Raw genomic sequence first — 137,500 nt, forward strand, 5'->3', positions numbered from 1 at the left:
ACAAGAGTGACACTGGTCTGTAGTTGCTGATTTCTGCTCTGCTCTTCTTTTTGTGAACAGGGACTACATTTGCCTCTTTCCATGGAGAGGGCCATTTGCACTGTACTAGGCAGTGCTGAAAGATGCGAGTTAGAGGTGCTGCTAGCTCGTTTGCACATCTTCTCAACAATCTTGGGCTCAACTTGTCTGGGCCCACAGCCTTTTCCTGGTCAAGTGATTTAAGAATTAAATGCACCTCCTCCTGCCTTATTGTCACCACTGACAGTTTTGACACAGTTCTTGCAGCTAGCCAAGGAGGGTCCCTTGCTGGATCAGGAACTTGCATTTTGGTAGCAAAGTGTTCAGCAAAGAGGTCAGCCTTCTCTTGACTACTAGTAGAGGTGGTCCCATCCTGTCGATTTAGAGGTGGAATAAGTTCATCAGGCAGATAACCTTGTCTGTCCTTGACCAGGGACCACCAGGTTTTGGAGCCTACCCTACCTGATGCTAACTTTCTTTTAGTGTCCACCTCCCATTTAGCAATGGCCCACTTTTGAACATCACCCATATGCCTACAGGCTTGCATGTGCAAGTTCCTGTTATAGGTGGTAGGATGTCTCTTATACCTTCGCCATGCTTTGTACTTAGCAGTAGCAGCCTCTCTACAACGAAAGCCAAACCAGGGCTGATCTGTAGGCTTTGTCACATATTGCCGGTGAGGAATGTGTTCTTGTTGCAGATTAAGGATGTGTCCAGTGAAGGCTTTCACTTGGTTGTCAACATCCCCCTGGAGAAGAGCATTCCAGTCGGTGGTGGCGAGCTCAGAGCAAAGGGCTGGCCAATTACCTCTTTCCCATAGCCAGGTTGTGCGTGTGGACTCCTCACCTCGTTCTGTTGGGATCTTAAGTGTGGTAAAAACAGCCTTGTGGTCAGACGATCCAACGTAGCCGAGGGGTTGACAAGTGACTATGCCTTCTGCCAGATCACTCACTACTGGGTCAAGGGAGGAGCCAGAGATATGAGTAGGGAAATCAACAAAGTTTCTCATGTCAAACACTGCAAGAAGGTCATCAAAGTCCCTCTGTATAAGGTGCTGGTTGAGGTCACCAACAATTATAATATGTTGACAGTTGTGTTGTAGCAGAAGGGAGTCAATATTTTCCATTAGGAAGTTGATAGGGTCTGCATGTTGCCACTGAGGTCTGTACATTGCACATGCTAGTACAGAGGTACTAGTGTTTATACAGAGCTTGAAGAACATCATTTCAAGATGTGTAGGGGTGGCAACATCTATGTGCTGGGCATGAACACTTTTAGAGAAGCACACAGCAACACCACCTCCTTGCCCTTGCCTGTCTCTTCTCATCCATGAGGTGTAGCCAGCAATTCTTGCAAAATTTTCTGGAGTCCTGTCATCCAAAAATGTTTCAACAACAGCTATCATGTCTGGACGCCGAAAGTGTTCACAAAGCTATGTGTGAGCTCCTCCAACATTAGTAATGAAACCTCTAATGTTGGCCGACAGGATGCTGATAGACTGGCTCCTCATGATGAAGTGGTCAGCTTGAGGTGGTGGGTGTGTAGGGAATGTAAGGTGCCTGCCCTTGAGAGGAGGTAGGGTACTGAGGCAGCTGCAGGGATGTAGGTCTGTGGTCTTGTAGTAAGGCCCAATCCCTACCTGCTGGGCTGGGATAGGAGTAGCTAAGTGGGTGACGTGTGAGAGTGTTTTACCAATTCAGAGATCCTGCTGGTTTGTTCTGAGAACAGGTCTCTAAACAGGTGGCCCTGTCTGTCAAGTTCCTTTTTCTTCCGACACTGGTCCTCCTTATGTCCTTTCTTGTAGCAGTAGTTACACCTGGTATCTCGCAGGCAGTTGTTGGCAGAGTGCCCTTCCGGTGACAGCGAGAGCACAGCCTAGGTGCCTGGGAGGGTGGACTAGGACTTGTTGCACCTCCTGTGTTTCGCAGATTTGTCCTCAGATTCTGCCGCTGGAACTGTGTTAGTGGAGGGTGAGACGGCTGTAGATGTCTTCCTCCACCACGCCCCTCCTCCACTCCCTCTACCCCGCCCTCTACCAGTTCTGACAGATGTGTCCCTGCTGTTCGTACTTCGCGAGTAGGTGATCAGGTGCAGTGATAGTTCCCTGATCACTAACTGCACCGTTTCTCTGGTGGAGAAACTCCTGGCTCAGAACTTGCTGTCAAACACTACTACCAGATTCTAGAATAGTATCGGCAGGTGTGCTGACAGGTGTAGGATCAGAGATGGTATGTGCACTGTGAAGTAGACTGGCAGTGGCTGAAGCAGAGATGTCAGGTGTAGGAGAATTAATAGATCCAAGGCTTCCCACGTTGCTGGGAAGAGGATTTGTTCCTCTGTGGTGGTCAGAGGAATTGTGTTAGAATTCCCAAAGGTAGTGTTTTGAACTCTGCCAGTCTGTGGGACCTTAGCGATGACCGAATTCCACCAGTCGCTTACCCCTGAGTTAAGCTCAGTGTGGGACTTCCAGTCTTTGTCAATAGTGTCGCCATCAGCTGAGCAGCTTATGTCACTTGGATGCAGGCTTGCACTGACCTTCTACAATAGCTTGTAGGTTATCTAATGATTTGAGGAGCTCATGAAGTGCTTCCCTGTGATGGATTATCTTAGCTGCAACTTTACAACACAGCCCAAGAGGGCAGTCTTGATCTTTGGACAGGAGTCCCTGAGGGAGGACTTCTGAACCTTCCTCCTGTAGCTCCAGGCTTGTATCCACATATACCACAGGATTATGGATATCCTTAAATTTTCTGAAATTTTCAACCTGGCTGCAACAAAATTCTCCTTCTGGAGTGCAATCTGTGTGGCAGTAGTTGGAACAAGTAGGCTCACATCCAAGAAGATCTTTGTCCCTTGTGGTATACCCACAAACACTGCAGTATCTACTGGGACAATAGCCAGATAGCGTAGATAATCTTGCTATTTTGCGGTGTGAAGTCATCCCAGAGGAGGTTTGTAGGTTTGAAGTTCACAGAAGTTCTCTCTCTCTCTTTCTCTCTCTCTCTTTCTCTCTCTCTTTCTCTCTCTCTTTCTCTCTCTCTTTCTCTCTCTCTTTCTCTCTCTCTTTCTCTCTCTCTTTCTCTCTCTCTCTCTCTACAGTGGTCCCTCGTTTATCGTCCTTAATCCTTAACTGGAAGTGGGACTGTTATTCAAGTAGATGGTTTTCGAATCAATTTTCCCCATAAGAAATAATGTAAATACAACTAATCCGTTCCTGACACCCAGAAGTATTAAAACAAAAAAATTTTTTACATGAAATATAGATGTAGTACATAAACAATACAATGGGACTTGATGAATGAAACATTAACAGCATAACACTTACCTTTATTGGCAATTCTTCTTAGTGTATGGAAGACTGGAGGAGGAGAGAGATTGAATTACTGTTTGGAAGGGGAATCCCCTTCCATCAACACCTCAGGTACCAAGTCCTTTTCTGGGGTTACTTCTCTTCTCTGTTTCTTAATGCCACTAGGACCAGCTTGAGAGTCACTGGAGTCCTGCCTCGCAAATAAAGTGTCCATAGAGCTCTGTTTCTGGCGTCTCTTTATAACTTCCCTAAAATGGGCCAAGACTCTGTCACTGTACAAGTTGCCAATATGGCTTGCAACATCCTTCTCAGGGTGATGTTTCTCCATAAATCTTTCCATCCTACCCCACATTTCAAAAATCTCCTTAATTTCTGAAGAAGGCACCTTCTTCCATCTCTCTTCCTCCTCCTCTGCAGCAAGATTCTGAGCTGTGATCTGTTGCTGTTCCTGCTGAAGCTCTTGCAGCTCCTCAGTGGTTAGCTCTTCATTGTGGTCCTCCACCAACTCTTCCACATCCTCCAAACTCACATCCAACCCCATGAAACTCCCCAATGCCACAATAGAGTTCACAAGTTACATAGGCTCATCAGGGGCTGCCTCAAACCCTTCAAAATCCCTCTTGTGGACACAATCTGGCCATAAGTTTCTCCAAGCAGAGTTCAAAGCCCTGGTAGTCACTCCCTCCCAAGCCATACCTATAAGGGTTATGCAATGGAGGATGCTGAAGTGTTCTCTCCAAAATTCCCTTAGCGTGAGGTGAGTGTCTGAGGTCACATTAAAGCACCTTTCAAACATTGCTTTAGTGTAGAGTTTTTTAAAGTTTGAAATGACCTGCTGGTCCATTGGCTGGAGGAGAGGAGTGGTATTCGGGGGCAAGAACTTTACTGTGATGAACTCAAACTCCTTCAGAATTAGGTCATCCAAGTTTGGAGGATGAGCAGGTGCATTGTCCATTAATAGGAGGCACTTGAGATCCAATTTCTTTTTGAGGAGGTAATTCTTCACACTAGGGCCAAACACTTAATTGAACCACTCGACGAAAATTTCCCTCGTGACCCATGCCTTATTAAATCTCCAAAACACACACAGTTTACTCTTCATAACATTGTTTTTCCTGAACACACTGGGATTTTCAGAATGGTACACTAATAACAGCTTCTCTTCGAAATTCCCACTAGCATTAGCACAGAACATGAGCATCAACCTGTCTTTCATAGGCTTGTGTCCTGGCAGTGCCTTTTCCTCCTGAGTAATGTAGGTCCTCTTTGGCATTTTCTTCCAAAAGAGGCCTGTTTTGTCACAATTGCACACTTTTTCAGGTTTTAGTTCTTCAGCCTCTATGTACTCCTTGAATTCCTGCACATATTTTTCAGCCGCTTTTTGGTCCGAACTGGCAGCCTCACCATGCCTTATCACACTGTGTATGCCAGTATGCATCTTAAATCTCTCAAACCAGCCTTTGCTGGCCTTAAATTCACTCAAATCGCCAATAGTTGCAGGCAATTTCTTTACCAGATCGTCATGGAACTGCCTAGCCTTTTCACAAATAATCGACGTCATAAGACCATCTCCTGCTAATTGTTTCTCGTTTATCCACACCAATAATAACTTCTCAATATCTTCGAGTACTGGTGATCTCATTTTTGTCAGCATATTTATCCCTTTGCAACAACAGCTTCCTTGATTTCCTTTTTCTTGGCCACGATGGAAGATATGGTTGTACGGGATTTGTTATACATCCTGGCCAGTTCGCCCACACGTACGCCACTTTCATATTGTTCAATGATGTTTTTCTTAAATTCAATTGTATTTCTCACCTTCTTTACTAAAGGCTTGGCACTAAGAGCTTTTTTTGGAGCCATGGTAGCTTATTTAGCACTTGTGAGCACTAAAATGAATGGAGTATTATGAAATATTTCGTATGAACAAGTGAGGGGACCGTCGCTCACTGGTAAACAATGGCACACTGGCTGAGAAGGGAGGCCAAGGTGGCTCAGAGCGTGAGTACGCGTCCAGGATGAAAGACAATTAGCGAGTCAACGGACCATTTGAGAGCCAATGTTTGGACGAAATAACGCGATTTATCAATTACTGTATACATTTGCAATAAATGGCAATATTTTTTCAGTAAGTACAGTACTGTCTTGGAAAATTATTGATTTCCTTATGGTATTATATTTTGCAGATGTCAGAGCCAACATTATCTACCCTGCAGAAGAGAAGCACATTCTTCGCTTTGAGAGACAGTCATGCTCATTTGTGGATGAGACTCCACAGTTGTACAAGGAGATTACTAAACCTTTCATAGACTCATCATCTTTCAGTAAAGAGGTAAAAAAATATGATTTGTATTTAAAGAATTGTTAGAATTGTGTTGGTAGTGTAGGACACATCATGTATAGTGATGGTGAAGAGTTTTTGTAAAGGATAAAGTGACAGGAGGAGGCACTGGAGATGTTATGAGTGAGGGCAATGTTTTTTTTTTTTTTTCCCCCAACAAGTTGGCTGTCTCCCACCGAGGCAGGGTGACCCAAAAAAGAAAGAAAATCCCCAAAAAGAAAATACTTTCATCATCATTCAACACTTTCACCACACTCACACATTATCACTGCTTTTGCAGAGGTGCTCAGAATACAACAGTTTAGAAGCATATACGTATAAAGATACACAACATATCCCTCCAAACTGCCAATATCCCAAACCCCTCCTTTAAAGTGCAGGAATTGTACTTCCCATTTCCAGGACTCAAGTCCGACTATATGAACATAACCGGTTTCCCTGAATCCCTTCACTAAATATTACCCTGCTCACACTCCAACAGATTGTCAGGTCCCAAGTATCATTCGCCTCCATTCACTCCTATCTAACACGCTCATGCACGCTTGCTGGAAGTCCAAGCCCCTAGCCCACAAAACCTCCTTTACTCCCTCTTTCCAACCCTTTCAGGGACGACCCCTACACCTCCTTCCTTCCCCTATAGATTTATATGCTTTCCATGTCATTCTACTTTGATCCATTCTCTCTAAATGACTAAACCACCTCAATAACCCCTCTTCTGCCCTCTGACTAATGCTTTTATTAACTCCACACCTTCTCCTAATTTTCACACTCCGAATTTTCTGCATAATATTTACACCACACATTGCCCTTAGACAGGACATCTCCACTGCCTCCAACCGTCTCCTCGCTGCTGCATTTACCACCCAAGCTTCACATCCATATAAGAGTGTTGGTACTACTATACTTTCATACATTCCCTCCTTTGCCTCCATAGACAACGTTTTTTGACTCCACATGTACCTCAACGCACCACTCACCTTTTTTTCCTCATCAATTCTATGATTAACCTCATCCTTCATAAATCCATCCGCCGACACGTCAACTCCCAAGTATCTGAAAACATTCACTTCTTCCATACTCCTCCTCCCCAATTTGATATCCAATTTTTCTTTATCTAAATCATTTGATACCCTCATCACCTTACTCTTTTCTGTGTTCACTTTCAACTTTCTACCTTTACACACATTCTCAAACTCATCCACTAACCTTTGCAATTTTTCTTTAGAATCTCCCATAAGCACAGTATCATCAGCAAAAAGTAACTGTGTCAATTCCCATTTTGAATTTGATTCCCCATAATTTAATCCCACCCCTCTCCTGAACACCCTAGCATTTACTTCTTTTACAACCCCATCTATAAATATATTAAACAACCATGGTGACATTACACATCCCTGTCTAAGACCTACTTTTACCGGGAAGTAGTCTCCCTCTCTTCTACACACCCTAACCTGAGCCTCACTATCCTCATAAAAGCTCTTTACAGCATTTAGTAATTTACCACCTATTCCATATACTTGCAACATCTGCCACATTGCTCCTCTATCCACTCTATCATATGCCTTTTCTAAATCCATAAATGCAATAAAAACTTCCCTACCTTTATCTAAATACTGTTCACATATATGCTTCAATGTAAACACTTGATCTACACATCCCCTACCCACTCTGAAGCCTCCCTGCTCATCCGCAATCCTACATTCTGTCTTACCTCTAATTCTTTCAATTATAACCCTACTGTATACTTTTCCTGGTATACTCAGTAAACTTATTCCTCTATAATTTTTACAATCTCTTTTGTCCCCTTTCCCTTTATATAAAGGGACTATACATGCTCTCCGCCAATCCCAATGGCAATGTGTGGTGTGAATATTATGCAGAGAATTTGCGTACTGGTGATTAGAGGTGTGGGGATACCAAAAGTATTATTTAGAGGGCTGAGTAGGAGTTGTTTGGTGATGTTTGGACATGTAGAGTAAAATCCGATGACTAGGACGGCATGAATACCTGTACAGGAGGGCCCTGCTTATAAAGCAGGTTAGATTCTCGGCTACTGGAGTTTACCTGGAGAGAGTTCCGGGGTTCAACGCCTCAGCAGCCCGGTCTGTGACCAGGCCTCATGGAGGATCAGGGCCTGATCAACTAGGCTGTTACTGCTGGCCGCACTCAATCCAACATATGAACCATAGCCCGTCAGGTACTGACTTTAGGTGCTTGTCCAGTGCCTGCTTGAAGACAGCCAGGGGTCTATCGGTAATCCCCCTTATGTATGCTGGAAGGCAGTTGAACAGTCTTGGGCCCCTAACACTTATTGTGTTGTCTCTTTAATGTGTAAGTGGCACCCCTGCTTTTCATTGGGGGACACGTTGCATTGTCTGCCAAGTCTTTTGCTTTCGTAGGGAGTGATTTTCGTGTGCAAGTTTGGTACTAATCCCTCTAGGATTTTCCAAGTGTATATAATCATGTATCTCTCCCACCTGCATTCTAGGGAGTACAGGTTTAGGAACTTCAAGCACTCCCAGAAACTGAGGTGTTGTATCTCAGTTATGCGAGCCATGAAGGTTCTCTGTACATTTTCTAGGTTAGCAATTTCACCTGCCTTGAAAGATGCTGTTAGTGTACAGCAATATTCCAGTCTAGCTAGAACAAGCGACCTGAAGTTTCATCATAGGCTTGGCATCCCTGGTTTTGAAGGTTGTCATTTTTCTAGCAGATGCGATTGATACGATGTTATGGTCGTTGAAGGTGAGATCTTCCGACATGATCACTCCCAGGTCTTTGACATTAGTTTTTTGCTCTAATGTGTGGTTGGAATTTGAAATTTTAATTTCCTCACGTTTACCATATCGGAGTAGTTGAAATTTCTCATCATTGAACTTCATATTGTTTTCTGCAGCCTATTTAAAGACTTGGTTGATATCAGCCTGGTGCTTTGCAGTGTCTTCAGTGGAGGACACTGTCATGCAGATTCGGGTGTCATCTGCAAAGGAAGACACGTCGCTGTGGCTTATATCCCCATCTATATCTGGTATGAGGATGAGGAACAAGATGGGAGCGAGTACTGTGCCTTGCGGAACAGAGCTTTTAACCATTGCTGCCTCAAACTTTACTCTGTTGACCATTACTTTAAGTGTTCTATTTTTCAGGAAAGTATAGATCCATCTACCAACTTTTCCTGTTATTCCTTTATCACGCATTTTGTGCACCCTTACACCATGGTCACACTTGTCGAAGGCTTTTGCAAAGTCTATGTATATTACATCTGCATTTTGTTTATCTTCTAGAGCATCCTGGACCTTGTCATAGTGGTCCAGTAGTTGGGACAGACAGGAGCAACGTGCTCTAAACCCATGTTGCCCTGGGTTGTGTAACTGATGGGTATCTAGATGGGTGGCAATCTTGCTTCTTAGGACCCTTTCAAAGATTTTTATGATATGGGATGTTAGCACTATCAGTCTCTAGTTCTTTGCTATTGCTTTACTGCCCCCATTGTGGAGTGGAGCTATGTCTGTTGTTTTTAGAACTGTGGAACGACCCCCGTGCCCATGCTCCCTCTCCATAGGGGCTTCTTGCAGTTCTTGATGAACACAGAGCTCCATGAGTCTGGGCCTGGGGCAGAGTGCATGGGCATGTCATTTATCACCTGTTTGAAGTCATTTGGCATCAGGATAATGTCAGAGAGGGTTGTGCTTACCAAATTCTGTGGCTCTCTCATAAAAAATTAATTTAGATCTTTGACTCTCAGTCTGGTTAGCAGCTTGCTACTGCTGTAAGGTGAAATTGCTGTAAAAGCCTGATAACATATTTACACTATCATATTAAGTGAGTAATAGAGCTAAGCCTATATAATGCATATACAGTACACATTACTTACCTTGAAATATTTTTGTCCTTAGTGCATAGTGAGTGGTGAATATGGTAATTGTAGGAAGTCTAAATAAATGAAGAATGGGTATGATTGAAAACTGCTGCATTGGCAAAATGCCATAAAATGAAGCACTGTGAAGTGTGGCTCGCCTGTACATACATAGATACAGGTTTACATATGCACAGCCTTATAAAAATATCTGCCTAATGAGAAATATGAATATAATGACTCACCCCATGCAAACTTCAATAAGTAATTAAAATGATGTGTGTACCCCACTAAAAATATTAAGTAATTGCAGCAAAATTACATTCTAAATGTATATTTTTTTCCAGTGGATATACAATATCCTTGAACATAAAAAGGAAGCAGACCGCATCATTTTTGAGGATCCAGATGCTGAAACAGGCTTCATACTTGTACCAGATTTGAAGTGGACTGGGGAACAATTGGAAGACCTTTACCTCCAGGGTATTGTGTGTCGTCGAGACATAACAAGCTTACGTGACTTGCGAGGATGTCACATTCCCCTGCTCAAAAATATGCATGATAAAGGCAGGGTAAGTTGCTTCGTTTGCTGACATTTCCTTATAAATACTAATAACTTATTCATTAACCGCTTGCTGCCTACCATATTTTCCGTCGTATAAGGTGTATGAGCATATAAAACAATGTTTCCAAGCAGTTGTAACATAATATTAGTAATCAACTGCTAAGTGTAACCCTGACCTTGAGCATATAAAGCACAGGCTGATTTCCCAAAACTTTTTGTGGATAGAAAGTGCACCTTATATGCCATAAAGTACAGTAGATGCTGTGTGACATTTAGTGGCACTGTTTATACACGCTATATAGAAGCAGTGTATCATTATTTTTCACTTGGCTTTTCAGAGTTATGGTGTTTTTAATGCTTTGCAATTTTATAGGAAAAATAGTAGCTAAATTAAAAAATCTCTAATACAGGAATATGATGGCCAACCCTTGTAACAAATTGAAGGTTAATGATGTATTCCAGTATCAGAAAAATTTATAGAGCAAAGAAATAAATAGAGGCAGTGATAAACTTATTTCTAACTGAATAGATCAGGATGTTTTTATGGAGGGAGCAGAGGTGGAGAAGACTAGGAAGGGATAGAAAGGAACTAGGAAATTGAAGAGAGTTCATTCTCATAATTTTGTAGTATACAATGCTTTTTTTAATTCTTCAAGTATGCATATCATGTAATTTGCCTGTACTAATGGCATAAGTCACAAGCCACTGGTGTTAACATTTTATTCCCCTCGATCGAGATTCTTTGATGATGTTGAAGGGCTCTGGATCCAAAGAACTGGATTGTCCTCCTCTTTTCTCTAGAATTTGATTACCTCACATTCCCCAGATGCTGTTTGACCTCTTATAAATTTAGTGCTTCCTCTGAATGAAATAGTTAATGTAATAATAATAATAATAAGTGATGGAGTGAATGATGGTGAAAGTTTTTCTTTTTCGGGCCACCCTGCCTTGGTGGGAATCGGCCAGTGTGATAATAAAAAAAAAAATAATAATAATTCAGCATTTTGCTTAGAGGGTTCGTGCAGTTGCCTATGAAGACCTTCCTAGAGTACAGTATATTATGTTTGCTGTTACTGACATACATCCTAGGTGAAATGTGTCATGAAACCTTTGAAGTTAAAACAGACATGCAGAATTGACCTCCATCGTTGGCACCACTCTAACACACACTTTATCTGACCTTAGCAACAACCCCACCCTTGATGCAGACTCTCTCTTTTGATTTTGTCAGTGACTGTATTATTACACCAACTTTGATTATATTTTCCCTTTAGCACTTCCCACTACCCTTACCGACTCTCCCTCTTGCTCTCAGTTCTTTGCATATTCCATCTTGAGCGCATCCTGCCCTGCAGTGCAGTATTAACCTTGTGGGTTTAGTGTTTAGTTTTGACTGTAATAATAATAATTGAAGTTATGAGCATATTTTGTGTTTTACATGAGTCTCTGAACCTGTGAACTTAAGACATGCATTTTCAAAGGGTTGATTGCAGTGAAACAAATGTTTCTGTACAGATTAACTATGAATTTAAAAGCCTCTCTTTATAAACTAAATTTGAGTAAATAAACACCATTCTACAGGGTACAAATATGATTGTTTTTTTTCAGGCAGCAATCAAGGAGAAGTATGGTGTTCCAGCTCACAAGCTGCGTGTGTATCTGCATTACCAGCCTTCATTCTATCACCTTCATGTTCACTATACAGCCATCTCATTTGAAGCTCCAGGTAAGCTAGAATCCATTTTCCTGACAGCAGGGCTGTTAAGGTGACCCCCCTACTACCTTCTTTACCATGCAGGGTTGTCATGAAGACAGTTTGATCACCTAATTTATGTGTAGTTTTTTTAGTTCGACTTTTTTTTTTCAACACACCAGCTATCTCCCACCAAGGCAGGGTGACCTAAAGAGAAAAATGAAAGTTGTTTTTCTTTTTACATTTAGTAATGTATACAGGAGAAGGGGTTACTAGCCCCTTGCTCCCATTTAATTGACTTGTTATAATTTATTTTAGGCTTTATAATATTTCTTTATCCATGAATTTCACAATAAGCTCACTTACTGGAAACAAAAACCAGACAAAAATTTTGTCTGTCCTAGATAATGATTAAGTTGTAGGTGAAGTGGAACGCAATAAAAACCAGTACTGTTGTGCAGGTCAAGGCACTGGAAGGTGTGGAGACAGCAAAGGTCAAGTCAAGTTAGATTGGAGTTCTGAACAATTCACTATAAAAGCAAATATAGTAAAACCCCCATATCCATGGTTTCAGTTATCCACGGTTTACTGTGGCCTAAAAATTTCTCTTAATTTTGCATAATAATGGCCCAAAGTACAAAAGTAGAGAAGCTGGCAGTTATTCAAAGCCTTAGAGAAGCTGTGAAGTGCTTCCCATCAGTGAAAAAAAATGATAATTCTTCACTTATTGTGCATAATTTATCAATTAAACTGTAATAGGTATGTATAGGACTTATATATAGGGTCTGCTACTATCCATGGTTTTGGTATCCACAACAGGTTCTCGAAATGTATCCCCTGTGGATATGGGAGTTCTATTTTACTAATAACAACAGCTAGGGCTAAGAGATGTATTATGAATTTTGTGTAGTATGGTAAATTCATTTAAGATTCTATCTGAAGACTTGAAAAAAGATTTATTTATTTTTACTCTTATGATTTTGAATTATAAAATATCTAATATATTCAAGCATTTCATATGAATTGTTACTACATTCCATTCATTATAAGTGTTAATTGTAAATGATAGCAAATTATTATTATCACGGGGAAGCACTAAGCCTGTAGGATTATACAGTGCTTGTTGGGGGGGAGGATGGAAGGTATTCAAACTCAATTCAGGGAACTAGAGCACAGATTCAATTCCCTAGATCAAGAGCCCCTCACCAGCATCAAGGAACCTGCCTTGAGGGTTAATGATAGCAAAATTATAAATTTGATTTTTCCTTAGGAACATGGGCAGGCAAGGCTCACCTCTTGTCCACTGTCATTAGCAACCTGGAGATCTGTGGGCAATATTATGAGAAAGCTGTGTTACCTTTCACTGTGAAAGACAACCACCCATTAAGAAGCAAATTTGAAGAGAAAGGTAAGATTGCTGAATCTCAAAGTACTGTATTTTGTAGAAGATCGTGTATTTTATAGCCTGGCTGTACCATCCTAGAAAGCTCCATTATATTTGATGATTTACAATAGTTTTCTTGAGAACATTATATTCTTGAGTAGGTGCTAAATCTCTATGGGTTATGCAACACCTGGGTGCATTACACAAATAACCTGCATGTAGGAGCAAGAAACTTATGAATCTTTGGATTATTATAATCATGGGGGAATGCTAAACCCATAGGGATTATACAGCACCTGTAGGGGGGGGGTGATGGAAGGTATTCAGGCTTAATTCAGGGAATTGGAGTGCATTCAATTCCCTAGATCAAGAGCCCCTCACCAGTGTCAAGGAACCTCCCTTGAGGGGATGAAATTTAGGAGGTAATCTGGTTTGATCCATGATTAGAAATGGAAAACTATGAGATAAAACTGAATGCATCATTCAATGCCCTAAATGATCTGTTTAACCTTTCCATCAGTCATTGAATGAATCTGATTATTATACATTTATGTGAAGTGCTAAACCCATTTGGTTCATTTAGCAAGAATGGAGGCTTGATTGTCTTTCCACCAGTTGTGAGAAAGATGTGCTACTCACATAGCCAGTCTGATAAATTTGTGTAGCTATGCTGAACAATACTTGTACCTCTGAACAGATATGATAAGAGGGTCCTGTCAAAACAAGTTACTAGTTTATGGGGAAAAGCACTAAAACCCATATTTTATGTAGCACCAGGGAAAATGGAGGTAATCAGATTTTATCCAAGGAGGGAAAGGGTAGCATCAAGAGTCCACTTGAAGGAACAGTAGTATAAGCACAAGTTCACTATCTGTATACATCACTCTGTTAGTCTTTCCTGAGCCCATTGCAAAGGTACTAGACACCTCATATCTGACCTTAACTGGTGCTGGATGGACTCATTATTTCAGATGAATCTTGAACACCAGAGATGTTGGTGGCATTATTATCAGGCACACTTCTTCCCCTTTCCCTTTCAACCTAACTTTGCGAATATCAGCAGCAGCTGTACTCTTGCTGTGCCTTTTTCAAGGACATGCTTCGTTGATTTGTCATACCTCGATCAACTCATCTTGGAACTTTTCATTTCAAGAACAGTAGCACTAAAAAAATAAAACTGACTGACTGAAATAAAACTCTGGCTCATGGGTGCCTTCAGTTTTACCATATACAGTGGACCCCCGCATAACGATGGCATCACAGCAATTTTTCCGCATACCGATTACTTTTATCGCAAAATTTTTGCCGCGCATACCGATTAAAAACCCGCTTACCGATTTTCGTCCGAGACGCGTCCAATGTGCCCTCAGCCAGCCTCACATGTGCCGGCCGTCCCATTGTTTACCAGCCAGCCTCCGCGGTAACATCCAAGCATACACTCGGAATATTTCGTATTATTACAGTGTTTTCGGTGCTGTTTCTGGAAAATAAGTGACCATGGGCCCCAAGAAAGCTTCTAGTGCCAACCCTGTGGTAAAAAGGGTGAGAATTAGTATGGAAATTAAGAAAGATTTTGAAGGGTTTGGGGCTAACCCTGAGAAGCCTATGCCAGTTGTGGAATCCATTGTGCCTACTTCAAAGATTAAGGAAATGTGTGCACAGTGGGTTGAACTGCAAACCTTTATAGATGAAAATCACCCTGACACAGCTGTTGCAAGCCGTGCTGGTGACTATTTCAATGACAATGTTGTGGCCCATTTTAGACAAATCGTAAAGGAACGGGAGGTACAGAGCTCTATGGACAGATTTGTTGTGCGACAGAGGTCCAGTGACTCTCAAGCTGGTCCTAGTGGCATTAAAAGAAGAAGGGAAGTAACCCCGGAAAAGGACTTGCTACCTCAAGTCGTAATGGAAGGGGATTCCCCTTCTAAACAGTAAGAAGATAATGCTCTCCCCTCCTCCCATCCCATCAATCATCACCAGATCTTCAATAAAAGTAAGTGTCATGTAATTGTGCATGCCTTTTTCAGTTTGTGTGTATTAAAATTAACATTTCATGTGGTAAAAAAAATTTTTTTTCATACTTTTGGGCGTCTTGCACGGATTAATTTTATTTCCATTATTTCTTATGGGGAAAATTCATTCGCATAACGATTATTTCGCATAACGATGAGCCCTCTTGCACGGATTAAAATCGTTAACCGGGGGTCCACTGTACTATCACACACACACGTTTATTTTTTTAAATTAACTAATATAGCCTCTCCTCACTTAACAACGGAGTTCCATTCCTAAGACCACGTCGTTAAACGAATTCATCGCTAAGTGAAGAGCATACTATAATGGTAGTGGGTTTGTGTCAACCATCTTTGATATTGTTTTAATGTCACCTTTGTTTATACAATAGTGTACTGTATATTGAAATAAACAGAATAGAGGAAATCAGCTCTAATATACATTATTTAGGTATAAATACTGGTCAGAGAGCCCATCGTAAGTCCGAGGCATCGGTAAATGAATACGTCACTAAGGTGGGGGAGGCTGTATATAGCTAACATTAGAGTCAAGCTTGAGATGAGCGCAAGTGGGATAACAACACTTAAAAATACTTTTTAGGTATTTTTAGCATTTCTTCAATATGTAAAGTCTTTAAGTATTAAAAAGGGAATAAAGGGGTGTAAGAGCTCAGATTGTGACATACCTTCTCCATAAAACAAATTATATTTTCTAATTGTTTGATACAGCCTCTCCTTACTTAACGATGTACTCATTTACTGACGACTTGGACTTATGGCAAGCTCTCTGACCAGTATGCATACCCAAATAATGTATATTAGAACTGATTTCCTCTATTTGTTTATTACAATATACAGTGTACTACTGTATAGACATTTAAAAATATACTAAAAATGTTATAAATGGTGCAAAGGTGACATTAAAAGAATATCAAAGATGATTGACACAAACCCACTACCATTATAGTATGCTAATCGTTTAGTGACGAATTCGTTTACTGACGTGGTCTTAGGAATGGAACACAGTCGTGAAGTGAGGAAAGGCTATACTGCAAATGCTTATTTTGAGGTATAAGTGAAAATAATCTATATAAATAGGAATTGCCTTTGATCAGCACATTGTTTTTACACAAATAACTCATACATAAGAGACTGAAACTTATAATGACATTTTCGTCTGACTTATACCATTAACTAGACACAGCAATGGTCCAAGTCGGACTGAACGTCATCATAAGTTTCAGTTTCCTATGTGTGGGTAATTTGTGCATCGTTACAGTTATGGTATTATGCCTGTTTTTATTTATTACTAGTATCTAAAAAAAAAAAAAAAGCGTTCAACTTGTTAAAGCCATACAAAGCTTTTGCTGGACATAAAATGATACAATACAACTACATGTATACTTATAAAAAATTTCGTCCAAGTACTGAAGTGGTATTTTTCTGCCTGTACGTATGGATTGCATACGTATGATAGCTTCTAAGTGTAGAATTTTTTATTTATTTTTTAACTTGCATTTGTCATTGCGTGTATATCCCATTATTTTTGTACACATTTGTATAGAAGCTGAAATTTTAAAGGCTGCAAAAATATTAATGACATGTTTCTTTTTTTTTCAGGTTATTTCTCTTCATAAATCATTACATGAGCACATTCATTTAAGCTATATTTTTATATTATTTTAGTAAGAGAAAAGCATAAGGTCTTAGAAGATTTTGGTAATTTTTCCAGTAAATAATGCTGTCTATTGAAGTTCATGTGAAATTTATAATTTTTTAAATAAAATTATAATATTTGTCTGTTTTCTACTTTATACTGACATCAATATTATTTTTTATTTTACACTAACAACTAAGGGTTAAATTTGCTAAAAAAAAAAAGTACAAAACATTACCAGGAACACACAATTATACCCTATATGTAGCAGTGCTGTGCTGTATGTCCTGTGGGTTTAGTGCTTAGTTTTAATTATAATAATATAGCCTTCTTCATGGGGAAGTGGAACAGAATTCTTCCTCCATAAATCATGCGTGTCATATGAGGCGACTAAAATGTCGGGAGCAAGGGGCTAGTAGTCCCTTCTCCTGTGTACATTACTAAATTTAAAAAGAGAAACTTTCATTTTTCTTTCTTGGGCTACCCAGGTAAACTCCAGGTACCCTGCCTTGGTGGGATATGGCTTGTTGATGAAATAAAATATTCATAACCTGTATAGGTCCTGGAAGGTATATACAGTGGACCCCCGCTTTACGATCAGCTCCCAATGCGACCAATTATGCAAGTGTATTTATGTAAGTGCGTTTGTATGTGTATGTTTGGGGGTCTGAAATGGACTAATCTAATTCACAATACATGTATTCCTTATGGGAACAAATTCGTTCAGTGATGGCACCAGAACATACTTCTGGAATGAAATAATATCGTAAGGCGGGGGTCCACTGTACATTGCTATATTTTAATAACATCATTATGCAGCAACAGGAATGGAAGGTAATCAGGTTTGATCCAAGGGGAGGGTAACTCCACCTCCTTGGATCAAGCACGTGCAGCACATTTTAATTTTATCCACAGCTGCGACCTTTTTGCTTTAATCATGTTTTTTTTAATTATCAGGTTCCTGTAGGCACCTTGGGGAAACTTTTATAGAGTTTTTTTTTTATATTAATTTAATAGGATTTTTAAGTGATGCTGGTATGCTAGCATTTTTTTGTGTTAGTCATTCATGCAGGAAGTTTTTAATATTCCTAGGTAGTAGGTTGGTAGACAACAACCACCCAGGGAGGCACTGCCGTCCTGCCAGGTGAGTGTAAAACGAAAGCCTGTAATTGTTTTACATGATGGTTGGATTGCTGGTGTCTTTTTTGTCTTATAAACATGCAAGATTTCAAGTATGTCTTGCTACTTCTACTTACATTAAGGCCACACTACATATGCCTGTACAAGCATATACTACATATATACACACACACCCTTCTGGGTTTTCTTCTATTTTTCTTACCAGTTCTTGTACTTATTTATTTCCACTTATCTTCATGGGGAAGTGGAATAGAATTCTTCCTCCGTAAGCCATGTGTGTCGTAAGAGGCAACTAAAATGCTGGGAGCAAGGGGTTAGTAACCCCTTCTGTATATATTACTAAATGTAAAAGGAGAAACTTTCATTTTTTCTTTTGGACCGCCCTGCCTCAGTAAGATATGGCTGATGCATTGAAAGAAGTATTTTTTAATATTCATTAATTTTATTTTTTTTCTTGCATGTGCTTTATGTTTTTATTGCCAAGAATGCTGAACGATGTACACGGTCAAAGTGCTCTTCAAATCCTAACCCATAAGGGAGGTTCCTTGATGGTAGCGAGACTCTTGATCCAAGGAATTGGACCTGGCCTCCCTTTCCTTGGAGTGAACCAGAATGCCTCCCATTGGCCCAGGCCAAAGACTGCAATCCATCGGCAGATACTCCTCACTTTACAAAGGTTCGACTTACGATGTTTCAATTTTTTACAGTTGTTCGATAGTAATGAGCACTTTTTTTTTTTTTTTTTTTTTTTACCGTTTGAATAAAAATTTCCCAAGCCCATTATGTCGACTAAAATGCCAGGAACATGGGGTTAGTAACCCCTTCTCCTGTATGTGCTACTAAAGTTAAAAAGAGAAACTTTTGTTTTTCTTTTTGGGCTACGACCGGTTTGTTGTTGAAAGAATATTTAACTTATGATATTTTCAACTTATGATGGGTTCATTGAAACGGAACCCATAAAAGGTTGAGGAGTACCTGTACTAGATTATTATAATCATGACTAAGCGCTAAACCCACAAGGGTCATACAGCGCTGCACCTGTACTGGAAAAAATGAGTCTGCCCTCAATGGGCTCCATTGTGTTGCTGTTTATCTTCGTTAAATTTGCCAAATCTGTTTTAGCAAGCATTTAGTGGTATAGGCACTAATTGTTCTCTTGAAGAGCCAAGAGCAATGCTAGGAATAACAGATAAGTAATACAAACCTAAAGTTTATTTCCTTGCAGTAATGACCACCAGTTCAAGGATCATGTTACATAAAACCACTGGAATACCTTCTTATTAATACTCATGCTGAAACTGCCTTAAATTTTTAGGATGCGAACACACCCTTCACACCACTTTCCTTCTTCCATGTAGCACTGTGTGACCCACATGGGTTTGGCACATTTTTTGACTAATACTATAGAAATAATAAATATTTTCACATAAAACTGTGACCTATAGATACTCTTTACAAGCCTGTAAACTATGATTTACACACTCAGGGCAATGTTTAAGTTCCTCACTACAGCCTCTCCTCACTTAACAATGAGTCGGACTTACAACGGGTGCAAAGGCGACATTAAAACAATATGGTTGGCACAATCCCACTACCATTATAGTATGTGCCTTGCTTAGAAACAAATTCATTTACCAATGTGGTCTTAAGAACTAACTCTGTCATTAAGTGAGCAGAGGTTGTATTTAGTTTCATTCTAGGTTCCTTCCAAGTGTTTGTTTTATATTTGCTAGATCAGGTCTTTCTTAATCAAACTATGCAATTTCCCCCTGTAATACTTGTTTTATTTATGACAAAAAATTTTCAGCTTCCAACAAATGATGTCAGTGTAAACAGTTACTATTGTAATGCTTGAAGCTGTAACCCTTAACCAGTTTACTGTAACTTTGCTTTTTTTTTGGCCACTTTCCTTATGTTATTTATATGGTGATTCAGGAATCTTAGTATCACTTTTTCCCCCGTTTCAGTATCATGTTATAAATGGTATATAATGACGACACGTTGACGAGTAGGATATGGGCAACACATGGATATTTTTATTGTTAAAAGTGTTTTGCTTGTGCAGCAGGATTCTACAGTTGAATACAGGCATCTATAACAATAAAGACAGTGGAACTGGAGAGGTAGTTTTTAGATGATCAGTCCCATATCCTTGATAGAAATGGTCAGTCCCTTAGCCTATAGTAGAGGAATGAGGTCAGAGGCTTGTATACTGGAGCTAGAAGTAAGGTGCAGCAGCTGGAGACAACCAAAGGTGAACAGGCTCTACTAGTGGAAGTAGGTTATGCTAAATAGATGTTAGCAACTGTTTAGCATGATAGTTGCTAGCAATATCATATTATATGACACAATACCATGGCATCTTGGTACAAGGGATGTCTCCTCCTGTTCTATTGTTAAAAAGTTGTTAACATGACCTACTTCCACTAGTGGGCTAAGGTACTGACTATCATCTATCAAGGCTAAGGGATTGTGTTGTAACTGCCTGTATTAGACCTTAAAAAAAAAAGCCCGCTGCAGTCAAAACATTTTGAAAACAATCCACTGAACACAGAACTAAAAATTTTAAATTCATTTTAGGTACTTTGGGCTAAGAATTTCTATTTTTGTACCACTTTCTTCCCAATTTCAACTTATCAAAGGCTTCATCAGTTAGGGAATGAATTGTTTCAACTGGAACCCATTTATTTCTTGGGTCATTTTCAGAAAATGGATCATCAGTTCTTACATCAATATACTCAAATTCTGAAGGCACTATTAACCTATATGCATGAAGAAACATGCGATAAGGCAAAATGTCGCGGCGATTGGAATAAGTAAAGTCTCCCACAATGGTATGACCAGACTCTGATAAATGTACCCGAAGTTGGTGGCGTCGACCTGTTATAGGCTTCAAGAGTAGCTTAGTGGCTGGATAACCTGAAATAAAATAACATGCAATATTAATATTCTGGAAAGGTGAAGCTTCAGTATTAGACCAGCTGTGGGGGGTCACTCATGAAAATACAGCACTGCAGTGGAAAAGAGAAACAAACCCTTGCACAGCACTGATTATTTTTTCTTTTTCTTAAAAGAGGCTATATGCACCAATTTATATCTTTGATGTCTTGCTCTTTCAGTCACCTTTAATGAGGTTCAAAGCTTTCATGAAGATACAATAGGCAAATGCACAATAACCCCCCCATTTTTTTCTATGAATGTATAGTAATAATACACTGCTGTATACTAGGCAAATAAGAGAAAGGGTCAGTTGCTCTTCCCTGGATTGAGCCTGTGGTACTGGAAAATACCTTCCCCTCAACTGAGGTTCCATGAGGGACTCTTGATCCAAGACACAACCTGCCCTCTCCTTCCTCGGACTGAACCTGAATGCTTCTCACAACTCCATGGTGTTATATGACCCCTACAGATTTAGCTCTTCCCTGTGAATGTAATAATACAATGGGAAAACAACTAGTTATACTGATGTCAAGCTCTGAGTTTCCCTACCTTCTTGACCCTTCATTGGAACAGTCACTCGCACTCCCTGGGAAACTTTTACTAGATGCTCAGGTTGAGGGAATAAGCAATGATGCAGTATACAGGTGTTTAGTGAAGACTGAGATAGCAAAAGATATAGAATGTAGAGCAGATAAAAATGGAGAAAGAATGGGAGGAGGAAGATAAAGAGATAGAAAAAAAGTGTAACACAGGAAAATATTTATGGAATATGATGCCACTACAAACCAAAACAGGGAAGAAATAAAATGCAGTATTAACCCTTTGACTGTCGCAACCCCCAATCCTGAGGTGTCTCCTGGTGTCGCAAAATTTAAAAAAAAAAAATTATTTTTTCTTATGAAATGATAGAGAATCTTTTCCCGATTGTAATGACACCAAAAAAACGAAATTTGATGGAAAACTGACGAAATTATGCTCTTGCGAAGTTAGCGACCTCAGTGGTTTACAAATCGGCGATTTCGCCCACTTTGAGCCCTATTTTCGGCTAATTCCATTGTTCCAGTCGCCCAAATTCATAGCTATTTCTTTAGAACTCCATATTTTCTATCGATTGAGTACAAGAAACTGCCCATTTACCGATTTCAACTACCTAATAATGTGGTCAGAAATTTGCAATTTGGCCAATTTCACGAAAACTAAAAAATATGACAATTTCAAAATAAGGTCCAGAATGAACAATGCAGACATTCCTGGCTCTAAAATAACATTTTCTTTGCTCATCAGTCATGTCTCCAGGCCCCTCTCATATTACTCTTGCTTTCTATTTTGAATTTTTATTCAAACAAAAAATAGAAGACTTACTATTATGCAGACTACTGCAATACTGTAATAATTGTATAAATAACATCAACCCATTCATGACTGCATATCAGAATGGCTAGTTGGACATTTATTGGACAACGGCATCATTTGTTTACTTTTGAACATTGGCAAAAATCAAACATTTCCCCTACTTTGAGCTCCATTTCTAGGTTCTTTTTATAGTAAAATCAATCAAAATCACATCTATTTCTATAATATGTTTTCCATTCTATCAAATGAGACCAAGAAAACGAGAATACAACCATAAATACTATACGAAAATAGACCACAAAGTCGGCATTTTGATTAAAAAAAAACGGTCGGAGTTTTTTTTTTCTCATTATGCACTGCATGCTCCAGGATTTTTTTTATATGGTGCACACTGACCACACATACCCATTCTCTCACATGTGGGCCTACCAGCTTTCTCCTGCTTGATTTGAAGCCGCTAGAATTTATGAGTATATATACGTCAAACACGGTACCTCGTAAGACGTATATATACGGCCGCGACAGTCAAAGGGTTAAAACTACAGAACAGTAAGGGTATGTAGAGGAGTCTGAGGAAAGCGAGAAGAATGGAAAAATGGGAGTAGAAGTAAATGCAGCAAGAAACTCACCGTCATATAAACCTTTCTGAAGAACCAAAAGCCGTGTGTGTGCAGTCTTACAGTGACCAGCGTAACGCCTCAGAGGTGTGGCCATTTTTATCCCATACCATTCTTCACGTGTATCATTGCCTGCAGCAAGGAAACCCCAAGTCATTCACATAAATGTCCACAAGTTATATAATTACTTACCAGTACATCTTATAAAAATGTTTCCTACTGTTAACCAGATGGTTATTTGGTAGAGGTCTCTTTCCTATCAGTAATCTAAACCATTTTCTGACTGTAATTTCCAATTTGTGGGGTTTTGCACTTTTTTTTTTTAATATGATGTTACAATAGTGCACAAATAACCTGCACATGGTAGAACAAAACTTATGACAATGTTTTGTCCAACTTGGGTCTTTAACTAGTGATAGTTAATGTCCATGTCAGATCAAAACATCATCGTAAGTTTCTTTCTCCTATGTGCAGGCTATTTGTGTATTGTTCCAGTTACTGTATTGTGCCTTTACATTTAATATAATGTTATTTATGTATTCATACAGTACAATGATTGCAAAAGAAGGCCATGATGATCAGATGAGAATTGTCAGAAGGGGCCAGTATGTGTTGATTAAATGCGGTTAGCTGGTTACTATATTATTTAATTTTTCATTGATAATATATACTGCATGTGAGGGGTTGCATACCAGTAGAAAAGAATAATTTGGAAATCAAATTAATCCGTGCAAGACACCCAAAAGTATTGAAAAAAAAAATTTAACACATGAAATATTAATTTTAATACACACAAACTGAAGAAGACATGCACAGTTACATGACACTTACCTTTATTGAAGATCTGGTGATGATTGATGGGATGGGAGGAGGGAAGAGTGTTGATGGTGTTAGTGTTTAGAAGGGGAATCCCCTTCCATTAGGACTTGAGGTGGCAAGTCCTTTTTTGGGGTTACTTCCCTTCTTCTTTTAATGCCACTAGGACCATGTTGAGAGTCACTGGACCTCTGTCGCACAACATATCTGTCCATAGAGGCCTGTACCTCCCGTTCCTTTATGACATTCCTAAAGTGTTTCACAACACTGTCAGTGTCACAATTAAACACTTGTTCAGGTTTCAATTCTTCATTGTCTATGTACTCCTTGAATTCCTGCACATATTTTTCAGCTGCTTTTTGGTCCAAACTGGCAGCCTCACCATGCCTTATCACACTATGTATGCCACTACGATTCTTAAATCTCTCAAACCAACCTTTGCTGGCCTTAAATTCACTCACATCACCACTAGTTGCTGGCATTTTTCTAATTAAATCCTCCTGCTATCTGTTTTTCGTTGATCCACACCAATAACAGTCTCTCAACATCTTCTATCACTTGCGATCTCAGTTTCGAAAACATAGTTGCATCTTTGGCAAGAACAGCTTCCTTGATTGCTGTTTTCTTGGCCACAATAGTAGCGATGGTTGATTGGGGTTTTGTGTACAGTCTGGCCAGCTTGGAGACACGCACTCCACTTTCATACTTAGCAATGATCTCTTTCTTCATATCTATAGTAATTCTCACCCTTTTTGCTGTAGGGTTGGCACTAGAAGCTTTCTTGGGGCCAATGGTGACTTATTTTGCAGGTGCAATCACTAAAAAGGCTGTGATAATATGAAATGTTCCGATTGTATGCTTGGAAGTGACCGCGGTGGCTGGCTGGCTTGTAAACACTGGCCAGAAGTGGACGCGTCTCAGACGGAACGAATAGTGTTGGTCGAGTTTTTTAGCACTAGTCGAGGCAAAATTTTTGTGTTAAAATGTATCGCTGGTCGGATTTATCGTTAATCGATGCCATCGTTGGTCGAGGGTCCACTGTATAATAATAATGATAATCATCTCCCCACACATGCATTTTTCTCCATTGTTTGAATATGGTCTTTTCTGACACACACTACCTCTATATATTACAAATATTTTGGAAAGTATTTAATGCCAATGTTATCTCACATAATTACCAGCACTATGTATAAGTAACAGGTTAACTCACCTATTGGAAGATATATGTCCAACATCTCTTTTGAAACATGACCCCTTACAAGAGCCAAATAGTACTTGTCAACTCGCTTATGAACAAAACATTTTGCAACTGCTGCTGCAGCACTCCTGTGAAGAGCTACACACAGCAACCCACTAGTGGAGAAGTCGAGACGATGAGCAAATCGAAATTCATGTCCAAGCTTCTGACTGGCCAAGTGAGGAAAAAGTTGTCGAAGTTGCGTTTGGACTGTTACCTGAAAATTGTGCATAAATTTCCTATTAATATAACATAAGAACAGAAGAGTACAGCAGCAGGACTACTGGCCCATGCTTGGCAGGACTTACTCATGCCTAACTACTCGTGTACCCGACTACTCCTGTACCCAACTACTGTACTTGCCCAATCTAATTCAATGATGCTACTAGGTAATTTGTCCACTCATCCATAACTCTGTTGCAAAACTGGTGCTTTCCTATTCTTATATTCTTTGTAAATCTAAATTTATATTTTTATATACTTTCTAAATCTAAATTTATATTCCTATATACTTTCTAAAGCTAAATTTATCCAACTTGAATCTACAAAACCTATCTTGGTTAGATATTTTCTTCTTTATATATTCCAAATTTCCACTTGTAACTGCTATCATAATGCCCTATTTCTATGCTTTTCTCAAGAGTGTAAATTCAGTGCTTTTAGCCTAGCTTTGTCATCCTTCTCTATGTTCTCATGTGCATTTATGTTCAATCTGTAATATGGACACTAGAATTAAGCTACATAATCTAAACAATTATTTTTTTTAAACACACCAGCCATCTCCCACAAAGGTAGGGTAGCCCAAAAAAGAAGAAACATTTTCACCATCACTCACTCTATCACTGTCTTGCCATAAGCATGCTCACATTACAGCTTGGGGGGGATATCTGCTGTTTGGAGGGACACCTGAAATGTCGTATCTATGCACCTCTGGCAAGACAGTGATAGTGTGAATGATAGTGAAAGTGTTTCCCCACCTCGGTGGGAGACGGCCAGTGTTAAAAATGTTATTGATAACAACCATATGCTGTCAAAATGATGGTGGAAATGTAATCAATAAAATTTTTCAGTTTGAATTCTAATATTGTACAAGCCCAAAAACCAACCTGAAGTCTTACCTCATCTACTGAGGAATCACTGTTGATGAGAACATCATATCTTTTGTTAACTACAATGTAATGACAACTCTGATGAACAATCTGAAATAGTCAGAAGTCTTACTGTTATCATTAAAGACTTATCTAAATAAGTATTATTATTACAATCATTATTACAATCAAAATACAGCAGTTTAGAAGTATATACATATAAAGATACACAACATATCCCTCCAAACTGCCAATATCCCAAACTCCTCCTTTAAAGTGCAGGCATTGTACTTCCCATTTCCAGGACTCAAGTCCGACTATATGAAAATAACCGGTTTCCCTGAATCCCTTCACTAAATATTACCCTGCTCACACTCCAACAGATCGTCAGGTCCCAAGTATCATTCGTCTCCATTCACTCCTATCTAACACGCTCACGCACGCTTGCTGGAAGTCCAAGCCCCTCGCCCACAAAACCTCCTTTACCCCCTCTCTCCAACCCTTTTGAGGACGACCCCTACCCCGCCTTCCTTCCCCTATACATGTATATTTATATGCTTTCCATGTCATTCTACTTTGATCCATTCTCTCTAAATGACTAAACCACCTCAACAACCCCTCTTCTGCCCTCTGACTAATAGTTTTATTAACTCCACACCTTTTCCTAATTTACACACTCCGAATTTTCTGCATAATATTTACACCACACATTGCCCTTAGACAGGACATCTCCACTGCCTCCAACCGTCTCCTCGCTGCTGCATTTACAATCCAAGCTTCACATCCACCAACACTCTTATATGGATGTGAAGCTTGGATTGTAAATGCAGCAGCAAGGAGACGGTTGGAGGCGGTGGAGATGTCCTGTCTAAGGGCAATGTGTGGTGTAAATATTATGCAGAAAATTCGGAGTGTGGAAATTAGGAAAAGGTGTGTAGTTAATAAAAGTATTACTCAGAGGGCAGAAGAGGGGTTGTTGAGGTGGTTTGGTCATTTAGAGAGAATGGATCAAAGTAGAATGACATGGAAAGCATATAAATCTAAAGGGGAAGGAAGGCGGGGTAGGGGTCGTCCTCGAAAGGGTTGGAGAGAGGGGGTAAAGGAGGTTTTGTGGGCGAGGGGCTTGGACTTCCAGCAAGCGTGCGTGAGCGTGTTAGATAGGAGTGAATGGAGACGAATGGTACTTGGGACCTGACGATCTGTTGGAGTGTGAGCAGGGTAATATTTAGTGAAGGGATTCAGGGAAACTGGTTATTTTCATATAGTCAGACTTGAGTCCTGGAAATGGGAAGTACAATGCCTGCACTTCAAAGGAGGGGTTTGGGATATTGGCAGTTTGGAGGGATATGTTGTGTATCTTTATACGTATATGTTTCTAATCTGTTGTATTCTGAGCACCTTTGCAAAAACAGTGATAATGTGTGAGTGTGGTGAAAGTGTTGAATGATGATGATGAAAGTATTTTCTTTTTGGGGATTTTCTTTCTTTTTTTGGGTCACCCTGCCTCGGTGGGAGACGGCTGACTTGTTGAAAAAAAAAAAAAAATCATGGGGAGGCAAGCACTAAACCAGAAGGGGTCATAGTGTCTGGGTAAATGGGAGGTAATCAGGATCGATCCACGAAAAGGGATAATAGGTCTAAGTCTGGACTGATGATGAGGGTCCTAGGCGTGTTTTGCTTTTAAAAATTACAATAACAAAAGCCAACAACTTTCAATACAAAATGCAGTGTACATATATTAACCACCTAATTTTTTATATGTAAACCATCTTATACACAAATTTATACATATATAAAAAAAACTTCACATTTGTTTTGAATCCAAGCCACCAAAATTTTTAATTAAAAAAATACAGAAAAACAGAAATTACTGTAATTATTGTCAAATTGTGGAAGACAACAAGAAAAGACTCCCAAGTAGTGTTCTAAAACCATCGAAATTTTAAACAATATAGTACTCTATTGGCAGTTTGGAGGGATATGTTGTGTATCTTTATACGTATATGCTTCTAAGCTGTTGTATTCTGAGCACCTCTGCAAAAACAGTGATAATGTGTGTGTGTGGTGAATCTGTTGAATGATGATGAAAGTATTTTCTTTTTGGGGATTGTCTTTCTTTTTTTTGGGTCACCCTGCCTCGGTGGGAGACGGCCGACTTGTTGAAAAAAAAAAAAAAAAAGTACTCTATATGATAAAACTGAGGTAGGACACCATGAGCACTGCTTTTATTGGAAATTTAATAAACAAAATTATTGTATTAATAGTAAAAAAGAAATACTGAAGTGTATATCTTGCTGCTACAGAATAAGCACGTCTACTCTAGTGTGAATTCGCTTAAGAGAATAAATACATACTGTATTACAATACACTATATACAATGCAATGTTGTACATTCAGGTACTAGCTTTTATATATTAGTTCTCTACTCAAGCAATGTATACTGCAGCAGAAACTATTACAATTTACAAATGTTTATTGGAAATTATATAGTTTACCATTTAAACCTGGGCATTTAATAAGGGTTAAGATTTTAAAACTATCATCACTAGCATTACTGCCGACTGTACAAAGAAATTACCCAGCATTAGTACTTTCAGTAATATAAATGCTGTATACCTACCTCTATGTCTGTTATTTTAGGAGGTACATTATGACCCAGCTTTTGTCTAAATAGGTGACATAAACTTTTGGAAACTCTCCACACAAACTGATGCCAAGCCTTACAGACCATCTTCTCAAATATTAGCACTGCAGTTTCATCTAGTCCAGACATTTGCCTAGAAGAAAAGGAGGAATGATTTAATATAGTACTGAATTCAATTGTTTGGCATGAGTTCTACCATGGCATTAGTTAGCTCTTTATTTATATAATGCTATATACTCTATAGAGGTACAATTATTACGGTAAAACACAAGCGAGTCCTAAAATTCACAGCATTCACTTCCCATGGGTTCAAACCCCACTCATTCTGTAATTTATTTGCAATCGTGCTATGATTTAGAGAGATTTAAGACTGAAAACTGCATCACTGCAAATAGTCAGTATAGATATTCTGTACAGAGGCAAAATTTTATAACCCATGTTACATCTAAGATTCCTTAAAAAAAAAAAAAAAAAAAAAATCCTACAGGGTAATTAATGGAAATAAATCATGGTGTTTGACTACTCGGCTATCCTACGTCAAGTCTACATAATGTACTACATATAGTGTGTACCCACAACATTCATGTATCCAAGGCACTGGACTGTGTAGCCTCAAGTTCCTTACCTGGAGAGCACACCTGGAGTATACCTTAAGGAGAAATACCAAATCGGTTAAAGTTTTTTCTCCCAGCTCCACTTCCAGCATGCTTCATTCATACTATAGGAACAAAATACAAGATACCCTTAGAACTGAAGCTAAAAACTGCAGGTACAGTAGTACTGTAAACTACATTGTTTTCCCCTACTTGTAATGTGCCCATCCATTTTGCCAAAATTCTAAACACATCCAACATAAGGATTGCTGTTTCAGCCTTTACTATCGTAATAAAAGTGACCAGATCCTCAAACACATCCAGAATTCGAAAAAGCTGATGCATATTCCATCTAAGGAAATTTTATTGGATTAACACCCCTGTCATCAAAAACATGACTTTATCTGGATTATCAACCTGAAGGGTTAATAATCCAGAATGACCCAAAAAGCAGCATCCCTCAGATGTGAAAGTGCTACAGTGAGGCATCCATCTCCTGGACAGGCTTTCAGTTTAATAATAATGATAATAAATTTATTTCTATGCTACTCCACATGGTTTCAAATGATAAACTAAATACAGTATATACAGTGGACCCCCGAGTTTTGGCAGCCTCGACTTTCGAGAAATTCGACCTTCGGCGAGTTTTTTTTTGAAAAATTTGGCCTCAAGTTTCGTGAAAAAACTCGTGTTTCGGCGACCGTCCGGTACCCTTCCGCTCGTCACCGTGCACACAAAACCAGTCTCCCACGGCATTCACGCTCAGTGTGCCATTGTTTACCAACACGTGACCATCACCCCGCGGGTTCATACAATACATTTCATAATACGTAATGCATTGTTTTTCATGCTTGCAACGCTAAATAAGTCATCATGGACCCAAGGAAAGCCAATGCAAGCCCTTTGGTAAATAAAGTGAGTGATGGGGATGTGGAAGAGTTGGTGGAGGACCACAGGGAAGAGCTAACCACTGATGAACTGCAAGAGCTTCAACTGGAACAGCATCAGACCACAGCCGAGGAACTTGCTTCAGAGGAGGAGGAAGAGGGAGTGGATGAGGTGCCTTGTTCAGTGATTAAGGACATGTGTGGAATGTGGAATGAGTTGCAAAGTTTTGTTGAAAAGTATCACCCTGACCAAGCTGAAACAAGCCGTATCTGCAACATGTACAATGACAGTGTTGTGTCCCACTTCAGGGAAATCTTAAAGAAACGCCAGAAAAAGACCTCTCTGGATAGATATTTTGTGTGCCAGGGGTCCAGTGATTCTCAAGTTGTTCCCAGTGGCATTAAAAGAAGAAGGGAAGTAACCCCAGATAAGGACTTGCTACCTAAAGTCCTAATGGAAGGAGATTCTCCTTCCAAACATTAGTGTACACCTTCCTCCTATCACTTCCTCCCATCTTCCATCCACCCAGAAGTCTTCAGTAAAGGTAAGTGTAATGTTGTTGTTATTATTTATTTTAAATGCATGTAGTACTTGATTTCTGATTGTTTTCATTATGTAAATCTTTATTTAATTTGAAAAAAAAATATTTTATTTTAATATTTTTGGGTGTCTGGAACGGATTAATTTTATTTCCATTATTTCTTATGGGGAAAATGGTTTTGAGTTTTGTGAATTTCGACCTTCGGCGGGCTCTCTGGAACGGATTAATCACGAAACTCGGGGGTCCATTGTAATTATAAACTGATGATATGATAACTTAACCTAAGATATGCATCAGCAGTAAATATTCAAACTGATTTAAATCCAACATGAATTGCATTAATACTACTTATGTTTCTCAGAAAGAAGCTCATTTGAAAGAAATTAAATTTCAGTTTATTTTTGCAATATAGTTTGTAATGCCCAATGATAAGTGGGTTCTACCATGGAAATAGTTTTGCCTTCGTGCAACAGGAGAAACCTAACAAAATGTAACATAAAGTAACAAAATCTAATGTAACCTAACCTAACCCAACTTCGTTATTGACATGAAAATGGTGTGTCTATGTTGTATGTGATTTCCCAGGTAAGTCGAATGATTTAGGTGTCCCATAGCTTGACTGCTAGCACACTCAGCTCACACACTGAGGTCCAGGGGCCGTTCCCTGGTATGGCTGGAATACATTAGGACGTGTTTCCATAAGGCACCTGCTGTCCGCGTTTACCAAGCAGTAAATAAGCACCTGGGTGCTAATCAACTGGCGTGGGTCGCATCCTGGGACAAAACTGACCTAATTTGCCTGAAATGCTCAGCATAACAAAGTGCTTTCTATATAAAGTAGTATATCACTGATGTCAGCTATGGTCTATATACCTTGTACATGTACTGGTAGAAATAAAGATAATAATTATTTTTATTATTATTCAGTACTGAATGTTGATTGGCCCTGATGTGCCATTCAAGTAAAAATAACAGTACAGTGGACCCCCGGTTTACAATATTATTTCATTCCAGAAGTATGTTCAGGTGCCAGTACTGAACGAATTTGTTCCCATAAGGAATATTGTGAAGTAGATTAGTCCATTTCAGACCCCCAAACATACAGGTACAAACGCACTTACATAAATACACTTGCATAATTGGTCGCATTGGGAGCTGATCGTAAAGTAGGGGTCCACTGTATTTTATTTTTGTTAATATCTCCAGTGTTAACAATTCGCACAAGAATTATTATATAATCATGGGGAGCACTAAACCTGTAAGATTATACCGCTTCTTTTTGATTATAATAATAATGTAAGATTATACAGTGCATGTGGGGGGAGGGGATGGAAGGTATTTAGGTTTAATTCAGGAACTGAAGCACAGATCCAATTCCCTAGATCAAGAGCCCCTCACCAGCATCAAGGAGCCTCCCTTGAAGAGGGGATTCACACAAGAAATAACTAGCTATCTATTCTGTGTAGACAGCTTGTATTATAATAATAATACCGGAGTTCTGCTGAGAAGCAGCCCTCAATTATAGCTGATTATTATTATTGTTTTATTCATGGGGGAGTGCTAAACCTATGGGGGTTATTCAGCAACTGGGAAAATGGGAGGCAATCAGGTTCAATAAAAGGGAGAATAGATCTGATTCCTTGGATCAAGAGCCCCTCACTGAGGGAGGATGGGGGGTCAGGAGGGAAAGGATTGTTCTCATTCCTTGGATCAAAATCAAGGTGCATCCCTTGAGGTCAGGAAGGGTACCTCTAATTCCTTGGAACAAAAGCCCCTCATTTTCGACAAGACACCTCCCTTAATGGGGTCAGGCAGAGAAGAGTAGCTCTAAATCCTTGGATCAAGAGTCCCTGAATGACCCTAGAGGTCAGGAAGGTAACTACTTCTCGGGATCATCATTAATTTCTGGGTTAATCCAGATTATAGAATATTATTTCTATTGAATTATAGCAACCCATCGACCTCTTGATACCGATGATGGGCTCTTGATCCAAGGCACCGAGCTTGTAGGTAAATAAGCAAGTAAATATATTCAAATAAGGGCACACATGAGTACAATTATCATAGTTTAATATGTAAATTACCTATAACCCAAAAAAGTCAAAGTGACTCATTTCGACTTGGACCTACCTAGCATGGGCCAGTAGACCTACTGCAGTGCTCCTCCGTTCTCGTTTCTAATTTCCTCCTTGTATCCCATTCCCCAAGCACTATTAATTAAATAATTACGGTACACATAAACACAATTATAACACCTCCTAACATACGTATAAATTACCCAGAAAAAAACCAAAGTAACATTCCCATTGGGGTCCTTGCCCCCCGTACGGATTTACCACTTTCCCCATTTAAAAACACACACACCTACCTAGGTATTAAACGGCTCAATTAGTCACTAATAACTGGAATATATAGTAAAAAAGTGATAAATAAGACGGTGGGTCAGACATGCTGCTCCTCCCAAGGTAAACACAACACTGGCCGGGGTTTTTATATATTAATATTATATACTTCGGAGCCTAGGAAAGTTATATATTATTTTGTATTATTTTTGGAGTACCTTGAAGTGTGAGTGTATGTTGGTATATTTTGGTACAGGGATACCTGAGTGCTGTTACTAGGTAATTATTGTATGTAGGTACATGACTGAAACCAGTGAGTGAAATGATTAAGTGGAATGAGTAAGTGGAATGAGTAAGTGAAATGAGTAAGTGAAATGAGTAAGTGGAATGAGTAAGTGGAATGAGTAAGTGAAATGAGTAAGTGGAATGAGTAAGTGAAATAAGTGGAATGAGTAAGTGAAATGAGTAAGTGGAATGAGTAAGTGGAATGAGTAAGTGGAATGAGTAAGTGGAATGAGTAAGTGAAATGAGTGAGTGAAATGAGTAAGTGAAACGAGTGTAATGAGTGAAGTTAAGGGAGTACAACAAATCATAGATAACTTGGACAATTATGTAACACTCATATACCAACCAAAACGAAGCTTTTAGAAAATTTAATAACTTATCATAAGTTTATTCAGTTACAGGTATACATAAATATAGTTCCATGTTTTCATACATAACAGCATATGTGTAGATTACCAAGGATAACCCAGGCCAAAGTGACTTATTTCCTCTGTGAGATCCTTGGACCCCAATGGAACCAACTGGACCAACTTTCACAGTGGACTGAACCCCACTTGAACTGCTGGAACCTGCCTGTGGTTCCCATAAGTTTTAGGTACTGGTACACCAAAGCGCATTATGATTACTATAATCATGGGAGACTGCTAAACCCTTAGGATTATACAGCGAATACACAAATAACCCGCACATAAAAGAGAGAAGCTTACGACGACGTTTCGGTCCGACTTGGACCATTGACAAAGTCACACTTGACTTTGTAAATGGACCAAGTCGGACCGAAACGTCGTCGTAAGCTTCTCTTTTATGTGCGGGTTATTTGTGTATCGTTCCAGTCACGGTATTGTGCCTTTTTTTGTTATATACAGCGAATGGGGGGGGGGGGGGATGGAAGGTATTCAGGCTTAATTCAGGGAACTGGAGCATTGATCCAATTCCCTAGATCAAGAGCCCCTCACCAGCGTCAAGGAACCTACCTTGAGGGGTCACATAAGTGCAATTATCATACATAACATGTATTTAATTATCTAAGATAACCCCAAGAAAAGTTCAGAGATGCGTATTTCCATTGGGGTGGCTTATTTCCATTGAAGTTAAGCTCTGGCTCTTGTTTCTACACTCGTACTTACTTAAATTCTTCGCCTGTCACCACTTCAATATTTTTTTTATTTCTTTGTGTAGTTTACACGTAATAAAACATTGGTGGGAACAAAAGAAAGGCATTAATTATGCAATGTATTTCGGCAAACTCATCCCCGCTCCCCTTACCCAAGTGTTACATACATACATACTACATACATATATACATACATACTACATACATATATACATACATACTACATACATATATACATACATACTACATACATATATACATACATACTACATACATATATACATACATACTACATACATATATACATACATACTACATACATATATACATACATACTACATACATATATACATACATACTACATACATATATACATACATACTACATACATATATACATACATACTACATACATATATACATACATACTACATACATATATACATACATACTACATACATATATATATACATACATACTACATACATATACATACTACATACATATATACATACATACATATATACATACATACTACATACATGTATACATACATACTACATACATATATACATACATACTACATAAGTAAGTTTATTCAGGTATACACAAATACAGTTACATAGAATTATCTCTCTATAGCAGCATATGTGTAGAGAACCTAGGATAACCCAAAAAAGTCAGACAGAGTGACTTATTTCCATTGGGGTCCTTTTACCTTATTATTATAATATAAAGGTTATAATATTTTCTTATTATTCTATAATGAAGATAACATCTTATTATCATACTAAAAAGACTATCTAATACACGAGGGTCATTAAGACTATCTACAATACGAGGGTCATTACTAGGAATAAGGTAAAATTTACACGTATGTTAGATAAAAAATAGAAAATCATTCCCCTCCCTTTCTGTAGCTACATTCATCAGACACCTTTTGGCACTCTTCTTGAACTGGTTCATGCTATGACTGGCTTTGACATGTGCGGGTAGTCTGTTCCATTCCTTTATTGCTGTACAATAAAAGGTGTTTGAAGCCTGGCCAATGACTGTGGGTACTACAAAGTTGTGCTCTCTCCCCCTAGTACTATGATTGCTTTGGTTCCCAACCTTGACAAAATTGACAGCAAGATATTCTGGACACTGTTTGTGAGCAATTTTATAAACATGATTTAGCTTCAGTTGTTTTACTCTGTCTTCAACATTCATCATATCCAACTGCTGTAATTCATCCTGGCCTACATGTTCTCTTGGTCCCAGCCCCAGGATGAATCTTACGATTTTGTTCTGGGTGATTTGCAGTCTATCTATCAGTCATATATACATACATACTACATACATTATTTTATACTTTTCATAACATTTTGTTGCCAAATTTTCAAGTTTGTATGTTCAACTCCAACCTTTATATTATCCTTTGTACCTGTGTACCTGTCTACCATCTTACTATCATATTATAACCAAGTCATTGCCATTGTTATTTTTTACTTATTATTCTTTTGGTACTTTAATTTGTGAATTTTATTTTGTCAATTTAAATCTAGTTATACTCTTGATCTTGTTAACAACCTATATCAGACCCTAGTGCAATTGCAAGTACCATTTTAATTTGTATTTTTATAAGTTTATATTATAAGTCCTACTCTAAGATTATTTTCATATCTTAGTGACTATATTGTGTGTGCAGTTAGTGTATATTTCAATTATATCATTGTTCAAGGCCCTTAACTATCTTTTGCTAACTAGTACCAACTACCTCATATTATTTTTGTTTACTTTTTATAGTACAATATATTGCTCAACTTATTATATATAACAAATCAGATCTTACTCCCACATCAATATTATATCATAGTGACTATCTGTCATTTTAACTTTGGTTACCATTACTTAATTTAGTCCCTTATATTTTTTCTCTTATTTTAGCTTTATTTAACTACCTTAGTTCATATATTCACAATTGTTAAAATAATCAAGGTGCTATTCTCAGGTGCTAAGGTGTAATAAGCTCATTATTTTGCCATTATATTCGTTTATTTGATTACCACTTTTTTGTTCACCACAAATTATTTTAGTCCCTTTTATATTGCCTCATTTATTTTAGCTTTAAAGAGCTACCTTAGCTCATATTTTTTACATTTGTTAAAATAATTCAGGTGCTATTTTATAGCTTTAGAATATTTACTTTGTCTTATACTTAATTCTAACTATAGTTTCACTATAAATCTTATGATAACAAGCATTGATCCTGATACCAACCTCTTATCTAATGACTTAAATGAATCAAACAGTAACTGTAATTACTACACAGCAGAACAATCAAAGGCACTTCTCAGAGCCAACAACAACATAACTGTCTTTAACTACAATATCAGATCTTTAAGCAAACATTACGATGACCTCATAGCATTACTAAATTCCCTGCATGCCAGTATGTCCATCATTACTCTCACTGAAACCTGGCTAAAGCCTGATACTACAGATGTCTATGCCATTCCTGGTTACACAGCCATACACAACTGTAGGCCAGATCAACAAGGGGGTGGCACAGCTATATACTACTCAGACCAACTAGAATGTATCACTAATACTTGCACAAGGGATGAACATGGGGAATATATAATAGCTAAATTCAAATCCAAATACCTACAAAAACCTCTCACAGTGATAAACATCTACAGAGTACCACAGTCAAACATTAGCGTTTTAGTGAAAACCTAGGAAGTATGATAACTGATGCACGCATGAACAAAGATCACTTACTACTCTCAGGTGACTTCAATATAAATCTCCTACAAGACCAAGACCACATGTTACTGAATTCACAAACACTATGAGTAACTGCATGTTGCTACCAACAGTAACAAAACCTACAAGAGTTACAGAGACTAGTGTTTCCCTACTAGACCACATCTGGACCAACACCATATCCCCCTTAAGATCAGGCATAATCACAGATAATACCAAAGACCATTACCCTACCTTCCTCATAACAAACTTTGGCAAATTACCCCTAAACACTACTAAAGTCACTTTCAGACTTCACAATGAGGCAGCTATCAATAACTTCACAGCAGCAGTGACAAACATTGACTGGCACACTGAGCTAGAAATCTATACAGATATTGACGAATGTATTAATAATTTTCTAAAAAAGACCCAATACCTCTATAACAAGCACTGCCCTAAAAAACTAAACAGATGACTGCAAAGAGACTGAACAGTCCCTGGCTAACACCCAGTATCCTCAAATCTATAAATACGAAGCACCTATACGAAAAACAGTACAGAATGGGCCACATAACCAGAGACCAAACGAAACGTTACTCGTCAATCCTAACCAGCCTAATAAGAAGGGCTAAAAAATTGTATTATGAGAACAGATTATCCAACTTACGAGGTGATATAGAAAATACCTGGAAAACCCTATCAGAAATACTAGGAGCAAAAAAGATAACACGAAATAGCGAAATTGAATTAACAAAACCAGATGAACCCCAGTTCCCACCTACTGAAACAGCAAACAGACTCAATGATTTCTTCTTCCACTATAGGAAAAAACCTTGCCAATAAAATCCCAAGCTCAGATACCCCACCCGATGACTACCTCACTGGCAACTACCCGAACACACTGTTCCTAGCTCCGACTAACCCAACTGAAGTCTCCCTTATTATCAACAAACTAAAACACAAGACAGGAGATTTAAATACCTTACCACCCATTATATACAAAAAAGTGTCACAGGTGCTATCACCAATCATTGCAACACTCTTTAACAAATCCATTGAATCCTCTACCTTTCCTACAGTTCTCAAAATAGCAAGGGTCACCCCGATCCATAAAGGAGGAGACCACACAGACTTGAATAACTATAGGCCAGTATCCAACTTACACCCTCTCTCTAAAATCTTTGAAAAATTAATCCATAAGCGTATCTATTCCTACCTCATCTCCCACAACATACTCAACCCCTGTCAATTTGGGTTTAGGCCTAATAAAAATACTAATGATGCTATTATCCACATGCTAGAACATATTTATACAGCAATAGAGAAAAAAGAAGTCCCACTGGGGATCTTCATTGACTTACGTAAAGCTTTTGATACAGTTGACCACGACTTGCTCCACATAAAATTGTCGCACTAGTCTATGACCAGGCCTCGTAGACTGCATTTAAATGCTCTAGATGTTATTGTTTTCTCATTTTTTAAAACAAAGCAGATTTGAAAAAGCTCTGCATCCTTCACAAGCCAAATACTGTTTAACATTATCAGCTAAATCCTGAGAACAATGGTGACATTAATGAATATATGACACAGTTAGCCAGACTTGAGTCCCGGAGGTGGGAAGTACATTGCCTGCACTCTGAAGGAGAGGTGGTGGATTATTATTATTATTATTACAATCATAACTAAGCACTAAACCCACAAGGGTCATACAGTGCTGCAAGGAGGGGTGGAGATATGTTCCAGTTCTTGAACCATAATGTTGGCACACTTCTGTCCGCCGGGCCACCATCTGTTAAAGACCCAGGCCAGGACAGCACCGACAAACCAAGAAGAACATTTCTGGCAAGATAGTGATGGAGTGAATGATGATGAAAGTGTTTCTTCTTTTTCGGGTCACCCTGCCTTGGTGGGAAACAGCCGATGTGTTGAATTGTGTTCATGAGTTCACAGTATAGTTACCAGTTCTGTTCAAAGCCTTGGTTCAATCAAACAACTGTATAATAATGAGTGTCATACAGTAACTTTATTTATACAGTCTACTGAATTGTATTATTGAGCAGCGATCATAGTACTGTTAGGTAAGAGGACACAAATACAACTAATGTGACATTTTATTGTGGGAACGTTTCACTCTCCAGGAGCTTTGTCAAGCCATTATGAAGCCATTGTCAAGCAGTTACAAAGCTCCTGGAGAACAAAATGTTGCCACAATACAATGTCACATTAATTGCACCTATGTCCTTTTATCTAACATAGTCGGTAATTCTACCAACATTATTAAGATCAGTAGTACTGTTAAACAGCTAAGAAAGCTACCATCAAAAACTACAAATATCAATCATTCTATACAGGAAACTTTTAAGCAGCAATGCCTCCAATAAATTATCACAGAAATCAATCCATATCTACAAGAGCTGTGCTGTATGACCCTTGTGGGTTTAGCACTTAGTTATTATTATATTAATAAATAATAATATCTACAAGGGTGACTACATATTTCTAAATCGTGGCTTGTTCTGCAATTCTGGATGCTTTCTATACATCTTCATCCTCATTGACAATGGTAGTTTTCTGAAAGAAAAACAAAATAGTTATATGTTTTATTAAAAATAATTCTTTTAAAATAGTTAAACTGTATTGATATTAGACTTTATACGAACAATCGAGAGAAGAGAGAAAAATGTAAGATGCTAATATGAAAGTTAATATTTAAAATAGGAAGAAATATACAGGCAGGCCCTACTATACAGCATTTTGCTAATACTGTGATTTTCAATTGCCCATTCTTCATTTATTCAGACTTCCTACAATAAATGTATCCACCACTCACTATAAGCCAAGGATGAAAATATTTTAAGGTAAGTAATGTGTTAAGGAGGGGTGTTAATGTTGCAGTTTAAAAACTGTAGTGTAAAGCACCCTTCTGGCAAGACAGTGATGGAGTGAATGATGGTGAAAGTTTATCTTTTTCGGGCCACCCTGCCTTGGTGGGAATCAGCCAGTGTGATAATAATAAATAAAAAAAAAGTAATGTGTGTACTGTATATGCATATTTTAGGCCTAACTCTATTGCTCACTTAATATATGATAGTGTAAATATGTTATCAGGCTTTTACATGCATTCAAAAGTGACAAAAGGCTATGAGTACCTTTACATCACTTTACCTAACCTGCTGTATAAGCAGGGACCTCCTGTTAATATTTATATTCACTATTAACAAAGACAACTAGTATCAATAAGTCATATTATGTGGTCTTTTCAGTCGAAATTAGCGAATGTGAGGCAATCATTATCATGAAGGGTTATCACCTAACCTTTATTAATCTTGTTATGACTATGAAGAGTTATCACCTGTCCTTTATTAATCTTGCTATGACCATGTTGAGTTATCACCTGTCCTCCACTGATCTGACCATGAGTTTGACATCCATTATGCTGATACCCACCAACAATTCTATGGGTTTAGCACTTCCCCATGCTCATAATAATAGCAATGAGTTGTGTTTGATTGGTGGTAGTACATAGCAATCTTAAGTACGTATTATATTTTTAAGAGACCACATTACAACAGTGGTTTGTCTGAGATTACCTATATGTAGCTATAGGAGCAGAGCTAAGGCAGTGATGTGCTATCTTTGGTATAGTATTTTATTACTATAATTTTTTAGTTTTCCATATCCAGAGGACATATTACCTCCATTTGTAGCCCACTGTGAAGAAAAATTTTCCAATATCATTTCAGTACCCCTTAATTCTTAGGTGATAGCAACAGCCTCCTTTAAACCCTGTTGATGATGCTAGTAAATCTTTTATATCAGTTCTTTGGTATCCTTTGATGTACATGTGTGTGTGTATGTTACCGTGCTTCAGGAAGTACCAAACTTTTTGGTGTTTCACTACTGTGATTAGAGACTATTCACCGAGAGCTCTGGAGTTGTAAGTGTACAACAACTGTAATGGAACACTGGTTAATATATTATAATGCAAGGACATGGCAGGAATTATTCCCTAATTTCTTTGTATGTTATATATATTGTTTGCTCACAAGTTAACATTTTTTTTAATACACCAGCTATCTCCCACATAGGCAGAGTGACCCGAAAAAGAAAAAACCTTCAGTTTCTCTTTTTACATTTAGTAATATATACAGGAGAAGTTACTAGCTTCCTACTCCAAGTTAGCTTACTGACCAGTTAAATTACTCTGTAGCAAGTCAACAGACAGGATCATGAAAGGTATGTACTGTGTTATGAATTATTGTGTCATATGAAGTGCTAAGCTCTGAGTGTTACGAAGAAATATAGTACTGTACTATAGTACTACACACAAAATCACAAAAGTAATCTTTAAAACTCACTGAATCATTTCCTGTAATCTGAGATGAGATGCCTGAGCTCTTCTTGAAGAAGACCCATAAATTAATGTCTCAACATGAAGGCACTGGTCGAGGGTAGAAGCTGCAGCACTTGGGTCACCATTAAGAGAATGGACGCGGTAAAGTTGACGCAATACTCCACATACCTTTAAATATAGGTTTAGTATTACCTGGAATTGTATGTACACTAAATATTGGCATAAAAACATAAGAAGAAAAGCAGAAAAAAAGGGGGGAGGGGGCATTTTTAGATATTACCTAAAAATGAAAAATGGAACATTCTCACAATACGTATATTCTATGAGAAATTTTTTTATGAACACAGAACACAAAGACACCACTTTAAACTCAAAAGAGAACTAATTAAGTAATCTTACCTTGAATGTTGCCAACTAGCCATGAATTTCTAATGATTATAATCATAACCATAATTTTTAAAGGAGTGGCGGTCAGTGGAAGGCCTTGGTCAGATGACCAAAAGCTCCAGCTGTAGGTCATCATGTGACTGTAACCCACTTCAAGAAACACTTGTTCAGTTTCCTGACAAACTTTACCTAACCTAACCTAACCTATCTGGCCATGATGAAGATATGAAAAACAAATATTTTTCTAAAAGTAATAGGCCCAGACCCACCCTGTAGACCTACCACCTAAGGATCACATAAATGTAATGTCAGCTGTGCATGCAATGCCTTCAAATACCTATAAGAACAACTGTCAAGAATCTCAATATGGATTCTTTCATGACACTATACAGAAAATATAAGATAAATATGCAATATGTGAGTGTGGAACCCTCATCCCCTTAATCACATTTAATAATTGCAATACAGCCTCTCCTCACTTAGCGATGTACACATTTACCGATGCCTCGGACTTATGACGGTCTCTCTGAGCAGTATTCATACCTAAATAGTGTATATTAGAGCTGATTTTCTCTATTCTGTTTATTTCAATATACGTACAATACAGTACTGTATAAACATTTGTAAATATACCAGATGGTTGACAAAACTCACTACGACTATAGTATGCTCCTCACTTAGTGATGAATTCATTTAACGACGTGGTCTTAGGAACGGAACTCCGTTTTTAAGTGAGGAGAGGCTGTATAATTAAAAATACATACAAAAACACATGAATACAAAACCTGCACATAGAAGAAAGAAACTTATGATGACATCTCAGTCCATCTTGGACTGAAACATCATGAGTTTTTTCTCCCATGTGCAGGTTATTTATGTATTGTTCCAGTCACAGTATTGTGCCTTTTTCTTCTTTAAAAACTCATGAAGATTACCTGGGAGCTGTAGTCACCATAGGCATCCCGGCAGTGCTTCAGTCTTATCTTGAGCTGCTGGATAGCTTCTTCATAGGCTTCCTCTTGTACTAGAACCTATAAAAGATACACTGACTGTTTCAAATTGTATTAACCCTTTGACTGTCGCAGGCCCCTTTCTGAAACTGTCATTCTATGTCGCAAAATATTTGAAAAAAAAAATAAATTATTTTTTCTTATGAAAATGTTAAGATTATTTTTCTGAGTGTTTTAGTTCAAAATTTTTTTTTTTGCCATCAGTACTTACTGAGATATAGAGCTGTGAAGTTTGCAGAAAATGAGCCGCGTATGGCAACAGCGGTGACTGCCGCTCACCAGGTAAACTTTAGTTTACTTGTATTTGAAGGTTTTTTTTTTTTTCACTATTTTATTTTTTCACATAACTTATGTGGCCTGTGAGACCAAAGTAAGGTGCAATGTACATATATACACTCGTTGTATACAACACAATAAGCACACAAACATAATTATCAATATATTGTTTACAAAACTTGTTTATAAAAACAAACAATACAAAAAATTGTTCATTACTATTGTTCTATAATATATACACCAATGTACAGTTACGGAAAATATTCCTAGAAGTTCTGCAGCTTGTGGAACTCTTTGAAACATGTTTTCATACACTATGGTGTTTTACACTCCTCACACATAAAACCAGTGTGTGTGCATTTTTGTGGACTTTTTTTTTATGTGCAAAGACAAAACACCTCGTCTGAGCAGTTTTCTTCAAAGTATTAGCAGGCAGTTGTGTTATGTAGTTGTTTACCTGGAGTTTATCTGGAGAGAGTTCCTTGGTAAATGGTCGTGTGTCATTATTCCTTCCTTCCTACTTTTCTGCATTCCTTTCCTTCATTCCTTTCCTGCATTCCTTTCCTTCATTCCTTTCCTGCATTCCTTTCCTTCATTCCTTTCCTTCATTCCTTTCCTTCATTCCTTTCCTTCATTCCTTTCCTTCATTCCTTTCCTGCATTCCTTTCATGCATTCCTTTCCTTCATTCCTTTCCTTTGTTCCTTTCCTTCGTTCCTTTCCTTCATTCCTTTCCTTCATTCCTTTCCTGCATTCCTTTCCTTCATTCCTTTCCTGTATTCCTTTCCTTCATTCCTTTCCTTCATTCCTTTCCTGCATTCCTTTCCTCTCTTCCTACATTCCTTCATCTGTCCTTCCTTCATTCCTGCCTTCCCTTCTTGCTTCTGGTTTCTATAATATATATACACATATATAGTCAATAGATACTTTCATATACCTGCTATTATCTCCATTCAGCAAGCTTGTCTTGTGTGCCAGTGTGTGGCTTATAATTGTTTTGAATCAGGAGTCGGCAGCTGTCAAAATGACATATTGTCTCATTACTCACTCCCCCTACCGCCTGTCAAAACAATGGGGTCGGATGCTGGTTCCCCTCCATTCTATCTAATTATCTTTCTCCCTCATTCTATCTCTTTCAATCTGTCTCTCTTTCTATCTGTCTGCCTATCTCTGTCTCACAGGTACACATAAATACAAGTATACATAGTGTAAATTACCTAGGATAACCCAAGAAATCCAGACAAAGTGCTATACTCTGCTTGAAGATGTGAGTAAACGTGATGAGGCAGTCTTGTGGCTCTCTCTGAGACAGAGAGCTAGATGGATAGACAGGGAGCTTGACAGACAGACAAATAGTCAGACAGAAATGTTTGTGTACCAGCAAAAACAGAGGGAGGGGAATGGTCATCTAATCTTTTCTTATCAGCTGCACCCTCCCTCCACCCTCCTTTACGCTCATCAAACGTCAGCTCTTATCAGATATTATCTCACCTTATCTTGTCACTGTCAAGGGTGAACTGTTTTCCATGCTTCAAGGGAACATATTATTATTCTTCCTCCTTCTCTTCCTCCTCGTCTTCCTCCTCCTCCTCTTCCTCCTCCTCTTCTTCCTCCTCCTCTTCCTCCTCTTCTTCCTCCTCCTCTTCTTCCTCCTCCTCCTCTTCCTCCTCCTCCTCTTCTTCCTCCTCTTCTTCTTCCTCCTCTTCTTCTTCCTCCTCTTTTTCTTCCTCCTCCTCTTCCTCCTCCTCTTCTTCCTCCTCCTCTTCCTCCTCCTCCTCTTCTTCCTCCTCCTCCTCCTCCTCCATTCTTCTGGTATCCTGGGCATTGCTTTTGGTCTCAAACTCCTCAAAACCATGAAATTGATCTTCACTGACACTTCCATCTGTGTTAGAGCATCACTTTGGAAGAGAAGAGTCCCAGATTTGCTGGGGAATCACATATTTCTTACTGCTAGGCATGCTGAAAAAGGACAATGGAAATGGCATTCCCACAATGCACCTCTGGCTCCCCGATTTTTTTTTATATGGTGCACACTGACCATGGAGACCCATTCTCTCACATGTGGGCCTACCAGCTTTCTCCTGCTTGATTTGAAGCCTCTAGAATTTATGCGTATAGATACGTCAGAAACAGTGGCGTGTAAGACGTATTTATACGGCATAAACAGTCAAAGGGTTAAAGATCAAAATTTTTTTTTTACATGTGCTATAGGAAAATTTTTTCCATCATTCACTGAATAGCTATCTTATGTGAAGTGCACTGACATCGCAATTTGTAAATTCTCTCCAAACAACAGCCACACTTCTCTCCCTCAGCAGTGAAGAAGAGATCATATAAAGATATGTGATGCACATCTATCCTTCAGCAGCAAAGAAGAGAGATATATAAAGAGATCTAATGCACATCTATCCTTCAGCAGTGAAGAAGAGATATATAAAGAGATATGAAGCATATCTATCCCTTGGCAGAACAGAAGAGATCATATAAAGAGATCTGAAGAATAAAAGTCACAATATTGGAACTTGGACAATTCACAAATATCCCTCACATTGGAAACTTTAAAATATATTTCAAACAGACCTGAACCATTATATGGCTCTTTTATGCTTCTGGATAAAAGCTCTTGAATGAAAAACTTTTTTCTTAGGAAATATACCTCAACAAAGAAAATATATGACTTACCTGAACGGTAAGGCTATGTATTGCTAAAGTCTTGGGACTGTGCTCGCCATGTAGGCGAGAATATAGAAGGCCAAGCTTGTGGAGCTCCCGTAAAGCTTCTTTAGTGTCTATTCTCTGTAAACGTAACTGGTGTTCTACCAACAGTCCTCGGGCTTCACACTCTGCTACACTTCCTGGTCTATTGCTACTTAAAACACATTATCCATTATATATTAATAAATATGGCTATAATTAAAATTAATTTTTAAAGGGGTGGAGGGGTAAACCAGTGGAAAGCCCTAGTCAGATGACCAAAAGCACCAGTGGCGGGTTATCATATAACTAAGACCCACATCAGGAAACATCCTGTTTCCTGACGAATTTTACCTAACTTAACCTAATTATTAATTATGCATACAATCCTCATATTTAAACAGATGAAAATACAAGATCTACAATGGTCAGTCCCATGTTTTCTTGATAAAGGGATTTAATACAAACAGATGTTTTCTATATCATTTTATAATACTGAAAAATTCAACAGAGAAGGATTTCCTTTAATTAAATTTCCTCTAGATTGGTACCAAAGGTATAGAAACAATTACAGTAGTCCATTTAAGATTATACCATATGTTTGCAAAATATATTTGTGAATGGCATCCAGCTGAATGGAATATTTACTAGTTATTATTATTATTATTACATATTGTATTATTATTTTTTTTATTAACACATCAGCTGTCTCCCACCAAGGCAGGGTGGCCCAAAAGAGAATAACTTTCATCGTCATTCACTCCATTACTGTCTTGCCAGAGGCATGCTTACACTACAGTTATAAAACTGTAACATTAATACCCCTCCTTCAGAGTGCAGACACTGTACTTCTTATCTCCATGACTCAAGTCCAGCCTGCTGGTTTCCCTGAATCCCTTCATAAATGTCACCTTGCTCGCACTCCAACAGCGCACCAAAAACCATTTGTCTCCATTCACTCCTATCTAACACGCTCATGCATGCTTGCTGGAAGTCCAAGCCCCATGCACACAAAACCTCCTTTACTCCCACCCTCCAACCTTTCGCAGGCCGACCCCTACCCCGCCTACCCTCCACTACAGATTTATACACTTTCTAAGTCATTGTATTTTCTTCCATCCTCAACAACCCCTCGTCAGCCCTCTGGATAATAGTTTTGGTAATCCCGCACCTCCTCCTAATTTCCAAACTATGAATTCTCTGCTTGGATCAAGAGTCCCCATTGACATTAATAAACTTCCCTTAAAATATATCTAGCTTTCCAGAATAGTAACAAGCGCAAAGCATAATGTCTCATCTTACCTTACTTGTGTTATGTGAACAGCTCGAGTGAGACACTCAAGGCCGGTCTCACTGTCTTGATCAGTCTGACTGTGGTTAAGGAGTAGCTGGCCAAGCTGCTGTAAAGGACCCACTAGTCCAGGGTCATCAACTCCTGTTCCACCAGATTCTATTGTTTTTATGCTTAATTCCAGCTTTTCCTTTATAACAGAAAAAGACATTTATATAAGTTTAATGAAATGAAGTCAAACAAGCAGTACATGATATTTATATTTTTTTACTGACAGAAACCCACAAACCAACAGATATTTATGAAAATTCACACCTCTTCCATTACACTTAAAATAATGTTATTAACATACCCGGGCCTTGATGTATTTTCTCCTTTTAGTGTAAAGGGTTGCCTGAGCACAAAGCACTTTCACTTGCAGATCAAGTGCCCGGTCCATTGTAAGAGAAGGAGTCAACTTTTTCTTCCGCCGAGACACCTGTTGCAGTTGGTGAGAATGTAAAAAGTGTTAGGTAGGAGAGACTTGGTAAAACATTGTAGTTATAAGTCTGTACATGATTTAACAACCACTACTCTAGTACAAAAAAGAACTATTTTTTTATTAACACATCAGCCATTTCTCACTGAGGCAGGGTGACCCAAAAAAGGGGAAACACTTTCATCATCATTCACTACTACATCACTGTCTTGCCATAAGCGTGCCAATACTACAGTTCAAAAATTGCAACATATCTCCACCCTTCCTTCAGAGTGTAGGCATTGGATGCTCAACTATTTTCATGCAAGTAGACACATGCCTGACATACAGACAGGAAACAAATCACAATCCAAGCAGGTTTCCACTAAGTAGAGGTGCCTTGGCTAATAAACAACTCTTAATCAAAACAATTTAAATTACCTTCCCCTTTCTTGGACTAAATCTAATTGCCTTACATTTTTCAGTCTCTGCATAACCATTATGGGTACAGTTCTTCTCTATGAATAATAAAGTAATAATGAAGGTACAGTATAACAGCTAGTACACAATTAGAATTACAGTACATGTAAGACCCCTTTCTCGTAATACCATTCTTAAATACTGTATATACATTTTTTTTAACACGCTGGCTGTCTCCCACAGAGGCAGGGTGACCCAAAAAAGAAAAACTTTCTCCAACAGTCACACTTTCGCTGTCTTGCCAGAGGCAATACCATTGTTAAATATATACATACCATTCTTGAACATATACCTACCATTCTTGAGTATATACGAGTGTGATAAAGGGCAAGACTGAGAGCTTCCTGTGCCCCGGCAAACTGTTCTAATTTAATGCGTGCCTCGCCACTGACAAGGTAACCCCACAATAAAGTATGGTGAACCTGTAAAGAAATATATTGCTTATAATCACATGTAATATAGCATTAACTTCTAAGCAAGTATTGTGTAAGCCAAACATGACATTAATAAAGGGGAAGCTTTCTCAAACATGGTCCTCTGTGGGTCAGAAGGACCACTCACCAGGGTAACTCACGTAATCATAAATACAAGCAACTCAAAAACAAAAGGGACTCCTGAAAATTGGACCTGTGTATATATAAAAGCAGGCCCTTCTTTACAACACTGCTTTATGGCACTTCGCTAATACAGTGGTTTTCAATTATACCCATTCTCCATTCATTCAGACTTCCTACAATAAATATATTTGCCAGTCACTATAAACTAAGGATGAAAATATTTTGAAGTAAAGTGTGTGTACTGTATATACATTTTTTAGGTTTAGCTCTACTGCTCACCTTATATATGATAGTGTAAACATGTTATCAGGTTTTTATATGTATGTACACTGAAAATGAAAAAGGCTTTGTTTCACTTTACAGCAATTTTTGCTTTACAGCAGTAGCCCAAAACCTAACCTGCTGTATAAGTATGACCCTTCTGTATCAGTGTTGTGGAATGAAAATATTTAATTACAGTGTAATGAATGATATTGTACTATACACTATATGGCAGATTCTAGGTTAGGTTGGGAATGTGCACTGCATTTTTAACACAGACGTGAACTTTACCATTTACTCAAAAAATATTCGGAGAATGTACAACAGGTAGGTATCACTACATTAATGATATAATACTGACAGGTTGATGACTGAGAGACATGTGCAACACCTGCATATCTTTATTAAGAGACATTTCACTTGCACAACAAGATTTATCAATCAAATCATATCTAATAAGATTTATAAAGGCATCCTGTGCAGACACATCTCTCAGTAAAGATACCCAGTTGTTGCACATGTCTTATTCATCAAGGCAGCTGACTGGGGCTAGTTACCTGTAGTATTCATCAAGAGGCAGCTGACTGGGGGTAGTTACTTGTGGTATTCATCAAGAGGCAGCTGACTGGGGGTAGTTACTTGTGGTATTCATCAAGAGGCAGCTGACTGGGGCTAGTTACCTGTAGTATTCATCAAGAGGCAGCTGACTGGGGGTAGTTACTTGTGGTATTCATCAAGAGGCAGCTGACTGGGGGTAGTTACTTGTGGTATTCATCAAGAAGCAGCTGACTGGGGGTAGTTACTTGTGGTATTCATCAAGAGGCAGCTGACTGGGGCTAGTTACTTGTGGTATTCATCAAGAGGCAGCTGACTGGGGGTAGTTACTTGTGGTATTCATCAAGAGGCAGCTGACTGGGGCTAGTTACTTGTGGTATTCATCAAGAGGCAGCTGACTGGGGGTAGTTACTTGTGGTATTCATCAAGAGGCAGCTGACTGGGGGTAGTTACTTGTGGTATTCATCAAGAGGCAGCTGACTGGGGCTAGTTACTTGTGGTATTCATCAAGAGGCAGCTGACTGGGGCTAGTTACTTGTGGTATTCATCAAGAGGCAGCTGACTGGGGGTAGTTACCTGTAGTATTCATCAAGAGGCAGCTGACTGGGGCTAGTTACCTGTAGTATTCATCAAGAGGCAGCTGACTGGGGGTAGTTACCTGTAGTATTCATCAAAAGGCAGCTGACTGGGGCTAGTTACCTGTAGTACTCATCAAAAGGCAGCTGACTGGGGCTAGTTACTTGTGGTATTCATCAAAAGGCAGCTGACTGGGGCTAGTTACCTGTAGTACTCATCAAAAGGCAGCTGACTGGGGCTAGTTACCTGTAGTACTCATCAAAAGGCAGCTGACTGGGGCTAGTTACTTGTGGTGTTCATCAAGAGGCAGCTGACTGGGGCTAGTTACTTGTGGTGTTCATCAAGAGGCAGCTGACTGGGGGTAGTTACTTGTGGTATTCATCAAGAGGCAGCTGACTGGGGGTAGTTACCTGTAGTATTCATCAAGAGGCAGCTGACTGGGGGTAGTTACTTGTGGTATTCATCAAGAGGCAGCTGACTGGGGGTAGTTACTTGTGGTATTCATCAAGAGGCAGCTGACTGGGGGTAGTTACTTGTGGTATTCATCAAGAGGCAGCTGACTGGGGGTAGTTACTTGTGGTATTCATCAAGAGGCAGCTGACTGGGGGTAGTTACTTGTGGTATTCATCAAGAGGCAGCTGACTGGGGGTAGTTACTTGTGGTATTCATCAAGAGGCAGCTGACTGGGGGTAGTTACTTGTGGTATTCATCAAGAGGCAGCTGACTGGGGGTAGTTACTTGTGGTATTCATCAAGAGGCAGCTGACTGGGGGTAGTTACTTGTGGTGTTCATCAAGAGGCAGCTGACTGGGGGTAGTTACTTGTGGTATTCATCAAGAGGCAGCTGACTGGGGGTAGTTACTTGTGGTATTCATCAAGAGGCAGCTGACTGGGGCTAGTTACTTGTGGTATTCATCAAGAGGCAGCTGACTGGGGCTAGTTACTTGTGGTATTCATCAAGAGGCAGCTGACTGGGGGTAGTTACTTGTGGTATTCATCAAGAGGCAGCTGACTGGGGATAGCTACCTGTAGTATTCATCAAGAGGCAGCTGACTGGGGGTAGTTACTTGTGGTGTTCATCAAGAGGCAGCTGACTGGGGGTAGTTACTTGTGGTATTCATCAAGAGGCAGCTGACTGGGGGTAGTTACTTGTGGTATTCATCAAGAGGCAGCTGACTGGGGCTAGTTACTTGTGGTATTCATCAAGAGGCAGCTGACTGGGGCTAGTTACTTGTGGTATTCATCAAGAGGCAGCTGACTGGGGGTAGTTACTTGTGGTATTCATCAAGAGGCAGCTGACTGGGGATAGCTACCTGTAGTATTCATCAAGAGGCAGCTGACTGGGGCTAGTTACCTGTAGTATTCATCAAGAGGCAGCTGACTGGGGCTAGTTACCTGTAGTATTCATCAAAAGGCAGCTGACTGGGGCTAGTTACCTGTAGTATTCATCAAAAGGCAGCTGACTGGGGCTAGTTACCTGTAGTACTCATCAAAAGGCAGCTGACTGGGGCTAGTTACTTGTGGTATTCATCAAAAGGCAGCTGACTGGGGCTAGTTACCTGTAGTACTCATCAAAAGGCAGCTGACTGGGGCTAGTTACCTGTAGTACTCATCAAAAGGCAGCTGACTGGGGCTAGTTACTTGTAGTATTCATCAAAAGGCAGCTGACTGGGGCTAGTTACTTGTGGTATTCATCAAGAGGCAGCTGACTGGGGGTAGTTACCTGTAGTATTCATCAAGAGGCAGCTGACTGGGGGTAGTTACTTGTGGTATTCATCAAGAAGCAGCTGACTGGGGGTAGTTACTTGTGGTATTCATCAAAAGGCAGCTGACTGGGGCTAGTTACCTGTAGTACTCATCAAAAGGCAGCTGACTGGGGCTAGTTACCTGTAGTACTCATCAAAAGGCAGCTGACTGGGGGTAGTTACTTGTGGTATTCATCAAAAGGCAGCTGACTGGGGCTAGTTACCTGTAGTACTCATCAAAAGGCAGCTGACTGGGGCTAGTTACCTGTAGTACTCATCAAAAGGCAGCTGACTGGGGGTAGTTACTTGTGGTATTCATCAAGAGGCAGCTGACTGGGGCTAGTTACTTGTGGTATTCATCAAGAGGCAGCTGACTGGGGGTAGTTACTTGTGGTATTCATCAAGAGGCAGCTGACTGGGGGTAGTTACTTGTGGTATTCATCAAAAGGCAGCTGACTGGGGCTAGTTACCTGTAGTACTCATCAAAAGGCAGCTGACTGGGGGTAGTTACTTGTGGTATTCATCAAGAGGCAGCTGACTGGGGCTAGTTACTTGTGGTATTCATCAAGAGGCAGCTGACTGGGGGTAGTTACTTGTGGTATTCATCAAGAGGCAGCTGACTGGGGGTAGTTACTTGTGGTATTCATCAAAAGGCAGCTGACTGGGGCTAGTTACCTGTAGTACTCATCAAAAGGCAGCTGAATGGGGCTAGTTACCTGTAGTACTCATCAAAAGGCAGCTGACTGGGGGTAGTTACTTGTGGTATTCATCAAGAGGCAGCTGACTGGGGCTAGTTACTTGTGGTATTCATCAAGAGGCAGCTGACTGGGGGTAGTTACTTGTGGTATTCATCAAGAGGCAGCTGACTGGGGGTAGTTACTTGTGGTATTCATCAAGAAGCAGCTGACTGGGGGTAGTTACTTGTGGTATTCATCAAGAGGCAGCTGACTGGGGCTAGTTACTTGTGGTATTCATCAAGAGGCAGCTGACTGGGGGTAGTTACTTGTGGTATTCATCAAGAGGCAGCTGACTGGGGCTAGTTACTTGTGGTATTCATCAAGAGGCAGCTGACTGGGGCTAGTTACTTGTGGTATTCATCAAGAGGCAGCTGACTGGGGCTAGTTACTTGTGGTATTCATCAAGAGGCAGCTGACTGGGGGTAGTTACTTGTGGTATTCATCAAGAGGCAGCTGACTGGGGGTAGTTACTTGTGGTATTCATCAAGAGGCAGCTGACTGGGGGTAGTTACTTGTGGTATTCATCAAGAGGCAGCTGACTGGGGATAGCTACCTGTAGTATTCATCAAGAGGCAGCTGACTGGGGCTAGTTACTTGTGGTGTTCATCAAGAGGCAGCTGACTGGGGCTAGTTACTTGTGGTATTCATCAAGAGGCAGCTGACTGGGGCTAGTTACTTGTGGTATTCATCAAGAGGCAGCTGACTGGGGGTAGTTACTTGTGGTATTCATCAAGAGGCAGCTGACTGGGGATAGCTACCTGTAGTATTCATCAAGAGGCAGCTGACTGGGGCTAGTTACCTGTAGTATTCATCAAGGGGCAGCTTACTAGAGCTAGTTACCTGTGGTTTCTTAGCAGGTGCAAGATCTGTAGAAAGATGACTAGTGATGATATCCAAAGCTTCTCTAGCTTGTGCTTCTCCTTGGGGAGCATATTCCTGCAGTATGGAGGAATAATTATTTTTGTATAATATAAAATACAATATACAGAAAATCTACCCATCTCAGTTGACCAGCAATTTGCCAGTCTTAAAGCATTATATCTGTTATTTCACATTTCAACTACTTAATCACAAATTGGTACCAAATGTTAATTACACTACAGGTATTTCTCAACTTATGATGGGGTTACATTCTGACAAACCCATTATAAGTCAAAAATACCGTAAGTCAAATATGAATGCATGATAAATAAATAAATAACTACTGTCACTAAATAAGTAAATAAACAAATAATTATTTACTGTAACTCATGTTTCAACCATTTATTGCAAAATAGTACAGAATATTAATTACACAACATTACTGTACTGGTGATCCTGAATGCTTTTCTGATTAAGCAAAATTCAGTGAGAGTATTGTACTATAATACAGAATTGGTAATCACAAAAAAAAAAAAATTAAGTTTTTCTTACCTTTAAATACAAATAAGCTTGGGCTAGAAACACCTTGCATCGGCAAAATCTCCAGTGCTGATCCCCATGAACAATTCTGGCAAGAGCTTGAGCACGAATGAATTCTCGCACTGCACCATCAGCCTCCTTTATTGCTAACAGTTTTCTACCTCGGTAAAGGGCTAATTTAAGTTTCTGCTGTGGTGGAAGAAGGTACTCTTCAACTATCCACTTTGAATCTAATGAGGAAACAACAAAAAGGCAGTGAATTAGCACCATTAACACAGTGCACAAAAGACCTTTTATTACTTCACTTACTAGTACACAGGAGGGCTCACTTATACAACAGGTTAGGTTGTTCTGAGCTACTGCTATAGCCTTTTTTTTCACTTTCAAATACATATAAAAGCCTGATAACACGTTTACACCATCATATATTAAGTGAGCAATAGAGCTAGGCCTAAAATATACATATACAATACACACAGTACTTATCTTAAAATGCTTTTATCCTAAGCTTATGGTGAGTGGTGAATATATTTATTGTAGGAATTCTGACCAAATGAAGAATGGATATATGTAATTAAAAATTGCTGCATTAGAGAAACAATGTAAAGTGAACCTCTGTAAAGTGAGGCCCTCTTGAAAACATCCCCAAGAACTGAAGTTAAAGATGTAATAAATACTTCAGTCTGACAAATTGGCTTAATAATAACTATCAACTGATTATCTCCCATTCCCCAGATGCTGTATGACTCACATAGTCTTAGTGCTTTCCTGTGAATCTGATAAGTACAGTATAATATATTGTATAGTACTTTGATGGTAAAACACTTACCACTAGCTGATCCTTTTGAACTTTTTGGTGATTCATCAGTTGAGGCAGCATTTTTGGGGGAATCATTGGGCAAGTCTGAACCACTAAGGAGACTGGTACGTTTGCTACTAGACTCGCTACTACTCCCACTTCCCTCCTCTCGCTCTTTCTCTTCCGTATTCTCTTCAGCTTCATTTCCATTTTCAGATTCTTCATTGGTGTGTTCTTCATTTTCCCTTTCATTATCATTACCCTCTTTGTCATGCTCATTCTTATTTTCGTGGATGATGCTTTGTTTTCCTATAAATTCTACATTTTCTTCTTTTTGCTGGTCTTTCCTATTCATATATTCAGGGACATTCGCTTCTTCCTTAGCATTTATGTTTGGAAGAATGTCATTATTTTCTTTGTTTACATTGTCAGGAAGATTTATAGGGAATTCAGGAAACCCTTTGCTGAAGGGAAGAACAACATACGTACTGTATTATGTGATTATTATTAATAATAATAATAAGAAGAAGAAGAAGAAGAAGAAGAAGAAGAAGAAGAAGAAGAAGAAGAAGAAGAAGAAGAAGAAGAAGAAGAAGAAGAAAGAAGAAGAAGAAGAAGAAGAAGAAGAAGAAGAAGAAGAAGAAGAAGAAGAAGAAGAAGAAGAAGAAGAAGAAGAAGAAGAAGAAGAAGAAGAAGAAGAAGAAGAAGAAGAAGAAGAAGAAGAAGAAGAAGAAGAAGAAGAAGAAGAAGAAGAAGAAGAAGAAGAAGAAGAGAAGAAGAAGAAGAAGAAGAAGAAGAAGAAGAAGAAGAAGAAGAAGAAGAAGAAGAAGAAGAAGAAGAAGAAGAAGAAGAAGAAGAAGAATAATAATAATAATAATAATAATAATAATAATAATAATAATAATAATAATTATTCTGATTCTGTAATAATAATTTGAGATTTTGTTATTCTTGAGTGCCTGTTCCTTCAAGAAATTTGCATCTTCACACACCAGTTCATAAATGCAAAAACTAAAAAAACAGAAGAAATACAGCATGTCCCTCACATTACCCACCTAATACTAGACATAATAATGGATAAATTATTGATCAACTTAGATAAGGACCCGAACCCTATAATGACCAAGGCTTGACCTGCATACACAAAAGGGAAAATGTTATGAAAATAGGAATAATAATTATATCTATACCTTTTCTTCAGGCGACCTCTCTTTTTCCGGGATGTCTTACCACCTCCATCTTCTCCCAAATCCCAGAAGTCAGGATCAGAATCACTCAAGCTTCCCATGCTTTTATCTTAAAAAAAAAAAAAATAAACATTAATGACAATTACAAATGTTAAAAATTATGGGTATTATTTTTAGACATCTTATTATTCGGGAGCTCTGAGACAAATGTAAGGTTCTAATCCCAGGAAAAGAAAATATGTATTTAACTATGGCACTGCTAAGGTAAATAATGTAGATCTTAGTCAAAATGAATGTGAAAATAAGTGAGAAGCTTTGGTTAAGATAAGTTAGCTGAAATTTAAAGCCAAGACAACAGTGTATAAGTGTTCACAATAAAGTTACAAAATAGAAATCTTGCTTTCATGTTAAAATGCATAAATAATAGAAATATTAAGTTTATACGTAATTACGAAGACAAAGACAAGACAAAGACAAAATTTATTTCTTTGTAAAGGTTACAATGTACGTGTTTACATTTTACATGTGTTGTTAGGTACAAAGAAAGCCACTAACATGCTGGGGCATTTTGGCTTATTTCTTGTCTCCATATTACAGAATGGACACAAATGCACTGGAAGACATACAGAGAAGGATGGTGAAGGTTATCCCTTGTATCATAAACCTTTTCTTCAAAGACAGGCTAAAGGCACTGAATCTGCACTCACTGGAAAGGCATAGAATTAGGGTGGGATATGATTAGAGTGTAAAAATGAAAACAGGAATAAATACAGGGGACATAAATAGTGTCAAAAATATCTAACCATGACAGGATTTCCAGCAATGGATCCAAGTTGGAGAAATCTGGATTTATTAAGAATATAGACTCCTCAAGGAAGGTTCCTTGATGCTGGAGAGGGGCTTTTCATCTAGGGAATTGGATCTGTGCTTTGGTTCCCTGAATTGAGCCTGAGTACCTTTCATTCCCCCCCATGAATGATATAACCTTATGGGTTTAGTGCTTCCCATGATCATAATAATAATTAAGAATATAGAGAAGTATTGGTTTAGCAGTAGAGTTGTAGATGAATGAAATGAAACTCCCAGATAGCTTTAGAGAAGCAAGAACTCTGGGTTGCTTTAAATATACATTAGATTTTTAGCTATCTTCAAGAGGGAGCTGGGCAGATACCTAAAGTCAGTACCTGACCAGCTGGGCCGTGGTTTGTATGCTGGATCTGGTCCTGATCCACCACGAGGCCTGGTCACGGACCAGACTGTGGGGGCATTGATCTCCAGAACACCCTCCAGGTATAATCCCACGACTGAATACATATTCACATAAACCGTCACACATCGTACTGCCAGTTCAAAGAATAAAGTTCCTCGCAATATGCCTTGGTACAAACAACAAAGTCAATATTATTACATTCTTGGAGGAGCACTAAACCTGTGGGAGTCATATAGTGCCTAAGTGAATGGGAGACATGTAGGTTGGATTGAAAAAATGGGGACCCCAATGGAAATAAGTCACCTTGACTTTTTTGAGATATCCTAGTTAAGTTACACAAATATTACTAGGTATGATAATTGGACTTATGTGTATCTGTACCTAAATAAACTAACTTACTAGCAACAAAGTGATTGCTTGTATATTTAACATAGATGCACATATTATTGTAAGCTGATTCTCTCTTTAATGTTAATATAGCAAATAATTCCGTTTACTTTTTTTTCCTATTGTATTTTCTTTTATTGTAACCGATTATCACACAGCTGAGTTACTTAATTATTTTAACTTTTAAGGCTTATATATTATTATTATAATCAAGGGGGAAGCACTAAACCCGTAGGATTATACAGCGCCTATGGGGGGATGGAAGGCATTCAGGCTTAATTCAGGGAACTGGAGCACAGATCCAATTCCCTAGATCAAGAGCCCCTCACCAGCGTCAAGGAGCCTTCCTTGAGGGGAAGGCTTATATAATATGATATTAAAAGGACCCCAATAAATGAGTATTACTAGGGTTTAAATAATGAGATATTACAAAGACCCTAATGAAAAAAGTCAGTGACTTTTTTTTTTTTGGAGTTAGCAGAGGTAATTTAAACTATAGTATATGATAATTGCACTTATATATACCTGCACCTAAATGAACTTATTAATCTTATTAACCCCCAAAAAGGTCATTATTATTATTATTATAATAAAAAAGAAGCGCTAAACCACAAGGGCTATCAAAAAGGTCAGAGTGACTTATTTCCATTGGGATCCTATGAACAAAATACGAAGTACACAAGTACACAATACAACTCTTAAAAAAAATACAACATTTTCTTTTTTTTAACATGGTTCCATTAACTGTAGGCAAGTTACTAACTTTAACCAGTGTCAGAATGTGGTAGAATATTTGTCATGGTGGCAGAGGACCATAATAGTGAGTGTGACGCTTCCCTAGCAACACCATAGCAACCATCAACATAAACAAACATCTCTCTTCTAACTTACTCTACAACCTACCCCATATAATTATATTTATTTATTTATTTATTTATTTATTAACTTATTAATTTATTATACAATACACTACGATACAATACAGTACGATACATCACAATATAGTACAATGTAATACAATACAGTACAATGCAATACAGTACAATACAATGTTGTACCATACAATACATTATTATTATATAATCAAAAAAGAAGCGCTAAGCCACAAGGACTATACAGCACCATACAATACAGTACAATATAATACATGTACATGCATTGTACTATATTGTATTGTACGTACAATACAGTACAATGCAATACAGTACAGTATTATATAATACAGTACAATACCGTACAGCACAATGCAGTACAATAAAGTACAATACAATATAATACAATACACTACAACACAATTTTTATTTCTGTATACGGTAGAAAATAATGTAATTAACAGATTTTTCCACCGAAGTGGCTAGTTTATCGTGCACCTCCCCTCAAGGAAGGTTCCTTGAAGTTGGTGAGGGGCTCTTGATTTAGGGAATTGGACCTGTGCTCCAGTTCCCCGAATTAAGCCTGAATGCCTTCCACATCCCCCCCCCAAGGCGCTGTATAATCCTCCGGGTTTAGCGCTTCCCCTTGATTATAATAATAATATCGTGCACCCCATATCCATCCTGTGGACGGTAGTGCAAGAGCATATGGATACACAAAAGGCCCAGGAACTAGGCCCCAAAAGGGTTAACAGGTGTATATTTTGATTTATATCTACATATCTACAGTTCACTTACCTGTTACAAGCAAATTTAGGAAATTTGCTTAGTATATCTGCTATTTACTACTCTCTCATCTACACTTACCTCACCTATGGTATTTGTACATGGTGCTCAACCACAGCAAACTACCTTAAACCTTTAATAACCCAGCAAAAAACTGCTGTGTGATTGATTACCAACTCCTGCACTAGACATCACACTCCACCACTTTTCAAGAGCCTTAACTTGCTTAATATACAAAACATCCACACTTATTATTGTGCCTACTACGCATACACAACATTATACTCATGTGTCTCAATCTTCAACATTATACTCTAATATTAACCCTCCTCTCAAACTCCTCCTTGATAACTACAACAGAACACAGCCATAATACAAGGCACAAATCACTCTTTGATATCCATCGTGTCCATCTCTCCCTATGCAACATGCTATGCGCATAAATTATTATTATAATCAAGGGGGAAGCGCTAAATCCATAGGATTATACAGCGCCTGGGGGGGGATGGAAGGTATTCAGACATAATTCAGGGAACTGGAGCACAGATCAAGAGCCCCTCACCAGCATCAAGGAACCTTCCATGAGGGGTATGTACATGAAGGGCCCAAATATCTGGAATTCACTGCCAGAACACACTAAAGGACCCCAGGACCCCTGCCTGTAAATCAATTTAAGGCCCAACTTAAATATCACCTCATCACCCAAACTTAACCAGACAAACACTATACTTAACACCTACCAGTTACTCAATAAAACTCAAAAAGCTCCTAAATAATTTATGACTTCTCAACTATTTGATCATTTACTTCAAACTTAAAATTGTTTCAATTTCATTATTGTATATTGTGCTCAGGGCTGGATTTATAAGGAGGCAAAGGGGGCAACTAACCCTGGGCCCCCCTGCCAGAGGGGCCCCCCAGCTTTCACGGCGCGCATAACGGAGATAAAACACCTCAATTATTGGGAGCGCTTGAGGTTCCTAAACCTGTATTCCCTGGAACGCAGGAGGGAGAGATACATGATTATATACACCTGGAAAATCCTAGAGGGACTAGTACCGAACTTGCACACGAAAATCACCCACTACGAAAGCAAAAGACTTGGCAGACGATGCACCATCCCCCCAATGAAAAGCAGGGGTGTCACTAGCACGTTAAGAGACCATACAATAAGTGTCAGGGGCCCGAGACTGTTCAACTGCCTCCCAGCACACATAAGGGGGATTACCAACAGACCCCTGGCAGTCTTCAAGCTGGCACTGGACAAGCACCTAAAGTCAGTTCTGGATCAGCCGGGCTGTGGCTCGTATGTTGGTTTGCGTGCAGCCAGCAGCAACAGCCTGGTTGATCAGGCTCTGATCCACCAGGAGGCCTGGTCTCAGACCGGGCCGCGGGGGCGTTGACCCCCGGAACTCTCTCCAGGTAAACTCCAGGTAAACACTCCCCAAATAATCGCAAAAGTATACCATGTGATAGGCTGTCTCCAACTTCCCACATAACCCACACCAACCCTTCTCTACGACACGTCTATTTTTGAGGACTGATCCAGTAGGCAGAATCCTGTGTAAAAATTTAAACATGATCTCTCGCACCCTGAGCCCTAGCTTTAGTTTACCAAACAGACCCCATATAGCACCCCATGCATACATCGGGAACAGCCCCTCAATTGGGGCCGTCTCCTCTACCCTCAATATTCGATATAAATCCCTCACCTTTAATTTCTCTGGCTCGCCCACCCACAAAAGTGCCCTCAACAAAATCTCACACTCCCTCTATTCCCCACCTCCATACATTCCCCTCAATATGTCATGCAACCTTTGCATGTGTGGCCCCCTCTGTCCCCCTTGTCTTTTCCACTCTCACCTGATGAAAATGCATTTCACCCTCCTTCCCAGGTCCAACAAACCTAAACCTCCCTTCCTCACCGGCAAAGTCACCACCTCCCTCTTCATCCATTCACATCCTGAGCCCCATAAGAACCTAAAAACCCCTCTAAGAATACGAGTAATCTCAGCCCTCAGCAATGGAAAAACTGCTGCTACATACCAAACCTTACTGTACAGCAATTAATAACAATCGCCCGTTGCAATAATGTCAAGTGATAAAGCCGTAACATCCCCAACCGACGTTCCATGCGTTCCACCATTCTCAACGAATTCGCCTCCCTAGCCTCCCGTATGGTCGCCCCATACAAAATGCCACATATTAATAACTGCCCTTTCCGCCTTCTCACCACGTCACAGTCCCAATCAACTCTGTCTCTCCACGCCCCCAGCCCCATGGTCTTTGTTTTCTCTACATTTACCGTCATACCTGTCACCCCTCCAAACATGCAAACCACCCCTCCCAGCTCACTCAATCTTGTTCCCTTCCAGACTAGGAGTGTCGTGTCATCTACGTAACCTACCACATGATGCCTAATCAAGCCCTCCCTCGACCCCTCCCCCCCCACACACTTTGGTTTCTACCAACCTATAAAATGGATCTTGCACACATGCAAATAATAACTGTGATAGCGGGCAACCCTGCCTCAAGCCCCTATCCATGTTCACCACACTTCCCACATGTCCATTGATCTGAATTCTCACTTTTGCCCCCTTATACAACGTTTCAACCCACCCCACAATCTCATCCCCAAAACCCTGTTTGCTAAGGATCTGTCTTAAACCCTCCCTTTCCACCTGATCATAAGCACCCTGCCAATCAATCGCCACCATACCCCCTCCTTCCTGCGTTCCCTCAAAATTCTCAACAAACCCCTTTAGGATTCCATGCCCCATTACCATCGACCGTCCTGGCAACCCTAGTTGACCTTTTGAAACTACTCTTCCCACTACACATTTTAACCTATTCCCCAAAACCTTCGCGAACAATTTGTAGTCCGCACACATGAGAGTAATTGCCCTGTAATCCTTAAGTGTACTCTGCACCTTACCCTTAGGCACAAGCACAACGACCCCTGTACTTTGCTTCTCGCCCAATTCTCCCCCTCTTTCATTCTATTAAACAGCGATACTAAAAAACTCCTTAACTGATCCCAATTTTTTAAGTAAAATTCACTTGGCAGTCCATCAATACCTGGTGGTTTGCCCCTGTGCATGGCTACAAGCGCCCTCCATATCTCCCCTTCTTCAATATCACCACCCAAAGCTTCCCTGTCCTTTCTCCCCAGAGCTACGGGCTCTACAACACACACCCCATCAAGATCCTCCCTATTTACCCCTTTACTTTTCCAATATTGCCCATACCACTCGTCTGCAAACATACTCATCCCCTCCATTGTTTTTAACACCTGCCCCTCCCTAAAACCTTTCACCTCAGAGTGCACTTCCAAATTCGCTATCGTGGTCGCTGTCCTCCTCTGCTGTTGCCTCCACAACACATATGCCGATGGTTTATCCCCCCATAGCACTTCCTCCACACCCGCCTGCACCCGCACCGCATGAAATCTCTCCCCCGAAACCTCTCTTAACCTTCTCTTCAGATCATCCATTGCCTCTGTTTGGAATACCCCTCCCACCACTCCTTGCTCATGATAGTATCCTATTCTACTTTCTAAATAATTTGTTAATCCATACTTTAGTTGATTTATACGCTTCCCCTCACCCACGTAAAACCTACGAATCCTCTCCTTGGCCACACTGTCCCACCAACGTACAACATCATCAACCCTTTTTGCCTCCTCACTTAGCTTCCTCCACAACGAAGCAAACCCCCCCTCCACTTCCTCATCCTCAAGGAGTCGCTTGTTTAATTTCCAGTAGCTTTCAAGCCTTTTCACTAACGAATCCCATGCCACCCCCACCACCACTGCCCTGTGATCAGAATAAATTGCTTCTATGGTATTAAAAGACTCTACTGAAACCCCTTGCATTATATAGATCCTATCCAGTCTAGCTGCATAGTCCCTCCTTACATACATATGTTGCACTTCACCTATTCCACCCCAAAAAGCATCTCATACCCCAATATCTCCACACAAATCTCGCAACACGTTCGAGAAATATCCCGCCCTCACAGGCGTCACATCAAATCTCCTTATTATGCAATTCCAATCTCCCCCATCAATGCAACCCTGGGTAGCGCTCTCAAGAAATACACCAGATCATCCCTTACAAATGCCGATTTTACCCTCACATCATTCTCTGCCGGAGCATACACTCCAACAAAAGACATGCATTCATGCATCCACTACCCGTCCACTCTCATTATTCTTCCCTCACCCCCCCCTCAAACTGTTGCAAAACAAACGGACTTGCCTCACGAATTAAAACACCTACTCCCCCTTTTAAACGTGTCGTTGGCATTACAAAAGCCCTATATCCATTCACCTACAGCAATTTTCCCACTTTCAAGTTATGCTCTTGTATAAAAGCAACATCTACCTTGTAACGATACAGCAGTCCTCTCAACCATACACACTTATCACTATTACATAAACCATTAACATTAATTGTCATACACCTTAGGCCTGCTTACATTTTCCACCCACATTTCCCCACCTCATTTTTTCACTGTCCTATAGCCTCACACACATCATCCTTGGCACTCACCCCACCCCCTCCACTCCTAACCCCTTGCTGGCATTTCTTTTTCTCTTTGCCTCTACACACACCTTCAATCCCCGCCTTTTTCCCTGGTCTTTGTGCTGGAGTGAGGATGTCATCCGAGTCAGATGTGACTGCTGCCTGCTTCCTCGACACTTCCTCTTCCACCATGCTTGTCTCCTGACCTTCCTCACTGTGCACCTCCACCTCTATCACCTCATGCCCCTTCTCACCACTTGGCAAAACCGACATTTCTTTCCTTCCTCCTGACCCGCATGCTTCCCCTTGTCCCAGTACCTGTTCTCCCATCTTTACCTCTGTCAAGGTTTCCTCTGAGTTAGGGAACATCTCCTGCAAAACCCTCTCAAGCACTACGTCAATTTCTACATCATTCGTTACGTCCTTGGCCTCCTTGGGTGTCACATCCTCTGCAGACACACTCAAGTGCTTCACAGCACCCTCATGCTCCACCTCACGTTGCCCTTCCTCCACTTCCTCACTCCACAACCGACCAAGCCTACGTCCATCCTGGCGGGTCTGATCAGTCACCGTAGATCCTCTCCTCGAAATGTCACTCCTTGGTATTCCCTGGGCCGTCCTTCGCTGCACACATTCAGCCACTATGTGATCATAACCATCACACAGTCTACAAGTTCTATGTTGGCCAGCGTAAGTTACAAGTATCTGTGTCCTAAATTCCTCTAAGAACACATACGACGGTACTGGTTGCCTCAGAGTCATCTTTAGGCTAAAACTACCTTCTGGATAACCCTCATAAGCCCCTGCCGTCCACTTGCCTTGTTGAGCTACGTGTACAGTTCCAAACTTCCCAAACACACTACGTAGATCAGCTTCATTCGCCTCGAAAGGCACATTACGTAACTTAACATACGTAAATTGGCTCGAAACATCGACCATCTTTACCAGGATGTCCTCATTAACCGCAATAGCCACATCCTGATAATGATCGAGTAGATCCTCATACACCTGTGATGACAGCAGTTTCACGAACATTCGGTAGTTTCCATTTAAGGCTACACCGTAAAGGTCGCAATCCTCAATCCCATATGTCTCTCGAATAATCAGAGGCAACAACGTCAGCGCCAAATCTTGATTAATTGTACCTCTCAGTAATTCTATGCCAACAGTGTTAATTCTGCGGTGCACCCCAACCACCATTGTGACAGCCTGGCTAACACTTGCGCTTGTCAGAGAGGGGTAGCAAACGTCCACCTTCACCAGCAGCTAGGCGAGGAATGACATGTAGAATACTAGTGGTAAAATAATCTCCCTTCATGTAGAATACTAGAGGTACAATAATCTCCCTTTGTGTGCTACCAGCAGTAACAGCTTGGTTAATCGGGCCTTGATCTACCGTGAGGCCTGGTCATAGCCCGGGCCGCGGGGGCGTTGACCAACAAAATCCTCTCCAGGTGTGGAAAATACTGTATATATTTTCCGGAAATACGGTAATTTATAGGTAAATAGATGCCCTATATTGTATTTTTAAAAGAAGTATGTTATCGAAAATAGGAAACCTGCAGCTGGGGAGGTTAGTCACCATTGTTAATTTGAATTGAATACAACGTTAGTGTAATGGGAAGGAATTTTCGTGCTCTAGAGGTTAAAATTGGGCTGACACCTCTCAAATAGGAGGCGAAATTGTTGGATGTGCATTCCTGCATAACTTGAGATATCAGGCGACAGGACAGGACAACTCCAGGAACCTCAGATGTGCTTAATTGTCCACTCATTGAGGAATACAGAGACAGACAGTATAATAACCTATGTGACATGTCAAGATATCTTATTAATGAAAATAAGATACCAGATATACTAAGCAAATTTCCTAAATTTGCTTGTAACAGATAAGTGAACTATAGATATGTAGATATAAATCCATATGTATTCCTGTTAACCCTTTGGGGCCTAGTTCCTAGGCCTTTTGTGTATCCATATGCTCTCACGCTACCGTCCACAGGATGGATATGGGGTGCACAATAAACTAGCCACTTCGGTGGCAAAATCTAAAAGGTAATGACACTGTAAAGGATTGTTATGCCAAATTAAACTTCTGTTATCAATGTCACAAAGGAAGACACCATATAGTCATGTGTAAGGGTCTATATGATAATGTTGATAATAATGATAATGTTGACAATCCTGACACAACAGTAGCTAATGTAAAAATTGCTGCTAATGCTAATAATGATGGTTTTGCTGAAGTAGCCTTACCTGTGTTACAGGTAAAAGTTGATGATAAAAGGCATAAATAAAAAAAATGTAACTGCATTGTTAGACCAGGGATCCCAACGTACTTTTATTAAACGTAGATGTCTTAATGGTATGAAAGTACAGATGGGAGATCCTACAACTCTAAAATTATCTGGTTTTCTCTCAGATAAAAGAGCTCAATTGTATGACACTGTTTATGTAACTGTCAGGTTGGGCAATGAGAAAAAACGTGTTAATGCAGTAATTGTAGATAGACTTCCGGAGAAAATATCTACAGTAGGGCTTAGTAAAGCTACAGAAAGACTTTCACATAATGTAAATTTAGCACCTTCTGGTGTAAGTGATGATTCTGTAGGCCCAATAAATGTTTTGATAGGTAGTGACTATTATGCCTCCTTTGTAAAGGGTATGGTAAAGAAATGTGGTGTCACCCTTTTGAAGACTGCAGGAGGCCATGTAATGTAAGGTAGGATTCCTCGTAATAATAATTCATGACTAGAGGAAACTACAAATACCATAACTGTGTGTCTTACTCATGAAGTCGTGTCCCAGTATAATTCTTCCATAGAGGATGGTGTTGAGCCAGTGCATAAATTGTGGGAATTAGACAGCATTGGAATAAATGTAAATGAAGAAAGTCCAGACGATTCTTTTACTCAAGAACAATACCTGAGAGATGTAAAATTTGAATCAGGACAATACTGGGTACGACTTCCGTGGAGACTGAACTATCCAGAATTGCCCACTAATTACAGAATGGCATATGGACAATTAAAGGCTCAGCTCTGCGAACTGAGTAAGACACCAGAATTGTTAACTGCCTATAATGATATAATTGCTGAACAATTAATTAATAAATTTATGGAAGAGATACCTTCTGAGCAAGCCAAAATTTATGGTCACTATTTGCCACATCATGGAGTGAAGTAGGATTCTAAGACCACTCCTTTGAGGATTGTGTTTAATTGTAGTGCCAGGAGTAACAAAAATGTACCTAATTTAAATGACTGTTTGATGACAGGTCCGTCGTTGACGGAAAAATTAGGAGATATCTTATTAAATTTCAGAGTGAAGCATTATGCCTTTACGGCTGACATAAGTAAAGCTTTCCTAAGAGTGGGTTTACAAGAGGCTGACTGGGATTGTACCCGCTTCTTATGGCCTGAGAATCCTAGTGACCCACTTAGCACTCTGAAAACCTTTCGCTTTAGGAGCGTATTATTTGGCGTTACATCCAGTCCATTCCTACTTCAAGCGACGATAAATGCACACCTTAAACGTATGGAAAGTCCACTGAGTAAAGTAATGAGCAAACAATTTTATGTGGACAATTTCCTGGGTGTGACGTCAACTGAAGAGGAACTGTTAATGACTTACGGAGAGGCTAATAAAATAATGCAAAGTGCAAATATGCCTCTGAGGGAATGGAATAGTAATTCGTCCAAATTAAAGGACAAAATAAGTAAAGATTACCCTGGAGATGAAGTGCCAAAATGTAGTAATGTATTGGGTTTAACTTGGGATACTGAGAGAGATTTGTTAATGTTAAAACCTAATAATTACAGTATGCCCAATAAATTAACTAAGAGAGTCTTGCTTGCTGAAGTTTCCAAATGTCTTGATCCACTAGGTTTAGTGTCACCCCTTACTATAAGAGGGAAATTATTAATTCAGGAAGCATGGAAACTTAAATGTGCTTAGGATGAAATTCTACCTGAGGAATTCATTAACAGGTGGGATGAATTAATTGGTGATTATGAGAAAATTCTAATGTTGGAGTTCCCACGCCAGGTGGCCAATCCAGATGGGAAAAATGTACTACACATTTTTTGTGATGCTTCAAAATTGACATATGGAGCAGTTGCTTACCTTCAATGTAATAGTGTTATTTCTCTTGTTATGTCTAAGGCTAAAGTGTCTCCAATTAAATCACGTACCTTACCTCAGTTGGAATTAACAGCCATTTATGTAGGTGTCAAATTAGCTAATTATATAAGAAATAAGTTCCAGGAGATAAATATTAGTGACACTATAATTTGGTCTGATAATGAGGTATTCTTACAATGGATTCGTAATGGAAACAGTAAAATTGTGTACATACAAAACAGAGTCGCTGAAATTAATCAGATGCAAGAGAAGTATAATAGTTTGGGTCAGCATATGTTAACATTTAATCATATACCTGGTGAGGAGAATCCAGCTGATTTCTTGTCTCGAGGTTTACCTTATGCTAAATTTGTAAATGCTGTATCATGGTTTAAAGAACTGAGCTGGTTGGTAAATAAAGCTAATTGGCCTGTACAAAAAGTGTATATTGCTCCTGTTGAAATTACTGTCACCACCGCTCCAATATTTTGTCCTTCATTAGCCATTGATATAAATAGGTATTCTTCTTTACCCAAACTAATCAATGTAACTAAGTTGGTGTTTAAATTTCTAAACAAGATGAATATTTCATATAAGTTTTCACATCCTCTTGAATATTGGATAAAGAGGGTACAGGAGGAAATCTATGGAAATGAGATTAAATTGATGATGGAAAGAAAAATTGTGAAAGGTTCCATAATAAAGAAATTGGGGCTGTATTTAGAGAACAATGTAATTAGGTGCAGAGGTAGGTTACAAAATGTTGAATTGGGTGATTATGCTAAACACCCTATCTTACTGCCCAAAACTCATTATCTAACAAATTTAATTGTGCTAAATGCCCATAAAAATGTAATGCATGGTGGGGTAAAAGATACCTTAAATTGTAGTAGGGAAACTTTCTGGATTCCACAAGGACGGCAAAGTGTAAAAAGGGTGATTAAATCTTGTGTAATATGTCGCCGTGTGGATGCCAGATCCTATATGTACCCAGGTCCTCCACCATTGTCAAATGAGCAATTTGAGTCGTTTAGCAACGAACTCCGGCCGGCCGCAGTGTGGAAAATACTGTATATATTTTCCGGTAATACGGTAATTTATAGGTAAATAGATGCCCTATATTGTATTTTTAAAAGAAATATGTTATCGAAAATGGGAAACCTGCAGCTGGGGAGGTTAGTCACCATTGTTAATTTGAATTGGATACAATGTTAGTGTAATGGGTAGGAATTTTCGTGCTCTAGAGGTTAAAATTGGGCTGACACCTCTCAAATAGGAGGCGAAATTGTTGGATGTGCATTCCTGCATAACTTGAGATATCAGGCGACAGGACAGGACAACTCCAGGAACCTCAGATAAGCTGTCTAAATTATGTTTAATTTCTGGCCAGTAAATTCTTCATAAATGTAGGGAAAAGGGGGGGTCCTGTACATGACACATTAATCTCCGGTCAAATTGGTGAGTGATTTTAAGATATTCTCCTTCTGTTAATTATATGTGTATCTATAATCATTTATTAATTTTAATATACAGTCCACAAATTTATATATTTACCAGCATTCCTGGTGTATGTATATTTCATTTAATTAATAGGTCCAGAGCAACTTGTGGATATGACAGTGGTAGGTATCGAAGGGGGACATTTTTTGCGACCTAGGTGTCCCAAATTCCTACTTGTCTAACTGATAAATAATAATTATCTATGTTCGTTTATTGTTATGTAAATAATGATATATTCAGATAAATGTAATTTTCCACACCAGGTATACTCTCATGTTGAGTACTAGTGGTGAAATAGTAGCGGAGTTGAGCGCCTCTAGTGGTGAGTGGTGGCCATGAGAGAGGTTTCTTGAAGGTGGTGGTGAGGGTCTCTTGATCCAAGGAATATGATCAATGCCACCTGGGAGTGAACTTATCTTCCCAAGTGATCTTTGACCCCACGGGTTGAGCGCTCCACCATGTGTAGTACTGATAGTGAGGGTGTGGTAGTGCCATCTAGTGGTGATAGTCAGAGTTAGTTAGGTTGTCAGTGATGGTGTTATAATGAAGATCAGGACAGTGACCAACCTCAAGGACACTTAAGGTCAGTTGAACTTCAGTAGTCGTATAAGGGGGATATGTTGCTCCTCCTCCTGCCGCCCCGCCGGTTTTACCGCTTCCTCATCATTTTAATACACCTAAATAACGTAAGTATTGTCTGGTGACGTATTTGTCAGTACAACAGCAGAGTTGAGCTGCAGCTCCTGGTCCCCACCACCAGTTTGGTCACCAATTTATAAATATTTTAATCTTAATTTTCTAATGTCTTGGAGGGAGGGGGGCGGGGGGTGATTGACCTTAGTGGAGAGGTTTTGATGCGAGGAACTGGAGCTGCTCCCCTTCCTCGGATCAAACAGTAATTCTCACGTTACATAACCCATAATAGTGTATCCAGTTCTGGGCTATTTTGTTCCATTATTGAAAAATAACTTAGTGAAGGTCTCTTGATCCAAGGAACTTGCGCCTTGTGATCCAGATATAGACTTTAATGTTAACAAATTGTTAGTTATTGTGTTTATGTGAAAGAAATATTTATTAAAGAAAAACATTACTATGTTAAACATTAATGTTTATATCAGGCAGTAATGTTACTAGTTTATATTACACGGTAATGTTTATATCAGGCAGTAATGTTACTAGTTTATATTACATGGTAATGTTTATATCAGGCAGTAATGTTACTAGTTTATATTACACGGTAATGTTTATATCAGGCAGTAATGTTACTAGTTTATATTACACGGTAATGTTTATATCAGTAATGTTACTAGTTTATATTACACGGTAATGTTTATATCAGTCAGTAATGTTACTAGTTTATATTACACGGTAATGTTTATATCAGTAATGTTACTAGTTTATATTACACGGTAATGATTATATCAGTAATGTTACTAGTTTATATTACACGGTAATGTTTATATCAGTCAGTAATGTTACTAGTTTATATTACACGGTAATGTTTATATCAGGCAGTAATGTTACTAGTGTATATTACACGGTAATGTTTATATCAGGCAGTAATGTTACTAGTTTATATTACATGGTAATGTTTATATCAGTCAGTAATGTTACTAGTTTATATTACACGGTAATGTTTATATCAGGCAGTAATGTTACTAGTTTATATTACACGGTAATGTTTATATCAGTCAGTAATGTTACTAGTTTATATTACACGGTAATGTTTATATCAGTCAGTAATGTTACTAGTTTATATTACACGGTAATGTTTATATCAGGCAGTAATGTTACTAGTTTATATTACACGGTAATGTTTATATCAGTCAGTAATGTTACTAGTTTATATTACACGGTAATATTTATATCAGGCAGTAATGTTACTAGTTTATATTACACGGTAATGTTTATATCAGTAATGTTACTAGTTTATATTACACGGTAATGTTTATATCAGGCAGTAATGTTACTAGTTTATATTACACGGTAATGTTTATATCAGTAATGTTACTAGTTTATATTACACAGTAATGTTTATATCAGTAATGTTACTAGTTTATATTACACGGTAATGTTTATATCAGGCAGTAATGTTACTAGTTTATATTACACGGTAATGTTTATATCAGTAATGTTACTAGTTTATATTACACGGTAATGTTTATATCAGTAATGTTACTAGTTTATATTACACGGTAATGTTTATATCAGTAATGTTACTAGTTTATATTACACGGTAATGTTTATATCAGTAATGTTACTAGTTTATATTACACGGTAATGTTTATATCAGTAATGTTACTAGTTTATATTACACGGTAATGTTTATATCAGTAATGTTACTAGTTTATATTACACGGTAATGTTTATATCAGTAATGTTACTAGTTTATATTACACGGTAATGTTTATATCAGTAATGTTACTAGTTTATATTACACGGTAATGTTTATATCAGTAATGTTACTAGTTTATATTACACGGTAATGTTTATATCAGTAATGTTACTAGTTTATATTACACGGTAATGTTTATATTAGTAATGTTACTAGTTTATATTACACGGTAATGTTTATATCAGGCAGTAATGTTACTAGTTTATATTACACGGTAATGTTTATATCAGTCAGTAATGTTACTAGTTTATATTACACGGTAATGTTTATATCAGGCAGTAATGTTACTAGTTTATATTACACGGTAATGTTTATATCAGGCAGTAATATTACTAGTTTATATTACACGGTAATGTTTATATCAGTCAGTAATGTTACTAGTTTATATTACACGGTAATGTTTATATCAGGCAGTAATGTTACTAGTTTATATTACACGGTAATGTTTATATCAGTAATGTTACTAGTTTATATTACACGGTAATGTTTATATCAGGCAGTAATGTTACTAGTTTATATTACACGGTAATGTTTATATCAGGCAGTAATGTTACTAGTTTATATTACACGGTAATGTTTATATCAGGCAGTAATGTTACTAGTTTATATTACACGGTAATGGTTGTATCAGGCAGTAATGTTACTAGTTTATATTACACGGTAATGTTTATATCAGTCAGTAATGTTACTAGTTTATATTACACGGTAATGTTTATATCAGTAATGTTACTAGTTTATATTACACGGTAATGTTTATATCAGGCAGTAATGTTACTAGTTTATATTACACGGTAATGTTTATATCAGTAATGTTACTAGTTTATATTACACGGTAATGTTTATATCAGGCAGTAATGTTACTAGTTTATATTACACGGTAATATTTATATCAGTAATGTTACTAGTTTATATTACATGGTAATGTTTATATCAGTCAGTAATGTTACTAGTTTATATTACATGGTAATGTTTATATCAGTAATGTTACTAGTTTATATTACACGGTAATGTTTATATCAGGCAGTAATGTTACTAGTTTATATTACACGGTAATGTTTATATCAGGCAGTAATGTTACTAGTTTATATTACACGGTAATGTTTATATCAGGCAGTAATGTTACTAGTTTATACACGGTAATGTTTATATCAGTCAGTAATGTTACTAGTTTATATTACACGGTAATGTTTATATCAGTCAGTAATGTTACTAGTTTATATTACACAGTAATGTTTATATCAGTCAGTAATGTTACTAGTTTATATTACACGGTAATATTTATATCAGGCAGTAATGTTACTAGTTTATATTACACGGTAATATTTATATCAGGCAGTAATGTTACTAGTTTATATTACACGGTAATGTTTATATCAGGCAGTAATGTTACTAGTTTATATTACACGGTAATATTTATATCAGTAATGTTACTAGTTTATATTACACGGTAATGTTTATATCAGTAATGTTACTAGTTTATATTACACGGTAATGTTTATATCAGTAATGTTACTAGTTTATATTACACGGTAATGTTTATGGTTATAATGTGAATGTTTTGTTTCAGGTAACTGAGGAGTGCTGTGCCTGGCTGTGTCTGCTGCAACATTGATCAACACAGCAACATTGATCAACACAGCAACATTGATCAACACAGCAACATTGATCAACACAGCAACATTGATCAACACAGCAACATTGATCAACACAGCAACATTGATCAACGCAGCAACATTGATCAGTCTGAGGAGTGGAGACACACTAGTAAATAATCTGACCCGTAACACTTAGTGTTATATGGAGATGCAGCAGCTGGAGACGTAGTCAAAGATGGGCGGGGCCCACTTACAAGGTATTTCCAGGTTATAAGTCCACTGAAGTTTGATTATTGAAGAAGTTAATAATTGTATTAAGTGGGAAGAGTATAGGAAAGATTGTAAGTAATTGATATCAAGAGTAGCTTAGTGGGAAGTATTAGTTTATATCTCGACCAGAGATGAAATCTCTGGCCAGGAAATAATGAGGAATGTATTCTGTAGGTTACCTTGAATGGGGTTTACCTGGAGAGAGTTTCAGGGGTCAACGCCCCCGCGGCCCGGTCTGGTGGAAATAAAAATTAGATACCTGGAGGTTATTCCGGGGATCAACGCCCCCGCGGCCCGGTCCATGACCAGGCCTCCCGATGGATCAGGGCCTGATCAACTAGGCTGTTAGTGCTGGCCGCACGCAGTCCAACGTACGAGCCACAGCCCGGCTGATCCGGCACTGACTTTAGGTATCTGTCCAGCTCTCTCTTGAAGGCAGCCAGGGGCTTATTGGCAATTCCCATAATGCTTGATGGGAGGCTGTTGAACAGTCTTGGGCCCCGGACACTTATGGTGTTTTCCCTTAGTGGTTGTAAAGCTTAGAATTAGACTGATTAGATTTTAGGAAGTTTTAGTTAATGACATATATTATGCAGCCTCCCCCCCCCCCCATCCTACAAGATTGTAGGAAGCAGAGATGAAATGTGTAAGTGATGTATCGTGGCTCAGTTGGTAGTTGTATCAACTGAAGAACAGAGATTCGATCCCGGGCACAAGTGGGCATGTTCCCGTATATCCATTGGCACTGTTCACATAAAGGAGGAACACTGCAGCAGGCTTACTGGTAGGGGTCACATCCTGGGGGAGTAAATACCCAAAATATAGATGTCATAGACTTGATTGTGTAATTCTGTGTTAATCTACCGGGTTAATAATTATACTGAGATAGTTTAGTGTGGAGAGAGTAATGGTAGAGGTCTTGATGCCGGCTGTAAGAAAAGACTACTTAAATCAGACATATCCATTATTAAGACATAAGAAAGGAGCACTGAAGCAGGCCTATTGACCCATGCTAGGCAGGTCCATCTCTCAACCACTCATTTGTCTAACCTATTTTTACAACTACACAGCCAGAGTTTTAGCTTCACATGACGGGATAAATTTTCCTTAGGCAGAATATATTATAGCCGGAAAAATCGTTAACGGTTACTCAGAAATGTGGAATTAACCACATCTTCCTATTTTCCGTAGTGTTGTAGAGGGCCTGGCCAAGTAAGTTTATGCTTTGAACTCCCCAAAAAATATTTTCAGTAGTGTAGCCTTGTGGGTTTAGCGCTCAATGACTTCCGAGTCTGTATTAGAGCGTCTTTGGGGGGGGGGGCGCATTTGTTTTGAATTTGGGTTATACAGTATATATTTACAGAGACTTTGTAGACCCCCTTGATCTTACCTAGACCCCCTTGATCTTACCTAGACCCCTTTGATCTTACCTAGACCCCTTTGATCTTACCTAGACCCCTTTGATCTTACCTAGACCCCCTTGATCTTACCTAGACCCCCTTGATCTTACCTAGACCCCCTTGATCTTACCTAGACCCCCTTGATCTTACCTAGACCCCCTTGATCTTACCTAGACCCCTTTGATCTTACCTAGACCCCTTTGATCTTACCTAGACCCCTTTGATCTTACCTAGACCCCCTTGATCTTACCTAGACCCCCTTGATCTTACCTAGACCCCTTTGATCTTACCTAGACCCCCTTGATCTTACCTAGACCCCTTTGATCTTACCTAGACCCCTTTGATCTTACCTAGACCCCTTTGATCTTACCTAGACCCCTTTGATCTTACCTAGACCCCTTTGATCTTACCTAGACCCCTTTGATCTTACCTAGACCCCCTTGATCTTACCTAGACCCCTTTGATCTTACCTAGACCCCTTTGATCTTACCTAGACCCCTTTGATCTTACCTAGACCCCCTTGATCTTACCTAGACCCCTTTGATCTTACCTAGACCCCTTTGATCTTACCTAGACCCCTTTGATCTTACCTAGACCCCTTTGATCTTACCTAGACCCCCTTGATCTTACCTAGACCCCCTTGATCTTACCTAGACCCCCTTGATCTTACCTAGACCCCTTTGATCTTACCTAGACCCCTTTGATCTTACCTAGACCCCTTTGATCTTACCTAGACCCCTTTGATCTTACCTAGACCCCTTTGATCTTACCTAGACCCCTTTGATCTTACCTAGACCCCTTTGATCTTACCTAGACCCCTTTGATCTTACCTAGACCCCTTTGATCTTACCTAGACCCCTTTGATCTTACCTAGACCCCTTTGATCTTACCTAGACCCCTTTGATCTTACCTAGACCCCGCTTGATTTTACCTAGACCCCTTTGATCTTATGTAGACGCTTTAATCTTACATAGGCTCCCCTTGATCTTACCTAGATTCCCCTTGATCTTACCTAGATTCCCCTTGAGCTTACCTAGAACCCTTGATCTTACCTAGACCCCCTTGATCTTACCTAGACCCCCTTGATCTTACCTAGACCCCCTTGATCTTACCTAGACCCCTTTGATCTTACCTAGACCCCTTTGATCTTACCTAGACCCCTTTGATCTTACCTAGACCCCTTTGATCTTACCTAGACCCCTTTGATCTTACCTAGACCCCTTTGATCTTACCTAGACCCCTTTGATCTTACCTAGACCCCTTTGATCTTACCTAGACCCCTTTGATCTTACCTAGACCCCCTTGATCTTACCTAGACCCCCTTGATCTTACCTAGACCCCTTTGATCTTACCTAGACCCCTTTGATCTTACCTAGACCCCTTTGATCTTACCTAGACCCCTTTGATCTTACCTAGACCCCTTTGATCTTACCTAGACCCCTTTGATCTTACCTAGACCCCTTTGATCTTACCTAGACCCCTTTGATCTTACCTAGACCCCTTTAATCTTACCTAGACCCCCTTGATCTTACCTAGACCCCCTTGATCTTATCTAGACCCCCTTGATCTTACCTAGACCCCCTTGATCTTACCTAGACCCCCTTGATATTACCTAGACCCCTTTGATCTTACCTAGACCCCTTTGATCTTACCTAGACCCCTTTGATCTTACCTAGACCCCTTTGATCTTACCTAGACCCCTTTGATCTTACCTAGACCCCCTTGATCTTACCTAGACCCCCTTGATCTTACCTAGACCCCCTTGATCTTACCTAGACCCCCTTGATCTTACCTAGACCCCTTTGATCTTACCTAGACCCCCTTGATCTTACCTAGACCCCTTTGATCTTACCTAGACCCTTTTGATCTTACCTAGACCCTTTTGATCTTACCTAGACCCCTTTGATCTTACCTAGACCCCTTTGATCTTACCTAGACCCCTTTGATCTTACCTAGACCCCCTTGATCTTACCTAGACCCCCTTGATCTTACCTAGACCCCCTTGATCTTACCTAGACCCCCTTGATCTTACCTAGACCCCCTTGATCTTACCTAGACCCCCTTGATCTTACCTAGACCCCTTTGATCTTACCTAGACCCCCTTGATCTTACCTAGACCCCCTTGATCTTACCTAGACCCCCTTGATCTTACCTAGACCCCTTTGATCTTACCTAGACCCCTTTGATCTTACCTAGACCCCTTTGATCTTACCTAGACCCCTTTGATCTTACCTAGACCCCTTTGATCTTACCTAGACCCCTTTGATCTTACCTAGACCCCTTTGATCTTACCTAGACCCCTTTGATCTTACCTAGACCCCTTTGATCTTACCTAGACCCCCTTGATCTTACCTAGACCCCCTTGATCTTATCTAGACCCCCTTGATCTTACCTAGACCCCCTTGATCTTACCTAGACCCCCTTGATCTTACCTAGACCCCCTTGATCTTACCTAGACCCCCTTGATCTTACCTAGACCCCTTTGATCTTACCTAGACCCCCTTGATCTTACCTAGACCCCCTTGATCTTACCTAGACCCCCTTGATCTTACCTAGACCCCCTTGATCTTACCTAGACCCCTTTGATCTTACCTAGACCCCTTTGATCTTACCTAGACCCCTTTGATCTTACCTAGACCCCCTTGATCTTACCTAGACCCCTTTGATCTTACCTAGTCCCCCTTGATCTTACCTAGACCCCCACTGATCTTATCTAGACCCCCACTGACCTTGCCTAGACCCCCACTGACCTTACCTAGACCCCCACTGACCTTACCTAGACCCCCACTGACCTTACCTAGACCCCCACTGACCTTACCTAGACCCCCACTGACCATACCTAGACCCCCACTGACCTTACCTACACCCCCTTGATCTCTCCTAGAACCCCTTGATCTTACCTTTTCCTCCCGTCATCCCCCCTTGCGCCGCCACTGCTCTGCAAATTAGTAAGGCCTATACCTGGAGTATGCTGCATAGTTGTGGTATGTATGTATGTACAATTATTTAGTTTCTACTATCAAAATAACTTATAGAATTGGGTGGTGTTAAGTAGGATAGGTAAGGTATATAACTGGAGCATCTGCTATATGCATTATGAATGCATATAGCAGGGGAGAGTAATCTCCCCTGAAGACATAGATTACGTAGAACTGTTGGCCTGGGAACCCACCAACGACCTTCAGTAGCTGTCTGCAATCTGTTATTGCACGTGGTTTCCGTGGGGATGTTGGTGGGTTCCGGGCTTTGGGTAGTGGTTGTGGTGGGTGTTCTACGTTTTTTATGTCTTTGGCAAGTCTAGTGTTGCTTTGTTCACCAAGTTCACAAAACTGACACTTGGGGAGGAAACTTTAGACGTTTCGGTATAACCTGGGTTGTTTTGAGACTATTTTCGACTGTACCTGACCTTAGTTTTGGTACCTTTTTTCTTGGCCCACATTTCTCTTTTATTATGTTTTTACATAAATGTTGTACAATACCAGGTTGGTAAGAGACATTGTGGCAGGTATCGTTATTCATGAAATGTTTCGTTTGGGGAGTAGACTTTATCTGCCGACTACAGAGGTGACAGCAGTCTTGGAGAGTTAATTTTGAGCTCTACCTTCCAACCTTGATAAAAGATGGTTAGTCTCTTAGCCAGTCTTTTTATTTACTATTAATTTCTTAACTAACATTGGCCAGCAGGAATATTGGAGTTTTTGTCATGTCTGTTGTAAGCTCCTGTTGAACTTTATTATTGAAGGTTAACTTGTCGCAATTTCCCCACTGTTTTTTGTACTGACTCTATTTCAGCTACGAATATTGTTACTAACTTAATATTACTACTATTAATGTTACTACTACCTCTACTACTACCAGGACTTACTGCTGGACTGACTACCAACACCTCTATTATTGCCAGTACTATTACTACCACTATTAACATTATCACTACCACCATTGGTATTACTACAAATCTTACCAGTGCTACCTACACTACTACTGTTATTATTACTACTGCTTTTACTGCTACTGTCTATACCACTACTACTGTTTCTTGAAACTTGGTCGCCTGACGTTCTTTGTAATTTCACCCCCCCCCCTTCCATGGTTTTTGCTACCTGTCTTGTGGTCTATTATACTTTTTGACCCTTGGTCTGACTTGATCGTCTCGAATTGCTTCTCCATTGATGGTTTCCGTAAGTGTAAGTAGTTTTATATATTTAGGTAGTTTAGAATATAACTGGATAATCTGCTATATGCATTATGAATGCATATAGCAGGGGAGAGTAATCTCCCCTGAAGGCATAGATTACGTAGAACTGTTGGCCTGGGAACCCACCAACGACCTTCAGTAGCTGTGTGCAATCTGTTATTGCACGTGGTTTCCGTGGGGATGTTGGTGGGTTTCGGGCTTTGGGTAGTGGTTGTGGTGGGTGTTCTACGTTTTTTATGCCTTTGGCCAAACTATGCAAAGTTTACACTTTCATTATTTTGGAAAATTTAAGCGGCGTTCAGGTTCCTTTAAATGTAAAGTATTAGCGTTCAGAATTGCAGTTGGTCTGATAGTTTGTAAATAGTGAAGTCTAACACTTCTGGCAGCAGACATTAATGATGAGAATAATGAAAACCTCCGAACTGAAGTGTTAATCGGCAGAAAGGATTCACTAACATCTGATGCTGATGAGTATAGTTTGGGGGGGGGGGTGATTTAGACTGGTATTAATGAGACTAGGTGTAGACAGCCTGTAACATAGGATTATTAACCCTGCTGGGTTAGAAACCCAGAAAAATAGAGGTAGAGAGAGTGGGGGCTTGAATGTAGTGGTCCTCAGGTTGTTCCTAGGATCCCAGCCATAACTGGCAAGTAAGGTAGGTTATGAATTCAGGCTAGCATATTAGTGTGTTAGGAAATTGGTATGCGGCAGACCTGCAACTGGTTAGATAACCCATAGTGTTGGTTGTTAGTCTAGTGTGCTATGAGGGACGTGGAAGTGTAGGGTTAGTTTAGTTTTAGTTTAATATGCACCCCAGGGGAAATAGTGATCCTACCTACCTTCATGTTAAATTTGGATGCCCTTCAATGGGTATCTTGGTACTAGTGAATTATTATTATTATAATCAAAAAGAAGCGCTAAGCCACAAGGGCTATACAACGCTGCAGGGCAGGAAGGAAGCGATGGCATCAGGTGGCAAATGGGAGATGGATGAGTAATAGGTTACGGATAACAGCGGGGCAGTGGATGGTGAAAGGGTAAAGGGCAGCAAGAGACTGAACTAGAAAGGGCTGAGGGGAGTGCAAAAGTTATCATCGTCAGAGTTTGTGGAGTAAATCAGTCGTTGTCAAGAAGTCAATGAGAGAGTCAGGATTAAAGGAGGGTCCATCAGCAAGAAGGGAAGGTAAAGAGAGAGTAGTAGAACGAAAACGACGTTGGAGGTAAATTCTGCGTGCTCGTTGATAGAGAGGGCAGTCTAACAGAATGTGGCTAATCGATACTGGAACTTGACACTGCTCACAGAAAGGAATAGGGTGCCTCTCCATGAGATACCCATGAGTAAGACGAGTGTGGCCAATGTGAAGGCGGGAGAGAGTGGTCTCCCAACCTCGGCACTGATGACAAGAAGACGGCCAGTAACCTATGCTCGGTTTAATAGAATGAAGTTTGTTACCGAGCAGAGTTGACCGACGTTGTTGCCAACGGGTGTGAAGGTGGGTAGCTATTGCAGCAAAATAGTCTAGAAATGGAACACCTCTATAGGAAATTGGTAGGTCATGTACTGTTGACCACGCAGCAGTGTCTGCCTGTTCATTGCCCTGTACGTCGACATGACCAGGGACCCAACAAAAAACAATATCTTTATGCTTGCTAGAGATACGGCGTAGCCAAAGTTGGAAACGGAGAACTAGGGGGTGAGATGTATCAAATTTTCGTATAGCCTGCAGAGCACTAAGGGAGTCTGAGACTACCACAAATGATGACACAGGCATAGATGCGATACGAATAAGTGCTGCAAGAATGGCATACAATTCAGCAGTAAAAATGCTAGCCGAAGATAGTAAATGCCCTCGCACGACGCTGTCCAGAAACACTGCTGCGAATCCGACACCGTCTGAAGACTTAGAGCCATCTGTGTACACAGCGATGGCATGAGAATGAGAGTGGAAGTGATCAAGAAAAAGAGAGCGGGAAGCCACCATATGCAGTTGGGCTTTCGAGCAAGGGAGTGAGAAAGAACAGACCCGAACAGCTGGAACTTCCCAGGGTGGTAGGGAAAAGTGAGATGCTACATGAACATATAAAGGTGGTAACTGAAGGGAAGACAAGAGCGAATGTAGACGTAGAGAAAAGGGACGGAGCAAACAGGGGCGGCGAACAAATAAAGAATGTCTACTAATATCGGTGACCATTCTATAAATGGAAGGATTGTGGAGATCGTGAGTGTACATAGTAGCGACGGCAATGGGCATCACGGCAATCAGACAAGGATGGAACATTTGCTTCTGCATAGAGGCTCTCGACAGGGGAAGAGCGAAAAGCACCAAGGCATAAACGTAATCCTTGGTGATGGATGGGGTTAAGGCTAGAGAGAGTAGCAGGAGAGGCAGCTGAATAAATCTGGTCACCATAATCGAGTTTCGATAAAACGAGGGCTGAATGTAGGCGAAGCAGAGTTCGACGATCGGCTCCCCATGAAAGATGAGCAAGGGTTTTAAGAAGGTTTAGCCGGCTGTGACAAGTTGCCTTCAGAGAGGTAATGTGAGGTTTCCAGGATAACCTACAGTCAAAGAGAAGGCCTAGAAACCTGACTGTATCACGTTCGGGGATACGAGAGCCATAGAGATACAAAGGATGATCGGAGATGACAGAGCGTCTAGTGAAAGTAATTTGGTGAGTTTTGGTACTGGAAAATTTAAACCCATGTGTGGTAGCCCAAGTGGAAACATGGTCGACCGCATGCTGGAGAGAAACTGCAATGAGATGACAGCGCCTGCACAAGCAATAGCAAAGTCATCAACATAGAGTGATGACCAAATATTGGGTGGAAGAACAGAGGCCAAATCATTTATAGCAAGGAGAAAAAGTGTTGTGCTCAGAACACATCCCTGAGGGACACCTTCAGCTTGGACAAAGTCCGGGGAAAGCACATTATCGACTCGAACACGGAAGTGTCTGTCAGTTAAAAAGTTCTTAAGGAAGGATGGTAGATTGCCTCAGAGGCCTAAGGAGTGGGCTTGGGCCAATATATTATACCTCCAAGTTGTGTCATATGCGTTCTCAAGGCCAAAAAATATGGCAATAACTGGGTGATTATTTGCAAAGGCATTACGAACATATGTATCCAAGCGTAGTAAGGGGTCTATGGTAGAACGGCCCTTACGAAAGCCATATTGACTAGCGGAGAGACTGTTGTGCATCTCTAAATACCACATTAAACATCGATTTACCAGACATTCCATCACTTTGCAAACTGCACTAGTAAGAGCGATGGAACGATAGTGGGAGGCATCATGTCCTGTAGTACCCGGCTTGGGGAAAGGGAGAACAATGGCAGATTTCCACAGCTGGGGAAGAACTCCTTGTGCCCAAATAAGATTGAAGAGGTGTAAGAGGACTACAAGGGCTGACTGATGTAAATGTTGTAACATAAGAATATGAATGTCGTCAGGTCCAGCTGCCGATGATCGGCAAGCTGAGAGTGTTACCTCCAGTTCCTGAAGTGTAAAAGGCACATTATACTGGTTTTCTCTGAGAGAAGAAAAGTCCAAGGGTACTAACTCTCTGGCAGACAATGAGGAAAGAAACGAGGGGCATAGATGGAGCCCCCGGGAAATACGGACCAGATGAGTGCCAATTTCAATGGCAACGTCAAGAGGGTTTGCTACATCAATACCGGCGACCCGTAGAACAGGAGCCGGGTCAGGAGAGCATTTACCACTCAATTTCCTCACTTTTTTCCAGACTGCACTCATAGAGGAAGCAGAGGTGATGGTGGAAACAGTCTCGCCAGCAAATGCGTTTAGCATCACGGATGACACGGCGAGCGATTGCACGCTTCTGCTTAAAATCAAGAAGTCTCTCATTGGTTCTATTGTATTGGTACCTGCCCCATGCAGTGCATTTCAAATGTACTGCACGAGCACAAGCAGGACACCACCAAGGCACGCACTTCTGAGAATGCTTGCCTGAGGTTTGGGGTATAGAATTAGAAGCTGCGGTATAAACTGACGTCGAGAAGAGGTGTAGGAGCTAATCAATGGAGGATGAAGAAGGAACCTCACTAAAAGCAGTGAGCTGCGAGTAAAGGTCCCAATTTGCCCAATCAAATTGCCAGCGAGGGCTACGGAAAGGTGGTGAATATGAAGGAGAAGTAAGAATGATTGGAAAATGATCGCTGTCATGTAAGCCCAGTAGAACAGACCAGGTGAAGTCTAGTGCAATGGAGGAAGAGCAGACTGATAGATCGATGCAAGAGAGAGTATGAGTACGAGGATCAAAATGGGTGAGAGTACCTGTATTTAAAACATGGAGGGGGCAAGAGGCGAGAAAAGCCTCCAACTGGATGCCACGTGAGTCACAATGAGACCCCCCCCCCCAGAGGAAATGGTATGCGTTAAAATCACCAAGTAACAGAAGTGGTGGTGGTAAGGATGAAACAAGAAAGGCAAAGTCTGGGATAGAAAATGCTCGAGAAGGAGAGAGATATAAAGAACATATTGTAAACCACTTATTCAAGTGGATACGGGCTGCAGTGTAATGCAGCGAGGTATGGACAAATAGTTGACAGTACGGAATATCATTGCGTAGAAGAAGGGCACTTTCATTAAAGGTCCCATCTGAGAAAGGATCCGAAGAATACAATAAATTAGAGCCTGAGATAGGTTGGAAAACAGCCGAGTGTAATTTTGGTTCTTGTAAGCAAGCACCAACAGGGGAAAACCTGGAAAGCAACATCTGAAGCTCACCCCGATTACCCCTGAGGCCGCGGATATTCCACTGTAAATATGCCATGATTGGCGATGAAGAAAATACCAGGAATCTGTAGGGAAAGGCACCTACGGACTAGAGGGGTTAGAAAAGTCAACGTGTGGTGGCATTGGAAGACGTTCAAGCAGCGAAAGAATGGAGCGTTGCGAAGAATGGGGTTGTGAAGATGGAGGAGAGGGAAGAGAAGGAACAGGAAGTGAATCAGTGTCCATTGAAGGTTTAGTCTCTGCAATATATTCTGAAATGGCTTCAAGTGTTTCTGAATTCAAAGATGTATGGGAGACCATATTGGAGGTAGAAGGGGGAGGGTGAGTAAAGATTGGGACAGTAATGGACTGTACCAAAGTAGAGGGGGAGGGAAGAGTGTAAGGGACTGGAGATGAAGTGTGGGGGGGGACAGAAGAGGCAGAAACCTGGGAGGTGGCAGAAGAGGGAGAAACTTGGGAGGGGACGGGGGTGGAAGGCATAGTACGAGGAGGAGGGTGAATCTCCACACTTGTAATAGAGCCAGAGAGAGGGGAAGAACTGGGCACAGAGACTGGAAAGGTAAAGTGTGGAGGTGGAAGAAGGAAAGGAAGGGGCAAAAAAGATTTGAGCAATGTGGATTTTTTGGACTTTTGAGAAGTAGAGGGGCAATTGGTATAAGGTGTCATATGAGGTCTTGTCGATAGTGGGGCTTGTGAGGAAGGACGTGAAGATGTGAGAACAGACTGAGTTGTAGTCGGGACATCAGAGCCAAGGACAGCAAAAGGATTAGATGCCGGAGTGGCTATGGGAGGGGTAACAACAGAGGAGGCTGCAGAAGAGGGGACCCCAGCAGTGGGGGGATGTTTTGAAACACGAGAATGAGAAACACGGGGTAGTCTCCCTTGGAGGCGGAGATGAGTAACTGCCATAGCATAAGGGAGACCTTCTGCCTCTTTGAGGCAACGAATTTCATGTTCATTTAAGTAGACCTGGCAACGGCAGGAGTACGAAGGGTGAGCTTCATTACAATTAAGGCAAGATGGAGGTTGACTGCAAGATGTATTAGAATGGTCGTCGGCACCACAGACTGGGCATTCAGCTATAGATCTGCAATATTTCGCTGGGTGACCAAAACGCCAGCAATTTCTACACTGTTGCGGTGTAGGTATCACCTTTCGAACTTGTAACCAACGTCCCGCGACATATACAGAGGACGGGAGTTCTCGGCTGTCAAAAGTTAAACAAGCCACATTGCAAGGGTAACGTCTCCGCCCCCGGGCAGGAAGGACATAAGTGTCTACTTTGAGGATTGGGAGATCCTGGAGTTCCAGCTGTTCAAGAATGCCATTGCCACATGACTGGAAATTCTGTTGGACTATGGTATGGGGCAGAATGACAGTACCACTACAAGAATTGAGAGAAAGATGTTTTTCAATAGTGATAGGAGTAGTATCGATATTCGAAAGGAGAGAAAGATCATGAGCTTGGGTAGCATTCTGGACAGTGACGACGCGCGTACCGCTCTTGAGAGCATGAAATGAAATATCTCTACCAATATGATGAAGGAGCGCTTTGCCAATACTATGGTCAGAAAGATCGACTTCTTCTGCCTGTCTTAAAGTAAAGAATTTAGTCCATTGTGTGGTCCGAAACTGAGCATGGAGAGGGAGTGCATGACATGTCGGTCTTTTCCGAGTAGAATGGGAAGGTAACGAAGGAGCATCATCAGGAGATTGATGTTGGCGTTTAGGAGTAGGACCGGAGTTGGTCCGGCGTGAAATGGGCTGGCGATTCGAAAATTGCCGTACCGTAGAGGGAGAGGCCGAAAGCATAGTCAAAGGAGAGCGGAGGTCAGACAAATCGAAGGAGTTAGTCTAAGCCCCGGTACCTGAAGCAGGTGAGGAAACAGCACCAGCAAGAGGTACAGGGGCATCAGGAGTGTCCGAAGAGTAGTCTAAAAACAAGGCAGGGTCAGAATGGGGTGCGGTATCAAGAAGGGGCCCGGGGGTAGTGGGTTCATGGATTGGGTTCTCCATGGTTAGGTTACTCCTTTTCTTTGCTTTTTTTGTTTTTAAGAAAAAAAAAAAAGAAAAGAAAATAAAAATAAAAGAGTAAAAAAAGGGGGGAGCGGGGAGGAATAGTTCCCAGGAGGAATGAAAGGGCCGGAAATCTCCCTCTGCGCCCAAGAGGACCTCAGCACCGCTAGTAGCGCAGATGCAGCATGGAACTCGTGCCATACCCTACCCTTCATGCCAGTAAACCAGCAATCCGGGATAGCAACCTCACATCTGCCGAGCTACCTCAGTGGACAAAAGAGAGGGCGGCTGGATATCCGCCACAAAGCATACCTCCTTCGGCCACCACCCCCAGAATCCGAAAGGTGGCTTCCAGAGATACACCCGTCGCCCAAAAGACACCCAAAGCTACTCCGGGATACCAAAGAGGGATCGGGACATCCCCAGGCGATACAGATTCCACGGCAAACTACGCCACCGCCAGGAACCTCAACGGAATGGGATGGACCCCGGTATCCTTTCCCCTACCTAGGAATTAGCGCGCCTGTGGGAGAAATCCTGAAGGGCAAAAGGAAGGGGTGGGGAGGAGGAGGAGGAAAGGAAAAAAGGGGAGGATGGGATAGGGAGGGGGGGATTGGGGGTAATTAGGTTTGGTCTGAGGAAAGAGACTGACAGATGTGATTCCTCAGACCAAGAGCCTCTTCACAACAAGGAGCCCCCCTTGAAGAGGGGTACTAGTGAAGCTATCTTCATGCAACTTGTAAGTACACCCCCCTTCCTTGGATCAAACCTGATTGCCTAACATTCCCCAAACTGTGTATAACCCCTATGGATATATCTGTTATCTAGTTATGGGAAATTTTGTTTGGGTAAACGTGCATGTATGTAAAATTATTTGAATGGGGGGGGGGGGGAGTGGTAAACTCTCAGGGGACAGGTCGATGAAAGTCAATCAGGTTTGAATCAGAGGAGAGTAGTGCAAGTTGACTAAGATTTTTATTTTTCCTGTTAGGCGCCCTATAATTAGGGGATAGAAGTAGGTTTGGCTAGGTTGTATATTACAGAATTTACCCTCCAATTTGTTTAATCGCCGCAGAATCCTCCTGACAGAACAGTGGAATCAAGAGGCGATCATAATAGCCTGTGTTGGAAGTGTTTTATTTTCACTGTAGTGTTGCGACACGGGGCAGTGGAGTCTTGTACAACACTATTAGCTTCCTGAAAAATAAGGTCGTGAAATTTAAAAATATAATAATAATACAATCAAAAAGAAGCGCTAAGCCACAAGGGCTATACAGCTTTAAAAATGTATAATACCTCAAACTACTAATAATGGCAGTATTGAGGCTCTCTGCCTCATTACTACTATTGCTAGTAGGGTTGGGGTGGGTGTATTTTTTTTTTTTCCTCGAGCTTTGAGCTCCCGAATTGTGTGAATGTTGTCCTCCTGCTGACAAATACAGCAGTTGAGGCTTGTCTGTTTCCTTTTTTTATTTTGTTCCTTGAACACCTTTGTGTGTGTTCATTGAACATTGCTGTGATAAAGAAAGACATTTTATTATATTTAATGCTCTTAACTTTATCGAATCTCGTAGGTTGAAGATGTCCGTGTTGTGGGCAGCTGCTGTGTGGTGAAGACCGTGTTGTGGGCAGCTGCTGTGTGGTGAAGACCGTGTTGTGGGCAGCTGCTGTGTGGTGAAGACCGTGTTGTGGGCAGCTGCTGTGTGGCGAAGACCGTGTTGTGGGCAGCTGCTGTGTGGTGAAGACCGTGTTGTGGGCAGCTGCTGTGTGGCGAAGACCGTGTTGTGGGCAGCTGCTGTGTGGTGAAGACCGTGCTGTGGGCAGCTGCTGTGTGGTGAAGACCGTGTTGTGGGCAGCTGCTGTGTGGTGAAGACCGTGCTGTGGGCAGCTGCTGTGTGGCGAAGACCGTGTTGTGGGCAGCTGCTGTGTGGCGAAGACCGTGTTGTGGGCAGCTGCTGTGTGGCGAAGACCGTGCTGTGGGCAGCTGCTGTGTGGCGAAGACCGTGCTGTGGGCAGCTGCTGTGTGGCGAAGACCGTGCTGTGGGCAGCTGCTGTGTGGCGAAGACCGTGTTGTGGGCAGCTGCTGTGTGGCGAAGACCGTGTTGTGGGCAGCTGCTGTGTGGCGAAGACCGTGTTGTGGGCAGCTGCTGTGTGGCGAAGACCGTGTTGTGGGCAGCTGCTGTGTGGTGAAGACCGTGCTGTGGGCAGCTGCTGTGTGGCGAAGACCGTGTTGTGGGCAGCTGCTGTGTGGCGAAGACCGTGCTGTGGGCAGCTGCAAGTCTTCAGAGATGTCATCACCAGCAGCAACACGCCAAAACAATGTCTGCAAAGATAAAATGTATGGACATTACTAATTATTCATGAACTGCAGTAAACAATAGTTTGAATTCTTACTATGTATTTAGAATGCTTCCTTCAATATTTTGTAGAAAGAAAAAATTGCTAACATATTTACAAAGCTGACCTATCAAAAATTACCATGAAATTTGAGTAATCCAAGTTTTAAAATTACCAGAGGTTGATGGACCTGGAAGAGCTGGAGGTGTTGATGGTGTGGTGGATGGCAGAGGAGTGACTAGTGGCGCCACTATTCTTGACCTCCATGACTAAATGGCGCCATTGACCTGGAGGAGGGGGGGGGTGATGACGTCAGTGGTTGTTTGTGGGGAGGGGGAAGGTCGTTAGGGGAAGGGTCGAGGGTTGGCTACTGGCGGAGGTGTTTGGGGGTGAGTAGTTAGTTGTTACTGGTGGGAGGGTGATGGGGAGGGGGGATGGTTGTCACTTAATAATTACTAAGGGACTAACACAGTCTTGTTACTTTGTGTTAACGTGGCTTGAACCTTGATATTTGAAACGCCCTGGACACTAACCAAAAGACCCTCGTTTGCCACATTCGTAATTCTAATGAACAATGTCAATGAACTCATGTTGAAAACCGTCTCCATGTTGGGCTTACGTATTTGACATCTCTTGTGGGTTTAGTGTTTAGTTTTCATCAAGGCTGGATTTAGACCTGGAGGGGGAGGACCCTCAACATGGAAATTAAATTGAATTACAAATAAGAAATGAACTAAAATGAATGATAAACAGCAGTTTTCGAGAAAAAAAAGTTAGGTTTCGAAGGAGACGTCTGATTTTATTTTTTCTGAATTTTATTGACTTTAAGAATAATTGACTATAATTTTCCATCAACACTATATAAGAATTACCGATGTGTATTTATTTATATCTTTGGTGTCACGCTTTCGGTATCTATATATGTGGTCCCTTGTGGCTTAGCGCTTCTTTTTTGATTATAATAATAATAATATATATGTGGTGGCAGTTAGACTTCACCTGGTCTGTCCTCCTGGTATTACATGACAGTTTAGTTTAATATCTTTATTATGCACCCCATACCCATGGTGTGGGCGGTAGTCAAAAGATTACAAAGGTACATAATGGGTCCAGGGACTGGACCCCAAAGTTATGATAGCTGAACTAGTTACAAAGGTAATGAACTCCAGGTAAATCTGGTCACAATCATGGCAAGTTACAAAGGTAATGAATCAGCCTCACTCCTATACATGGTTACAGTCATGAACAAATTACAAAGTAACGAACACTGATACGCCCACACCTGGTCACAATTGTAATGCAGCGATCATTTATCCATCATCCTTCCTTCTCCTTTGTATTCACCACTTCTTCGTAGCCTACGCTGGCAATTTGACCGTGCAAATTGGGATCTTTACTCGCATCTAGCTGCTTTTAGCGAGGCTCTTTCTTCGTCCTCCATTGATGAGCTTTTACACCTCGACCTCAGTCTTAACTGCAGCTCCACATTCTATGCCCCTAACCTCGGGCAAGCATTCTCAGAAGTGCCTGCCTTGGTGGTCTCCTGCTTGTGCTCGGGCAGTACGTTTGAAACGCGCTGCATGGGGCAGGTAGCGGTACAACAGAACCATTGAGACTTCTTGATTTTAAGCAGAAGCGTGCGGTCACTCGCCATGCAAGATCCGTTGGCATGGCCGACGCGGCAGGTAGTGTAGCGGGCTAACTGCGGGATTTTCAAGGATAGGTCCTGGTCAAAGAGGCTGACCAGGTCCCTACTTAACAGAACTCAGTGTGAATGCTTTGAGAAGATACCAGAGCAGCGAACGGACATCCCAGTGCATCGTTTCAGCGTAAATAGTTGAAGTGTTGTGCAGTTTTAAGAGGGTTTGGTGTTGTAGAGTCAGGACCAGTCAGCGCCTCCCCCCCTCTCCGCTGGGGGGGAGGGGGAGGGCGTGTGTAGTAAACAGTGACCCTCTCATAACGCCTCACCCCTGCCCGACTCCCCCGCCTCACCCACCCAACTCCCAGCGCCACCCCATCTGTAGAGGGTACTTCTCCCCTAACCCACGATGTCAGCGATGGTACTGCAGCCGCAGGGAGTGCCGGGCTCACAGGAACTTCCACTACAGGGACAGCATCGTGGAGTTCGATCGCGAGGCAGCTGCCAGGTGTGCCACAGGCAGTGTGTACTCAGTTCCTCAAGCTTCAACATCCGTGCACACGAGGGCCTGGGATCTTCAATCAACTTGGCGTCCACCAGGACGCTGACATGTCTCTAGGACAGCTCTCCATCGGGCTGCTAACGGAGTCACTGGCTTCTTGGACCTCTTGGGGAGGGTCGATGGTGCTCGTGCAAGCAGCATATCCCGGGGCAACTTGCTGCTGTTTGCAATGGCTGTCTACCGAGGAGAGACAGGCACCTAGCAACATCTGTTGTTGGGGCATTGGATGAATTCCCTACTATGTTTGTTAACTGCTCATTACTCTGTAATTTGTCTATGATTGTAATCATGTCATAACGTGTTTATCATTCATTACCTTTGAAACTTGTCATGATTGTGACCAGCTCTACCTGGAGCTCATTACCTTTGTAAATTCTCATGATTAATGTGTTTATGATTCATTACCTTTGCAATTATTCACGAGTGTGACCAGCTCAACCTAGAGCTCATTACCTTTGTAACTTGGTCATGATTATGACCAGATCTAGTTCATTACCTTTGTAACTTGCTCAGCTATCAAAACTTTGGAGTCCAGTCCCTGGACCAATTATGTACCTCTGTAATCTATTGACTACCGCCCACAGGATGGGTATGGGGTGCATAATAAACATATTAAACTAACTCACTCGCCATGTCATCTGTGATGCTAAACTCACGCGCTAGTGGGATTGTTTCTACCATCACATCTGCTTCCTCTGAGTGCAGTCTGGAAAAAGTACAAAAACTGAGTGATAAATACTCTTCCGACCTGGCTCCTGTTCTTCGGGTTGCCGGTGTTGATATCGCAAACCCACTTGACGTTGCCACCGCAATTGGTGATCATAAACCATACCACGGGTGGGGTTTGATCCCATGGTTAGAGTCTCAAAACTCCAGACCGTCGCGTTAGCCACTGGACCAGTTAGCCACAATAAGATTCGTCCAACTAGGTATATTTCTACACCATAGGAAGGTTAGCATAGGCACCAGTGGTCACAGTAATAATAATAATAATATATTTATTTACTACAAGTACAAGGTATACAGTCCTAGCTGACAACAATGACATATTACTATATAGAAACTCCCTTGTTATGCTCTGCATTTCGGGCAAATTAGGTCAGTGTCCTGGGATGCGACCCACACCAGTCGACTGACACCCAGGTACTCATTTTACTGATGGGGAACATAGACAACAGGTGGAAAGAAACACGTCCAATGTTTCTACTCTGGCTGGGAATCGAACCCAGGCCCTCGCCGTGTGAAGCGAGAGCGTTAGCCACCAGGCCACCAGAGCCCTGTGCGAATCTTATTGTGGTTTGCTGGCCCAGTGGCTAACACGGCAGTCTGGAGTTTTGAGACTGACCGCGGGATCAAACCCCACCCATGGTATGGTTTGTTTGCAATCGTGTCATTACGATTTCGTGAGTCATTGGTGATCATCTTGTCCGTATCTCGAGGAGGCTTCATCTATGCCCCTTGTTTCATTCCTCAAAGTCTACCAGAGAGTTAGAGCTCTTAAACTTTTCTTCTATCAGAGAAGAAGCTTACAATGTGCCTTGTACACTTCTGGAACTGGAGGCAACACACTCAGCTTGCCAATCATCAGCAGTTGGGCCTGACGGCATTCATATTCGTATGCTACAGCATTTACATGAGTCAGCCCTTGTAGTCCTCTTACAACTGTTTAATCATATTGGGTCTCAAGGCGTTCTTCCACAGCTGTAGAAATCTGCCAGTGTTCTCCCTTTCCGCAAACCGGGTACTATGGAACATGATGCCTCCTACTATCGTCCCATTGCTCTTATCAGTGCAGTTTGCAAAGTGATGGAACGCCTGGTAAATCGACATTTAACCCTTAAACTGTCCAAGCTGATCTATGTTCACACCTGGAGTTTACCTGGAGAGAGTTCCGGGGTTCAACGCCCCCGCGGCCCGGTCTGTGACCAGGCCTCCTGGTGGATCAGAGCCTGATCAACCAGGCTGTTACTGCTGGCTGCACGCAAACCAATGTATGAGCCACAGCCCGGCTGATCAGGAACCGACTTTAGGTGCTTGTCCAGTGCCAGCTTGAAGACTGCCAAGGGTCTGTTGGTAATCCCCCTTATGTATGCTGGGAGGCAGTTGAACAGTCTCGGGCCCCTGACACATATTGTCTCTTAACGTGCTAGTGACACCCCTGCTTTTCATTGGGGGGGGGGGTGTTGCATCGTCTGCCAAGTCTTTTGCTTTCGTAGTGAGTGATTTTCGTGTGCAAGTTCGGTACTAGTCCCTCTAGGATTTTCCAGGTGTATATAATCATGTATCTCTCCCGCCTGCGTTCCAGGGAATACAGGCTCAGGAACCTCAAGCGCTCCCAGTAATTGAGGTGTTTTATCTCCGTTATGCCCGCCATGAAGGTTCTCTGTACATTTTCTAGGTCAGCAATTTCACCTGCCTTGAAAGGTGCTGTTAGTGTGCAGCAATATTCCAGCCTAGATAGAACAAGTGACCTGAAGAGTGTCATGGGCTTGGCATCCCTAGTTTTGAAGGTTCTTATTATCCATCCTGTCATTCCTAGTTTTGAAGGTTTTTATTATCCATCCTGTCATTTTTCTAGCAGATGCGATTGATACAATGTTATGGTCCTTGAAGGTGAGATCCTCCGACATGATCACTCCCAGGTCTTTGACGTTGGTGTTACGCTCTATTTTGTGGACAGAATTTGTTTTGTACTCTGATGAAGATTTAATTTCCTCATGTTTACCATATCTGAGTAATTGAAATTTCTCATCGTTGAACTTCATATTGTTTTCTGCAGCCCACTGAAAGATTTGGTTGATGTCCGCCTGGAGCCTTGCAGTGTCTGCAATGGAAGACACTGTCATGCAGATTCGGGTGTCATCTGCAAAGGAAGACGCGGTGCTGTGGCTGACATCCTTGTCTATGTCATATGAGGATGAGGAACAAGATGGGAGCGAGTACTGTGCCTTGTGGAACAGAGCTTTTCACCGTGGCTGCCTCGGATTTTACTCTGTTGACTACTACTCTCTGTGTTCTGTTAGTGAGGAAATTATAGATCCATCGACCGACTTTTCCTGTTATTCCTTTAGCACGCATTTTGTGCGCTATTACGCCATGGTCACACTTGTCGAAGGCTTTTGCAAAGTCTGTATATATTACATCTGCATTCTTTTTGTCTTCTAGTGCATCAAGGACCTTGTCGTAGTGATCCAATAGTCGAGACAGACAGGAGCGACCTGTTCTAAACCCATGTTGCCCTGGGTTGTGTAACTGACGTGTTTCTAGATGGGTGGTGATCTTGCTTCTTAGGACCCTTTCAAAGATTTTTATGATATGGGATGTTAGTGCTATCGGTCTGTAGTTCTTTGCTGTTGCTTTACTGCCCCCTTTGTGGAGTGGGGCTATGTCTGTTGTTTTTAGTAACTGTGGGACGACCCGCGTGTCCATGCTCCCTCTCCATAGGATGATAAAGGCTCGTGATAGGGGCTTCTTGCAGTTCTTGATGAACACGGAGTTCCACGAGTCTGGCCCTGGGGCAGAGTGCATGGGCATGTCATTTATCGCCTGTTCGAAGTCATTTGGCGTCAGGATAACATCAGATAGGCTTGTGTTAACCAAATTCTGTGGCTCTCTCATAAATTCATTTTGATCTTCGACTCTCAGTCTGGTTAGTGGCTTGCTAAAAACTGAGTCATACTGGGACTTGAGTAGCTCACTCATTTCCTTGCTGTCATCTGTGTAGGACCCATCTTGTTTAAGTAAGGGCCCAATACTGGACGTTGTTCTCGATTTTGATTTGGCATAGGAGAAGAAATACTTTGGGTTTCTTTCGATTTCATTTATGGCTTTTAGTTCTTCCCGCGATTCCTGGTATTTCTGCAACAATATTATTTGCTATATTCCTCCATTTTAGGTGCCTTAAGTTGAAATCCCCCAGGAGCAAGATGTTGGGTGCAGGAGCTGGAAGATTTTCCAGACAGTGGTCAATTTTTAACAGCTGTTCCTGGAATTGCTGGGATGTTGCATCCGGAGGCTTGTAGACTACCACAATGACTAGGTTTTGGTTCTCGATCTTTACTGTTAAAACTTCCACTACATCATTTGAGGCATTAAGCAGTTCTGTGCAAACAAGTGACTCTGCAATGTAAAGGCCAACCCCCCCCCCCTTTTGCCTGTTCACTGTCACATCTGTATAGGTTGTAACTTGGGATCCATATTTCGTTATCCAAGTGATCCTTTATGTGGGTCTCAGTGAAAGCCGCGAACATTGCCTTTGCCTCTGCAAGCAGTCCACGGATGAAAGGTATTTTGTTTGTTGCTGGCTTTAGACCCTGTATATTTGCAAAGAAGAATGTCATCGGACTGGTGGTATTGTTGGTACTGGGGGGGGGGGATTTTTTCCGGCATTAGTGTCTGTATCTGTTGGTTTGGAGTGGAGGTCATCGACTGTTTACCTGGAGTTTACCTGGAGAGAGTTTCGGGGGTCAACGCCCCCGCGGCCCGGTCTGTGACCAGGCCTCCTGGTGGATCAGCGCCTGATCAACCAGGCTGTTGCTGCTGGCTGCACGCAAACCAACGTACGAGCCACAGCCCGGCTGATCAGGAACTGACTTTAGTTGCTTGTCCAGTGCCAGCTTGAAGACTGCCAGGGGTCTGTTGGTAATCCCCCTTATGTGTGCTGGGAGGCAGTTGAACAGTCTCGGGCCCCTGACACTTATTGTATGGTCTCTTAACGTGCTAGTGACACCCCTGCTTTTCATTGGGGGGATGGTGCATCGTCTGCCAAGTCTTTTGCTTTCGTAGTGAGTGATTTTCGTGTGCAAGTTTGGTACTAGTCCCTCTAGGATTTTCCAGGTGTATATAATCATGTATCTCTCCCTCCTGCGTTCCAGGGAATACAGGTTTAGAAACCTCAAGCGCTCCCAGTAATTGAGGTGTTTTATCTCCGTTATGCGCGCCGTGAAAGTTCTCTGTACATTTTCTAGGTCGGCAATTTCACCTGCCTTGAAAGGTGCTGTTAGAGTGCAGCAATATTCCAGCCTAGATAGAACAAGTGACCTGAAGAGTGTCATCATGGGCTTGGCCTCCCTAGTTTTGAAGGTTCTCATTATCCATCCTGTCATTTTTCTAGCAGATGCGATTGATACAATGTTATGGTCCTTGAAGGTGAGATCCTCCGACATAATCACTCCTAGGTCTTTGACGTTGGTGTTTCGCTCTATTTTGTGGCCAGAATTTGTTTTGTACTCTGATGAAGATTTAATTTCCTCATGTTTACCATATCTGAGTAATTGAAATTTCTCATCGTTGAACTTCATATTGTTTTCTGCAGCCCACTGAAAGATTTGGTTGATGTCCGCCTGGAGCCTTTCAGTGTCTGCAATGGAAGACACTGTCATGCAGATTCGGGTGTCATCTGCAAAGGAAGACACGGTGCTGTGGCTGACATCCTTGTCTATGTCGGATATGAGGATGAGGAACAAGATGGGAGCTAGTACTGTGCCTTGTGGGACAGAGCTTTTCACCGTAGCTGCCTCGGACTTTACTCTGTTGACGACTACTCTCTGTGTTCTGTTAGTGAGGAAATTATAGATCCATCGACCGACTTTTCCTGTTATTCCTTTAGCGCGCATTTTGTGCGCTATTACGCCATGGTCACACTTGTCGAAGGCTTTTGCAAAGTCTGTATATATTACATCTGCATTCTTTTTGTCTTCTAGTGCATTTAGGACCTTGTCGTAGTGATCCAGTAGTTGAGACAGACAGGAGCGACCTGTTCTAAACCCATGTTGCCCTGGGTTGTGTAACTGATGGGTTTCTAGATGGGTGGTGATCTTGCTTCTTAGGACCCTTTCAAAGATTTTTATGATATGGGATGTTAGTGCTATTGGTCTGTAGTTCTTTGCTGTTGCTTTACTGCCCCCTTTGTGGAGTGGGGCTATGTCTGTTGTTTTTAGTAACTGAGGGACGACCCCCGTGTCCATGCTCCCTCTCCATAGGATGGAAAAGGCTCGTGATAGGGGCTTCTTGCAGTTCTTGATGAACACAGAGTTCCATGAGTCTGGCCCTGGGGCAGAGTGCATGGGCATGTCATTTATCGCCTGTTCGAAGTCATTTGGCGTCAGGATAACATCGGATAGGCTTGTGTTAGTCAAATTTTGTGGCTCTCTCATAAAAAATTCATTTTGGTCTTCGACTCTCAGTCTGGTTAGCGGCTTGCTAAAAACTGAGTCATATTGGGACTTGAGTAGCTCACTCATTTCCTTGCTGTCATCTGTGTAGGACCCATCTTGTTTAAGTAGGGGCCCAATACTGGACGTTGTTCTCGATTTTGATTTGGCATAGGAGAAGAAATACTTTGGGTTTCTTTCGATTTCATTTATGGCTTTTAGTTCTTCCCGCGATTCCTGACTCCTAAAGGATTCTTTTAGCTTAAGTTCGATGCTTGCTATTTCTCTGACCAGTGTCTCCCTGCGCATTTCAGATATATTGACCTCTTTTAGCCGCTCTGTTATTCTTTTCCGTCGCCTGTAAAGGGAGCGCCTGTCTCTTTCTATTTTACATCTACTCCTCCTTTTTCTTAGAGGAATAAGCCTTGTGCATACATCGAGTGCCACCGAGTTAATCTGTTCTAGGCATAAGTTTGGGTCTGTGTTGCTTAGTATATCTTCCCAGCTTATATCGGTTAGGACTTGGTTTACTTGGTCCCACTTTATGTTTTTGTTATTGAAGTTGAATTTGGTGAATGCTCCCTCGTGACTAGTCTCATTTTGTCGGTCTGGGGCTCCATGCATACATGTCTGAACCTCAATTATGTTGTGATCTGAGTATATTGTTTTTGATATGGTGACATTTCTTATCAGATCATCATTGTTAGTGAAGATGAGGTCTAGTGTATTCTCCAGTCTTGTAGGCTCTATTATTTGCTGGTTTAAATTGAATTTTGTGCAGAGATTTAAAAGCTCGTGTGAGTGTGAGTTTTCATCAGAGCTGCCTCCTGGTGTTATTACTGCAACAATATTATTTGCTATATTCCTCCATTTTAGGTGCCTTAAGTTGAAATCCCCCAGGAGCAAGATGTTGGGTGCAGGAGCTGGAAGATTTTCCAGACAGTGGTCAATTTTTAACAGCTGTTCCTGGAATTGCTGGGATGTTGCATCCGGAGGCTTGTAGACTACCACAATGACTAGGTTTTGGTTCTCGACCTTTACTGCTAAAACTTCCACTACGTCATTTGAGGCATTAAGCAGTTCTGTGCAAACAAGTGACTCTGCAATGTACAGGCCAACCCCCCCCTTTTGCCTGTTCACTCTGTCACATCTGTATAGGTTGTAACCTGGGATCCATACTTCGTTGTCCAAGTGATCCTTTATGTGGGTCTCAGTGAAAGCCGCGAACATTGCCTTTGCCTCTGCAAGCAGTCCACGGATGAAAGGTATTTTGTTGTTTGTAGCTGGCTTTAGACCCTGTATATTTGCAAAGAAGAATGTTATCGGACTGGTGGTATTGTTGGTACTGGGGGGGGATTTTTTTTCCGGCATTAGTATCTGTATCTGTTGGTTTGGAGTGGAGGCCATCGACTGTGGTTCCACTCCAGGAATGACTGGATTTGGTGTACGATTTCTGCCATTTCCTGCCAGTTTTTTTTCCTTCCTGGCACTAAAAAACCTCTCCCTCTTGAGTGGCTGTGGCTACCCAGGTTTTCCCATGACCTGGATGTTTTGTATCTTTTTGTCCCCTTTAGATTGTGTGCCTGGCAATTATAGTTATAGCACAGTCTTTCCTGTACTGAAGAGGTACACATTTCAGGGTGAAAAAGCTTACAGGAAGGGAGTTTGCATTTTCCTGTTGTCATATGGGCATGACATTTTCTAGGGTGGTCATAGTTGCACGTCCCATCTGTTTTTCCAGATTTCCCATGTCTGCAGATACTAAGTGCATAGTATGTGCACAGGCTTGGTTTTCATTTGCCTTGGGTTTCTGTGACTGTATTCCCTGTTGGTGCATGTTTACCTGTCTTATTCCTATCCTCCCTAGCACCAACAATGGAGCTCCCACCAGTTGCTTTTGGTAATGTATCCTCCCTATTGCTAGTGGAGTCCTCTTGTTTGCTATTTCTTGTGGTATTTCTAGTTTGCAGTATTGGTTTTATCTTATCTTTGACTACACTTGTTTCCCCACTACGGCTCCTGTCCCCTATGAGGTCATTTATATGCATTCCATCCTGCGTATAATTCCCGACTACCTGGACAAAATCTCCAGCTTCACCATTACTGTCTCCCAGGACAGCACCTCTAGCTTCACCATTACTGTCTCCCAGGACAGCACCTCCAGCTTCACCATTACTGTCTACCAGGACAGCACCTCCAGCTTCACCATTACTGTCTCCCAGGACAGCACCTCCAGCTTCACCATTACTGTCTACCAGGACAGCACTATCAGCCCCACATTTACTGACAACCAGGACATCACCTCCAGCCTTACAGTTTCTGACTACATGGCCAGTATCAAGGGCAGTACCATTCAGCCGGGATTTTTTAAGTTCCCATCTGTTGTAGAAAGCTTCCAGGTTGTCTATGAAAGCAGCTTTGGTGTTATCCTCGTTTAATACCCTTGTGATTTTAGTCCACAGATTTATCTCATTTGGGCATACCCAAAAACACTTCCCTGTTTTAATACTGCTTGTAGCTAGTTCTTGGATATCTGCACAAGGGGCGTGACACCAATTTCCACAAAAATGACAATTTATCCATGTGGAAGCCCGTTTGATTGCAGACTACACAGGGCTTCATGATGATTTGAATGGTTGATTTACTGTAATTCCACTAGCAACCTCTTGAATACTCCATTAATAGCTTCCTTAAATGAAGCTCTAGCTATTTGTATTTCTATTTCTAACTGTACTTGTATATTGGACAGCTTACCGTGTACGTTCCTGATCCAGTAGATCTACGTTTTTTTACATATTTTAAAATATAACAAAAAAAACGTAGATCAAAGTTTTTTTACACGTTTTCAAATGTAAAAAAAGAAAACATCTACTTTTTTTTACATACTGTGGAAAATTGCATTTATCTGAATGTAACTAATTATGTACATAACAGTAATAACAAAGATTATTATTTATCAATGTTACATAGACAAGTAGGAATTTGGGACACCTAGGTCGCAAAAAATGTCCCCCTTCGATACCTACCACTGTCATAACCACAAGTTGCTCTGGACCTATTAATTAAATGAAATATACACCAGGAATACTGGTAAATATATAAATTTGTGGACTGTATATTAAAAATAATAAATGGTTATATTACACAATTACATAACAGAAGGAAAATATATCTTAATATCACTCACCAATTTGACTGGAGATTAATGTGTATCATACTCAGAAAAACCTCACTCTAACTAAATCTATGAAAATAATGCTGGCCAGAATTATACACAAATCTAGAGAGCTTATCTGAGGTTCCTGGAGCTGTCTTGTCCAGTCGTCTGATATCTCAAGTTATGCAGGAATGCATATCCACCAATTTCGCCTCCTATTTGAGAGGTGTCGGCACAATTTTAACCTCTAGAGCACGAAAAATTCTTCCCATTACACAAACGTTTGTACAAAATTCAAAACCTAGATGGCGAGTGTCGTCTGCCCAGACGCAGCTTCCCGTTTTCGATTACATAAATTTTAAATACAGTATGGCCATCTATTTACATTTAATAAACTCCAGGTAAACTGTATTTCTGGAAAATATATACAGTATTTTCCACACTGCGGCTGGCCGGAGTTCGTTGCTAAATGACTCAAATTGCTCATTTGACAATGGGGGAGGGCCTGGGTACATATAAGATCTGGCATCCACACGGCGACATATTACACAAGATTTAATCACCCTTTTTACACTTTGCCGTCCTTGTGGAATCCAGAAAGTTTCCCTAATACAATTTAAGGTATCTTGTACCCCACCATGCCTTACATTTTTATGGGCATTTAGCACAATTAAATTTGTTAGATGATGAGTTTTGGGCAGCAAGATAGGGTGTTTAGCATAATCACCCAATTCAGCATTTTGTAACCTACCTCTGCACCTAATTACATTGTTCTCTAAATACAGTCCCAATTTCTCTATTATGGAACCTTTCACAATTTTACTTTCCATCATCAATTTAATCTCATTTTCATAGATTTCCTCCTGTACCCTCTTTATCCAATATTCAAGAGGATGTGAAAACTTATATGAAATATACATCTTGTTTAGAAATTTAAACACCAACTTAATTACATTGATTAGTTTACTTGGAGTTTACCTGGAGAGAGTTCCGGAGGTCAACGCCCCCGCGGCCCGGTCTGTGACCAGGCCTCCTGGTGGATCAGAGCCTGATCAACCAGGCTGTTACTGTTGGCTGCATGCAAACCAACATACGAGCCACAGCCCGGCTGGTCAGGAACCGACTTTAGGTGCTTGTCCAGTGCCAGCTTGAAGACTGCCAGGGGTCTGTTGGTAATCCCCCTTATGTATGCTGGGAGGCACTTGAACAGTCTCAGGCCCCTGATACTTATTGTATGGTCTCTTAACGTACTAGTGACACCCCTGCTTTTCATTGGGGGGATGTTGCATTGTCTGCCAAGTCTTTTGCTTTTGTAGTGAGCGATTTTCGTGTGCAAGTTCGGTACTAGTCCCTCTAGGATTTTCCAGGTGTATATAATCATGTATCTCTCCCGCCTGCATTCCATTTATATAATTTCAATGGCTAAGGAAGGACAATCTATTGGAGCGGTGGTCACAGTAATTTTAACAGGAGCAATATACGCCTTTTGTACAGGCCAATTAGCTTTATTTACCAACCAGCTCGGTCCTTTAAACCATGATACAGCATTTACAAATTTAGCATAAGGTAAAAAACCTCGAGACAAGAAATCAGCTGGATTCTCCTCACCAGGTATATGATTAAATGTTAACATATGCTGACCCAAACTATTATACTTCTCTTGCATCTGATTAATTTCAGCCACTCTGTTTTGTACGTACACAATTTTACTGTTTCCATTACGAATCCATTGTAAGAATACTTCATTATCAGACCAAATTACAGTGTCGCTAATATTTACCTCCTGCAACTTACTTCTTATGTAATTAGCTAATTTGACACCTACATAAATGGCTGTTAATTCCAACTGAGGCAAGGTACGTGATTTAATTGGAGACACTTTAGTCTTAGACATAACAAGAGAAATAACACTATTACATTGAAGGTAAGCAACTGCTCCATATGTCAATTTTGAAGCATCACAAAAAATGTGGAGTACATTTTTCTCATTTGGATTGGCCACCTGGCGTGGGAACTCCAACATTGGAATTTTCTCATAATCACCAATTAATTCATCCCACCTGTTAATGAATTCCTCAGGTAGAATTTCATCCCAAGCACATTTAAGTTTCCATGCTTCCTGAATTAATAATTTCCCTCTTATAGTAAGGGGTGACACTAAACCTAGTGGATCAAGACATTTGGAAACTTCAGCAAGCAAAACTCTCTTAGTTAATTTATTGGGCATACTGTAATTATTAGGTTTTAGCATTAACAAATCTCTCTCAGTATCCCAATTTAAACCCAATACATTACTACATTTTGGCACTTCATCTCCAGGGTAATCTTTACTTGCCCTTCAATTTGAACGAATTACTATTCCATTCTCTCAGAGGCATATTTGCACTTTGCATTATTTTATTAGCCTCTCCATAAGTCATTAACAGTTCCTCTTCAGTTGACGTCACACCCAGGAAATTGTCCACATAAAATTGTTTGCTCATTACTTTACTCAATGGACTTCCCCTACATTTAAGGTGTGCATTTATCGTTGCTTGAAGTAGGAACGGACTGGATGTAGCACCAAATAATACTCTCCTAAAGCAAAAGGTTTTCAGAGGGCTAAGTGGGTCAATAGGATTCTCAGGCCATAAGAAGCAGGTACGTTCCTGGTCAGCCTCTTGTAAACCCTCTCTTAGGAAAGCTTTACTTATGTCAGCCGTAAAGGCATAAATTTTCATTCTGAAATTTAATAAGATATCTCCTAATTTTTCCGTCAACGACGGACCTGTCATCAGTCATTTAAACTAGGTACATTTTTGTTACTCCTGGCACTACAATTAAACACAATTCTCAAAGGAGTGGTCTTAGAATCCTTCTTCACTCCGTGATGTGGCAAACAGTGACCATAAATTTTGGCTTGCTCAGGAGGTACCTCTTCTCTAAATTTATTAATAACTGCTCAGCAATTATATCATTATAGGCAGGTAACAATTCTGGTGTCTTACTCAGTTCGCGGAGCTGAGCCTTTAACTGCGCATATGCCATTCTGTAATTAGTGGGCAATTCTGGATGGTTCAGTCTCCACGGAAGTCGTACCCAGTATTGTCCAGATTCAAATTTTACATCTTTCAGGTATTGCTCCTGAGTAAAAGAATCGTCTGGACTTTCTTCATTTACATTTATTCCAATGCTGTCTAATTCCCACAATTTATGCACTGGCTCAACACCATCCTCTATGGAAGAATTATACTGGGGCACGACTTCATGAGTAAGACACACAGTTATGGTATTTGTAGTTTCCTCTAGTCATGAATTATTATTATGAGGAATCCTACCATACATTACATGGCCTCCTGCAGTCTTCAAAAGGGTGACACCACATTTCTTTACCATACCCTTTACAAAGGAGGCATAATAGTCATTACCTATCAAAATATTTATTGGGCCTACAGAATCATCACTTACACCAGAAGGTGCTAAATTTACATTATGTGAAAGTCTTTCTGTAGCTTTACTAAGCCCTACTGTAGATATTTTCTCTGGAAGTCTATCTACAATTACTGCATTAACACGTTTTTTCTCATTGCCCAACCTGACAGTTACATAAACAGTGTCATACAATTGAGCTCTTTTATCCGAGAGAAAACCAGATAATTTTAAAGTTGTGGGATCTCCCATCTGTACTTCCATACCATCAAGACATTTACGTTTAATGCAAGTACGTTGGGATCCTTGATCTAATAATGCAGTTACATTTTTTGATTTATGCCTATCATCAATTTTTACCTGTAACACAGGTAAAGCTACTTCAGTAAAACCATCATTATTAACATTAGCAGCAATTTTTACATTAGCTACTGTTGTGTCAGGATTGTCAACATTATCATTATTATCAACATTATCATATAGACCTTTACACATGACTATATGGTGTCTTCCTTTGTGACATTGATAACAGTTGTTTAATTTGGCATAGCAATCCTTTACATTGTGATTACCTAAAGATCTGATACATCTGTCAAGTTCCTCCAATCTTTCAACTTATCATTCCATGAATTGTATGCATTGGAATTCTTAAAAAATGAGTACCCTTGCAGAAAAGACAATCTCTCTTTTCTTTGACTGGTTTCCTATTAACTGTGCTACTCTTAGGAGGGTACTTATTCTTCTTACCTTGTGGAGAATCATTATTTCTGATTCCTGCTACTTGATATGCACCTATGCAACTCTTTTTAAGAAATGAATTTTGATTATTAACATTGGGATAATTTTTCCCTTTGTGAAACTTGACAGATACCTCAGAGTTATTATGTGTTGCATCTTTAAAATGAGTTGGTTGGCTGGTCTGCAACTGCACAATTAATTCTTGTAGACCTAGTCTTATTTCCTCCAGACCAAAATAACCCTTGTGATATTTGTTTGAGAGTCATTCAAGTGTTTTATAGTTTAATTTATTCTGTACAATGGCACTCAATAACCAGTCTGATTCCTTCAGATTATATTTATTACTTAATGTTTTGAGAGTGCTCTCCAGTTTAACTCTAAACTGCTGTAAACCTTTGTAAGTGTGATCTGGAGATTTTAAATTAACAGTGATATTCACTAGATCCAACCTACTTTGTTCTGTATTACCATAAGTGACTTTCAACAAGTCAACTGCTTCCTTGTAAGAGTCATTTACATTGGGAAAGGCTTGTATCAGTATGTGAGCATCTCCTCTTACCTGTCCTTTGAGGTAAAATAGTTTAGTTACACAGGCTAGGTCACTCCTGTCATGCACAGCTGCTTTAAAAATTGACCAAAATTCCTCCCAATTCTCACCAGGATTAAATACAGGTAAACATAATTCTGGGAGTTTTGGCAAAGACATATTATTTGTTGGAGCAGACTGGCCAACTGCCTGGTTTACACATTTTAATTTATTCAAGGCCTGACTTTTACAAGAAAGAATCTTTTCCTCTAATTCATAATACTGATTAATCATGAGATCTACTTCAGTCTCATCTACACAGTTTACTAACAAATCTCCTTCATATTTGTTGTAATGTAATTTGTATGAATCATATCTATTACCTAAAGCATCTAAATACAATTTTAAATCATCGGTATTCACAGTTTCTTGATTCATTAATTCCAAACATTTATTATATGCCTTGGTTACATGACCCTTTCTAGCTTGCAATGATGCTTTTTTTGCTCTATATTCCATATGTTTGTCTTCTACATTAATTTCCTCAATTTCAGCCATGATGCAATGTATTAAATTCAACCCAATCAATAACACTGACACAACCTACCTTTGAATAAATCCTAGCTACTTCAGCTTAGCAATTACATGTATAATATAAATTTTAAATGTACATTAATACAAACTTGGCTCATCAAAATTAATATACAAATTAATAAATCCTTGCCAGAATTTGGCATAGCAAAATTATTATACACAATATAATCTTTAGACACACTTTTCTTATCAATTACACATACACTGATATAAATCTTGGCCAGAATTGTCTTATCATTAATATTATACAATTAATATAAACTTAGCCAGACTTGACTTATCAAAATTAATATTGTAGTATTTATAATCCACTACACATTAAGTAAGTTTGTGAACTTAACATCCACCTCCTGTCATTTCACATATAATTATTAAGTAATTAACTAATTAATGGCTTCACTAATTACCTCCGGTTCAAGAAGGACCAACGGGCAAATTAAATGTGGAAAATTTCATTTATCTGAATGTAACTAATTATGTACTTAACAGTAAATGATAACAAAGATAATTATTATTTATCAATGCTACATAGACAAGTAGGAACTTGGGACACCTAGGTCGCAAAAAATGTCCCCCTTCGATACCTACCACTGTCATAACCACAAGTTGCTCTGAACCTATTAATTAAATGAAATATACATACACCAGGAATACTGGTAAATATATAAATTTGTGGACTGTATATTAAAAATAATAAATGGTTTACCTGGAGTTTACCTGGAGAGAGTTTCGGGGGTCAACGCCCCCGCGGCCCGGTCTGTGACCAGGCCTCCTGGTGGATCAGCCCCTGATCAACCAGGCTGTTGCTGCTGGCTGCACGCAAACCAACGTACGAGCCACAGCCCGGCTGATCAGGAACTGACTTTAGGTGCTTGTCCAGTGCCAGCTTGAAGACTGCCAGGGGTCTGTTGGTAATCCCCCTTATGTGTGCTGGGAGGCAGTTGAACAGTCTCGGGCCCCTGACACTTATTGTATGGTCTCTTAACGTGCTAGTGACACCCCTGCTTTTCATTGGGGGGATGTTGCATCGTCTGCCAAGTCTTTTGCTTTCGTAGTGAGTGATTTTCGTGTGCAAGTTCGGTACTAGTCCCTCTAGGATTTTCCAGGTGTATATAATCATGTATCTCTCCCTCCTGCGTTCCAGGGAATACAGGTTTAGAAACCTCAAGCGCTCCCAGTAATTGAGGTGTTTTATCTCCGTTATGCGCGCCGTGAAAGTTCTCTGTACATTTTCTAGGTCGGCAATTTCACCTGCCTTGAAAGGTGCTGTTAGAGTGCAGCAATATTCCAATTCCAATTACATAACAGAAGGAAAATATATCTTAATATCACTCACCAATTTGACTGGAGATTAATGTGTATCATACTCAGAAAAACCTCACTCTAACTAAATCTATGAAAATAATGCTGGACAGAATTATACACAAATCTAGAGAGCTTATCTGAGGTTCCTGGAGCTGTCTTGTCCAGTCGTCTGATATCTCAAGTTATGCAGGAATGCCTATCCACCAATTTCGCCTCCTATTTGAGAGGTGTCAGCACAATTTTAACCTTTAGAGCACGAAAAATTCTTCCCATTACACCAACGTTCGTACAGAATTCAAAACCAAGATGGCAAAGTGTCGTCTGCCCAGACGCAGCTTCCCGTTTTCGATTACATAAATTTTAAATACAGTATGGCCATCTATTTACATTTAATAAATACTGTATTTCTGGAAAATATATACAGTATTTTCCACACATACTTTCAAATGTTGAAAAAACGTAGATCTACGTTTGGACAGTTTAAGGGTTAATGTATTTAGAGAGAGACAATAGTCCCTCCACTAGTCAATACAGCTTTCGTAAGGGCCGTCCTACTATTGATCCCTTAATACGTTTAGATACGTATGTCAACAACTACTCCGTTATCGCCATCTTTTTTTTTATCTTGAGAAGGCATATGACACTACTTGGAGGTATAATATCTTGGCCTAGGCCCACTCCCTAGGCCATCTACCATTTTTCCTTAAGAACTTCTTAACTGAAAGATATTTCCGTGTTCGGGTTAATAATATGCTTTCCCCGGACTTTGCCCAAACTGAAGGTGTCCCTCAAGGGTGTGTTCTGAGCACAGCACTTTTCCTCCTCTCTATAAATGATCTGGTCTTTGTTCTTCCATCCAATATTTGGTCATTGCTTTATGTTAATGACTTTGCTATAGCTTGTGCAGGCGCTGACTGTCACTTCATTGCAGTTTCTCTCCAGCATGCCGTCAACCGTGCTTCCAACTGGGCCACCACTCATGGGTTTAAATTTTCTAGTACTAAAACTCGCAAAATTACTTTCCAAGACGTTCTGTCGTCTCTGATCATCCATTGTACCTATATGGCTCACGTATCCCTGAATGTGATACGGTCAGGTTTCTGGGCCTTCTCTTTGACCGTAGGTTATCCTGGAAACCTCACATTACCTCTCTGAAGGCAACTTGTCACAGCCGGCTGAACCTTCTTAAAACCCTTGCTCATCTTTCATGGGGGAACTGATCGTAGAACTCTCCTTCGCCTACATTCAGCCCTCATTTTATCGAAACTAGATTATGGCGACCAGATATATTCAGCGGCCTCTCCAGCAACTCTTTCTAGCCTTAATCCCATCCATCACCAGGGATTACGTTTATGCCTCGGTGCTTTTCGCTCTTCACTGGTCGAGAGCATCAATGCTGAGGCGAATATTCCATCCTTGTCCAATCGCCGTGATGCTCATTGCCTTCGTTATTATGTTCGCTCTCATGACCAACACAATCCTTCCATATATAGGATAGTCATAGACATTAGTTTCCTTGTATTTAATGTAGTTCACCTAATGACCATTTGTAAAATTACAATCTTAAGTTAGTCTTAAGTTTGCCCGAAATGCTCTGAATATTAAGGTGCTTTTAGCATGTTCACCAAATTGTTACACTCCTTTGCCTGGTGACAAAAGTTCTCCCTTCTCATGGTGAGAGTCCGGGTTCAATTCTCGGCAAGGGTAGAAACATTGGGTGTGTTTCTTTACACCGGTTGTCTATGTTCACCCATCAGTAAAATGGGTACCTGGGTGTTAGTAGACTGGTGTGGGTCGCATCCTGGGACAAAACTGACCTAATTTGCGGGAAATGCTAAAACTTACGTCTTGACACTGACAAGTTTATTATAATATGATACATGTTTGTACAAATAATAAAACCTTTATTTACTACAAGCACATGTACAAGGTATACAGACCATAGCTGACATCAGTGACATACTACTATACAGAAAGTCCCTTGCTCAACATAACAAGGGACTTTCTATATAGTAGTATGTCACTGATGTCAGCTATGATCTGTATACCTTGTACATGTGCTTGTAGTAAATAAAGGTATTATTATTTGTACAAACTTGTATCATATTATAATAAACTTGTCAGTGTCAAGACGTAAGTTTTAGTGGCCCTCAAAACCCTAATAAAACATATGAGCCGTCACAGCTCTTAAATACCATAAACAGCAAGGCTGTGTGGAACTAGGAGTCACGTGGTAGATAATTTAAAAACTTATTAGCTAACTGCACAGATCCTGAAAAAGAAGAAGATGGACAAGCAAGATAAAGTTGTGAAGAAAAAGTTTAATAAAAGAGCATATCTCAAAGAAAAACTTAAAACGAATTTCGGAAGTAGACAAGAAGGTTAGAAGTGTTGTATGTATAGTGTGACAATGCACATACATAGTTTAAAAACGTGTTGTTCTCTTTTAAAAGGATGCCTTGATGTTTATGAAGGGCTCTTAATTCAAGGAATTAGAACTGTTTCCCTTGAGCTTCATCCATTCCTCAGCCGCAATATAACATATGTCATCTACATGAATATATAATTAGCATCTTGTGTCACGTATCCTTAGTTGGGTGTATAATTATACTGCTTGGAAATAAGCCATACAGCTTGGCTTTCTTGTTTTATGGGCTTATTAATCCTCTGGGGTAAATGATTCGAATATAGTTCCTCCAGGTAACTGATAACCCTCTCAAGGGAGGTTCCTTGATGCTGGTGAGGGGCTCTTGATCTAGGGAATTGGATCTGTGCTCCATTTCCCTGAATTGAGCCTGAATACCTTCCATAATCCCCCCTACAGGTGCTGTATAATCCCTACAAGTTTAGTGCTCCCCCATGATTATAATAATCTACCTGATAAGAAGTTACAGTATAATTGAAAAATATTATATTCCTAAGCCAATATTAAAACGAAATAGCAAGGGCTGTGTAAAATTTTAACTTGATTCCAGAACAGTAATACTTTGTCACATCTTTAAACTTCACATTGATCAGGCTTTAAAAAAAAATCATTATGATTTTAATTATATTGCTATTATTAATTTTTTTTTTATATACTGACTATCTTCCACCAAGTTAGGGTGACCCATAAAAGAGGAAGCACATTCACTATCATTCACTCAATCATTGCCTTGCCAGAAGTGTGCCGATGTCACACTTCAGATGGCTTTCTGAACTGCAATCCTCCCCACCTCCAGGACTCAGACATGACTTACTTAGTTTCCCTGCATTCCTTTATATTTTTATCTTGTTCACACTGGCAACAGCATGTCATCATAAAAGAACCACTCTTTTCCACTAATCTAATGCTGTTGAACGTTTAACCCTTAAACTGTCCAATCGTAGATATACGTTGACGTGACAGGCTCCGAATGTAGATCTATGTTTTTTTTTACATGGTTTCAAATGGGGAAAATCAAGGTCGGAGCGCTACGCATGTGAACGTAGATCTACGTTTGGACAGTTTAAGGGTTAAGCACCTAGCATTCAAAATCTTTACTCCACCTAAGATAAGATATGATTTTGTTCAGATTTTTAACGCCAGAAGGTTAACCTCCCAGGATAACCCAAGAAAGTCAGTGCGTCATCGAGGGACTGTCTGCCTTATTTCCACTGGGGTCCTCAATCTTGGTCCCCCAGGATGTGACCCACACCAGTCAACTAACACCCAGGTACCTACTTGCTAGGTGAACAGGACAATAGGTGTAAGGAAACGCATTGAATGTTTCCACCTTACCAGGAATCGAACATGGACCCTCAGCATGTGAAGGGAGAGCTTTGCCAACCAGGCCACGGGATGTCAGTTCTTTCTCAAATGACCTCTACCCCAAGTAAACCCCTCCTTCCCTGCACCCCAAATTTGTGTGTCTTGCTGTTCATCCTGTTTTGCACCATCCTCTCAAAATGTCCAGCCTATCTCAACAAACCCTTCTCGGGTTTCTTGAATTATACCATAGGGAACCCCACACCTTATCTCCAAATTCTCTACTTAATATTCACACCACATTTAGCCTTCAGAAATGATATCTCCAGTCTCTGGTCTCCTACTTGCTGCAACATTTAAAATTCATATTTCACACCCTTTAACAGTGTTGGTACCATTATACTTGGGTACATTCCAATTTTGCCTCCATGGATAAGATTCTCTACAGATGCTACAGCATGCCCATTTCCCCCCCCCCCCTCTCCTTGTCTATTCTGTAGTTCACCTCATCTTTCATAGAGCCATCAGTTGACAAGCCTGTTCCCAAGTATCTGAATACATTTACTTTCTCAATGCCTAATTCTCCAATCTGATATCAAATTTTTCATTACCTAAATTTTGTTTCATCGCCTTGCTCTTTCTTGTGTAACTTTTAATTTCCTTCTTTTGTATATCCTCCCAGCCTTTGCTACTAATTGTTATGATTATTATTATTATAAATTTTTATTTATTGAATATCATCACTAATGTGCATCAGTGTAAGGATACCTTATACCCAATCCTTGAATACTTCCAGCAGGTACCAGCTTGAGTGTTCTTACACACTGGAGCTTCTAACATTGCATAAAAAAATTTAGGATATGATCAATATCCATTTTTGACAGGATTGTTCAATGGCTCTTGATAAAAATAAGTCACAGTGGGTTATCTTTAGTTAAGTTTAACATGATATCTTATATAAAACTATTGTAAAAGTTTTAAATTATGTATGAAGCCTAAATATCTGAAAATGGTCTGGTAACCTGCATGTACAGTATCTACTTTTTTCTGCTGGGTTGGTAGGGGCAACAGGGGTGTAGGGAAAATACCACAGGATATTTAGTTTATTGAATACTGTACAGAATTTCATCTGAACAGTGCATGTCCCATGAGGTTGAGGATTAGAACTGCAAGCAGGTTAGGTGAGCAAATTTCCATTATAATCTATAGCTCAGTGAGGAAGGATGCATATTTAATGTTGTACACCTGCTATTCATGTTCACCTAACAGTAGAGGACCCCAATGGAAATAAGTCATTTTGTCAAACTTTTTTTTGGGTTATCCTAGGTTCTCTACACATATGCTGCTATGTATGATAATCTATGTAACTGTTTGTGTATACCTGAATAAACTAACTAACTTATACCAGTATAGGCACCTTGGTGTTAATCAACTGTTGTATTATACTGGGAATTATACTGTAGTACAGTACAATATATAGCACCACAAATAGTGCAGGACTCTCAGAAGAGACTGAAAGTTCCTATGAATAAAAAAAATGAGATTCTGAATTATTATTATCATTATTATATATGCCAGAAAACACTAAACCCATAGAGGCCATACAGTTCCTGGGGATGAGGAAAATGGGAGGCAGTCAGCTTTGATCCAGTGAATTGGAGAGTAACTCCAATTCCCTAGATCAAGAGACTTTCAAAGGCATCATGGTACCTTCCTTGAGGGATTTCTGAGAATCCAAACCTTCTTTCACATGTATTTTATTTTGTATTTCCTTTAACAGGTCATGGCCGAGCATTTCTCCAAAAAAAAGCAGTAGTGCGACAATATTTTCGGCAGCAAAGGAGAGAAGACGAAAAGAACAGAAAAAAACTTCAGTTTCAACAACTGGCTAAAGGAGGTGATATATTATTCTAAAGTTTAGAAAAATTAGTTTCCTAGTCAGAATTTTTTTTTAATATTTCTGCCTCTGTTGTTTTATATTTGACACATTATTTTTTGTCTTTGTCCTTTATCATCATGTTTCCACTTACCATAAGAATTTCTTCATGTTTAAGGGATGGCCATTATATGTGACTTCTCTCATGGTAGAGATGATAATAACAGTAATAATAATATAGTCATTGTACGTGCTAAACTTGTATGCATCATTCAGCACTGTGATCAGGAATGTATGAGGGATAGGCATGTGCAAAGGTTAGTTAAGGATGTGTGAAGGTAGGAGTTAGTGCAAGTGTAAAATTGAAATCATAGTTGGAGCAATTGGTTAGTCTCTCAAAACTTCAGATAGAGAGTTTGAGACAGTGGTAGGACCGTCAGCGAGGTTAGTTTGAGTGTGTTAGGGCAGTGTAGATGTTAGAAGTGAATCTTAACTTCAGCAGTAATTAGGCATCAGATGTGTGTTCAGATTGAGTACTTAGCTACCAGGTGTGCATGTATTCAGCTTGTGCAGCCCTTCCTTGGAATTTATCACATCTTGGTATTGTCCTTAGATATCCAAAATTTTATTTTTTTTAAAATGCCTGAGGTAATTTTTTAAATTTTTACAGAAAAGTTTCAGAAATTGGAACCTCAGAGTATAAATGCACTGACAAAGGAAAACAGTGATATAAATGAGTCAGCTTCTCAACAATTTAGGTAAGTTTGTTGTTGTTGTTGATAGGGAGGTGCTAAACCTGTAGGGGGTCATGCAATACAGAGGAATGGGATGTAAGCTAATTTGATATATCATCTTTTTCCAAAATATTACCAAACACAAGTTTTTTAATAGGAATATGAAATACTGTGCAGATGAGACTTGCAGCAGGAAACACTTTCTGATTGCCTTATAACCAAAACATCACTGGCAGTATGATGCTCCATATCATATAAGTAGAGTTACCTCACAAATTAACTATTGCAAATACAATATGTTTGTTCTAGAACTTTAAAATGTCAGTATCTTCAGGCAAAGTCAGAAATTTGAGCATGTCACTTTACAACTGCCTTTGGGCTCCAAACAATAGATACCTGGGTGTTAGTCAACAGCCTTGATGCATATTTGTAGAAAACTCCAGTTACTGGAAGTCTAATCTTGCACAGAAATGCCAACCTGTAAGAGAACTCTAGATATGCTAGAAGGATTCAAGTGTTAGGTAAACTATATCTGCAAAATGTGTTATGTCTAGTGACAGTGTCAAAACACATTTTGCCATTGTTGTAATGGCTATTGTATTTAAGATCCAAGAATGCCAGTTCTTTTTTGTCTTCATTTTTTTTTTTTAACAAGTCAGCTGTCTCCCACCGAGGCAGGGTGACCCAAAAAGAAAGAAAATCCCCAAAAAGAAAATACTTTCATCATCATTCAACACTTTCACCTTACACATAATCACTGTTTTTGCAGAGGTGCTCAGAATACAACAGTTTAGAAGCATATACGTATAAAGATACACAACATATCCCTCCAAACTGCCAATATCCCGAACCCCTTCTTTAGAGTGCAGGCATTGTACTTCCCATTTCCAGGACTCAAGTCCGGGTATATAAAAATAACCGGTTTCCCTGAATCCCTTCACTAAATATTACCCTGCTCACACTCCATCAGCTCATCAGGTCCCAAATACCATTTGTCTCCATTCACTCCTATCAAACACGCTCACACATGCCTGCTGGAAGTCCAAGCCCCTCGCCCACAAAACCTCCCTTACCCCTTCCTTTCAACCTTTTCGAGGATGAGCCCTACCCCGCCTTCCTTCCTCTTCAGATTTATATGCTCTCCATGTCATTCTACTTTGATCCATTCTCTCTAAATGACCAAACCACCTCAACAACCCCTCTTCAGCCCTTTGACTAATACTTTTATTAATTCCACACCTTCTCCTAATTTCCACATTCCAAATTTTCTGCATAATATTTACACCTCACATTGCCCTTAGACAGGACATCTCCACTGCCTCCAACCGCCTCCTCACTGCTTCGTAAATCCATCCGCCAACACGTCAACTCCCAAATATCTGAAAACATTCACTTCTTCCATACTCCTCCTCCCCAATTTGATATCCAATTTTTCTTTATCTAAATCATTTGATACCCTCATCACCTTACTCTTTTCTATGTTCACTTTCAACTTTCTACCTTTACACACACTCCCAAACTCGTCCACTAACCTTTGCAATTTTTCTTTAGAATCTCCCATAAGCATAGTATCATCAACAAAAAGCAACTGTATCAATTCCCATTTTGTATTTGATTCCCCATAATTTAATCCCACCCCTCTCCCGAGCACCCTAGCATTTACTTCTTTTACAACCCCATCTATAAATATATTAAACAACCATGGTGGCATTACACATCCCTGTCTAAGACCTACTTTTACTGGGAAGTAGTCTCCCTCTCTTCTACACACCCTAACCTGAGCCTCACTATCCTCATAAAAATTCTTTACAGCATTTAGTAACTTACCACCTATTCCATATACTTGTAACATCTGCCACATTGCTCCCCTATCCACTCTATCATATGCCTTTTCTAAATCCATAAATGCAATAAAAACTTCCCTACCTTTATCTAAATACTGTTCACATATATGCTTCAACGTAAACACTTGATCTACACATCCCCTACCCACTCTAAAACCTCCTTGCTCATCCGCAATCCTACATTCTGTCGTACTTCTAATTCTTTCAATTATAACCCTATCGTCCACTTTTCCTGGTATACTCGGTAAACTTTTTTTTTATTATTATTATCACACTGGCCGATTCCCACCAAGGCAGGGTGGCCCGAAAAAGAAAAACTTTCACCATCATTCGCTCCATCACTGTCTTGCCAGAAGGGTGCTTTACACTAGAGTTTTTAAACTGCAACATTAACACCCCTCCTTCAGAGTGCAGGCACTGTACTTTCCCATCTCCAGGACTCAAGTCCGGCCTGCCGGTTTCCCTGAACCCCTTCATAAATGTTACTTTGCTCACACTTCAACAGCACGTCAAGTATTAAAAACCATTTGTCTCCATTCACTCCTATCAAACACGCTCACGCATGCCTGCTGGAAGTCCAAACCCCTCGCACACAAAACCTCCTTTACCCCTTCCCTCCAACCTTTCCTAGGCCGACCCCTACCCCGCCTTCCTTCCACTACAGACTGATACACTCTTGAAGTCATTCTGTTTCGCTCCATTCTCTCTACGTGTCCGAACCACCTCAACAACCCTTCCTCAGCCCTCTGGACAACAGTTTTGGTAATCCCGCACCTCCTCCTAACTTCCAAACTACGAATTCTCTGCATTATATTCACACCACCCATTGCCCTCAGACATGACATCTCCACTGCCTCCAGCCTTCTCCTCGCTGCAACATTCATCACCCATGCTTCACACCCATATAAGAGCGTTGGTAAAACTATACTCTCATACATTCCCCTCTTTGCCTCCAAGGACAAAGTTCTTTGTCTCCACAGACTCCTAAGTACACCACTCACCCTTTTCCCCTCATCAATTCTATGATTCACCTCATCTTTCATAATTTTTACACTCTCTTTTGTCCCCTTCCCTTTATATAAAGGGACTATACATGCTCTCTGCCAGTCCCTCAGTACCTTTCCCTCTTTCATACATTTATTAAACAAAAATACCAACCACTCCAACACTATATCCCCCCCCCTGCTTTTAACATTTCTGTCATGATCCCATCAGTTCCAGCTGCTTTAACCCCTTTCATTCTACGTAATGCCTCGCACACCTCCCCTATACTCATATCCTGTTCTTCTTCACTTCTAAAAGATTGGATACCTCCCTGACCAGTGCATGAAATTACCGCTTTCCCTTCTTCGTCGACATATAAAAGTTCCTCAAAATATTCTCGCCATCTACCCAATACCTCCATCTCCTCATCTACTAACTCCCCTACTCTGTTTTTAACTGACAAATCCATTCGTTCCTTAGGCTTTCTTAACTTGTTTAACTCGCATGTATATATTTTATTGTAATCGTAAAGTTGTGTAGCACCTAAGAAAGGGGAGGCATTCAGGTTCAAGCCACGGGGAGGATAACTTCACAGCATTTGTATGTAATGCATATGAAGTTTATATATGTTTATCAATTGCACAGCCTGCACACAGGAGAGGGGAGCTTACGACGAAGTTTCAGTCTGACTTGGACCACTTAGAGAGAGTCACACGAACAGAAAAAGTGAGGCAACCAGTATATAGTACATAAAGGGGAACAAGATAAGGACAGAAATAAGAGAGGGAGAAGAGGAAATTGTGCCTTTTTTGTTCTTCATTATCAATTACTTCCACCATTCTCAAAAAAGAAAAATGCAGAGTTTGCTTGTATTATGTGATTCATTACCCAAATAGTAGTATTACTGTGTGCCTTGACTTTATATTGCTGACAGATTTTATTTACATAAAATGTTTGTTTACTATGGAATAAGAAAAGGCAGCAAAAGTAATGTATTGCTCTGTGTGACCCTTGTAGGTTTAGCACTTTTTTCATTATACTGTAATAAAAGAAGTAATATACTGTAGTTGATAGTGTACATATTAAAATTTGTTCAGGAAAATTGCAAGTGTCATCTACTCATAGATGAAGCTTTGTTCTAATGTGGTTTACTACATATAATGATATACTGTAGAGCCATTCCAAGTGATTATAATGAAGAACAGTGCGACTTTGTAAATGGTCCAAGTTGGACTGAAACATCGTCGTAAGCTTCTCTCTTTTATGTGCGGGTATTGGTTACTCAAAATGTTCACTTTTCTTCTCCCATTATGTGAACATCCCAAACAGTAAAGTAGCATATCACATTTGTAGTGTGTGATACATGAGGAAATGTTTCCTAATTCATTAATAACTTAATATGCAAAATTACTGGACATTTTATAAAAATGTACTAGACATTTTTGTAAATATATCAATACAATACTGTATTGAATATATGTACATTATTTATCGTACTTTAGATAATAGAACATTCATTCCTTGTATTGTAATATCTATTATATAAAGTGGTTTCATTTCAGGAAGAAGACGAATAGCTGGCAGGAAGCTCGAGCAGAGTACCACAAGAAAATTGCAGAAAAAGAACAGATGAAGGAGGAATCAGCCAAAAGAAGAAAGGAAATTGAGGAGGCTAAGAAAAAATACCAAGAAAAGAGATTACATCGCTTTAAAAAGTTGAGTCAGAAAACTAGGAAAGGCCAAATAGTTATGAGTGGTAGGATTGAGCTGCTACTTGAGCAGCTTGAGAGAGAAATGGGCTCTTAAGTGAAAAACCTACAAGATTTTAATTCTTAAAAGCATTAGTTATGTTTATATAATTTGGAATTATAGGTAATTAAAAATAAAGGCTGCTTGAATTCTTTACATTGGATATTCATAAATTATGGCATAATTTTGGACCTGTTCTCCAATTCCTTGAAGTCTGATTATTATTATTATGTGGGGAATGGAAGGTGTTCAGGCTCAAGTCAGGGAAGAAGAGTAAAAATCCTAGATCAAGAGCCCCTCAAAGAACCTCTTTTGAGGGCCCTTGAAGTCTGAATGCCTTACATTCCTCCCAGGTGTTAAGACTTATGGGTTTAGTGCTTTCCTATGACTATAGGTAATCATAATCAGCATCATGCCAGTGAGGGGCTCCTGATCAGTTGAGCCTATCCTCCACTTCCTTAAAAGATAACTCAATTGTTCCCTACAAAGGCACCTCCCTAGATGAGTGGAATCAGAATAAGTCATTGGTCAAGAGGGAAGTAGCAAGAAAATAAATCACAAATATCTTCAGCTATGGTCACCAATGTTAATTTATTATTGGACCAACTTGAAATGAAGTGCAGAGGGAGGATTCATTCTGGGGGCCGTTTTACATTCAAAGCCGAACACTAAACCATGAGGGGGGCGTCATACAGTGCCTGGAAGGCAACAGGAGTGGATCAAGGGAGGGAATTTATAATTAGTGCTCAACCCACCAGGGTCATACAGCACTGCAGGGTAGGGTGTGTGAATTGTGTAATATACTTACTCTGAAACTAGCAAGGATGGAGAGAGGGGTCATAAGGAGGGTGATTAGTGCTAGAGGACATATAATCACAGATTGTGTAATTAATCTGCTGTTGTTAAAACAAATCAAAGGAAGTGAGGCTATCATTCAGGAGGGAAGATAAAGTAAGGGTATTAGTGATGACGTCAAGAGGTTAATCCTTTGTGCTTGCTGGTAGACAGGACAGTAATATAATATGGTAAACAAGTTGGAACCCGACAAATCAGTGGAACTGGGTGCCTTGCCACGAGCAAAACATTCACCCGATGGGAAAGCAGTCTCCCAACCATGACGACAATAAGATCAGTCCTGAACATAATTTATGAATCGACCAACATTGTTGCCATTGGGTGTAAAGGTGGCTAGAGTATTATCATAATCATGAGGGAGTGCTAAACCCATAGGATTATACAGCACATGGGGGGGGGGGGTTGGAAGGCATTCAGGTAACTGAATTATAATCATAGGGGAGCACTAAACCCGTAGGATTAGTGCATGTGTGTGGGGGGGGGGGGTGAGGTATTCAGGGAACCGGAGCACAGATCCAATTCCCTAGATCAAGAGCCCCCTCACCAGAATCAAGGAACCTCCCTCAAGGGTAAAAGGTGGCTAGAGATTACAGCCAAATAGTTTGAGAATGGAATATCTCAACATAAAACTGGATGGTCATGTATCAGTGACTACATAGCAGAGTCCACCTGCTCATTGCTTTGATCATGACCAGGGACCCAGCAGAAATTTTTCGTTAGCTATTATAATCTAAAAAGCGCTGAACCACAAGGGCTATGCAGGGCAGGGAAGGATGCGAGGGGTATCGGGTAGCAAGAGGGAGGGGGATGATTAGGTTATGGAGTACAGAGAATAGTAGAGGGTAGAAAGGACTAAGGGGTGTGCTGAAGGTATCATCATCAGAGTTTATGCAGTAAATTAATTGCTGTCATTGAGTGTCCGGATTAAACGTCCATCAGCAAGACGGGAAGGTAACTTTTTATTACAATCAAAGAAAGCACTAAACCACAAGGGCCATACAGCTAGGGAAGGTAAATAAGAACAGAGACGATGACCGAGGTAAATTCTACACGTTTGTTGATAGTGAGGTGGCTAACATACTGGAACCTGACAATTCAACCCAGAGGAACTGGGCGCCTCTCCACGAGATACCTGTAAGTCGAGTGTGGCCGATGTGAAGACGGGAGCAACTAGTCTCTCACCCTCGACACTAAGACAACAGCCAGTAACCTACACTAATAGAATAAAATTTATTATAGAGCAGATCAGACTGTTATGGGACCCAACACGTATTGATGTACATAAATAATAATTACTCTGGAATACCTAATTATATTGAATTGATGGGGACTCAGCCCTAAATGTCATAAGGGCAGATCACTTATGGCTGTAAGGCAGCAGAGTCGAGCCTGTTTTTCTCAGTACAAAAGGTTATACTATAGACACAATTTAAGTAAATAGTTTATAAATTATTATTATAATCAAAAAGAAGCGCTAAGCCACAAGGACTATACAGCGCTGCGCTGTATAGCCCTTGTGGCTTAGCGCTTCTTTTTTTGATTATAATAATAATATACAGCGCTGCAGGGCAGGAAGGAAGCAAGGGCATCAGGTGGCAAAAGGGAGATGGATGAGTAATAGGTTACGGATAACAGTGGAGCAGTGAAAGGGTAAAGGGCAGCAAGAGACTGAGCTAGAAAGGGCTGAGGGGAGTGCGTAAGGTATCATCATCAGAGTTTGTGGAGTAAATCAGTCGTTGTCAAGAAGTCAATGAGAGTCAGGATTAAAGGAGGGTCCATCAGCAAGAAGGGAAGGTAAAGAGAGAGTAGTAGAACGAAGACGACGTTGGAGGTAAATTCTGCGTGCTCGTTGATAGAGAGGGCAGTCTAACAGAATGTGGCTAATCGATACTGGAACTTGACACTGCTCACAGAGGTACAGGGTGCCTCTCCATGAGATACCCGTGAGTAAGACGAGTGTGGCCAATGCGAAGACGGGAGAGAGTGGTCTCCCAACCACGGCACTGATGACAAGAAGACGGCCAGTAACCTAAGCTCGGTTTAATAGAATGAAGTTTGTTACCAAGCAGAGTTGACCAACGTTATTGCCAACGGGCGTGAAGGTGGGTAGCTATTGCAGCAAAATAGTCCAGAAATGGAACACCTCTATAAGAAATTGGTAGGTCATGTACTGCTGACCATGCAGCAGTGTCTGCCTGTTCATTGCCCTGTACGTCGACATGACCAGGGACCCAACAAAAAATAATATCTTTATGCTTCGTATTATTATTATTATAATCGAGGGGAAAGCGCTAAACCCGGAGGATTATACAGCGCCTGGGGGGGGGATGTGGAAGGCATTCAGGCTTAATTCGGGGAACTGGAGCACAGATCCAATTCCCTAAATCAAGAGCCCCTCACCAACATCAAGGAACCTTCCTTGAGGGATTTATGCTTCGTAAAGATACGGTGTAGCCAAAGTTGGATACGGAGAACTAGGGAGCGAGATGTATCAAATTTTCGTATAGCCTGTAGAGCACTAAGGGAGTCTGAGACTACCACAAATGATGACACAGGCATAGATGCGATACGAATAAGTGCTGCAAGAATGGCATACAGTTCAGCAGTAAAAATGCTAGCCGAAGATAGTAAATGCCCCCGCACGACGCTGTCCGGAAACACTGCTGCGAATCCGACGCCGTCTGAAGACTTAGAGCCATCTGTGTACACAGCGGTTGCATGAGAATGGGAGTGGAAGTGATCAAGAAAAAGAGAGCGGGAAGCCACCTTAGGCAGTTGAGCTTTCGAGCAAGGGAGTGAGAAAGAACAGACCCGAACAGCTGGAACTTCCCAGGGGGGTAGGGAAAAGTGAGATGCTACATGAACATATAAAGGTGGTAACTGAAGGGAAGACATAGAGTGAATGTAGGCGAAGAGAAAAGGGACGGAGCAAACGGGCGGCGAACAAATAAAGAATGTCTACTAATATCGGTGACCATTCTATAAATGGAAGGATTGTGGAGATCGTGAGAGCGTATATAGTAGCGAAGGCAATGGGCATCACGGCGATCAGACAAGGATGGAACATTCGCTTCTGCATAGAGGCTCTCAACAGGGGAAGAGCGAAAAGCACCAAGGCACAAACGTAATCCTTGGTGATGGATAGAGTTAAGGCTAGAGAGAGTAGCAGGAGAGGCCGCGGAATAAATCTGGTCACCATAATCGAGTTTCGATAAAACGAGGGCTGAATGTAGGCGAAGCAGAGTTCGACGATCAGCTCCCCAGGAAAGATGAGCAAGAGTTTTAAGAAGGTTTAGCCGGCTGTGACAAGTTGCCTTCAGAGAGGTTATGCGAGGTTTCCAGGATAACCGACGGTCAAAGAGAAGGCCTAGAAACCTGACTATCACGTTCGGGGATACGGGAGCCATAGAGATACAAAGGATGATCGGAGATAACAGAGCGTCTAGTGAAAGTAATTTGGCGAGTTTTGGTACTTGAAAATTTAAACCCATGCGTGGTGGCCCAAGTGGAAACACGGTCGACCGCATGCTGGAGAGAAACTGCAATAAGATGACAGTCAGCGCCTGCACAAGCAATAGCGAAGTCATCAACATAGAGTGATGACCAAATATTGGGTGGAAGAACAGAGGCCAAATCATTTATAGAAAGGAGAAAAAGTGTTGTGCTTAGAACACATCCCTGAGGGACACCTTCAGCTTGGACGAAGTCCAGGGAAAGAACATTATTGACTCGAACACGGAAATGTCTGTCAGTTAAAAAGTTCTTAAGGAAGGATGGTAGATTGCCTCGGAGGCCTAAGGAATGGGCCTGGGCCAAAATATTATACCTCCAAGTTGTGTCATATGCCTTCTCAAGGTCAAAAAATATGGCAATAACCGAGTGATTATTCGCAAAGGCATTACGAACATACGTATCCAAGCGTAGTAAGGGGTCTATGGTAGAACGACCCTTACGAAAGCCATATTGACTAGCGGAGAGACTGTTGCGTCTCTAAATACCACATTAAACGTCGATTACGAGACGTTCCATCACTTTGCAAACTGCACTAGTAAGAGCGATGGGACGATAGTGAGAGGCATCATGTCCTGTAGTACCCGGTTTGCGGAAAGGGAGAACAATGGCAGATTTCCACAGCTGGGGAAGAACTCCTTGTGCCCAAATAAGATTGAAGAGGTGTAAGGGCTGACTGATGTAAATTTTATAACATACGAATATGAATGTCGTCAGGCCCAGCTGCCGATGATCAGCAAGCTCAGAGCGTTGCCTCCAGTTCCTGAAGTGTAAAAGGCACATTATACTTACTGTTCTTCTCTGAGAGAAGAAAAGTCTAAGGGTACTAAATCTCTGGCAGACTTTGAGGAAAGAAACGAGGGGCATAGATGGAGCCCCTGGGAAATACGGACCAGATGAGTGCCAATTTCAATGGCAACGTCAAGAGGGTTTGCTACATCAATAGCGACCCATAGAACAGGAGCCGGGTCAGGACAGTATTTACCACTCAATTTCCTCATTTTTTCCAGACTGTACTCAGAGGAAGCAGAGGTGATGGTGGAAACAGTCTCGCCAGCAAGTGCATTTAGCGTCACAGATGACACGGCGAGCGATCGCACGCTTCTGCTTAAAATCAAGAAGTCTCTCATCGGTTCTATTGTACCGGTACCTGCCCCATGCAGCGCGTTTCAAACATACTGCACAAGCAGGAAACCACCAAGGCATGCACTCCTGAGAATGCCTGCCTGAGGTTTGGGGTATAGAATGAGAAGCTGCAGTATAAACTGACGTCGAGAAGAGGTGTAGGAGCTCATCAATGGAGGATGAAGAAGGAACCTCACTAAAAGCAGTGAGTTGCGAGTAAAGGTCCCAATTTGCCCAATCAAATTGCCAGCGAGCGCTTCGGAAAGGTGGTGAATATGAAGAAGAAAGAATGACTGGAAAATGATTGCTGTCATGTAAGTCCGGTAGAACAGACCAGGTGAAGACTGAGTTGTAGTCGGGACGTCAGAGCCAAGGACAGCAAAAGGATTAGATGCCGGAGTGGCTATGGGAGGGGCAACAACAGAGGAGGCTGCAGAAGATGGGACGCCAGAAGTGGGGGGGACGTTTTGAAACACGAGAATAAGAAAGACGAGGTAGTCTCCCTTGGAGGCGGAGATGAGTAACTGCCATAGCATAAGAGAGACCTTCTGCCTCTGAGGCAACGGATTTCACACTCATTTAAGTAGACCTGGCAACGGCGAGAGTACGAAGGGCGAGCCCCATTACAATTAAGGCAAGTTAGAGGTTGACTGCAAAATATATTAGAATGGTCGTCGGCACCAGACTGGGCATTCGGCTATAGATCTGCAATATTTTGCTGGGTGACCAAAACGCCAGCAATTTCTACACTGTTGCGGTGTAGGGGTCACCTTTCGAATTGGTAACCGGTCCCGTGACAGAGGACGGGAGTTCACGGCTGTCGAAAGTTAATCGAGCCACATTAAAAGGGTAACATCTCCGCCCACAGGCAGGAAGGACACACGTGTCTACTTTGAGGACTGCGAGATCCTGGAGTTCCAGCTGTTCAAGAATGTCATTGCCACATGACTGGAAATTCTGTTGGACTAGGGTATGGGGCAGAATGACAGTACCACTATAAGAATTGAGAGAAAGATGTTTTTCAATAGTGATAGGAGTAGTATGGATATGCTAAAGAGAAAGATCATGAGCTTGGGTAGCATTCTGGACAGTGATGAAATATCTCGACCAACATGGCACAGGAGCGCTTTGCCAATACTATGGTCAGAAAGATAGGCAGAAGTCTGTCTTAGAGTAAAGAATTTAGTCCATTGTGTGGTCAGAAATTCAGCATGAAGAGGGAGCGCATGATGTGTCAGTCTTTTCAGAGTAGAATGGGAAGGTAACGATGGAACATCAGGAGATTGTCGTTGGCGTTTAGGAGTATGACCGGAGTTGGTCCGTCGTGAAACGGGCTGGCGATTTGAAAATTGCCGTACCGTAGAGGGAGAGGCCGGAAGCATAGTCAAAGGAGAGCGGAGGTCAGACAAATCGAAGGAGTCAGTCAAAGCCCCGGTACCTGAAGCGGGCGAGGAAACGGCACCAGTAAGAGGTACAGGGGCATCAGGAGTGTTCGAAGAGTGGTCAAAAAACGAGGCAGGGTCAGAATGGGGTGTGGTATCAGGAAGGGGCCTAGGAGCAATGAAAGGGCCGGTAATCTCCCTCTGCGCCCAAGAGGACCTCAGAACCGCTAGTAGCGCAGATGCAGCATGGAACCCGTGCCATACCCTACCCTTCATGCCAGTAAACCAGTAATCCAGGATAGCAACCTCACATCTGCCGAGCTACCTCGGTGGACAAAAGAGAGGGCGGCCGGATATCCGCCACAAAGCATACCTCCTTCGGCCACCACCCCTGGAATCCGAAAGGTGGCTTCCAGAGATACACCCAAAGCCACTCTCCGGGATACCGGAGAGGGATCGGGACATCCCCAGGTGATCCAGATTCCACAGCAAACTACGCCACTGCCAAGAACCTCAACCGAATGGGATGGACCCCGGTACCCTTTCACCTAACTAGGAACTAGCGCGCCTGTGGGAAAAATCCCAAAGGCCAAAAAGAGGAAGAGCAAAAGGGAGGGGTGGGGAGGAGGAGGAAAGGGAAAAGGGGAGGATGGGATACGGAAGGGGGGATTGGGGGGTAATTAGGTTCGGTCTGAGGAAGGAGACCGAGAGGTCTAATTCCTCAGACCAAGAGCTTCTTCACCACGCCAAGGAGCCTCCCCCTTGAAGAGGGGAGTTTATCAAAGGTGGGGGCCATGAGCAAGGAGGGAAAATAAAGTAAGAGCATTAGAGCGGTGAAGACTTTGGAGGAAAATTCTGCATATTCTTTGATAGACAGGACAATCCAATAGAATATGGGAATTTGTGAGAATTGTCTGGTTTCAAAGTGGTACAGGGCACCTCTCCATGAGATACCTACGAGCATGTCTGATGCGAAGACAAGTGTGTGTTGCCTCCCAACCTCAGTACTGATGACATTGGTCTGATAACTCGTATCAGACCAATGTTGTTGGAAAGGGAAGTAGAGATTACAGCAAAATAGTCCAAAGGCAAAATAGTCCAAAAATGGAATATCTCAATATGAAACTGGGAGGTCATGTACTGCAGACCACACACCAGAGTCTGCCTGCAACAGAGGTAGAATTAGTAAGAGCAGTGTGAAGTGCTAAAGGAAGTACAATCAACATTTGTGTAATAAAGCTATTCCTGTAAAAAAAGGGAGTCTGCAAAGTGGGGCCACTAGCAAGGAGAGAAGATAGAGTAAGGGTGTTAAAGCGGTGATGTCAGAAGTAAATTCTGAATGCTTGTTGATAGACAGGACACCCCAATAGAATAATGGCAAATCGAAATCGGAACCTGAAAATTCTCGAAGTGGAAATGGGCGCCTCTCCATGAGTGATGTGCCTGATGCAAAGACAGTAAAGCGTAGTCTCCCAAGTACAACACTGATGAAAAGAAAACCAGAATCCTAAACAGGCAACTGAGAAGAAAGTAATCAAGCCTGCATGAAAGATGCACCCTAGTGCTGTAGATGTTATAGCTGCTATATCTAGAAAGATTCTACACATTTCCTCATAAGGTCAAATCTGCCATTATACACACTGTTGTCAATGACCACTTAAAAGTTTTCAATTTCAAGCCACCTATATTTAGTAGAATACTGAATAGGAAACACTCCCTTTTCTAACCAAGTACTTCACGTAACTAGTAGCAGTTCTGCTGGGTCTCGAACCCTGGACCCAAGTGGTGAGAGGTGTGACTCGCCACTGGGTTACACCCGTAGGGTATTACATAACTAGTAAACAAGAAAATAGACTGGCTTGTAAAACAAAAAAGGCACAGGTTTACTGTACCTAGAATCAAAATACAAAAAATATTTAGTCAAGAACATTGCCCTTAACACCAGAATGACCTACAGCCCAACCATAGATTTTTTTTTTTTTTTTTTTTATTTAAGTCAGCCATCTCACATCGAGGTAGGGTGACCCTAAAAGAAAGTACTTTCATTATCATCATTCAACACTTTCACCTCGTACATAATCAGTCTTTGCAGAGGCGCTCAGATACGACAATTTACAAATCCCTCCAAACTGTCGATGTCCTAGACCCCTCCTTTAAAGTACAGGCATTGTACTTTTCATTTCCAGGACTCAAGTCTGGCTAAATCTATAGTAACCGGTTTCCCTGAATCCCTTCACTAAATATTACCCTGCTCACACTCCAACAGCTTGTCAAGTACAAAAAAACGTTAAGTCTCCAACCATAGATCTCTGTTTAATGAGGTGATCCAGCTAGTTTTGAATGCAGACTATGGGATAAGCTTACAATGCAACAAGTCAAGACCACAACAAAAGTGGAATTATATTATGAATGACTCCACATTCAATTTGCCTTCAGAGGCTACCCTTCAAGTCTTATTACATCCACAGGCATTAAACACCTTGCTTTATTATTATTATTTCAAGGTAACCAGATATTTTCTATTTTGCCTTCAGTAACGAATTCAACTTGATTTTCTTCTGCAAAATCCATGGTTATGCAATGACAATCTACTTTACTGCTTCTATAAGAGATTTGAAAAAGTAATTCATGAAACAATGACATAGGGAACTTGGTGGATTCTTTACTTGCAGAAAAATGTTTATTATTTAATTACCTTTGACCACCACATTTACGTTTTGTCATACTTTTCACTATGTCAGAAAAAAGGGTATCCATAATAGCTTATGCACTATAAGATCTAGGTTATCAAGAATGTTTTAATTTGTCAACCTTGCTAACAAATTCGTTAGGTATAATAGCCACAGAATCACTACCTCCAGTGAATCCAAGATAATCAACACTTGAATTAATACTTGTGACAATGCCATTGAAAACTTTATATAAAAAATGGAACATATTAACTAATTAAAATAATATCTTACCATTATAATGGTTTTATTTTTTATCTGAGAACATTTGGCAAAACTATCATGTTTACAAGGGGAATCATGAATAGGAAATCTTAACTCTCTATATACCTTAATATATATATACATAATATTGAGAAACAGCATAGCAACCATACAAATACTAAACAGCTTCACTGTAATGAAAGATAGAGTTTCTATCACAAATGTTTAATCAAAATGACATAACCCACACCCTATGTAACACGACAATCTGCCAAACTTGGATACTATTACATTAAGGAAATACAAATAATTTGCCAACAAATATTCACACAAATGCCAGAAAGATGTTATTTGTACTATTTTTTTTTTAGCAAACCATAGCAGATACATAATGAAAACTAAACTAAACAATTGAATTCTCAATTTTTGTTTAATGAATGGAACATTTCAGCACTATTGGGATAACCATAAAGGACATCCATTATAGGCAATATTCAACTCTGGATTTAGTTTTTTAAAGAACAAATCATTAAATAAACTGTTACGCTGTTCACACTAAAATGGAAAGGACAGCTTATCATCAGGTCTACCTTCATACAGTACCATGTAAATTACATACAATTCTCACCATAATAGAAATCATGTTACCTTCAATATGCACTTGATACATTAAAAGATTTCATAAAAAATAAAGCATTTTAATCAATATCCTCGTATGCAATTACTCATTATTACTAAGATCAGCATATTAATATTTGTGTAAAACCTTAGCAGAAACTCTCAGTCGTCTTCAGGTTGGTCGTGACCATTTTCTCGAGGTGACTGCGATCTTGAACGACTCTGCCTATGCCTAGGTGATGGTGAACCCGAGCGTGAATGTGACCTAGAAGCTTCCTGTTTTGCATTTACAGGCGACCGTGATCTGGACCTAGAAAGGCTCCGGAACTCATTTCGAATTGGGTCGTCTTCCTTAGGATTGCTAGCAGGTTCTGGAGACTTCTTGCGTGAACCCGATCTTGAGCGACTGTCACGCTCTCTAGACTTTGATCTCTTTGCATCACTGAAACAGAATTTTTTTTTAATCATACTGGCAATGTTCTATCAATATAAATACAGTACTGTAGTCACCATTAAAAGCAATCCCTTCACAGAATTTTAACCACATTTAAAGATAATGTCTAGCTACTGAGATATCTAACTTGCACCTCAAAGGACACTGCCTATAACAGCAACATGTACTGTACTTTAGAAAAGCAGCTGTAAAACATACAAGACCTTACTTTCTTTTTCAACATTGTCATCTCCCACCAATGCAGGGTGACCCCCCCCCCCCCCACACACAAAAAAAACAAGGATACTTTCACCATTATTCACACAATCACCATCTTTGCAGAGGCACTCAGATACAACCAGTTTCCCTGAATCCCTTTAAAAAATATTACCCTTCTAACATTCCTACAGCTGATCAAGTCCCAAAAGACCATTCATCTCTATTCACCTTAATATTATACATGTACATATATATACATACATATACAGTATATAAAAACTCACTTGGATTTTGATCTTGAGCGTGATCGTGATTTGGAACGAGATCTTGAGCGTGACCGTGATCGTGACCTTGATCGAGAGCGTGACCGTGAGTCCCTCGACCTAGACCTAGAACGTGACTTGGAGCGTGATCTTCGTGACCCGCGAGAACGAGAGCGACTTCTGGACCGTGACCTGTGAAATGGTTGTCTTGTCAAAAAGTATGGAGGCACCAGAGCAATGGTATATTGTCCCTTGTGAAGTTAATCTTCAGCAACCTATGAAGTTGTGGTAAAATTTAAAAGCTAGGAAACAATTTTAAGATATGTAGAGTGAACATAATGACATATGGAAGAGTTCCAGTGATAAAATGAAAAGGTTGGTTAAAGTTTACTTCAATGAAATGTGTATCCTGTGTTGTACAGTCAACTGAAATGCCTTTCTGGAGAATTTGAGGGTGATGCAGAAGTGTTATTGGCAAAAATTAGTTGCATTTTAGAAGGCAAACAAAAGTTGGTAAGAATTTTTATATCGGTGTTAAGAGGCAGGTAAAGGGATGGGGGAAATATACCAAAAGAAATATAATGGTGGGGAATGAACTCTCATTTAAGCTTCCATACTTCTGTAACGTCATGCTGAAATATCCCACCATCTTTCCTAAGAACCATATATAATCATTTATGAACTCTGAAGTGAACATGACAAAAACAAAGCAGGCGATGGATATCAAGATATGATTAACAGTGACCAGTGTTTGCTAATAACTAATAACATGATGAAATAAAAATAATGATCAAGTAGTTATGTGCAAAGATAAAAATCCACTTTTAATAGAATGAAACATGGTGTTATGTGGCTCTAATGTGTTATCCTCTAGGCAAGGCACTAAAAATACTTTTGGCTTCTTGATTATTACCTTGAGCGTGTACGAGACCTCCTGGATCGTGAGCGGGATCTTGTCCTTGAGCGACGACGAGAGCGGGATCTTGATCGAGAACGATCTTCAACCAGACGAATGCGTCGACCATTAAGCTCAGTGTCATCTAATTTCTCAATGGCCCTCTTCATATCAGAACGGGAAGCAAACTCCACAACACTGAAAAGATGTTTTATCATAGCAATACATTCTTGTAACTAATTTAAAGTCAGTGAATATGAACAAAAATAATTTAGCAAAAATCTAAAAACATTACTAAATGTCATCCATGGAGGCAAAGAAGGAAATGTGCTAGAGTATAGTGGTACCAACACTTTTATGGATGTTGTAAATGCTGCAGCGAGGAGGCGGATGGAGGCAGTGGAGATGTCCTAAGAGCAACGTGTGGTGTAAATACTATGCAGAGAATTCATAGTGTGGAAATTAGGAGGTGTGGAGTTACTAAAAGTATTAGTCAGAGGGTTGAAGAGGGGCTGTTGTGGTGGTTTGGTCATTTAGAAAGAATGGAACAAAGCAGAATGACTTGCAGAGCATATAGATCTGTAGGGGAAAAAAGGCAGGGTAGGGGTCGTCCCTGAACAGGTTGGAGGGAGCAGGGTACAGGTTTTGTGGGCGAGGGGTTTGGACTTCCAGCAAGCGTGCGTGTGTTAGATACGAGTGAATGAAGACTATTTTGTAATGGGATTCAGGGAAATGGGTTAGCCTGACTAGAGTCCTGGAAATGGGAAGCACAATGCCTGCACTTTAAAGAAGGGGTTTGGGATATTGACAGTTTGGAGGGACATCTAAACTGTTGTATCCGAGTGCCTCTGTAAAGGCAGTTGTGTATTAGTGATGGTAAAAGTGCTGAATGATGAAAGTTAGTTTCTTTTTGGGTCATCCTGCCTCTGTGGGAAATGGCCAACATGTTAAAAAAAAAAAAATCACATTAGCCATTTCCCCACCAAAGTAAAGGGAAAAATTAGTCATCATTCAATAGTTATCTTGCTAGGTGCACATCACAATTCAAATGACTAACAGCACCTTCAGGTTTAGGCTGACTAGTTTCCCTGAATCCCTTCATAAATGTTACCCTGTTTACACACGCACACACAAATCATCTCTGCTCATCCCCAATGTAACATTCAAACAAGACTGCTGGAGCCCCATAGAACCACTTACTCACCCTTCATATCGACGGTGTTTGTGAGCATCAGCAAATGTTATTTCACCAGCTTTACGCATATAATCCTTGAGATCCTGAAGTAAAATGGAGAGAGATCAATAGTTACAATTTGTACCCTGAAATATACACACATTCAATTTTCCATGTCTAGCTTGCTACCAGAAATTGAAATGAAACCTAAATGAAGGGGCTAAACTAATAAATGAAAGGAGTTTATATTTCACAATAGGAGAAGGTCACTGTCTCAGTAAGGGACTCTTCTCTTGATTCCTACCTATTAATAAATTCACTGTTTATTTCTCAGTGAATACCCTGACAGAAGAGTATCTGGCATTTACAATCATGCACTGTCAGCTTCCCTGCTTTCCTGTAAGGTGCCTTCCATACTGCTGAGTGGGCTTGTCCCCCAGCAGATTGTGATTGACCAATCACCAACATGCTCCCCCCCCCCCCTGCTCTAGACAAGTGACTTGTGTGCCTGACTTAAAGGGAAGGCTAAGTGTTAAGGAGATGATGCTTCAGCTACAACATGGAACTAGAGCAAGCATTCATACAAACAATAACCAAGGAGGAAATAAGGAAAGCAAAGAAAGGGACTTTCTCAAACCACTGATGATATAATCATGTATGAAGGCAACAGCAAGTAGTTATACCCTAATGTGGGCGTAACACATGCTACGCAGAATATTGGTCAGGCCCTCGGTCCAGCTGGGTGGGACGGGCCGGCCCCCTGGGACAGTGTGGGATGGCAGGGGTACGTCCGGGTGTTCTTGGTAACCTCCCGGCCTCTCCCGTCCACCTCTACTTCTCACTCACCGGGTGTGGGGGGGCCATCTTAAAACATAGGCGGACACTTTAACATATAGCGCAGCAGGAGTCATTACTGCAAATTACTCATATAAGCTCGAAACTCATCCTCAGTTTAACTTTTTTTTTTTTTTTTTTTTTTTTAACCATTACCACTCCTATAAAACACACCAACTAATTTTTCTGCCTTTCCATGAGTAACCACCTAAATTTAGCTATTAATATATTCATATACAAATACAGTATATACATATATATATATGTATTGTACATACGTATACACAATTTAAATTATCACCCAGAAAACTGTGCAAGGAAAATATGTAACTTTACATGAGGTGCAGCAGGCTTTAGTGACAGCAACTGAGCTTGGTAAGAAAGAATACTCAAAACACATTTTATATGTGGATAAGAAAATATTCTTAGTTCATACTGTTTTTAAGCACATTTTACCAGCAATCAGATACTGGCATTACCAACCCTGGCCCCTTATGTATATTTAGGTATTATGTAGGTTTATTCTAAAATTCATGTACATTTAACTTTGGTTGCCATGCTAATTCTACTGAAAGCCTTAAGTAAACCGAGTTTTATGTTAGGTAATATACTGTGCTTTCAAGGATGCTGCATAGAGGTTATCGTTTAAGCAAGAAGAATTAGATATTCAAGCAGACAACACGTGCATCAAAAGAAGACGATACAGGAGTGGAATGTGCAAAATAAAACATGTCACTGGTTTAAATTTTAAGACAGAAACAAAGAACACTAGTATACAGGAGTGGTATTTAGTGGCATCTCTTACAATATTAACTACAAGTTTATGCAAAAATAGTGTGTACTACATATTAGTATTTATTGAATAATCTAATCCCCGAAATGTAGACAAATATTAACTATGATAATTACAGTACAGGATTAAGTTTGCAATCCAAAATAATCAAGCATTCTTAAATTCTGTAATGTCATATGGGCATAATTAATAATGGCTAGATGTAATACCAAAGTCATACTATTCCAAATTAATGCCGTACCTGTGACCAAATTTAAACCAATATAATGCTGGGGTGTGTCTTTTCCTATCAGAGGATAATCTGATTGTCATGTCAGCCCTCTAGATAGACAATGATTGAATGAATGATGGTGATCAAGTTGTCTTTAAGGTCGCCCTGACTTGGCAGAAGATGGCCATTAAAAAAAAATGTTGGAAATTTTCTTTGATTCAGATGGCAAAATGTCCAGTGTTTCCATATGTTCTCATTGAAAAGTTTTGCTTAAAGTTCCTGTAACCAATTATGAATTCAGGTATTTTCATTGTTTTTATCATCAAAATGTATGATCATTTAACAATCTAAAAGTCTGTGTTGACAACATTAGCACACAAAATACTAACTATTTATTACAAGTATTTCTAAAGGATAAGAAAAAATATTACAGCACAGACTAACCTGCAGTATCCTGCAAAATTTTATCAAAAGTAAACTTCAATATTTGCAATTGATTTTACTTGTGCTTGCATATCCCAAAATTTTTGGAAAATGTATTAAAATTGAGCTAAATGAATTAAAATGTAGAAATGGGGATTACGAAAAATAAAAGGGATGGGGAGAAGGAATGACGCCATCCCTACACTTCAAATGCTTCAGTGGCTAACAGAACACAAGGCAAGACATTACAGTAACTTCTACAAAGTAGAATAATGATAATTACACTAGCCAACAAAATTTAACTTAATCCAGTTCAAAAACCAAACTGGTTATTTTAAGCTAATTGATCAATGATGGATCTGAGTTAGTTTAATTTTACTAAATTTTTTTTTTTTTAATCTTACGATCAATATTTAAACCTGATCACTACTTTGACTATTTAAGGTTGAAGAACTATATCACCTAACAACCACAGGCATTATATTATCCATAGATATTAAGTTGTGCATGCACTGACAAAAATGCATCTCAATGTACATTCATTAAAGATGCATTTTTTCTCCATGCAGAAGTGGAGAAGAATCCTTCCTCCATAAACCATGTGTGTCATAAGATACTTAAATGTGGGAGCAAATGGCTAGTAGCCCCTTCTCTGGTATAAATTAATAGATGTAAAAAGAAAAAATTTATGAAAGTCTCCCCTTTTTTGAGTTACCCTGCCTTGGTGGGAGTGCCAGTATGTTAAAAAAAATATATATATATTTTTTCTTTAATCACATAATCTCCCATGCAGTTTTCGTGTTTTTAAGCTTGTGTTCAGTATTGCTGGTGTCCAGCAGTAGTCTGTCATCAAACTGGATCGTTAGGTTTCCAGACATCTCTCCATGATGTCTATGTCTTTGCAATCATCCACTGTGGAGTTCCATTTCACAAAAACTGTACTTGTTACAACAGAATCAAGTTCAGATTTGAATTCAGCATCCCAAAATTAGTTAATAAAAAATTTTCAAACCAATTTTCCAGATGCATCAATTAAAAATGGCTAAAGACATTAAAAAATTCTTGCCTAACATATTTCATTAAGAAAACTATATCCTAGATTTTCTACTCTACCTCTATTACAAGCATTGAAGTACACTCCTCACTTAACCTACCAGTTTACCAACCGCTCGGACTTACGACCGGCTCTCCAACCAGTATGCAAACCTATGTATATTAGAGCTGATTTCCTCTATTCTGTTTATTACAGTACACTACTCTATAAACATTTAAAAATATCCTAAAAATGTTATAAATGGTGCAAAGGTGACATTAAAACAATATCTAAAGATGGCCGACAAACCCACTACCAGTACAGTATGATCCTCGCTTAATGACCAATTCGCTTACCAACCTATTCTTAGGAACAAAACTCGGTTAAGTGAGGAGTACCTGTACACATTACAGTTTAATTTTGTTTGACAAGTGAAACAAATTTAAGATCATCATTCTTTTTGCCCCAAACCTTCATTGACTTTTCTACAAAATAGTCTTATGGCCTAGATGCTAAGCATTTAATACTTAATTACTAATTTTTTTTTTTAAACCTGCCCATTATTAAAAATTTGCCTTAAGATGCAAAATTACTATATATAAAAAAAGCAGGACAAACAATTACAATATTTTTATGCTATTCTAGAAACTGTATTAATGCAATAAGAGAATTAACATGCTATCAAAATTAATGATGAGAGCATTAAGGAAGGGGGAGACAGGAGATGCAATCCATGCTCTACACAAATGTTACTTATAAAAGTTTAAAAACTAAGTCCTTAAGTAGTCTTACTTGAAATATGTAAACAAGACAGAATTCAAGACAGAAGAATGTTGAAAATGTGATAATAGTGTTTGGGGAGGGAAGATGGGAGGACAAACTTGAAAAATAATAATACATAATAATACAATCTTGCAAGAATAGCTATGTGATTCTGCCATGCATATTTAAATTTTGAAAAATACTCAGAACTTTTTGCCACTAAATTGTGATTTAACAATTTAGGTGTGTATGTATGTACATACATATTATACATTTAATACATGTATACAAAAGAAATGAAGTTCTATCAAAATTATTTTCAATTACACTTTGCCTTTATCATCCAAGTTAAATAATTTATACTAGACATGATAATGTTGATGAAATAATTATGCCAAAAGTGTAATTTTCTTTTCAAAGTTAAAAGTATCAACCCTGAAACCCAAACTTTTTTTTTTTTTTAGGTTAAATATGAACTTCCTTATTAAACAATGTTCCTCCTCTGATGGCCAGAGAAAAACTGAATTTTTTTTTTTATATACTGAACCATCAATAAAATTTTAATGGTTAGACATTTCATGGCAATAGTTACCTCCCCAACGAAAAATAATCACAAAGCAAGGCTCTTCTAGTTGCCTGCCACAAATTAGAATAAAATAATAAAAATAAGTATCATTACACTTATATCTTCCATCAAGATCAATCCTCTCTCTCAATAGCAGGTTCCAAGAGATAAACATCAAGGGGGTAAAGTTGACAGCTTCTCTTGTACACCTTTTACATACCTATAGCTCCCTTATCAAAGTTTAAAATTTCCTTCAGCTGATATTGATGTATATGCAGAAGTTCACATATACTTATGAGACCACTACTGACTCCACCTGTATCCCCATATTGGCAGGAGATAAATGATGATTACAGATGTCTGGAAGGCTGGGGACAAACATCTGATATAAGGACCCACCTGCCAACTGATGCGTGAAGACAGATTTTCAACGATGACCCTGTAAGGCGTCCTTGTTGGTGGGCCATACCTGCGAATATAGTTAATTATTTTCTCAATAATTTTATTAAATAAAGTTAATTTAGTTACATATGTTTTGACTTGTGATTCACCTTTCCTTGATACGTGTTAATTTTATACACAAGACACGTTAACTTTTCTCTTACTTTTTTCACAGCAGTCTTCTGAAACTGCCTTTATACAAAAACAGGCTACCTACCCAGTGAAATGCATTGATCTGCAGCCAGTTTTCTAATAACTAAGGGGCTATAGACCCATCCCAAAATAAAAACTGTCAAAATCTGAGAAATAGCAAGTCACATTTCTATTAAGGTTGAGAAACACTTTAATGTTAACAGAATAACATTTAGACCAGGGGTGGGCAAACTTTTCAGTGCCATCAACTGGGAACTACTTGCCTGATAATGCTTGTGTAACAGCTCGTGTTTTCAACTGAGAAAAACGAACAAAGTTTTGCTCATTCAGCTGCATATACGTGATCTTGGCGGGTCGCATAAAAACCTGTGGCGAGCAGCAGTTTGCCCACCCTTGATTTGGACATTTCTTAGAAATGATTTTAGTTAATTGCAAATTTTCCACTATAACATCACTTTCCTGTGATCAGCAAATGTGTGGGTGAAATTTTTTTAATGTTATCGTTTTATGATCAATATACAGTACAAGTGATATTTTACAGTGGCAGCTATTGTATCGCTATCTCCTTGTGTACGGTCATAAGAGGAATAACTGTGCTTAGCCAGAGTTGGGGTTAGATTATTATTATTATTATTATTATAATAAAAAAGAAGCGCTAAGCCACAAGGGCTATACAGCGCTGCAGGGTAGGGAAGGAAGCGAGGGTATCGGGCGGCAGAAGGGGGAAGGGACGATTAGTAGGTTACAGAAAACAGCGGGGAAGGGGATAGTGCAGGGGTAGTGGGTAGCAAGAGATTGAGGTAGAAAGGGTTGAAGGTATCAGTTTGTGGAGCAAGTCAGTTGTCAAAAAGTCAATGAGAGAGTCCGGATGAAAGGTGGGTCCATCAGCGAGAAGGGAAGGTGGGTCCATCAGCGAGAAGGGAAGGTGGGTCCATCAGCGAGAAGGGAAGGTGGGTCCATCAGCGAGAAGGGAAGGTGGGTCCATCAGCGAGAAGGGAAGGTGGGTCCATCAGCGAGAAGGGAAGGTGGGTCCATCAGCGAGAAGGGAAGGTGGGTCCATCAGCGAGAAGGGAAGGTGGGTCCATCAGCGAGAAGGGAAGGTGGGTCCATCAGCGAGAAGGGAAGGTGGGTCCATCAGCGAGAAGGGAAGGTGGGTCCATCAGCGAGAAGGGAAGGTGGGTCCATCAGCGAGAAGGGAAGGTGGGTCCATCAGCGAGAAGGGAAGGTGGGTCCATCAGCGAGAAGGGAAGGTGGGTCCATCAGCGAGAAGGGAAGGTGGGTCCATCAGCGAGAAGGGAAGGTGGGTCCATCAGCGAGAAGGGAAGGTGGGTCCATCAGCGAGAAGGGAAGGTGGGTCCATCAGCGAGAAGGGAAGGTAAAGAGAGAGCAGCGGAGCGAAGACAACGCTGGAGGTAAGTTCTGCGTGCTCGTTGATAAAGTGGGCAGTCTAACAGAATGTGGCTGACCGATAATGGAACCTGACAATTCTCACAGTGATGTTGACAAGTCATTGTTTAAACTTAAGCATTAAGTTCATTTAGGCGTTATAACAACAGTGCCAAATAGGATTTTTAACGT

At 40.4% G+C, this 137,500-nt stretch overlaps 5 protein-coding genes and 1 long non-coding RNA gene across 13 annotated transcripts in view; 3 read left to right on the forward strand and 3 right to left on the reverse strand.

The window, feature by feature from the left end:
- Window positions 1–18,643, forward strand: part of Dcps (Decapping enzyme, scavenger) — a 23,265-nt gene extending 4,622 nt beyond the window's left edge. Inside the window, exons 4-8 of one of the 2 annotated variants that reach the window (XM_070100940.1) lie at window positions 5,515–5,660; window positions 9,873–10,097; window positions 11,699–11,816; window positions 13,054–13,191; window positions 18,464–18,643. In XM_070100940.1, the coding sequence (XP_069957041.1) occupies window positions 5,515–5,660; window positions 9,873–10,097; window positions 11,699–11,816; window positions 13,054–13,191; window positions 18,464–18,471 (635 nt within the window). In that variant the 3' untranslated portion in view covers window positions 18,472–18,643. Of the gene's footprint in view, window positions 1–5,514; window positions 5,661–9,872; window positions 10,098–11,698; window positions 11,817–13,053; window positions 13,192–16,802; window positions 16,981–18,463 lie in introns of those variants that run through there. The other variant, XM_053780869.2, reaches the window with a different exon arrangement.
- A 533-nt stretch (window positions 18,644–19,176) lies between these two features.
- Window positions 19,177–33,197, reverse strand: LOC128691900 (RNA pseudouridylate synthase domain-containing protein 1). Of its 2 annotated transcripts, XM_053780870.1 has the most exons (6): window positions 33,068–33,197; window positions 28,654–28,810; window positions 26,064–26,144; window positions 24,919–25,162; window positions 22,902–23,021; window positions 19,177–20,898 (listed from the first exon to the last, which is right to left on the reverse strand). In XM_053780870.1, exons 2-6 carry the CDS (start codon window positions 28,804–28,806, stop codon window positions 20,570–20,572), a joined length of 927 nt encoding a protein of 308 aa, XP_053636845.1. In that variant the 5' UTR covers window positions 28,807–28,810; window positions 33,068–33,197; the 3' UTR covers window positions 19,177–20,569. The 2 variants fall into 2 exon arrangements, with proteins under 2 accessions (XP_053636845.1, XP_053636846.1); XM_053780871.1 differs by lacking the exon at window positions 26,064–26,144.
- A 5,973-nt stretch (window positions 33,198–39,170) lies between these two features.
- LOC128691901 (tetratricopeptide repeat protein 23-like) lies at window positions 39,171–58,396 on the reverse strand. 3 transcript variants are annotated; one of them, XM_053780873.2, is made up of 12 exons: window positions 58,297–58,396; window positions 55,940–56,045; window positions 54,780–55,213; window positions 53,963–54,180; window positions 53,390–53,485; window positions 48,416–48,541; window positions 47,535–47,660; window positions 47,194–47,372; window positions 45,880–46,063; window positions 42,849–42,944; window positions 41,531–41,694; window positions 39,171–39,743 (listed from the first exon to the last, which is right to left on the reverse strand). In XM_053780873.2, the coding sequence occupies exons 2-12, from the start codon at window positions 56,035–56,037 to the stop codon at window positions 39,662–39,664; spliced, it is 1,803 nt and encodes a 600-aa protein (XP_053636848.2). In that variant the 5' UTR covers window positions 56,038–56,045; window positions 58,297–58,396; the 3' UTR covers window positions 39,171–39,661. The 3 variants fall into 3 exon arrangements, with proteins under 3 accessions (XP_053636848.2, XP_069957034.1, XP_069957036.1); XM_070100933.1 differs by having other exon boundaries at window positions 45,880–46,066; XM_070100935.1 differs by lacking the exon at window positions 42,849–42,944 and having other exon boundaries at window positions 45,880–46,066.
- An 11,538-nt stretch (window positions 58,397–69,934) lies between these two features.
- On the forward strand, window positions 69,935–88,598 carry LOC138854922 (uncharacterized). Its single transcript, XR_011394095.1, has 4 exons — window positions 69,935–70,025; window positions 73,302–73,586; window positions 87,543–88,306; window positions 88,484–88,598. It is a non-coding gene; the product is annotated as an uncharacterized lncRNA (long non-coding RNA).
- A 19,960-nt stretch (window positions 88,599–108,558) lies between these two features.
- Window positions 108,559–117,456, forward strand: LOC128705332 (uncharacterized). The gene is made up of 4 exons (XM_070100943.1): window positions 108,559–108,767; window positions 111,894–112,010; window positions 112,660–112,747; window positions 117,114–117,456. The coding sequence occupies exons 1-4, from the start codon at window positions 108,674–108,676 to the stop codon at window positions 117,355–117,357; spliced, it is 543 nt and encodes a 180-aa protein (XP_069957044.1). The 5' UTR covers window positions 108,559–108,673; the 3' UTR covers window positions 117,358–117,456.
- A 9,675-nt stretch (window positions 117,457–127,131) lies between these two features.
- LOC128691890 (serine/arginine-rich splicing factor 5) overlaps window positions 127,132–137,500 on the reverse strand; it is a 47,633-nt gene continuing 37,264 nt past the window's right edge. For all 4 annotated transcript variants that reach the window (XM_070100939.1, XM_070100936.1, XM_070100937.1 and 1 more), the window contains 5 exons: window positions 135,728–135,797; window positions 130,738–130,811; window positions 129,552–129,731; window positions 128,660–128,830; window positions 127,132–128,165 (listed from right to left, as the gene is read on the reverse strand). In XM_070100939.1, coding sequence (XP_069957040.1) covers window positions 127,886–128,165; window positions 128,660–128,830; window positions 129,552–129,731; window positions 130,738–130,811; window positions 135,728–135,797 — 775 coding nt within the window. In that variant the 3' untranslated portion in view covers window positions 127,132–127,885. The remainder of the gene's footprint in view (window positions 128,166–128,659; window positions 128,831–129,551; window positions 129,732–130,737; window positions 130,812–135,727; window positions 135,798–137,500) is intronic.

The sequence above is a fragment of the Cherax quadricarinatus genome, chromosome 75 (assembly GCF_038502225.1).
Source record: "Cherax quadricarinatus isolate ZL_2023a chromosome 75, ASM3850222v1, whole genome shotgun sequence".
NCBI lineage: Eukaryota > Metazoa > Arthropoda > Malacostraca > Decapoda > Parastacidae > Cherax > Cherax quadricarinatus.

Coding starts and splice junctions, on each gene's coding strand:
- LOC128691900 (XM_053780870.1), bottom strand. CDS start 28,806: ATGTCTGGACTAGATGAAACTGCAGTGCTAATATTTGAGAAGATGGTC. Junction 25,163..26,063: donor GTGATTCCTCAGTAGATGAG/GTAAGACTTCAG, acceptor CACAATTTTCAG/GTAACAGTCCAAACGCAACT. Junction 23,022..24,918: donor GGACATATATCTTCCAATAG/GTGAGTTAACCT, acceptor TCCTTGCTGCAG/GCAATGATACACGTGAAGAA.
- LOC128691901 (XM_070100933.1), bottom strand. CDS start 56,037: ATGGGAAGCTTGAGTGATTCTGATCCTGACTTCTGGGATTTGGGAGAA. Junction 53,486..53,962: donor AAGCTTATTTGTATTTAAAG/GTAAGAAAAACT, acceptor TCCATACTGCAG/GAATATGCTCCCCAAGGAGA. Junction 39,744..41,530: donor AGATTACAGGAAATGATTCA/GTGAGTTTTAAA, acceptor TTTTTCTTTCAG/AAAACTACCATTGTCAATGA.
- LOC128705332 (XM_070100943.1), top strand. CDS start 108,674: ATGGACAAGCAAGATAAAGTTGTGAAGAAAAAGTTTAATAAAAGAGCA. Junction 108,768..111,893: donor TTTCGGAAGTAGACAAGAAG/GTTAGAAGTGTT, acceptor TTCCTTTAACAG/GTCATGGCCGAGCATTTCTC. Junction 112,011..112,659: donor TCAACAACTGGCTAAAGGAG/GTGATATATTAT, acceptor AAATTTTTACAG/AAAAGTTTCAGAAATTGGAA.